Below are 142,725 nucleotides of genomic sequence, written 5' to 3'. Positions count from 1 at the left end.
GCAGATATATATAAAGCTTGTATCTTTTACAGTTTTGAAAAATGTAAATTCATTCGTGGTTGATTGGAATAGCACAAATCAAAGCTTGAATCTTACTGTGATAGCAAAATCAGGTAAAGGAAGTTCAAGATGGAACCTTAAGAAATGTCTGTAGGTTGAATCTGATGAAGCTTGGCTGAGTCTGAAATCTTGAATCTAAATTCCCCCTTGCGAAAGTAGTTTGTGAAATGGAAGCATGAAGTTGGATCAATCCAGCTATGTTAAGTTTGCAAAAAGGAGGGAGTAGGTGGGTGTGGGAGGGAGTAGGTGGGAGGAAGTAGGTAGGTGTGGGAAATTTGGTGGAGAAATTAAATATAATAAAATAAAGTCTTCCGGGTTATACTATGAAAACTGTAATAATTCTTCAGGGTTCGCTAAATAAATAGCTCGTGAAAATGCTTTGAATGCTAAATTAAATAAATATGCAATGCATATAAATTTAATAACTAAATTTACAAATGTTTTTGTAAATCATATTTATTTTTGTTGGAATTAAAAAAAATAAATTCATTTTCTTTATATCCGGCGTGAATCATCTTACTTCTAAATTTCGAAAATAAATTCTAAATTTAACTCAGGGAAACGGGGTATTACATTCCTCCCTCCTTATAAAAATTCCGTCCTCGGAATTGCATATCTGGTATTCTATCTTGTGATACTAGTCATTCGTTTCATTCATCTCTTTTGTGGCCTTTTCTATCCTGTGATGGTTCCACTACATGACGAGAACAATATTATTGCCTCGTAAAACTTGAATCTTGCGATCAAGTATCTGGACTGATTTCTCATCACAACTTAGGTCCTGGCTAGGACTACTTTATCTGGCTTAATCAAATGCTTTGGATTAAACACATACTTTCTTAACTGAGAGACATGAAACACATTGTGCACGTCTCCAATACTGGGTGGCAATGCCAACCTATAGGCTACAGGGCTTATCTTATCTAGGATCTCAAAAGGTCCTATATAACGGGGTCGTAACTTGCTCCTCTTTCCAAAACGTATAACTCCCTTTGAGGGAGAGACTTTGAGGAAAATTCGATCCCCAACATTAAATTCTAATTCCGATCGGCGTTTATCGGCGCAAGACTTTTGTCTATCTTGAGTTTCTTTGATTCTTTGTTTGATGTGGTCGACTTTCTCAATCATCTGTTGGATCAGTTCAGGACCTAACAACATTCTTTCACCCACTTCATCTTAGTAAAGTGGTGAACTACCTTAATTGTTTCGTTTAGAAATTCTAACATCAAACTTTTCTCATCATCTTGGTAACTTTCACTTAAAGATTAATGGCACTCCTTCTGCCATGTAAACTCATTTTCTCATTTCCAAATGATTATTTAATGGGTTTCTAAGTTTCGATTGTGGTGGTGTTCCAACTTTATTCTTGCTGTAGCTTCTGGCACTTTAGCCAAAGCATTCACTCTCTTAACTTGAGCCTACTAGCCTTGGGGTTGGGTTATACCTTAAGTTTAGTTCTAGTGTTTTCCTTCCATTTCCTTTTTCTTTACCTCCATCTTGAGGTGGTGTACATATCTTGTTTGTGCGTGAACTTTTTCCTTCTCCAATTTGTGGTAGTGACTCGGTGGTGAGAGTCTCGTTCATTGCTTGTTCCTTCATAATATCTCCTTAGTTTACTAGGGAAATTGAAAATCTCATGCCGCGATTCATTTACGAACTCCTTTACGCATTTCTCATTATTCATTTATAAATGACTTAAATAAGCATTTTAAACTCCATAAAAAAAATTGATTTAAAACATTTTAATCCTTTTAAAATCCATACTCATAAAGCCTTAACTCATGCTCTATCTCATATTCTATCTCTTTACTCATCTCTATATAAACTCTCCACTCATCTCAAATCCTTAAGTTCAAGGATAAGTTTCAAGAAAATCATGGTACTAAGTCTCGATTTATCTCTCATATAAGGCTCGTTCAATCTCATTCAACACATAGACAACACAATCACATAAGGCATATAAAAAAAACACAATCAAACATTATCAAAACATGCTCTGTTTTTACACTGACTCAACTTCAAAATCTATCCTGTTCTTACTTCGACACCTCCTGGACTCGAGACTCATACCAAAAGAAAGGTCTTCGAGTCTATTTTCATAAAAAAAAATAGAGTCAAAACTCCAAATATTGTAGGAGATATGACTGTTTTACTACAGTTTACCATATTCGGCAGTTTTGAGCAATCGAAAACTTGGATTTTTGAAAAATAGTAAATGTTGTCAAACTGAGCTCAAATTTTGTGGATATCTAGCTAACACAATAAGGTTAATACCATAAAATTTTGGAAAGCTAGATCACACAGGAAGCTACTGAAATGAATGACTCTTTCCCCTGCTCTCTGAAACTCTCGGTAGTAATGTGCAGTTTCGGTTTTGTATTTTATAAAAAAAATAGTAAACGAAGTCCAAATGACTTGAAATTTTACCGATGTTCTCAAAACTCATGTAGAGACTTGGTATAAAATTTTCAAAGCTTTTTGACATTGAAAAACCGTCGATCACAGTAGGTCAGTAGGCCTACGAAATTCACCAAAATCTCATCTCAAACTCTTAAAATACTCAACTCAATATTCCTTCAAGGAAACTCATCAAAGCTTATTTTAAACACATATAATACTCACAAACATTCAAGCACATTATAATGCTCATCATACTCAAATCTTGACTCTCTTCTTACATCATAACCTCAAATCTCTAGTAAAACGTTTCAATGAACGCATCATTAAAATTCTCTTTTCATTTTCATGCACAAAATTACTCAATTATTCAAACATGATCTCATTCATCATATAAATCATTATACACATATAGATTCCCTTTTATCATGTACTAAACTCTAATGAAACTTCATGTATCATCATAAAACTCTTAATAAAACATGACAAACTTTCACATAATGGTCATAAAGCAATTAAACCTCATTTATCAATCATCGACTTCTCAAAATATGAAAACTCAAAAACTCATATAAACTAAACTAAGTCAAAAATTTTCTTAGCCAACAAAAGACTTACTCAAACATAATTATACACTAATATCATGCTCAAATACATATATCTTAAGCCAAAATCACTTTAATAACACATAGGCAAAAAGTCCTAATTTTTATTAAACTTAACTCTTTTGAAAATATCACTAATCATGTATAACCTATTGATCAAATCATAGATCTAACATCCTAGGTTACCAATTAGCACAATTCAACATCATAAAACAAGATCACATATAGATACATATGTATGTCATCTTCTTCCTCAAACTAACACTTTTTCATTTTTCATTTCTCAACCTCAAACTTTAATCTCATCCATCATTAATCATCTAGATCATCTCATAAACTCAAATCCATCATCAATACATCAATTGATTCATAGGATCTCAACATCCCAATTTTAGGTAAACTAACCTAATAGAAAAATCTATATCTCATGGCTAATCATCAAGATATTCATATATATTAACTCAATAATCATCAATCATCATATAACTCAAGCCAATTCAAGAAAACAAACAACAAATTTCGTAGGGTTTCAAGCCCCTAATTTTCGAAAATTTCATAGAAATAAGTTGGGTGATTTTCCTGCTCAATCATAATCATATACTCACATATAACATCATACAATCTAGATCTATAAAAATAAGAATCACTTACCCAAGATTAAACAAAGATTAAAGTTTTCCTTTCTCACTCTTCAAACCAAACCCCACGGTCCTCTTGAAATCTTCAAGAATTGAAAGGTGTTTATGTTGATTTGGTGGAGGATTTGATCTTGATGTGAACTTGGAAGCTTTGGTGATTCATCTATGGTGATCTTTTGGAGCAAAATCGGAAGAGAGGGAGAGAAATTGAGAGTGGCCGAATGGTGAAGAAAATGAGGAAAATGAAGTGAATTTGTCTTGCTTAGGAAGGATGATTGGAGACCAAACACTATTCACCATTTAATAGTTGTCCCCCCCCTAAACCTATACACTAATCCCTTCCTTTCATCTTCATACCACACGTCCACTTCAAGTAAGGCTAAGGAAATTAATCACATGCTTATTAGATTAAAATAATCATGTGTGTGTAAGGTTGTGTAGTCTAGAATAAATCATGTGTTAAGCTACATTAATAAAATCATAAAAGACTAATTACTAATTAATGCAATGCTATAACACAAAACTATTGTGACCAATATTTAAAATAAATATGGCACCAATATTAGTGCACTCACTCAATTATAATATTCCTCATCATAGGAAAAATAATTTGAAAATATTTTGTTTGGAAAAATTTTCATAAACCGACATTCTTTGATTTCTCGGTAAAAATAAATTGCACTTGCTTTGAAAACTTAATTAAAATTCCAAGTGCTAAGGTTATCAAATAAAAATCATAATAACTTGCTCACAATGACATACGTAACAAAACTCACATAATCAATCAGTCACGTAATTTCACATAATATCACGTCAAAGCAGTCGGCAAACACAGACAAACTAGACGTCTCTCCGACCGATTTTTTTTTTTTTTTTTTTTTTTTTTTTTTTTTTATCAAGGTTTTTCACTCTTTCTTTCTCGACTCTATTTCCAACTCATTATTCCTATTTTCTTAATAGGACAGTCAATCTCTCTGACATTTCAGTATTCTCAATAGTGTTAAGACACTATCTCACAACATAGAGAAAAGTACGGGGTGTTACATGTACTATCAAATTTAGATAAAATTCATGACTTCATGCATAATTTAAAATTCATGTGGCTCATATAGATACACTTAACTCACCAATTAAAACTTATGCACCACATTTATAAAAATTTCTTTTAACTAAGCACATTAAAACACATATATAACGATTAAATCACATCAGATAAATCAAACCAGTTTTTATTATAAATGGATGCCGAATCCTAATTATTAATAATTAAGCCCTTAATCAGGGATTAAAAGTCGGGGTATGACATACTATCCACTTTAAAAGAAATTTCGTCACGAAATTTGTACCATAGAAAATAATTCTGGGTACTTCTCATTCATGCTAGAATCGAGTTCCCACATCGCCTTTTCTTGATCATAGTGCTTCCAAAGAACTATTACTAAGGGTATCGACTTATTTCTTAGTACTTTAACTTTCCGATCTAGAATAGATTCGGGTCTCTCCTCATATCAATTGGATTCCTAATTCCAATTTATATATACGAGATTTACTTGAAAATAAGTTCACTCGTCCTTTTGCGGCGGTTCATTTTGCTCCTACCTCATTCCTAGGGCTCATCTACGGGGTATTTTTTTTTTTTTTTTTTTTTTTTTTCCAAAGACTAAAACAGTCATCAACCCATTTCTTGTTACCTATCACATGAATAACACTTTCCTATGAATTTATCTTAAAACTATCATAGACCAATTAACTTAAGTCCTCGTACTCGAACACTATATTACGGTCTTAGCTTGGACTCTGAATTTCTATCATAATGAGTGGTCGATATCATTTATAGGACAAAAACTAATCTCAACCAATCACAATGAGACACAATTATATGAAGTCATAGTTTGGGTAGTATACTACATCGGTAGACTAACATTTCTTGGTCTTATCAAACAAGAGGATCTATTATGACAACTCACGAGTTGCAAGGCTCAAACTTAACATAACATCAAAACAAGGTGTTGTAGAAATTGTTCAAGAGAATCAAAAGAATGACCAGAGGGTATGAAATGATTAACTACTAGGTCGAACAAAATGACCTCGAGTAAGAACCCATCTGGCTTTTCAACCGAAAGTTGAAACACATGGGTTTTCAACCCCAAAGACGTCTACTGAGATTTGGATCATGTGGACTGGCCAGGTCCAACATCATCACCTCCCAGTCACACGGGAAACATCGTCCCGAACTTGGAGGGCCATGAACATACTATACATAACAAAACATAAGTTCATTATAACAATTAAACTTATCTTAAGGTTCCCTATCCTATTGATCTCAAACCCCAAACCTCTCTTAAGACATATACACACAGACATACGTACACAGGCAAAACACTCTATTCATAAAATCTATCCTGTAGCAAAAGTCGATTTGATATTCCGTCGTACTTGAACATTTGAACGTAGAGACTATGGTTCAACCTTTGATGCAACGTTTACCTTGAATTCGTCGCGTATCGTCATTCTGTGTTTTTCCTTTACCTCGTACATATCTTTCCATTCCTCTTTGTAGTTCAAAAGAATCATTGTTTTCTTGAGGGAGCTGAAATGCTCTAAGTTCTCTTTCATTCTTCTACATCATCACCTTAAGAATCTAGATTGTAGAGATATCCTACTAATCTAGTAGTCTATGTTCTTTTAAAATTGTGATCATGCAACTTATAGCAATCTATGTTCTCCGGAAAAACATATGTCAATTTTTGTATCATTCGTCTGATCATAACATCATAGATTGCGAAAATATGCCATGAAAGGCAAAACATTCAACATTTCATCATAACATGCTCTTCACATAAACATATTCATGAAGCATTTTAGAACAGTAACATCTTTAAAACGTTGAAACTGCAGTTACCTTCTTTCCTTGATTGAGCACGATGCAATGGAGTGTTGAGCGGTGCCATATGAACCCATGTAAGTATAAAGAATCAAACTAAACTCGACTCTTTAGAATAAGGTTTCTAGGGCCAGAGCGAACGAACCGCTCTGATACCACTCTGTCACATCCCACTTCCCAATGACGGGTTAACAGGGGTTATGACTTGGGGTGAACAATAAAAAAATGGAAATGGACAATTACTTAACATTAAAGTATATGAAAATATCACTTATAGATAAAAAGCTAGGATCATATATGATCATTTGGATACTTATAAAACATACACATAAAAGAGAACTGATTAAGGTGGGTTACCCAATAACACGTGTAACAACTTCATACCATAGAGTTATCCTAATCAAAGTGTTTTGCAGCGGAAAACGTGTGAGATATACATATGAAGATGTATACTCAAGGTTACATTTCTTGAAATGTCAAAGGAACACCCGCTCAACATCATTCCATTCCATCAATTGCTCAACCTGCACATTTAGAAATACATGCAGGGCTGAGTATAAAAATACTCAGTGGGCATAGCCGAAAATACAACATGCATACATATATAAATTGAACTGCCATAACAGTAACACACAGGGGTTTTCTTAAATGACCTGCGCTTACTAAAATATTTCTTTCATTTTCATAAAGTCGATCGGCCGATCATTTTCCTTCATATGATCCATATCTGTTCCTTTCTGTCACGCGCCGGGAAGGAGGCCTCCTTACCACGGACGCCAAGACCGGTCGCAAGCGACTCGCGGTCTCCATGAGTGTACACGTTAACCCTAGCTAGCGACCTTTGTCTAGCATAGGATCCCAATTGGATTTCCTTTAAAGTTGGCGAACCAACACAGATAGGATACATATAAAAACATAAACATTTTTGGCAGTCAATCATTTCATAAACATTTCATTTCATTTCATAAACATTTCATTTTCATTTCATAAGAGTCATTTATCATTTGGGCATAATAATAAACTGAAATTAACAGTTAAAATCATCTCATGCATATATTCGTATAAGAGGCCTACGACACGCAGGGGATCTCTATATACGTATAGTAAAAGTAATGCCCACCTGTATAGGCAAAGCCTGTCGTTTAACCTTATCTCTGAATCGGAATAGCAGTGCTAATCCTTCTGATGCTCGAAGCCTACAAGAAATCTATTCTCAATAGGTCTCCTTGTATCTAATCTTAAGTCATGGTGTAGTGCTTAGCATTCTATGATTCACTTAGCCGGGTTTTCAAAATTTAATGAATAAATAATTGAAAACATTTTTCTTGAGTTAAGAACACCAACAATATTCTTACTCATCTTTCTTTAATAATTGGAATTATAATTAAAACAAATTAAATACTTTTATTGCAAAATAAATGCAACTTCATGTCATGCTTAGCATATAATAAGTAATTTACTTAAAATATGCACATAATAATAATATGATATTATTATGAAAATTATCCTTTAAATAAATTAATCAAACTAGTAATAGTTCAATTAATTAAAAATAAGAAAGCCCAATTTAATTAATTGAAGGCAATCCAAAGTCTTTAAAAATAATTAATCAAACTAATTAATAGTCTAATTAAATAAAATAGGGAAGCCATTTATATAGATGAAATAGAGCCCATGCTTAAATAAATAATAGTCCATATAAATTTAAAAGATGAGGCCCAACTCAATAAAATAGGAATGGCCCAAACTGAATAAAATGAATCGGGCCCAGCTAAATAAAATTAAAAAAAATCGGCCCAAGCTTTTTAAAAAAAAATCGCAGCCCAAAACTATTTAAAAATAGGCCCAATACTCGGCCCAAGTCCCTCAAGCCCAAACCTCTAAACTAAGCCCTAGCCCATTTCTCCTCCCCCCTTTCCCATATCAAACACACGCACACACACATTTCAGAAACACACACACACATGCAGCTGCTGCTGCGCCTTCACTCCTCGCCTTCTTCTCTCCTCCGGCGGACGGTAGCAGCGCCGGCCGCCGCCGCCGCCATTCCCCCCATCTCGTCACTCTCACACTCACAGACGCACGCACACACACACACGCCAGTCACCGGGAACACACTCAGCAGCGGCGATCTCTCTTCTCTCTCTCTTCCGGCCGCTGCGACTCATCTCCGGCGAACTCACGGCTGGAAGGCTGCCGCCTCCATCTTCCTCGATCTCCCTCATAAGAACCCACACACGCAGACGCTCCTTGCGCCGCTCACGGCCCCGTCGTCCTCCGCTCAGCCCTCCGTTCAGCCCTCCGCTGAAACCCAACCACTACCACCATCGCCTTCCTCCTTGGCGATGACGGGACGCCGCCGGCCTCTCCTCCGGTGAAGGCAGCCTTCGGCCTCACCTCCCTCAGAATTCTCTCTTTGACTCCCGCCGACGAGCAGCTCCCCCTTTTTCCATCTACTCCCGGCGACTGCTCGGCCATGAAACCGTCGCCGCCGCTGTGTCTACAACCTCTGAGCCCCCCCCCGGCGATCAACAGCAGCAGACGAAGCCCACTGCCGCCGCCGAACGCCCTCTGAAACTCCCTCTCTGTCCACTCCCCTCCATCCGTCCTTGGCTGGGCAGCAGCGGCACCGCCGCCGCCAAGCCCAGCCTCCCTCATCTCTCTTCGACGACGACGCAGCTACAGGCTGCGCCTCCGCCTCCGGTCTCGCCCTCCGTCAGACCACAGCAATGGTCGTGCTGCTACCACCATCTACTCCTTCACCCTGCTCAATTCCGGTCGACAACAACGGCTCTTTGTAGCCACCGTCGCCGCCCAGACTCTACCCGACTCGAGGCAGCGGCCCGACTCAGGCATCGCAGTTTTAAAAAAAAAACAAGGAATAAAATTTAAAGTTTCGAACTCAACTTCTTCTCCTTTCATCTCAAACATGCATCATATATGTATGTATATATGCAGATATATATAAAGCTTGTATCTTTTACAGTTTTGAAAAATGTAAATTCATTCGTGGTTGATTGGAATAGCACAAATCAAAGCTTGAATCTTACTGTGATAGCAAAATCAGGTAAAGGAAGTTCAAGATGGAACCTTAAGAAATGTCTGTAGGTTGAATCTGATGAAGCTTGGCTGAGTCTGAAATCTTGAATCTAAATTCCCCCTTGCGAAAGTAGTTTGTGAAATGGAAGCATGAAGTTGGATCAATCCAGCTATGTTAAGTTTGCAAAAAGGAGGGAGTAGGTGGGTGTGGGAGGGAGTAGGTGGGAGGAAGTAGGTAGGTGTGGGAAATTTGGTGGAGAAATTAAATATAATAAAATAAAGTCTTCCGGGTTATACTATGAAAACTGTAATAATTCTTCAGGGTTCGCTAAATAAATAGCTCGTGAAAATGCTTTGAATGCTAAATTAAATAAATATGCAATGCATATAAATTTAATAACTAAATTTACAAATGTTTTTGTAAATCATATTTATTTTTGTTGGAATTAAAAAAAATAAATTCATTTTCTTTATATCCGGCGTGAATCATCTTACTTCTAAATTTCGAAAATAAATTCTAAATTTAACTCAGGGAAACGGGGTATTACATTAATGAAACCAACACCTAAAACTATGGAGAAAAACCATGAACTATACCTAGTGTGATGACTGGAAGAAGACGGAGTAAAGAACAATCGGAAATCTTGCACGAAAGGAGAAAATATCAGTTGTATTTGAAAATGTGAGATAGCGTAGATTATAATACACGAGCTCGAGCCCTATTTATAGATTTACAAACGGAGGGGTAAAATAGTAAAAACATCTTTGGTGCATGCGTCTTGCGTGGTGGAAGGGTATGCTGGTAATTTCAACAATACGCGGGAGATCTTCCCGCGCATTTGACAACTCCTCTGGTAAAATATCTCCTCTGGCAATGTAATCTCTGGTGGAGATGCCTCTTCTGGTAAACACGTCGTCTCTAGTAAAGGCGTCTCCTCTGGCGATAATGACTTCTCTGATGCGGATGACTCCTCTGGCGAAGATGGCTCCTCTGTCAAGAATGACTTCTCTGATGCGGATGACTCCTCTGGCGAAGATGGCTCCTCTGTCAAGAATGACTTCTCTGGTGCAGATGACTCCTCTGATGAGAGTGATTCCTCTGATTTGTACTCTCTCCCTACTCTGCATATATTGCTCCTCACCAATATTATATATATAACTTCCGCTATATGTATCATTGAATGCTATTGACATTTATTAAGTATGAATATGAAATTATTATTTCATATTAAGTATGAATACTATAATTGAGAAAAAATATCATAAGTTGACTACATTGCATTGATTAATTAAATAGTAAAATTGTATCATAATATATTATATTTTATGAATTAGTAAAATTAAAATAAAAAATATAAAGGAATTACTATAATTGTGAGAATAATGTGTCGATCGATTACGCAATGAAATCATATATAAGGTATTATAATATGATTAATTGGTGAACTTGAAATAATAAAAATATAAATTAAAAATGAATGAATGACTATAATGGTGAAAATAATGTCATACATATATTTAAAAACTCGAATAATGTCATACGCTGACACATCGATCGATTACTAAATCAAATTATACTATAGGACATTATATTAAAATAAATTAGTGACCTTGAAAAAAAAATAGGAAGGGATAGCTAAAATATTTAGAATAATATCATATGTTAACTACTTTCTTTGATTATTTCATAAAACTATATGTTAATAAGTAAATAAGAAGTAACAAATTAGTGAACATAAAATTTATTAAACATAAATGTATGACTATAGTTGTGGGAATAATGTCATACGTTGAGCACATCAATCGATAACTCAATAAAAATATACTATAGGACAATATATTATAATAAATTAGTTAACTCGAAAATAACAAATTAAAAAAAATTAAAAATAAATATAATTATGAAATAATATCTTACGTTGAGAACATGGATCAATTACTTAATAAAATTATACCATAATAAATTTAATGAACTCAAAATTTAAAATATAACATATGAAGGAATCACTATAGTTTTGTAAATAAATTAATAAAAATAACAAAAATAAAAAATAAAACACAAATGAAAAAGAAAATGGAAAGGAAAAACAAAGCAAAAAGTGTACTATTGTACTGTAGTACACTAGTACGCCATCCGTGCGATGCACGACTAACATAACAATAACCGACATATTTAAATGAATAAGTATAAATATTAAATAAAATAAAAAATATAAATAAATGCAAATTATGTTTTAAAATAAATAAAATAATTCATATAATGAAAATTAACATTACACGTACATTATCATCATCATCATCATCATCATTATTATTATTATTATTATTATTATTATTATTAAACTGCGATTTTCTATAAAAAGAAAAGAAAAAACCTAAAAAAAACCATTGAAAGCACAAGAAAAGCAGACTAAGGGTCGAGCCTCATTAAAATCTTCTTACGGAAAACCCAAAGGGAAAAACCGTAAAAAGGAAAAAGAGTACTCGTCTACAAGACGAAAAAGAAAGAAGGAAAGAGCAGAAGAGAAAGTTTCCGGAATTCCGGCCTAACCATCGTCCCCAAACAATCCCGGCTCTCACCCTACAAAAACAAAAACCCAAACAGCTCGGAAGGCAAAAAGGCCGGTGAGACATCGTCGCCAAAAGTCTGCCAACCTCAAACGAGCCTAAACCAAAAGAAGGGAAGCTACACGGCCGGTTATACATCGTCGCCGTAAGCACCCCCACAACCCACAACCCAACCAAACCCCACGAAGAAACGTAAACCACAAGAAAGCAGAAAGGGTAGCTACCCGGCCGGTTATACGCCATCGCCGTAAGCACCCCACCGCCGAAAAACCAAGCCAAAGGAAGTCGGCTCAACCCAACTAAACTCCACGAAGGATTAACAAACTAGAGGCAAAAGTTTCGGCCGGTGAGAAGCCGTCGCCAGAAACTAACCATCCTCAAACGCACAAACCGAAGAGACGTAAACCACAAGTAAGCAGCAAGGGTAGCTACACGGCCGGTTATATGCCGTTGCCGCAAACACCCCCACTGCCTAATAATAATAATAATTATTATTATTATTATTATACGTCATAATAAATAAATAAATATTTTCGTACACAAACATAAATAAAAAGTTGTAAGAAGAGAGAAAATAAAATATATTAAAATTTTCATAATTTATTCATTTTAAATTCATTTTGATGATTTTTTATATCTTATTAAATAATTTGTCACAAACTTAAATTTAAGATGCATATTCTTCATTAACCAAATTTGATGATCTTTAGAAAAGAATTAAATTATATAAAAAAATAGAGATAAAAATAGATTTAAATAAATGGGAGAAGAGAAAGAAAAAAATAGAGAAAAATTGGAGGGAAAAAAAACTCTTATTTTATATATATTATATAGATTATATAGTTTGTACAATTAAATATTGGAAGAATATTGTGACATTGCTTAAAGGATATTTTTTAAAAATAAATCGTAGTATTATCTCATCCATGAATTTTATTGTTTAAAACAAATATTAGTAGATAGGATAATGATTAATGAAAATATTTGTATTTTAAATAAAAGAATTAATAAAATCGTTTAACATCATTTCTAAAACAAAGTGGTATCTTGATTAGTGGCCATGCATATCAATATTTTGTTTCCAAAATTGTGTTGCAGTAATAAAAGGAAAAGAAATCTTTAGAAATTTTCCAATATAAATTAAGGGTAATTTAGTAACAAAAATAATTTAAATTAGGTAATAAATTTTCAAGGGCATTATGTGTGCACATATTATGTGTGTTTAGCAGTACTCTAAATTTTAATTGAATGTGGCCCTCACGTGTTCTTACCGAACACCATTTCAAGCTAAATTGGTTTGGAAATATCTATACATGCAAATATTTGTCTTCTTGTGAATCTTGTGATCAACATTAACAATTGAAAATTGTGGGGTGTTGAAACAAAAACAATATTTAAATACAACTTTATATATTATATTTGGATTTAATTAAGATTAGTTTTATGATAATTAATATGTGAAAATTCTCAACATATTTAAAGTGTTATGTGCAAAGAATCATATATTTGAGTAGATAACTACAAATATGAGGAGCCAATGAAGTTCGCACCATTAAGTCCGTCATCTCTATTTCCATCGTGCACGCACACATATACTCTACATAGAGAAATGTGTTCAAAAATCGAGTATTTTAAGCAAAATTTTGCTATAAAATTATCTTTTAAATTCTCAATGTGTTTTTGCAAAATTCAAGCGCGTTCTCTATCCTTCAAAAGATCGAATAAAAAATACTAGTTGACAAGGAAAATTAGATGAAAGGGAAAGATAAAAAGGAGCAAGGAGAAATCAAGAAGACATATTTTATCCAAAATCTTGTACGCTAGTGGAAGATTATTCGAAAAGTCAAATGATAAGTTATAAATTGCAATAAGCGTATATACATTTTTACCTGAAAATATTGGATTCGTACGTATACCTCCTTATATTATTAAATTAAATACAATAAATCTAGCTTGTTACAATATTTTTCTTCAATTTAACGCTAATTATGTACTGATCAAATTTTAAAACTCACGCAACGTCAAACGTGACACAACAAAATTTGAATTTATAACGGTACTGTAAGATTTCTTTATAGGGAAAAACCGGATTCGTTGCCGATATAAATATAATCACATGGATTTCCACAACCACAAGACTTCGAGTTGACCACATTAATTGATTTAAGAGCACTCCGAGCAGAAATCCCAAAATTATGCTCCTGGTGATACATAATCGAATGGGTGTAGGTTTAATCGATGAATTAGGGTGAAACGATGAAATATACCTAGTGTTGTTCGGAGATTGAGAAAGGAGAGTAAGCTTGAGAGAAAAGTGCTGTAGTATTGCAAGAGTGAAGATTACGTAAAATTACAAGGAGCACGTATGCCGCTATTTATAGATTACATGTAGAGGGTGGTAAAATGGTAAAATCAGCACTGGAGCATGCGTCTTGCGTGGTCAGGGGCATAATAGTAAAATCGCCTTCACACGGGAGATTTCCCCGCGTTTCTGGTGATCCCTCTAGTGAAGACCATTCCTCTGGCGAGAGCGGCTTCTCTGGTGTAAGTTGTTCCTCTGGTAAGGTCCATCCCTCTGACTCTTCTGCGAGAGCCCGTTCCTCTGACAAAGGCGATTCCTATGGCGAGTGTGATTCCTCTTGCGAGTATGATTCCTCTGGCGAGTGTGATTCCTTTGGCGAGTATGATTCCTCTGGCGAGTGTGATTCCTCTGGCGAAAGCTATCTCGCTGCTCCCCGTGATTCCCCTGGTAAAGTCATTCCTCTGTTCCGCATATATTACTCCTCATCAACCACTCCCCCCTCTGGTCTGACTAGTTTGCTCCGGAACAAAGTAACCTAGTCAGAGCGTTCATCCGCGTGGCTGTCGTCATCCGCATTAAATGCCCGCCCCTTTTACAGTGTCCTTTTCCGTTTTTCGAGGTTACTTTTTAACCTTTGCGTCCTTTCGTCTCTCCGTAGGAATTCCCAGCCGTTGATTATTTTCCGTATGCTACGTGTCGTTCATCCCGCATGTTGGTAGTTGCCCGCGTACACTTTTCTTAATCGATTCGAATTTTTACTTCCCACTATTCATCTTCTCCAGTTTTTTCGAATTCCTTCGTCTGCGATTTCCGGCGATCATCTCCCTGTTCCGGCGTATTTCCTGCAACCCTTCCGTTCCAGTCTTTACCGTCGATCTTTCTTTGGCTTAGGTAACTCGCGTATCCTCCTCTCCCGATATTTGTGTTTAGTATAAAGTGGTTTTGAGATTTGTTGGTGCTCTGATTGAGCGTGAAAACCCTAGGACTTTTTAGATTTTTTCGATAATGGCTTCCTCCTCCGCCCCTGTTGCCCAGCCTGACTTTTTCCCCTCCCCTTCTCCCTCTCCCGTACCCTCTCCGGTTGGTTCTCCCTCTCCCTCGAACCCTAGTTCTCCCCAGGCTTCTCTGTCGGCCTCTGGATCTTCTCTCCCTACTTCCGAAACCCCTAAAACCTCTAAGGGCAAGAGGAAAGCCCCTAGGTCGCCCAAATCCATACCTGAATCCCGGTTGAGCGTGGTGAGCATGCACAAGATGTGTGACCTATGTAGGCGGCCTGCGGGTTTGGAATTCGAATCCCAATCCAAGGCTCTAATGCCTGCTTTCGACAAACTGAACATGAATATGGTGGTCATCTGGCGAGCCCAGATAGATGCCGGTCTGAGGCTTCCCCCTCCTCCACTTCTAGTAAGCGTGGCCAGCCACTTCAAAATCCCCTTCTATCAAATAGCTCTCTCCGCCATTCGGAGGTTATACTGTTTTCATATCCTTTGCACCGCCCATGGTGTTGTAGATACTTTCAAATTGTTTGCCCAGACCCAATCCCTAAGATTGCAGGGGGGTCCCCTGTATAGTTTTGCTGCGCGTAAGAATTATCCCGCCCTTTTCCTGAGTTCCCTGAGTTCCTATGATAAAGACTTTCTCCACTCCTACTGTTATGTGAAGACCACCTCCGGTACTTGGCACCAGTATGGCGCCCAAGAGCTGCGATGGCATACTTCCCGCACCAAATACCAGCCGGCCTCCCAAAGAAACCCCTGTGATCACGACCTGGGAGTGCTGAGCAACCTCAATGCCCTCCACAACCAAGAGCCATTCCCCTGCAAGGATCTCACTGAAAATCCCTCGGCTTTGGCAGCCAATGGCCTGTTTCCCCTGTACCCTCCTGGATCCATAGGTAAAGTAGGCATTAGTAGCATATGTGAAAGTTATTTGTTACCTTGCTTTTGTTGATAAAGTTGTGTTTGTTTGCAGGGATGTCGTGGAGGAACAAATGCAGGTCCGAGCTTTCCGCCGACCGTCCCTCTGGCAAAGAGGGTCAGGGCTCCAGGCAGCCCGCGGATGCCGGGGTGTTCATCTCCGGGCTGATATCTGTGGGGCCAGAGGAGACCACTCCCACGCAACATTTCCCTCCTGGCAAGGGGAAAGACATGGGCGTGCTACTTGCCTTCAGCCCGGACAGCCGGAGGGCAAAGGACTCTGGCTCGGGCCATAGTGGAGGGCAGTCCACCATTCCTGTGGTGGATGTTGAGGACGTCGAGGACGAGATGCCCCTCATCCGATCACTCCGCACTATTTCCACTCCAGAGTCCCGCACTATCCAAAAGAAAAGGAAGGCTGCCGCGGAAGCCCTTGCGGAGAAACGTCGCAAGACGCGCCTTGAGAAAGGCAGCAAGTCCGTGGACCCAGAGGTTGGGTCGGCAGGTGAGGCGGAGGCTGCCTCCGTGGATGCTAAAAGAGGTAAGACAGTGGCCTTGCCCGAGGAAGAATCGGAGGGCCCTGGCCCCAAGCCAGTCTTGTCCCTAAAGGGGCGTGACTTCGTCAACACTCTTCTCTCCCGGATCCATCCCAAGGATAGGGAGGCCACGCAGAAGATGGCGAAAGCTGCGTTGGCGAATTCCCTTAGCCGCCTTGTGCTTCAGGTACCCTGCATCAATTAACATGTTTGCATATTTATGTTTCTGACCTTTTGATTTCCTGTTCGCTATTATTTTCACCACGCCGCAAGTATACGGTGTAGTTGCAATAAGTGGAAGCAAGGTCGTATCCCACAAGGATTGGTGAATTCAAACTTCTAAATACTATTAATAAGTTGCTTTCAATCTATTTAGACAACCAAAGATGAAGAGATTGAAGGTTAAATCAAAGTTAAATTAAAGCAAGCAAACTAAATAACAATAATAAAAACTAGTTAATAAATTGGGGAATGACTTAAAGGAAAGTTATCATAGGGACTAGATTTCGATGGATCGTAATGAACTTCAATCTAAATCAATTTAAATCTTGATATGGCCTACTTATCTAGGGCGATCTCCCCACTAGTTTTAGCCCCCTCCCGGACGACTAAAACAGTAGATTACGGGTCATAATTGCCGTCCCCGGTCAATTTCTAACCTATAACTCCCAAGAGCACAAAAGATCAACAAGCCCTCACCCAACTCTCAACCTCTCGGTTTATTGAGATGATATGTATCAAACTCCTAATCTATTGTAATTATCCTCTCTCGATTCAAATCACAAATTAGAAATGCACAAAAGGTGGCCAACCAATCATACAAGAGATAAATCTAGGACTTGAAAAGACAACAATAAGCACAATCAAGATATATATTGAACAAAGAAATCAATCCATTACAAATCCATCTAATCTAATCCCTAAGATAAGAGATTTTAGCCAAGCATATTCATAATAAAAGCAAATCTCAAGTCATAAGAAAACATAAATAAAGATATATAGAGATAGAGATTCATAGACAAATCCTATAATCTTGATCTTCAATCATGTAGTCTTGATGAGCTCCTTTCCAAGTCTTCCCCTTCTTTATTTGATTTTGGTGTTGTTTTTGTGTGTGGAAGAGAGAAAAATGGTAGAGATGAAGGCTAGGGTTTGGAATTGGAGTGTTGGGGAAGATGAAGTGGGTGTGTGTGGTGAATGATATGAGAAAAATGGGGCAAAATGGAGTTTTTGGGCTAAAAATCACGTCTGGGCCCACCAAAAGGCGGATCCCCTCCTCTTCCTCGCGGTCACGGCATGAACCGCGGTTGAAAATGCGGCTGGAAGTAGGGGAGGCCGCGGTCATGGGCAGCGGCCGCGGCTCGGACCGCGGGTGACTGTAAAAAAATGTTCTGGACTGCTCTGGAGCAGAGGCCCGCAGTCGGGCCCGTGGCCGCGGCCCGGACCGCGGGTTCCTGGGCAATTTTGGAGCAGAGGCCCGCGGTCGGGCCCGTGGCCGCGGCCCGGACCGCGGGTTCCTGGGCTTTATGCGCAGTCCGCTTGTTCGGCTCCGTTCTCCCTCGTCTGGACTCGGATTTGGTCACCGTTTGCGCTCATGAATTCCTATCGAGACGTACTTCGATCTCATGTCTTCAAAATCCTCCAATTAATGCTTTATTTTCCCTGAAATCACTCCAAAAGATACACCAAGCATCAAAACTCAACAAAACTCAAAATGGGAAAACAAACACATATTAACATTCAATTCAAAAAGACAACAATTCATGCAATATTGAGGTACGAAAACCATGTTTGTCATTTCCCTGTTTTAACGATTTCCCGTCAATTCCCTGCAGCTGGAATCCCAGGTCGGGGAGGTGGTCCATTGCATCGACGATTACGGTGCTTTGGAGAAGGACTTGGAAGCGGAGAGGAAAAGGATGGCGGAGCGCGACGATCAAGTCACTGGTACCGTGGAACGGTTCAGCCAAGCAGAAGCGGATGTGGCCGAGCTGAAGGCCAAGCTGGCCCAGGCAGAGGTGGAGAAGGCCTCCTTGGCCTCTGAACTGGCCAGGGTCACGAAGGAGAGTCATGTGAGCCTCGACAAATTCAAGGCGAGGTATGACGAGGAATACAAGGAGACCAGGCGTGGCTGGAGGAAGACCTGTGCGGAGGCTCAGAACCGTGGTTATGTCATGGGGGCACGGGACCAGCGTTTGGAGTACTTCTTGTCTCTCCAAGGCCAGCATTTTCTGGGGATGATGCTGGAGGGCACCTTGGCGGCCTTCAAGCAGACTCCGGACTATCTGGAGGGCTTCGGGTCCATCTTCGCCTACGTGATAAAACAGACCGCCATAAAGGCGTTGGAGATGGCGGGGGTGGCCCCGGAGCAGATTGCTACTCTGAACCTGCCGGCCTTGATGGAGAACATTAAGGACGAGGATCTTAACCAGCTGCTGGGGATCACTGCTGATTCTCCCAAGAAGCCGGAGTGGTGGTATCCGGTTTTGGAGAAGGCCCTTCCCTACTTTGCCTTTGGGGTCGGCTCTGACTCATTGCCTGCTGCTCCGGTGTACCAGCCTGCCTTCTGTGCTTCCCTAGTGGGCTTCGTGAACCGGCTGCGAGGTCCAGTTGCTAGCAGCACCCGGGGATTTTCTCAGTACAACATGGAGCCTCCCCTGCCTTCTGGTTTCAAGGCCTCAGCCTTCAAGGATTCTGCTTCCTCCTCCTCCGCGGTGGATCAGCTTTTTGCCCTATACAGAGATGAAACATCATATGTGCAAGGAGCTGTGAAGCTGCTAGATGTGGAAGCCCGTCTCCCTAGGGTGAAGGATACTGGCACGTTGCCGGTGTTTACAGAGGGATCCTCCTCTAGCCAGGTCTCTGCAGCTGTGGTCTCTACTCCAGTCTCCTCTACTCCTGTTGTTCCGGTCTCCTCCGTTCCTGCTCAAGACTCCTCTGTTCCTCCCTCTTGATGGCCCTGATCTCCCTTTTTGACTTGATGAATATTTTTGTAACTTTTTAGTTTGTAAAAACTTAGTACTTATTTCTGGCTTTTGATGTATGGTCTGCCTCTTTGGCATTTATACATGAAATTTCTTCACTGCTTGTCTCGCCTTTAGATTTCTGTGCCGGTCCTGCCTTCCTTCGTGCTTTATGTTATTTTGTTGCTTGTTGATGTTGAGCTTGCATTCCCGGACCTCAAACTATGATGTATGTTTTTGTAAAGTAGGGTATGATTTCTGTTTTTTGTTGAAGTCTTTGTGATTCCTCTGGTCGAGTTTTCCTCTGAGCAGCTTCCCTGACTGTGCCTTTTGTTTAGTGCTTCTGAATGATCCCTCTGAGTGGTTCTTCTGATTCCTCTGTTGGGAATGTCCTTGGTTCGTCCCTCTGTGATTGCTTTGTGCATTTCTCTGGTCTTTCCTTCTGGGATTTCGCTGACTCCTCTGGCGAGGACTTCGCTGATTCTTCTGGCGAGGATTTCGCTGATTCCTCCGGCGAGGATTTCGCTGATTCCTCCAGCGAGGATTTCGCTGCTGCTTCCCATCCAAGCATTCCTTTGCTGCTTCCCGTCCAAGCTGGAACACTCTGCGCGGAGCATGGAAGACCCGGGGGATGCAACCAACTTTCGCGGCTTACGATTGAACAGTAACTCTCTGCGCGGAGTATGGAAGACCCGGGGGATGCAACCAACTTTCGCGGCTTACGATTGAACAGTAACCCTCTGCGCGGAGCATGGAAGACCCGGGGGGGTGCAACCAACTTTCGCGGCTTACGATTGAACAGTAACCCTCCGCGCGGAGCATGGAAGACCCGGGGGGTGCAACCAACTTTTGCGGCTTACGATTGAACAGTAACCCTCTGCGCGGAGCATGGAAGACCCGGGGGGTGCAACCAACTTTCGCGGCTTACGATTGAACAGTAACCCCCTGCACGGAGCATGGAAGACCCGGGGGGGTGCAACCAATTTTCGTGGCTTACGGTTGAACAGTAACCCCCTGCACGGAGCATGGAAGACCCGGGGGGTGCAACCAACTTTCGTGGCTTACGGTTGAACAGTAACCCTCCCTCTGCGCGGAGCATGGAGGACCCTGGGGATGCGACCAACTTTCGCGGCTTACGATTGCATTGACTCCTTTGATCTTCCCTTGGCATTTGCTTTTTCCCTTGACTTGCTGAGAAGCAATTCCACATTCCGTTTCTCTGCGCGGAGCATGGAAGACCCTGGGGGTGCAACCAACTTTCGCGGCTTGCGATAGCAATGATTCCTCTGCTTTTCCCTTGACTTGCTGAGAAGCAATTTTTGAATTTGTAAATTGGGGACTACGAGTATACACCCTACTCCCCCCTCTGGTGATATGTGCAATGCTCTGCATGAACATGTTAAGTAGGATGTGCAATATAAAAAACGATAATTAAAATAAATGAGTCAACACCAGGGAAATCCCTAGAACCACGTATCCAATTTTATTGATATCATGGCCCCGAACCTCGTTAAAACCCCTGTGGGAAAAAAGAGTATTCGGCCTACAATTTGTTATGTCAACGAATCAGCATTACACATAGAACTTTTTCAGGGTGTTGATGTTCCACGGTCTGGGGAGAGCTCTGCCGTCTGGCTCCGACAAAATATATGCTCCACCACCCAGGACCTTGGTGATGATGAAGGGACCCTCCCAGTTGGGTTCGAACTTGCCCACTGGCTTCAGTGCGTCGGCTCTCTTGAGGACTAGGTCGCCCTTAGCTAGCTTCCTTGCTCTGACCCTCTTGTCGTATCCTGCCTTGATGATGCTTTTGTATTTCGCTGCTCTGACTTGAGCTTCTTCCCTCTGTGCCTCAACGAGGTCGAGCTCTATCCTTCGAAGTTCGGCATTGTGCTCTATGTCGTAGGTAGTTATGCGGTATGACTCCAATCTAGCCTCCGCTGGTATCACTGCATTAGATCCGTATACCAGGGTGAAAGATGCCTCTCCTGTCGCCGTCTTTGGGCTAGTTCGGTAGGCCCAAAGAACGGTGTCCAACTCTTCGACCCATTTCCCTCTGCTCTGATTCAGCCGCTTTTTGATGCCTTCGCAAATTGATCTGTTTGCTAGCTCCACTTGCCCATTCGCTTGAGGATGAGCTACGGACACGAATCGTTGGGTGATGTCCATTCTGTCACAGAAATCCACAATCCTCTGCCCTGTAAATTGGGTTCCATTGTCTGACACAATGATCCTTGGGACTCCAAATCTGCAACATATATTCCGCCAAATGAAGCGCTCCACTGTTACCTCATCGATCTTCCCCACGGCCTCGGCCTCGACCCGTTTGGAGAAATAATCCACTGCCACTATGAGGAAACACTTACCCCCTGGTGCCGTGGGCAACTTTCCAATGATATCTATGCCCCACTTGTCAAAGGGGCATGCAACATACATGACTCCCATGGTTTCCCCTGGAACGTTGATTCTCCCAGCATGTCTCTGGCAAGCTTCGCATTTGCGGACGAATTCCTGGGCATCCTTATTGATGTTAGGCCAATAGAACCCTGCCCGAATGATTTTTCGTACGAGATCTCGAAATCCCGTGTGACCACCACAGCAACCTGCATGAATTTCTTTTAAAGCAAAATTAGCTTCCTCTGGAGATAAGCATTTTAGTAAAGGCTGAGTAAAGGATCGCTTGTAAAGTTGATCATTGATCAAGCAATAATTCTCATCGTTCCACTGAGAAAACCTGTGAAGTCCCCATTTCTCTGGTATCGCAGAGAAATATGATCTCATCGTTCCATGTCTGTTCCACTGCGCTGGCCAAGCGCCAGTAGGTCTGCTTTTGTGTTCTCTTCCCGGGAAATCTGCTCGATTTTAAACTCCATGAACTTTTGTTTCATTTCGTTGATTTTGCAGTGATATGCTTTCATTCGCTGGTCTTTGACATGATAGGCTCCTGACAGTTGTTGAGCTACTAACTGGGAGTCCGTCCTGATGATAACACATTCAGCCTTGAGCTCCGACAGAATATGCGCCCCTCTGACCACAGCCTCATACTCAGCCTCATTGTTAGACATTCGGCAAGTGAATTTGATAGCAAATTGATATATCCCATAACCTGGTGAAATGATATATCCCAATTCCGCATCCCTCATTTGTTACTGACCCATCCACAAAAGCAACCCAAAATTCTTGCATAGGTCGGCGAGTGGTTTCTTGGATGAAATCCGCCAGAGCTTGTGCTTTGATTGCCGTTCTCGGCTCGTATTCCACGTCATATTCCCCCAACTCCACGGCCCACTTGACCATTCTTCCCGACAAATCCGGTCACCCCAACACTTGTCTGAAAGGTAGAGCAGTGCGCACCACTACCCGATGTGATAAGAAATAAGGCCTCAACTTTCTTGCCGTGACCATGACCGTCAGAGCAGCCTTCTCGATTTTTGTGTAGTTCAACTCGGGACCCTGGATGATTCTGCTGACAAAGTAGATTGGTCTCTGGTGACTTTCCTCTTCTCTGATAAGTACAGAGCTGACTGATTCCTCCCCCACTGCTATATATAGATACAATGTTTCTCCCGGGACTGGCTTGGTCAAAGTTGGGAGCTTCGCCAGATATGCTTTGAGATCCTCAAATGCCGCTCGACATTCCGCTGTCCACAAAAATTTAGTTCCCTTCCTTAAGATTTTGAAGAACGGCATGCTGCGCTCTGCCGATCGCGAGATAAACCTGCTCAGAGCAGTGATACGCCCATTCAGAGTCTGCACTTCCTTGATTCCTCTGGGTGGTGTCATTTCCATGATGGCTTTGACTTTTTCCGTATTGACTTCAATCCCTGCGGGAGTAACTTTGTAGCCCAAGAATTTCCCTGTGGTGATCCCAAAGGTGCACTTCGCTGGGTTGAGCATAAGCCGGTGTTTTCTGATCACCATGAAAACCTCCTCCAGGTCAGAGACATGATCCTCCACTCTGACACTGCGCACCAACATGTCGTCGACATACACTGAGATATTCCGTGAAAGTTGTTCTTTAAAAATTTTCTCCATCATTCTTTGGTACGTGGCCCCTGCATTCTTTAACCCAAATGGCATGCTTTTCCAACCATAAACCCCGCAGCAGACGGCGAAGGCCGTTTTAGCAATGTCCCCTCTATGCATTTTCACTTGGTGATATCCCTGGTACGCATCTATCATTGACAAGAGCGCGCAACCAGAGGTAGAGTCAACTAACTGATCAATCCTCAGCAGAGGATAATGGTCCTTTGGGCAAGCAGCATTTAAATCTCTGTAATCCACACACATCCGCCAAGAGTTTGTCTTCTTAGCCACCATTACGGCGTTCGAAATTCACTCTGGATACTGTACTTCCACAATATGCCCGGCATCCAACAGCCCCTGAACCTGTTCCCTGATCGCGGCGTCCTTCTCGGCACCGAAATGCCTTGTTATCTGTTTCACTGGCTTAACCTTTGGATCCACATTGAGGCAATGTTCCGCCAACCCTCTATCTATTCCCTTCAGATCAGCCGTACTGAAGGCGAATACATCCGCATTTCTTCGGAGGCAGTTGGTTAATCCCTCTGCAGTCTGCTCGTCCATGGAAGACCCTATCTTGGTCTGAAAGCCCTCTCGCCCGGGAAATAACTCTATCATATTGCACACATCACTGGTGGAAACCAACACGGATTTCTCTGTACTGTCCCGATCCTTTAACAGTTTTGCCAGCTCCTGACGTTCCTCTGCTGGGGCGGTGATTTCACCCACCTTCCCCTTTTTCCGGGTGTTCGGTCCCTCTGTTATTCTCTCTCTTTTCTGTCCCGAGGACGTTGCAAGCATCTTGACGTGGCATTCCTTTGATATTTTTTGATTTCCCCACACTTCTCCCACTTTCCCACCTCCGATGGGAAATTTCATCTTTAGGTGGAACATTGAAATAATCGCTCTGAAAGCGGTCAGGGCAGGGCGCCCAAGTATCACATTGTACGATGGTTGGGGCATGTCTACTACCAGGAATCGTATCATCATGTTCTTACAAGCGTCTGCTGTGCCCAGCGTGACCGGTAATTCCACAAACCCGACCGGCATGACAATCTCTCCCCCAAACCCGAACAGAGGGGAGTTCGTGGGTTCAATTTTGGCCTCAATTCCCATTTTCTGAAGACATTCTTGGTATAGAATATTCACCGCGCTTCCCGAATCTATGAAGACACGATGCACAATGCACGTTGCTATATCTGTTGAAATAACCAACGCGTCGTCGTGGGGGGTACATAATCGTCCTCAGATCCTCAGATCCGAAGGTGATGGCTGGTTCCTCTGCCGCGTTTGTAATTTCCATAACTTGTTTGGGGTAATACCCAGACTTCACCGCGCGTACAACTTATTTTTTGGCCCTGTTGGATGTGGGCGTCCCATTTTCTCCACAAATCATATGGACCTCCCTTCTATATGGAAAAGGAGGTGCCTGCCTTTCCGCTCCTTCTCTGCGGTTATCTCGGTTTTCTTCGGGCCTGCAGTCCCTGTTGTTTCCCTGATCTTGTCGCTGTTCATTCCTCTGTTCTGACCTCTGATTTCGGCCCTCATTCCCTCTGGCAATAAACTGATCCAGATTACCCGCGCGCACCAAAAAATCCAGCTGGTGCCTGAGATGTCCGCAATGCTTGGTATGGTGCCCATAAGCGTTGTGATATATACATAATTTATTGTTAGGTCCTTGCTGTGGCTGCCCATCTCTGTAAGTCCCGGGCGCCCTGAAAAACGGTTGATTCTTGATCAAATGGAAGATCTTCTCCTGCGGTTTATTCAAGGGGGTATACTCGTCGAAACGAGTGACTTCATTCATGGTGCGCTGTTGGCGGGGCGATCCCTCTGCCTGGGGGGGAGGCACCCTCGGGGGTAATCCCCTGAAAGGGGCCCTATCCTGGTGCCACTGTCTCTCTGGTGCTTCCTCGGCTCTTTTAGCCTTGTGTTTGTCATTTTCTGCTTTCCTGGCCATCCTGGCATCCTCCAACTGTAAGTACCCCGGTAGTCTAGACATGATGTCGTCGAAGTCCCTGGCCGGTCTGATTTGCAGCTCATCGAAGAAGAGCCCCGGCTTTAGCCCTCTGACGTAGGCACAATTCTTGATCTGGGATTTTGCCTCTGGCACCTCCAGAGCAGCGAGATTGAACCTAGCCGTATACTCCCGCAGTGTCTCATTCTGGTCCTGTTTGATATCCATTAGGGAAAGAGCTGACTTCCCTACCCTTCGTGAGCTTGCGAACTGCCTTAGAAAACGCACTTGTAATTCCTCAAATGAGCGAATGGAATTTGGGGCGAGCGTCCCAAACCATAGCTGGGCGGGTCCAGTCAATGTGGTGGAAAAAATCTGGCACTTGATGCCCTCAGTGTACATGTGCAGAGTAACCAGTCCCTCAAACCGGTTGAGGTGTACCTCCGGGTTAGTGGTACCATCGTAGTCCAGAGAAATGGGTTTGTAGCTTCTTGGCAGAGTATCCGCCAGGATGTCGTCGGAGAAAGGACTGCGGTTGTTGATGGGGTGAAACCTTGACGTCTTGGCCCTCTTATCCTCCTTGTATCTCCCATGCTCCCTTCTTTCCTTCGGCGCGTCATGGGCGTGACGCTTGTGAACCCTGTGGTCGCGCTTCCCAGAGGAGTACTCCTGCTCCCGTCCCTCTGACCGCCTGGTCTGTAATGATTTCTCTGACCTGTATGATCTCTCTGACCGGTACGACTTCTCTGCTCTGTTTGATTTCTCTGACCTCTGCCCTCTGTCGTCCCTCTGGGATTTCTCCCTCAGTGAGTCTTTCAGATCCTTGAGCTGGTGTTTCAGTTGCGACACTTGGTCTTTCAGCCGCGCTTTCTCCATCGGCCTTTCTTCCTCGAACACGGGGGAGATGGATTGACTATCAGACTCATCAACCCCCTCCCTTCTGACAATGCTATTGAGCCTAACGCAGCTCCCCTCTGGCCTTCTCTCCAATTCTCTATCAGCAGGGACCTTCTGTATTTCCCCAGGCATCACAGCCTGTTTGTTGGTTATCGGATTGTTTGCCTCCAGAGCAGCGGGGGGCGGGGCTTCAGTACCCTGTGGATTGATCGTTCCCACTAGGGGAGCTGCAGCAGGGACGGTGGACAACAGAGGAGTCCCCAGTGCCTGACGCACGGCAGAATAGTGGAGCAGGGCCATCATCTGCTTTGCCAACCCAAAGTTGAGCTGTCCACCACCAGACGTGGGGGCCAAGCCTGGCATGTTGGAACCCGGTGTTACCAGAGCAGATCTCCGGATGTTAGCATTCAACCCTGTCAGCGGGGTGGCGGTGCTACCCTGCATGCCGTTGAACAACGAGGTCGGCACCTCAGTAGTGTGAGCAGTGGAGTTAAGCCCAACAGTGTCAAACTCTTTCTCCAAGGTGCGGTGAGCGTCTGAAGAACCCATGATACCTACACATAAACGATGTGAGAAAAATCCAAATAACAAATGAATCGATCCTCCTTTAATGATCGAAATTCCCGAGATAATAAATCCAGAGCACCGGCGCCAAGGCCGTTATGAATTCCCCCTCAAAATATCTCTATACACTGGGAAATAAACCCAGGGCATAGATCGATTTAACATAGCACGAATGACAGAGATTTCCCCCTTGAATTCGTATTAGGATTCAGCGGAAGAAACAAGTTATCAGCAGAGCCACATTAAGAAGAAACTCGAAGACAGATACAAACAGAGTAACAACCAAGAGATTTGTTAGCGAAATACGTTAGACATGGTAGAAAATCAGGATTATGCGGGGAAACACGAAAATCACAACCCATAATTATCACGATCATGCATTAAGATAACCATGAAACCCAAAAACAGCAGAATCAACACATCAACCAATCAGATTGTTAGCAAAACATGTTAGACATGGTATAAAACGAAGATTATCCGAGAAAATAGGAAAAACGCCGATAATTATCACCCTTATACGAAAAATAACCGTAAATCAACAGCGAAAAACCCAGGATAACAAAAACAGAGTGTCAACCAATAATTTACCGATGCAATTCGTTAGATCCGTAAGGAAAACACCAATTCTACGAAGAAACACTGCAATCGCACACAATTATCCCGATCATGCATGAAGTAATCACAAATTAACACCCGATCGTCAATCTCCACTACCTTCCCATCATGCACATGCAAGTAAAGCATAAAAAATGCAGATCTCAAAGGTTTATAGGTAGATCAGCCCGAAAAACACGATTATGGACTCGGATTCGCTTGGGTAACCAGATTATCAGCTCGATCGGTGCCTGCGCACACAAATTCAACCGTAATTTCGGATCTGCATGCGCCGGCGAACAAAACTCACGTCCTAGCCAGATTTTCCACAGACGGCGCCAGATGGTGAAACATAATCGAATGGGTGTAGGTTTAATCGATGAATTAGGGTGAAACGATGAAATATACCTAGTGTTGTTCGGAGATTGAGAAAGGAGAGTAAGCTTGAGAGAAAAGTGCTGTAGTATTGCAAGAGTGAAGATTACGTAAAATTACAAGGAGCACGTATGCCGCTATTTATAGATTACATGTAGAGGGTAAAATGGTAAAATCAGCACTGGAGCATGCGTCTTGCGTGGTCAGGGGCATAATAGTAAAATCGCCTTCACGCGGGAGATTTCCCCGCGTTTCTGGTGATCCCTCTGGTGAAGACCATTCCTCTGGCGAGAGCGGCTTCTCTGGTGTAAGTTGTTCCTCTAGTAAGGTCCATCCCTCTGACTCTTCTGCGAGAGCCCGTTCCTCTGACAAAGGTGATTCCTCTGGCGAGTGTGATTCCTCTGGCGAGTATGATTCCTCTGCTTTTCCCTTGACTTGCTGAGAAGCAATTTTTGAATTTCCTCATCAGCTCCTATATTCTTCCCTAAAGTTTCCCTATTTAATTTTAGGATGTCGATTTTATAAATGCATACACCAGATCTCCTATTTTCTACATAAAAACAATAATTTTGTGTGGGCCCTACTAATTATAAGCTTAAAATAAATTTAGGGTGGGTGTAAATTTAAGATTGAATTTAGGTAGGTGTAAAATTTATTTTGGGCCTCATTCAATTTAGGGGATCTGCTTGATGCATTTTTTATCTCATTTTCAATTATTTTAGCCTAAATTTAGAGTTAGTGATGCATTTAGGTGATCTGCTGGGAGTGCTCTAACTGTGCTTAAGTTAAAAATATAGAAAATCACATTTTAAAGAATAAAATATAAATTAATGGATTTCGTGTAGATTTATCAAGTCGTAAGATTACAACGTGAATCCAACCCACCGAATAATCGATATTAGAATGCGAACTTCAAAAGATTAAAAACAAACGAACCAAAACATCAAATTAATGAAGATGTGACTCTGACTAAATGGGTGAATATTGGCTAAGGTTATTTTAGATATTTTGTAGGCATGTTTTAATAGTTTAATTTTTTGGAGAAGTTTAATAGTTTAAGTAAGATGGAAATGTTTTAAAAAATTATAAATTATGAAAGTATTTGAATAATTTAACTTATAATATCTTTTTCCTTCTTTGTAAAGAAAGATCAATAATAGTTCTCTATTTTTCCTTTGTGGTCACTTGGACTATTAGATTGAAGTACATCTTTCCAATTAAATTGTATTATATTAATTGTCTAATATAATTGAACTTATAACTAGTGTGTAACCCGTCGAATTTCGACGGGTATCATTTGATGTTATAATTTATATTAAAAAGAAGTAAAAATAATTTATAATTTACACATCAAACTAAAATGAAAAAATAAATTAAAGAGGACTTTCATCCTTAACATGATTTAGCGAAACATATATTCAAAAAAATCATTTCCCATCCATAACCGCGACCAGCGGATACTCGCCACCCGTCGGGTATCCATCATCCGCTACCCGTTGGATACCCGCCACCCACTACCCGTTGAGGCTTGAGAGGTAGGGGAGCTGCTGTTTCTCGGTGTCGACATCCTACAATCAACCACCCAACAAACGCAATAAACCACCCAACAAATAAATCACCATGAGACTGCAGCAAATTTTAGAGAAAATTCAACTTCTTATACACTATTATTTGCCACCCTTACCCGCCGCTACCCGCAGATACCCGCCACCCGTCGGGTATCCACCAACTTGCTACCCGTCGAATATCAGCCACCAGTTATCCGTCGGATACCCGCCACCCACTAAAATCTCAGTTTTCATAGTATGAAAAATCCAATAAATCCAAATACAAACTAAATTGGTGTCTGAATGAATGGACCACCAACCAATTGGTGATGATATTCCTACGGATGCGTAAAGAACAAATAAAGAATTACCACGAAGTCCAATATGGAAACTTTGCACCCATATTAGTTATTGAATCTTCATCAACAAAATGACTGCAGAGGTGACCATGGTTGACTAAAGAAAGATTCATACAGGAAAGAAAAGAGAGGAGATCTAAATTTAAAGACAAAAATAAGCGATTCTCATTCCTCGAGTTACAACCTGCTATCTGACAGACCTCCAGCACTTTCTAGAAAATCAGGTGCGACAGAAAGCTCGGACAGTGTTGCAGCAGTAGCTCTCAGCCTTGAAAATTGTTCGTGCTCCCATGCAACCGAGAATTTTAAACAGCTTGAACATATAAAACCTATAAAGTTGAAGAACAATGAAACAGATGAAAGAAATATATTTATTTTCATCTTTTAAAGATGAAAGACGAGCCTCTTGTGTCATATTGCTTACTGAAACAAAACAGCTTAACTCATAAGAAAGCACATAACAACTAATGTTGACCCACCTCATAAAACCCACAGTTCACATGTGCTATGTTAACACCGAGAAATGCTTTTACTCTTTATCTTCCTCGATTCCATGTCAATAGTTATACCAAAAAGACACTGTTGGTTGGTTTTTTGTTTAGGTGTTTGGCCAATCAATGGCACTTGAATGTACATCTTTGCAGCAAAAATAAGTGGGGTAAATGAACTCAATCTATTTTATCCCGAATAGAACTTTTGTAATGTATTAATGCTTCATTAGATATGGAAACCTTACACCCACATTGGTTGGATATATTTGACTTAAACCTTCATTTATTAAAAAATAAACTAATGTAGAGCTAAATCATGATATTATACTCATTATTCATTAATCACCATGTGCTGTTGACTTTATATTTTAAATTCTCCAACCACATAGCAAAAGCATGGAACATATAAGATTGATATAAGCTGATGAACTCACAATAGAAGCAGCTTAATAAAGCTTTACCACTGAGAGCATGCAGAGCAATGACTGTACGTGGTTCCTGGATATAGAATTAAGTTATTATTAAGAAATATCCCAAACTTAAACCCATATTCATTTTTAATTTGCAAGATATATTATGCAGGTCAAGTCAAAGAAAATGATTACATGCCACTACCAAAAAATCATGTAAAAGTGTTGGCTAAGGAGGAAAAATCCGTACTTACAACATCATAAACTATGACTGCAACAAAGGAGTCTCTTATATTATATTGGGATGAGACTCCTAAATCTCTCTTGTCCTGCAATATTCCTGGACATGTTAGAAAATAAAGGTTATCTATTTAGAAAACTGACAACAAAGTTGACAGAACAAAACTCAACAATTGAAAAACAATGATAATAGTTCCACATCTGCAGCAGCAACACACTCCTGCAATGACCATGCTAGGTGTATCAAATTCTTCGCAAGGTGCCAGTGTATTGCTGCAAGCAAGAATCATAAAGCAAGCTCTCCTCTTAATTAAAATGACTCACCATAGAAACTTGAATAATGAACTACAACACCATTCACATATTCTTAAAGATGAATTATACCAACATAAAAATCCGCAACTTTACTGAGAAGCCAACAAAAAAAGTTATAATATTACATCTCAAATAATCTAATACTATGTCACTCATGGAAAATATTAGAGTTATATCCACGAACTAAACAATGATACTAATATTCTAGAGAAATGACGACTGACCAAGTAATATTATACTGATCAGTAAATACCCAAGAGGCAAATAAGTGCAAGGTAGGATATAACAATGTAAAGAAGCAGCTTATGCTTTCAGTTATGTCATGGGGCCAGAAGATCAAACTTACTTGGTCGGAAAGAAACATGAAACTGAATGAACCAAACAACAAAAATTAGAACCTCAAAGTATGAAGAACAAACACAACCTATTCTTTTCACCATCAATAGCTCAGCAATGAGAATCTCACCGTAAGGGATCCGGTTGCGGCAAAAGAAAAGAAAGGTACATTGCGTTGGCTGTAAAACACAATGCGGTGTAAATCATTTTAACTAAGGAATTTATAGCTACAAATCTAGGTTATAAGTTTCCATTTTAAAACTTCATTCCAAAATTTGTTCTTTCTAAAGTTCACCACAATCATTCTATATTCACAATAGTCAAACGTGTTAAATCAGCAAACTGGTTTAATACTTACCATTTATGTGTAAGAAGAATCACGGTGAAAAGAAATCATTCTATATTTACAATTGTAAAGTTTCCTAATTGAATACTTACCATGGCAGAGGAGGCGGCGATAAACCAGCGTTGGAAGGGATCGGCGGCGCCGATGAGGAGATGTGGGCGTCCTGGAATGTTTTGTGAATCCCTCGGAGGCTGGTGCCATTACCGGTCGTTGGCGGCGGCAATGTTGAGAGAAGGAGTCGGCGGTGGAGAATCCATGGCACAGTGAGAGATAGCGTAGCAATATCTGATTCGTAGGGAGAACTGATGAGTGAGACGGAACGGGCCATCGGCGACGGGGGAGGGCTTGCATTTGGGGATGAAATTGGGGCTTGGGCAGTCGAGCGTTGCTGTCAGCTGTCTCCGACGGTGAGACTTCGAGTGACAAATGCGCCCGGCACGGGCCATCGGGTGATGGGGGATCGGAGGGCTTGGATTTGGGGATGAAATTGGGGCTTGGGCAGCCGAGCGCCGCTGTCAGTTGTCTCCCACGGTGAGACTTCGGGTGACGAATGCGCCCGGCGATGAAGGCACGATCGTTGGCAGCGGCAGTGGAGACACCGGCGATGAAGGCACGATCGTAGCAAGATTTGATTTTTAGTTTTTGAGATATGATTTTTAGTTTTTCAAAGAGACCGATGGATGAGTGGAGAGACCGATGAATGAGTGAGAAAATAATACTCCCTCGGTCCGCCAAAAGTATGGCACTTTGGCTGGACACGAAGATTAATAAAATTGGTGATGATGTTGATGTAGTGGGTCCCACCACTTTTTGAGATGTGTGGTGGAGATTGAATTTGAGGTGGGTTTTTTGTAAATAAAGAGTGTTTGTAAGGATAAAATATAAAGGTGGATGGTGGGACCATGGCTTAAAAAAGAAAGTGGAATACTTTTTGCGGACGCCAAATATAGTAATTGTGACATACTTTTGGCGGACGGAGGGAGTATAGTTTTTGAAATAAAAATAAAATAAAGATCAATAAAAGCCATGTAGGACCTCGGATTAAGGAGAGCGCAGGAATCCTTAATCGTATTATATATTGATTTAGAGAGAGATAGAATTGTGAATCAATTAAGTTGGCATGGAAGGGTAAATAACAGAACATGATAAAGTTATTTTGTTAATTGTTTTTTGCTTATAAGTCATTAAAAAGTAAAATAGGATGGAGATAATAAGTACTTGAAGCTTATTTCTAAGTTTTATATATAAGTTTTCTCCAAAAAAAATAAGTTTTATATATGAGTTGTTTCCAGCAGAGGCTCAGCCACCTCTGTATAGAGTCACCCTTCACATCAAAGAGCTCTATAAGGTTGCTCTATAGATTTTTCACCTCATTTTAAAAATAAGATTTAAAAAAAAACATTTAATTTATATTTAGAATTACAATAATCATAAAAAAATTACATTATAAATGAAATTTTCAATTACATTAAAAATTATAATAGTCCAAAAAAAAAATTACTCGCTAACAATGACTATTTTATTTATTATTATTTTTTTAATTTGACATGTGCATAAAATGTTCGAGTACAATACGAAAATCACAAGCCCCCTATCGAGCTAGGGGCGTGGCAACGGGCGGGGTTCACCGAAGTGGGGCTCAAGCCCCTCAATCGAACCCTACTGGAGATGCTATAAGATTTTATCTTATCAATTGCTTTTCAAAGGTATAAGCTTTTAAACATTTTACAAGATGTTTACTGTCATTATTAATGTGAGATTTTATTTTCTTCAATTTCTATTCAAGCGAGGAATCTAAAGCGAAAAACAAAAAAATATTAAAAAATAAAACAACCAAGCCCATTAGGATTTAATTGAGAATGTTGACAATTTACGAACAACTGCGCGCTTTCTAACTTCATCTACACTAGGCCTTTTTTCTTTGGGTAAATTGCATGAAAATATCCGACCTTATTTCAAAATCTGGTTTTTTGACAAACTTTTTAATTGTAGAAAAAATATTACAACTTTTCAATTGATTGCAATGTCGGTCTAGAGACATTTTCCGGCTAAATTAAATTAGGGTTTACTGCTTACATCATCCTTCCCTCCACCTGCGCAACACGTCACCCTCCCCACCCACTGCGTAGACCCTCTCCCTCCCCAACCCCCTGCACCGCCACGTCTTATCCAGTCATGATCCTATCGTCGACTAATCGGAGCAAGATGGAGGGTGAGAGACTTCGAGCAGCAGCGATGGGCTTGCCTGCCATTGTTTAGCCGAAGATTTGAAAGGAGGCGGCGGTAGTGTTTAGTGTGCGTGCGTGTTTTATGTGTGAGAGACGAGGGAGATGGAGATGAGAGAGATAAGACGATGGGGAGAGGTCGAGGGAGATGAGTGAGGGGAAGATGGCGAGGGTTCCAGTTGGCGGCGAGAAGGGCGATGAATTGAGTGACTGGTGTTGGGGCCTAGGGTTTCGGTTGGCGGCGAGAAGGGCGACGACCCTATCGCCTTGTAATCGAAGCAAGAGGGAGGGTGAGAGACTTCGAGCAGCAGCGGTGGGCTTGCCTACCGTTGTTTAGCCGGAGATTTGAAAGGATGCCGGCGACAATGGCGGCGGGGCCTTCGGCGTGGGTAGGGGGAGGTGTGTGAGAGAGAGAGAGAGAGAGAGAGCGAGGAGTATGTGTGGATGTGATTTGGCATTTCTAATGCCGCGTTGGCATTCCGGCTTCCACGTTGGTGGTCCGACTGCCTAATCAGATTTAGTTTAGCCAAAAAATGTCTTCGGACCGACATTGCAATCAATTGAAAAGTCGTAATATTTTTGCTACAATTAAAAAGTTTGTCAAAAATCCAAATTTTGGAATAAAATTAAGTATTTTCATGCAATCTACCCTTTTTCTTTTTGAAAATAAATGGTTGATTGACTACTGCAAAGCATGGAACTCTCACCCTAAGAGCTAACTACCACCCTAAAAATCCTCATAGGATGATAATCAATCATACAGTATGAGCTAGTGTGGTGCAAAAAATCTTATTTTATTTTCACAAGTATTATCAAGGACTTTTTACATTGAAGGATTAGTCTTATCTCGATATATATGTAAAATTAGTAAGTCTAGTCCCTTATATATTTAGATTAATAGAAACTTTGGGGTCGGTATTCTAAGATCCTTAATTATTTTCATCATCTGAGCTAGTTTTGTTTGATTAATATTCTATTAAAAGTGTAAGATTAAAGAAATTCTAATATTAAAGATAAAAGATACAATTATGTACCTTATTAATCATGCAAAATAAATATCACTTTTAAAAAACACCAAATTAAATTTGTTTAGTTTCACGCAATTAATCTCGGTAGCGTCTTCTAAAAGGAGGCTTTTGATTGTTCTTTTAGTTTTTAGATTTTCGTCATTCATTTTATCCCGAATTGTCTATACAGATGAGATAGAAAAGTTAGAGAATATTGTATTTGACCTAAAGATAGCTAGAGATTTTATATATAATAATTATATCAAGTAAGTAATTTATTTAAATGAAACTGGATGACATATTATTATATGATTAACAGATAAGGTTAACGGTCGTTAAGTTAGCTTAATTGAAATTTTATTACAAGGGAAAAAAAGTAAATTAAAAGAAAAACCTATGAAACCCTTGAAAGCACAGACGCACAGACAAAGAGCCGAGCCGAGCCTCGTCAAAACCTTCTTAAAAAAACCCAAAGGGAAAAACCTTAAGAATGAAAAAGAGTATCCGTCTAAGTAATAAAAACCCAAAACAGGAGGACGAGAAAGAACGGGGATGAAGTTTCTTCGGGAGCTTCGGCCTAACCATCTCCCCAAAGAAACCTCAACTCAGAAAAAATAAGGGCAGCAAAAATAAAGAAGGCGACTGAAAAGAGACACCAAAAACTAAAAAAACTCAACGCCGAAAGAAAAGGCCGAGAGGCCCCTTCGATCGCAGAGCAACCAAAGGAGTATCGGTCGTTATGTTAGGACTAAATAAGAGTAAGAGATGAAAATTGAGATAGCCATTATAAAAAGTGAAAATGAAAAGTGGTCATCAATTTAATTTTAATAAATTACAGTTAACTTTTGAAAATTTGGATAAAATTATTCCTATAGTAAATGCAGACAAAGTTATAGCATATTAGTACAAATGAGAATATTCAACACCCATTATTCCAACGTTGTAGTCATACTAGTATGAATGGGAAGATTCGACACTCGTCATCCCAACTAGTAACACTGACAATAGTTCTTGATATGAATGAGGACTCGTGTCCGTCCTGGCATGCAACGACGGGTATGAATAATAATTAATTTCAATTCGTATTAGGTGTACTTGTGTCACAATTGGTATGAAGTTGTATCAGGTGTACCGTATATTTATATAATTATATTTGATGAATAGTTGTGTGAAGTCAAATTAGAGCATTTAAGCCTCTCCATGTCAAAGTTGACAAAAGTTATTGAAATTAAATTGGTGACAATATTTGATTCTCACTATCCACATTATACATTCCGCACAATCAATACATATAAAAGTACGAGAACTTATTGAAATGAAACAAAAATTATACAAGAATTTTGTGAAAGAAAAGGTATAAAGACTTAGAGATATATGTTTTAGTTTATAGATTTTAATTTTGTTGTCTGTAATCACAATGAATTCAGTATAAATGAAATTAGTATACATTTTTCTTAAGTGTTAATAGTGTGAAATATGCATATATAATTTTTATAATAGAAATCAAATTTTAGCTAACAGCTTAATTTCAATAATTTTTAGCAAAACTAATCAATGAAAACACCAAAAAAAAATGAAATTAGTATACATTTTTCTTAAGTGTTAATAGTGTGAAATATGCATATATAATTTTTATAATAGAAATCAAATTTTAGCTAACAGCTTAATTTCAATAATTTTTAGCAAAACTAATCAATGAAAACACCAAAAAATGATACACTAAATCTCAAGTAATAATGATTAATGAAACAATACAAGGTATGTGCATTGAGTTCTCTTAGATAAAAGAAAAAGAAAAAAAGAACAAAAGGGATATATATTTACTTGCAAGAATTGTGAAATTTATATATATGCATGGTGCATATCTCTGAACTACGCTATTCAAGATTTGGGCTACATAGAACAATTTAAATTAATCTATAGTTTACTAAAATTTGAGATATCTTAAAGTCATGAATTATTTTTAATTTGTAGAATGTGATGAAAATAAATATACAATCAATATATAATACGATTAGCGATTCCTGACCTCTCCTTAATTCACTCTCCTACGTGGCATATCTAAGAATTCAAGAATCAAAATCCCTACAATTTTAGAGCTTCTAGCTCAATTCTCTATAGCTGACGTGGCAATATAATTCAACATCAATTATTATTATTTTATATATATTATTTAATTAAGTTAAACATTGTAAAATCATATTGTCTTCTCTTCCTTTCTCTGCGTCGACCACCACCTCCATTTCCCCGATGCCACCTCCATTTTCCCCTCCCTCTGCCGGCGATTCGACTCACCGGCCGCAGCCGCGATCTGCCACCTTTCGCCGCCCGCTAGAGATCTGCTCTTCCACCTTCTCCGATGCCACCTCCTTTTTCCCCTCCCTCCCCCGGCGATTCGACTCACCGGCCGCATTCCACCGCGATTCGCAGCGATGAGATTTGCCCCTTCCACAGTTCCACCTTCTGATTCGAGGTTCGGCGAAGGGAGCCTCTTTGCGATTTCCGGTGCGAATCGCCGCGCCCCTAGATCCCCAAATCCTCACCGTCTCTTTGCGATTTTCGGCGACCACAACAGCCATGGCCGCCGATCTGCCCCTCCCACCACCAGAAAACCAGAAATCGATCTGCCACCTCCCTTCCCCCTATGGTAAGTATTAAATGTTTGATTATTTTAAATATGGAATGATTATTATTTTAGATAGAACAAATTTTGGAAAGATGTTTAACAATGGAAACTTAAACCCTAGATTTTTATGTTAATTAATTTTCACTTGCTGCAAATTATGTAAATATAGAATGGTTATAAACTTTAGAAAGAATTTTTTTTGGAAAGAATTTTATCAAAGGAAAACTTCAACCCTAAATTTTCATCTATAAATTCATTAGTTTGAATAATTAACAATGCAGCAATCGCAAGGTAACCTTCTTCTTCTTTTGTTGTCTTTCTTTTCTTTTGCATTAACGCGGCAATACCATCTTATTTTTCTTCTTTTTTCCAGATTTTTGGTTCTAGGTGCCTGGTCCAGAACCGCCGCTCGCCAGCCGCTGTGTTGCAGTCGCCCACTCCTATTCTCACTTCAACTGTAAGTTCTCCGAATTCTCTCACCCTCATTTTCAGTTATGTCAACAGATTGTTTTCTGGTGTTTCCACTTCATATTCCCTTTTCTTTATGTTACCGAGTTGGATGGGTTCAAATCCTTTATTGGCTCTACTGTTATAGCTACTGAATTTATCGATATCTGTTGGAGATTAACTAATTAGGTGCATCAGTAAATGGGCATCTGTATGGTGTAAGCTAAAAACTTTCGCTGCATTAATCACCACAATTTTAATGTAATCCCTTATTGTTGCATTTGTGTTTTGATCATAATTTATGAAATGACGGTGCAAGTTTGAATCTCTTGAGGATTACCAAGTGAAGATGGAATGAATGTGTTTCATCCCCACCCCCTTTTTTTTCTAATTAATCTTATCTTTTGGACTTTTGGTTGCTTACCTCAATTCAAGATGTGGGAATGTTTCATATTCATATGCTTTTATTTGCAATTCTGAGTTAATTTACAGCCAACTGAAAGAAGTGGACTTCATGGTCTATATTTGTGTTGTAGAAACTTTTATACCATAAATTAATGAGTCCGGTTACAGGCTTTTTGAAATGTTAGTATAATTTTTCTTTAAAGCAATTAGTGGTATGACTTATGGAGTTCGATTATGTTTGGATAGCTCTTAGGCCTTTTGACTGATTGTTCTGCTCTCTCAGCCATGGCTTCTGTTATCAACATTCTCTCGGTAATGACCTCTCTTTCCAGTTCGTAGAAGAAGCACATTTTACTTTGTTGCAGACTACAAATGTTTTCTTTTTTTGTTTTCCTTTTTATTTCTTCTATTTTTGGTGGTGCTACTAATCGATTTCAGATGATGTGGTTTGTACTACTCCTTCCTTACCAGAATAAACTAACATATAAACCCAGTTTTGGATTAATGGTGCAGACTTTCTTTTCTTTGTATGTGACCTTTTAATTGTGAATTTTAGTTATTTAACTTAACTAACCTATCTTTAATGTTTCTAAGTTTCTAATTTTTAATTATTTATAATTATGACTTTAAGCAATAAGTTCACAATATTTAAAATTTTGTTAACTGTGTATATGGAGTTCTCATCATTTTTCGTATAAAAAATGTCTCGACCCATTCAAATGCACAACGAGAGGCACCTCTGCCAAATAAGATATAAGACCACTTCTTTTCATCTCAAATTATATCTTCAGTCCAACATTTCTGTTTTTTTTTCTTCGATCTACAAACATAGAGTTTCACCATATATTGTGTTGAAAACCATACTCTTATCTTGCAAGTTTATGACACAGGTGTGGTGGGTGTTTCAGATCATGTTTTAACTGACACGGGTAACGGGCTACACATTTTGCTATAAATATTGCTTCTTAGCCATTGTTTTATGATATAAATACTTGTCTAAATGGTTTACATGTCTTTTGCTTGGATAATTATTCATCTTATATTTGTTTTTGTTATTTTTAAGTTATATAAAAAGATTTGTGGCTAAAAAAGTACTTTTTATATTTTTCTATTCATGTAGTTGGATTATTAGCTCAGTTTTTGCTACTGCTCAAATTTTTGCCCGTTGTGGAGATATGCTTGAATATTATTGATCTAATTAGTTGTTTTATTATTTGAAGCTGGATTGAGATGCTTCATTTTCATTTTTTTTTGGCTTGTGTGTGAGTTGATGATACTTGAAACTGAATGAGAGTGATATCCTTATCACCTGCTCGCTAAGCAACTATTGTGTATATCATTCTAAGCAAACCAAGTTGTGTACTTGTGTCAGTGCTTGACTTTTGAGTTTAAGATTTTTCAATGAATATTTTATTGCTTTTTTTTTTTCTTACTTTTAGAGGAAACAAATTGAATATGCTGCTCAAAATCACTGCCATCTAAAACTGCAAACCTTAGTTATTTATATATGTATATTATATGTAGATTTTTTTGTGAGTATGTATATTTGCATGCTACACTGCACTCTGTTGACAATCAGGCATCAACCCCAACATGTTTACTATGCTGAAGATAGGACTGAAGCAAGAGAAATTCGAGCTCAGGCTTCTGAACACAGAGAAAACCACTCTTTTGAAGACTTTCCCAAAGATATTAAAAGGAAGATAATTGCTTCATACCGTGAGCTAGAGCCTAGAAGAAGCCGAGTTAAAGAGCTAGAGAAGATATACATGGATATGGCAATGCAGAAAGAACTGCAAGAAAAGGGTTGAAAACGAAAGCTTCTTGAAGATGAAATTGTTTATCCAACGGCAGTACCTGTATTCAAATGGACAGGAAAGAAAACGATGAGGGAGAGAGAGGGAGAGGGAGGGAGGTGTGCAGCTCAAATTAATGTGCTAATTCAAGAACATATTCTCTCCTTTATTAGCTAGATCTCTAAAATTTGGAGCGTGAGTTCAAACATACATAAATTGATTTTTGTATCCGTGTGTTTTGTTATTCTTCTAATGCTTACACACAAAAAAAAATTATTGAATTAAAAGTATTGAAGTCATGAAAAATGTACTTTTTTATTACTATAATATATAGTATGGCATATCATGTTAACACTTTTCTTTGATGAAAAATCTCCAAAAGTTATAAATATATTATGAAATAATTTCTACATCTTTTTTATACTTATAACATCAAATAATTCCCGTCGAATTTCGACGGGTTACACACTAGTCGTATATAATGTCAAAATTAATCCTGAATATTAACAGGCTAGGTCCCCTCAGTGTACTAAGCTACTATATATATTCTGTCAACAGACTCTAACACAAAAAATCCACACACATCTTAACTTGGAAAGTTGAGGACAAAGAAAAATCATACTAGTTGAAGGTTGCAAGAAACTAAAAATCAAATTATAAATCTTATTACTGCATATATACATGTACTTAACCCTAGCTTAAATCAAACACATGTGATGTCTGTAGGCAGTTAATTCGGAAATAGAGAAAATAAAACATAATTTCGAATAAAGAATTTGGCATATGCATACCAATATATATGTATAACTTGAAGAATATTGCCCTATTGAGGAAAACTAGTGCACATATAATACAAGAAACATGGTACGGTCTGTACATAAATAGCTCGGCCAATCACATGTATGCATATATCTAACTGCGAAAACATCATAGGTAGATGAGATCGATTCATCGATCATGGTCAAATTAAAACCACAGGAAAAACAAGAAAATTAATCATATATAAACACAATTATATATCGTATCATATTAGAAGGAGAAGGAAAACTGTGATATTCAAATAGAAATCAGATAGATACAAGCCCCATATATGAAACTATATATATATATATATATATATATATATATATATATATATATTTCAATTAGGAGTAATAAACATGTAATGAAGTGGGAGGCTAGGTTATTACCAGATCTTATAAGGAAGCTAGTTGTAAGAGTAAGAAGACAGATGCTTCGGGCCGGGCCTCAGATTCTCGTCAAACGTAGCAAATATGTATGTGTGTATAGGGCCGGCCACCATGGGGGTTCCCGTCCTCACCACGCGCATCAAATTGTTGATGTAGATCCTCGCGTTATCTACGGTGGCGATAGGCCCGTCGGTGACAGCCATTATCTCATCACCGCTGCCCAATGGGACGCTTCCCGGAGGTGGAGAATTGTGTCCGCCACCACTAGATGACCCAGAGCTCGTCGTCGTCTTGGTTCCCTTATTCTCTGGTATGGCCAATTGTTGCACGGACAATGGCGTTGCTGCGGCAAGGATCTTGCCCATGGCGGCCACGAAGGCGTCATGGATTGCGTAGAAAAGATTGTCGTAGTAGACGCCGCCGAGAACGACACCGCTGTTGGGCTGCAGAAGCGCGAAGGAGAGGTTGATGTTGGCCCTATCGTTGAGGTAAGCGTAGAAGGGAAACACGTTTAAATGGATAGACGCGCTCGTGTCCCTTATAAACTCGAGGATCGGCCTGATGAACCAGTTGACGCCGCACTTGAACTCCGCCGCCTGCGGAGGATTCCACATAGTCAGGAGATTTATTTGGATGGATGCGGCCAGACCTGCGGCGCGGATGGCGCGGTACACGTTCTGCATCGCCGGGAACACGAAGGGCCCCAGCTCCGACTCCGGCTCGATCTCGTTCCCGACGATGATGTAGCGGAAGGTGACGTTGGGGAAGCGTAGGATGTTGCGGCTGACCCAGGCAGTGGCTGCCTGGGGGCAGTTGGCGAGGTCCCGGAGATCGGGGTGCGACACGCCCATCATGAGGCGGATGTTGGTGCCGCTGAGGGCGCGGAGAGTCGGAGCGTGGGGGTCGAATAGCCGCATTCTGCGGATGTTGTTCTGCTGGTATATCCCCACAGTTGTTGCTGCGCCGGGCAAGTTAGTCCCCAGCCTCCCGAAGAAACTGCCCACCTGACCACCTGCGCGTGGGGGTTTTACACTTTTACTTATAGTTTCAAGAGCAGTGCATTAATTCCAGAGTAAATTAATGGTAAGTGTAAGAGCTGTTATAAGGAATGATCTCACAGGGATCAATTATTTTGAATTTGATTAGATATGTGTTTTGCAGGCTGTTTACCTTTTACTACAATTAGACACAAAAGTTTATAGGTCCAAACATCTAAAAGGCATAACTATCTTTCGTTTTGTGTAAGTGAGAACTAGTGTAAGCATTGAGTGTGCACTTCGGATTTAGGGTCAGTTATAATAAAGGGTTTCCTTGCTTTTGGTTCATTTAGTTAAGTAGCTCATTATTTAAACCAAGAATCTAAACTGTTTTGTTTCTTCTCAAGGACATTCATGTATTATAAATCCTGCAAGCAGATCTGACTAATTACAAAACTGTGTCTCTGATTGAACAACTAATTCAAACAAGGCACTGAAAGCCCTCCCAGATAATTTTGTATTCAAATGCAAAAGGGTGTCTATTATAAACTGACAGTTATTAAAATACTCATTAACTATGACAACCTTTATCTACATGCCATTATACAAAAATAACATAGCCACAGTTTCTACAAAAGTTCCAGACACAAATTGAGGCCCCTTCTATTTATCTTTCTTAAACTTTAGTCCTCTTTCTCCACAGACCACATTATTAGATCTTTGACTAACATGATTTTTTTTTCCTTTGCAATGCATTGGAGTGCCCATAGTTTAGCAATCAGATAGATCCAGATGATAATATATATGTATATGATTGCAGGGACAATTATATTATATATGTTTATTGACTATATAGGTAGTACACTACCATCGTTGTGTTCATGGAGATGCAATTAGGTTCTAAGCTAGCCCCATTAATGATACAATTAATTTCTTAAGCATCTTCCGGACGACAGCAGTTGGAAATCCCATTACTATTTCTTTCAATCTGAGAGAACAGTTTTATGATTCATAAACTTGAATTAGTTTGATTTAGACAACCTCTAGGTTTGACGAAAATGCAAGAATTAATCAATTGCAGAAAACATTCTGTCTGTGTATAAGAAACTGTCTGATTAGTCAAACTAGCATTGAAAAATCTAAAACGATTCCTTAGATCGATTAAATTCATTGAATATTTTCTCATCTCCCCAAGTCCCAAATTCAAGTTCAATAGTTTGGTCACTAGCAACCCAGAAATCTGATCTTCTAAAATAATTAGTGATCAAGTTCTGAACTTTGATAGTAATTCCTGTTTCCACCAACACTTGTATGTTAAACAATTGGACAAAGATGGAGCTAAAGTTGTGCACATGTAAAAGGATAGATTTGTCACATTCAAAACCAGACAGAATCATAAAATTCAGGCATACACTTGAAAACAAATTCAATTTTACAGCTCTTCTCCCACTCAAAAGCAATCTCAACTTTTTCTGCCTAAATATTTCAACTAAAATCTGCAGCAATTTCCTTCATTATGTATTCAGCTGCTAAAAGCTACTGCATTGACATTGAAGGTTTTCAAACCCAGCAATTGCTTCAATTTCACCAATTGATAAACAGATCAATTAGCAATCAGACATTCAAGAAGAAGGGCGAAAACACTCACCGACGACAAAAGGTCATTCATTGTGAAAAATTGGAGGCCGCGTGATTCTGGAGACGAGAGAGGAATAGATTGAACGAAAGATTTCCTTCCCTAGAAAAAAGACTCCCTTCTCTCTGACTCTGTGTCTTCCTTCTTTTACTTTCTCTCTCTACTTCTTCCTTCTTTTGATTTTTTTTCCTTTTCTATTTGTAACTTTTTCGTACGCGGGTTGGATGAGAGAGACAGAGACAGCGAGGAGAGAGAGAGAGAGAGAGAGAGAGAGGGACAGTGTGTGTTACTGTGTGCGAGGCGTGAAGGTATTGTTTAATTTCAATTTCAACCTCTTTTGCGTTTCAAAAAAAATATTCAACCTCTTTTGGTTTCAAAAAAAAATAATCGGATTAAAAAAAATTAAAAATTAAAAACCCCTTTTGTATTTAGCTGTTGCTCTTTTTTTTTTTAGCTGTTGCTTTTATAAACTTATTTCAGAGCTCTTTTGGTTTTGGTTGCTAAGAGAAATTAGTATTGTTTGGAAAGTAGTTTGACTTCATATTTAGTTTGTTTTCAATGCATAATAGTAGGAAATATAAACTTTATGCTTAAAGTCTCGACATTTGGATCGAGTAATAAAAATAAAATCTAACTTTTAAAATATTAAAAAAACTTTAACATTTTGAAAAAATTATAAATATGGCGCGAGACAAAATTTCCTATTTGATGAACGATGAGTTGAACCTCTAAAGATCAATATTGATATTATTCAAATAGTATCAAGATAACTAACTCTAAATTTCTAGTAGCAAATCTTACCTTAAAAATGGAGCGTGAGAGATAGATGAAATGGATAATAATAAAATTTTCACATAATTTCAGACATTTTGATTGGATTTCCATGTTGGATTTTGAAGGTCCAAGTCCAACTCATCTTTATGAGATCGAAATATTTGTCCCTTGTCATATTTATAATTTTTTTGAAAGGTCACAATTTTATTAGAAATTATAAATATAAATATATTTTTGTAACTCAACTCAAAGGTGGACCATTAAGTGTAGTTAATCATTTTCACATCATTTTAAAAACTATGACCAAATATTTACATTGTTGCCTCTAGAGAGAAATTTCGTCTCGTGCCATATTTGCAATTTTTTACAAATATTTTATACTATATCCATTGTATTTGAACATTGTGTTTCTAAAGCATTGTTCTTTTATTTATTGTTGATGTAAAAAAAAAAATAATGACATACTTGTTGAATTAAATTCTTAATTTAATCTAATTAGTGGACAAATATATATATATATATATATATATATATATATATATATATAGGGGCGCGCTTCAGTGAGACCTCATATTTTTCGTGTAACATGAGTACAATGAATAAGACATATAATACTAATGAACAAAACGTATATCTAATGAACAAGATGTATATACTGATGAAAAATAAAATTTAAAAAATTCGTAATGAATAAGACATATATACTGATGAACAGGGCCGTATATACTGATGAACAATGCAGTATTTACTGATGAATAACAAAATTTAAAATATTATGCTCCCTCCAGGATTCGAACCCTGCGAAAAAAAATCACCCTCCAAATACAATATCAGCCATATGATTAATAAAATAAACGCACCAGATCGTGCCCTAGATCTCACTAAAATTAGGGGGTCTCATTGGAGCGGCCCCCTATATATATATATATATATATATAATGTAAATAAATACTATTATATTGTGTATATATTAAATGTTAGTATATTTATTATTTGTTGAGGGACCAAATAATAAATATTGATAACTTGAGAAGTTATTAAGGGGTCTGGTCCCCGGGAAATGGTACGCTCTTTCAGTATTCTCATTCCCATAAGAGTATATATACGCATATTCATAAGAATATCGTATTCTTGAAAGATCAAATCTTCATACTGAATTTATCATGACATCAAATTAGTAATTCTGGTCTAAATATTCTCAGTTTATCATCATAGAATTTATAGTAATTATGTGAATTACTGGGCAATTTGCCTATTTCTTCCTCTCATCTACATTTGGCCATTGATTTTTTCTTTATAAAGGAGAAGAACAATCAGTAAATTAAATTATTTGTTATATTTACATTTAGCAATTAAATCAAACGCGTTAGGTGCCGGTTTTGAAATAGTAAAACGAAGAAGAAATAAAAGAGCTTAACTTACGGGCAGTAAAATTATAATCTTAATTAAAGTGATTAATTATGATGAGCCTGAAAGTAAGATAAATAAATAATGGTTGGAGGTGGAGCCCAAGACACCTAAGACTACCCACAGTCGTGACACTCGTCCAACCCAACCTTACTCAACTTTTTAATAAAATATTCATTTCTCTCTCATCCACCTACACAACCCACAACCTAATATAATTTTCACTCACAATGGTGACACCAACCCAACCTACATATTTTTCCTTTTCACTTTATTTGTAATTATCTAATATCTAAAATAAAATATAAATTAAAATTAAATATTTATTTATTATATTTAACAAAATAAAATAAATATTTATTTAATTTGTTCTTCAATAAAAACTCATTTACAATATTTTATATTTTAAACTTATATAATCGTATTAAAAAATTATATGATAAGTGTTCAAAAAAAAATACTATATATTATAATTGATATTTTATTCAATAACAAATGAAAATGATAAAAATGAAAACACAAAATTGGAAATAAAGCTACAAATTGATATGTGAAATAATAAATTATAACTAAAAAGATACAAATTAAATATTTATTTTGTTTTGTGAAAATATATTAAAATTTGACTTTATTTATAGAGAAAATAATAATATGAATTTTAATATAATTTTTATTTTCAATAAAGAATTAACTATGATAAAATATAGCTTCCAAAAACTATGATAAAATATATTTAAAATATAAAATTTTAACAAACGAATAAGAACATGCCATGTGTAAAAAGAATAATAAAGTACAAATGGTGACTTAGGGTGGATGGCCGCCTCGGTCACGGAAATTCGTGACTTTGTGATTTATTTTTTTTTCATCTATTTTTTGTCTTATGTGCGTGACACTCCCCCAAAGTCACGGTTGAGAGTAGTCTAAGATTTCAAATCGATCGCCACTGAAAAGGATGTCTGTAGGTAGGGTTGATCTAGGCTGGGCTTGCAAGAATTCTACACTACTCGTTCCGTCCCACCATTTTAGTCCCTTATTCCATTTTGAGATGTCCCAAAAAGATAGTCCACTTTTCTAATTAATACTATATAAAAATATTATTCTTACTAAATTAACCTTATTTAATGTTTCACTTAAATGTGAAAAGGATGTGTGAAAATAATAAATAAAGGTATAAAAGATAAAAATATAAAAATTAAATGCACTTTCTTAATATGTGTGAAAAGTGGAAGGGGACTAAAATGGTGGGACGGAGGGAGTACTTTTTTAGAATAATGATAATTATAGTTATAGTTTATTTCCTAATCAACTAGTGACAAATTGCCAACCCACAACAAGGGAATTGTCTATGCTGAACATTGTTCACGTGAACACTGCCGTTACGATCATGACACGTGTTATTCACAATAAACCAGCCAAATAGTATTTTTATTGAGCCAGACCGGTTCTTCACGCCTAAACCACTGGTTCAATGGAGCAAATGGTTTCTGCTTTACTGCCCTTGTTTACTGTGCAAATGTCAGATCCGATTTTCCTTAACCAATGAGCATTTTATTTCATAGCAGATATCATGGCAGATATGATGTTTCCTTAACCAATGAATGAGCATTTTATTTCTTTGACTTGTCTATGAAAAAAAGTAGAAAACAATTTTCGACTTCTGGTTAGGGTTTTGCGGGGCAAGATATCCAAAATTTCAAATGTCAAAAATTTGAATCGTTTTTTTCATTCGCAGATGGAAAGTGGAGAATCTAAAACACCGGGTGTGTATATATTTCGTCATTGTTGTTTTTTCTTTGTCTTTTTCCTTTTTCTTTTGGTGCGTTTGAATTTCTAATATGATCTTGTTAGTAAATTAATATTATCTCATACAAATTCGATGGGTTCAGATTTACATGATGTTGTGGTGTTTATTTTTGTTTGAGAAGAAGAGTCACCAGTTCAACCAAAGTTCCTTGAAATTTTTGGTTGTTCTGGGTTAAGCCGTCTTCTGTGTTCTTCCATACACGGTACACGGTACATGGTACACGGTACACGGTACAATAATTATTGTAGGATATTACCCGATATATATTCCATACACGGTAAACGTTCCACGGTTACACGATACACAATTTATTGTAGGATTTTACACGGTACACGGTACACGTATCGTTCGAATCTCGTTCCACGTGTTCTTATTTTTCTGCTTTTTGTAATATATGTTCCATGTAATAAAAACATAATTTTAGAAAGGAATGTAACAACAAATAAAAAAGTTAAAGAAAACGAATATATATAGTTAAAATTATTATAGTTCCACGGTTACACGGTACAATATATGTTCCATGTATGAATTATTATAGTTAAAATTAATCAATTAATTTTGATATGATTTTCTCAACTTAAAATTAAAATTAATTCAAGTAAAAGAAAATGTGAAATTAATTAAATGACTTTATTTATTTTCTATAATTAATTAAGTATTTTTTGTATAATTAATTGAGTGAAAGTTTAATACAAATTTCATTCACCCTTTTTAACAAACAATTGGCGTGCGTGAAGAAAAAAAAAATAGAGGGGACGAGATTTCATTACTCTTTGGTGAAGATTTAAGTTTGGATTTTATTCATGGCAACTAAATCATAGATCTAAGATTTTTTTAATATATCATCAATGAATATAATAACTACAAACCATAAATCAATTTTTATTATATATCATCACACCCAACACGTTCATCCGAACACGATTGCACGGCCCTCTTCACGTTCATCCGAACACGGCCCACGATCGCCTGTAGCGTGTAGCGTGTAGCGTGCTTGAATTACGTACTTAGCCAAATTATATATATGAAATTCCATTTAGCCAAATATTATGAGAATAGATAGTAGATTGTTTTGCATATGAATAATAATTTAATAGTAATTCTTTTGAGGAGTCGCTACATAACCTGTTGTTCTCAAATCCCCTAACTTTGATTAATAGAATTGTTACGTAATTAGTCATTACTAGTAAATACATCGAAATTAATTTACACATTTAAATAAAAAGTATTAATATTAAATAGAACCAAAATGTAAATAAATGCAAAATATATTTCAATAAATAAATAAAAATTTCATATACTTAACATAAACAAAAAGTTGTAAAAAAACTATATAGAAAACATAATATATTTTAAATTTTGAAATTTATTTGTTTTAATTTCATTTTTGATGATTTTTTATACCATATTAAAGATCTTTTCACACGAACTTAAATTTAAGATGAGTATTAGATATTTTATCGTGAATCAAATCTAAGTATATTTAGAAAAAAATTAATAAAAGAGAAGCGATAAAATTTATAGAGAACGGAGAAAAAAAGAAAAAGGAAAGAAATAGAGGGTAAACTCCTCTCTTTCATATATATATATATATATATATATATATATATATATATATATATATATATAGATTAAACAAACAAAAAAAAAAAACAAAACCAATGCATTTAATGCACAACCCACGGTACACCGCCACATATAGCGTGCACCGTGCACGATTTCCTTTTCAGCGTGGCCGATGAACTCCCCATCGTGTGCCCTAAATCCTAACCGTGAGCCCTAACCGTGACTTGTTAGGGAATTGGCATTGATTTAGTGATTTTCTAATTTTGTTTGATATGCCTAATGCAGTATGACGAAAAAATGTGATAAGCTTATTGTTATGAATGTTTTTTAGCTAATAATGATTCGTTAGTAATCACATATGTTGATGGTTCTTTGTTAGATTCCACTATTAAGTCTAGGTTTCCACCTAATTTTGATTAAGATTTTCAATCAATGGCTGCAATTAGATGCCAAGATGTCACCATAGTAATCGTTCCACCGCATAGACGAGCCAATCTGTACTTTGGGAAACTAGTAAACTACATCAGTGATGATAAATTTAAAATCTAATTAATCAAAACTTAAAAGGAAGCTATGAATTTAATATGACCACGGTTACACGATTGCACGGCCCTCTTCACGTTCATCCGAACACGGCCCACGATCGCCTGTAGCGTGTAGCGTGCTTGAATTACGTACTTAGCCAAATTATATATATGAAATTCCATTTAGCCAAATATTATGAGAATAGATAGTAGATTGTTTTGCATATGAAACAACAAGTGAATCATTTATTAACATTATGATATGTAGGTTCTCAAAAAAAAAAAAAAAAAAACATTATGATATTCATGAAATAACAAGTAAATCATTTAATTACAAAAATATCACCAAAATTATGATTTTCAATTGTACATGGTTACACGGATGCTCACTACACGATATGTTCATCCGTGCACGATTTGCATATCATATGTACACGGTTTGCATATAATTTAAATTTTAAATTATAAAAATTGAAATAAAAAAAAATTCAAAAAGCAGTTTCAAAAATGGCCAAGAGTACACGGTTTGCATGCGAATAATCGTGTTGCACTATATAATAAAAAGAGAAGTAATTTCATTAATATTTAAATAAAACTAATAATTAGTGGCCAAGAGTAAATTAGTTAATTTTTTAAATTAAACCCCCCTGCACCTATTGATGCATAATTTGCTTATTTTTAATTAGTGGCCATGTGTACACGGTTACACGGTATCACAAAAAGCATATTAGTGATTATAAGCAATTAACCCTATTAAAAAGCATATTAGTGATTATATATTTGATATTTAATTAAAATATCACAAAAATTATGATTTTCAACTATACACGGTTACATCATTCACGGTTCACGAATGCACGCTACACGCTACACGCTACACGAATGTTCATATATCATACTCCATATTTAATATTTTCAACTATGATATATCATAATATTTAACATTTTCTACACACTACATGAATGCTCATATACAGCAAAACTTGATTCCGTGCATACAACTCATCAAATTAATTATTATTATTATTATTATTATTATTATTATTATTATTATTATTATTATTATTATTATTATTATTACAAATAGAAATAAAATATAAAAAACATGGATGTGGGGAGAATGGAAATCAATAACAAATCTCCATCTCTAATCAAACTCCACCCATTAATTTTTTTTTTTTTAAGAAAAGAGACAACATAAGGATTTTAATATTTTATGATATAAGTATATATTTCCTTTTTTAAGTCATCAATATTATACTACTACTTATATAGAGAGATGGAATGAAAATTAGACCAAAATTTTGCTAGTAAATTGATGGCTAACATAATGTGTGTCGTGCACTCGTGTAACTGTGTGTACATTAAAATCATAAATTTTTTTAATGTTTTTATAATTAGATTTGAAATATATCATCACTATTATGTTTTATTAGTTTCCCTAAATACATATTGACGCAATATTCGGTGCGAGTGATTGCTATAGTGTCATCTATGGATCAAATTGCACCAATTGAGTGAAAAACATAGTTGTACTTAGTAGCAAGCACTACTTAATAGTTCAACCTACTAAAGAGTAATCAAGTTATGTGATGAATAAACAAATAACTATTAGTTAAAAATCATTCATTACAATAAGGTTATCACATATTTTCATCAAAATCCGTAAAGCAAATGCTACAAAATTGTCAAAACATCAAATCAATGGTCATTCCCTAACAAGTCACGGTTAGGGTTTAGGGCACACGGTCATATTTTATGTCACGATTATATAAAAATCGTGCACGATTACACGGTCTATTATAACTTGTAAATAGCTATAATATTGTGTATATGAAAATAGGGTGAAGCGTGCAACCGTGTATATTGTTACAATTGAATGTGGGGTGAAGCGTGCGGCGATTGTGGTCTCTAATTTGATGAAAAAAATCATAACAAAACAATTTTTTAAAAATGTTATTGTATTTAATAATAATAATAATAATAATAATAAGGGTTAATAGCCAGAAAATACACGAACTTTCATCGAAATTGCATATTGCACATGACCTTCAAAAATAGCCCCATAATACACCACCTTTTAATTTAGTCGCAAATTGCACCCGGCGAAATTTCCGACCACAACTATGTTTGACCGGCGATGACGTGGTAATTTTTTTTAAAGACGTGGCATTACGCGTGGCTTTTTTAAACACGGTGGCAAGCCACGTGGGCAAAACGACGTCGTTTTGCCCATAAATTAATTAATTGTCTTTTTTTTTTTGGGTTGAAGAATTGGAAAATGGAAAATAGAAGAGGTTGAAGTAAATTTGGGGGTAGACAGGGAAGGGGCGTCTGAATGGCGCCGGTGTGGAGAGAAGGCAGGCGACGCCCTCGCCGGAGAAACAGGGGTGGCGGCGGCGCCAGATCTGGAAAATGGGTGGAGGCAGCGAAGCAGCTGTGTTGTCCGCCAAGGTGATAGCAGCGGCACCCGTTGCTGCCAGTCGAAGGAAGAAGGAGACCGCGCCGGGCTGGAGGAGACGACGTCGGGCGCAGCGGCGGCGATGGCTGGAGCAGCGGCCACGCCGAGCTGGAGGACCACTGCTAATTTGAAGTGCGCCGGATCTGAAAAATGGGTGGAGGCAGATCTGAAAAGTGCGCCTCTGTGAGAAAATTTGGAGTCCGCCAGATCTGAAAAATGGGTGGAGGTGCAGCGGCGGCGATGGGTAGCTGCTCGCCGGAGCAGGGGGAGTGGCGTCGGATGGCCGTCTGGCCGAGAGGGTGAGAGGGGCCAGAGAGAGGGAAAGAGGTCGAGGGTCAGAGAGAGGGAGTCTGGGAGAGAGAGATAAGCTGGAAAAGAGAGGGGAGGCGCCGGGCGGCGCCACCGTTAGGCGTCTGAAATTATGGCGAGGTGGGCGCTGGCGGTCGGGTGTCGTCGACGGCTGGTGCTGATTTGTGCAGCGGTAATGGGGTCGCCGAGTGTCGCCGACCACCGCGCTGATCTCTTCTGTTCATATTCTTTTCTTTTTTTTAATTTTTTATTTAAAAAAGTTTGACAAAAACGACGTCGTTTTAAACGCCCGGCGGGAAGTCTACGTCTGCAATTTCCGGCTGCCACATCAACTACGCTCACGCAGATGGTCAACGCGGGTGCAATTTGCGTTTAAATTAAAAGTTCATGTATTTTTGGGCTAATTTTTAAGCTCATGTGCAATTTGCAATTTCGAGCAAACTTAATGTATTTTCTGGCTATTAACCCTAATAATAATAATAATAATAATAACTGATTTCCATTCTCCCCACATTCATGTTTTTTTATATTTTATTTCTATTTGTTATAATAATAATAATAATAATAATAATAATAATAATAATAATAATAATAATAATAATAATAATAATAATAATAATAATAATAATTTGATGAGGTCTATGCACGGAATCAAGTTTTGCTGTATATGAGCATTCGTGTAGTGTTTAGAAAATGTTAAATATTATGATATATATCATAGTTGAAAATGTTAAATGTTATGATATATGAGCATTCGTGTAGCGTGTAGCGTGTAGCATTCATTTGTTGTACGTGTAATTAATGTTATTTTAATTGATAATCTATTATTTAAAAAATCCTATTAATTCATTACTTTTATTTGATAATTTATTGGATGGATATATTTATTTATAAGTCTTATAAAGTATTCTTTGTAGATTTGGGTGACAAATAAATGTATATTAAAATAGATTTATATTTTATAAATATAATAATAAATATATAACATGAGTAAAATAGGCAATCTACAAGTTGTGCCTTATACTGTCTTAAGCTCTTTTTCTATTTGTATAGATATATTTATTTTAATTTCACCTATTATAACCTTTGTCACCTTACCCAATATTAGTGCTATTCTCAATGCAACATTTAACATAATTATTCTTATATATCAAAATAATAACTAATGAATTTTGAAAATATCATATTTTCTAATCAATACATATTAAATTATTAATTAATCATGTGGCATTAATCGAAGAAAAAACAATAATCAATTAAGTGATTATTAGGAAACTAAGTTGAGATTCCTTAAATCAAATATAATTATACTAAGTTGAAATTCCTTAATTAAAGCTCAATTAGTATATATCATAAGACTTTTAAAATATAAAGTAACTACTAAAATTATCAGTATAGGTATATCTTCCTTTGAAATTAGTGTATTATGTATATAACTTATATAAAATTATTTTTTTAACAAATACATATAGGTGAACATAATTGTTAAAAATCAGCATATTGTATATGTTTTTAAATAAATAGACGCACGCATACAGTCACATATATATATATATATATATATATATATATATATATGACTGATTATTGAAATTACCTTAAAAAACAAACCGCTACAAATTTAAAGGAACAAATGTTTAATTCATTATTATCTTTTTTTGTTTTAAAAAAAAAATTAGCTGTTACCTTGCACACAAATAAGAGTTGTGTAATTAACTACCGTCACGGAAAATACAAAAATTTTAAATTTCAATGTCAACTTGTATTGCCACCTCCCATCCCATTAAAAATTGTTGCTGTACTGAATTACTACTATTAGACATACACAGTCCTCTAGGAGCAAGAAACGTTAAAACCAAATATAATGTGTAAAGAAAACCGGCGGTATTTAAAAAAGTAGAACCGGTCTGGGCTTCATAAATCGGTTTTCTTTAGTAGACACATGGCGGAATCTCAACGGTAATGTTCATGTGCACACTGTGCAGCATAGACACTACCCACAACAAGCCACAGGATACAAATGTTGGCTGTATATATATGTGTATATATTGTATTATCGTGTAATTAAAATAAACTTTATAAATATGAGTTGGACAGCAGGATTGATTACTTTTCTTTCTCCAATTTAAAAAGGGTGGAAGCTCAAAGCACGTCAAAGTTCTAGGATTTATGTTGATTGTTTTTTTTTTATCAGTAAAATTAAATTTTTATTGAGATGAAAAGCAAGGCACAAGAGATGCCAATCAAAACAAGAATGAAAGATTGAAACCCTTTGAGCACCACATGGTGAAAGGGATTCTCAACTCCAAAACTTTATAAACCTCATTTCAACTCCAAAGTCTACCCTTGATCTGTAAAACAAGTCTCTCAATATCCCAAATCTTTCCTTGAAAACGACTCTCGTTTCTTTTTTCCCAAAGCGTCCAAACCGTTCCCACCCATAACGCATTTAGCAATCTTCTTCCTTTCTTCTTTTTGGCAGCAGAGATGAAGGAAGTGTAGTGATGAAGAGTACCTCTAGGATTTGCCGTTTTGATGTGTAACCATTGGAAGATTTGGTCCCACACCGCCGCAGTTTTCGGGCAATGAAGAAACAGATGTTCCGTCGACTCCTCTCCAGCGACGCAGGCGTTGCATCCTCTCTTTTCCCAGCTAATTTGAATTTGTCGTCTTCTCAAGTTGTCACAGGTAGCCAAACGATTTCTAAGACATCTCCACGCCGTCACCTTGGCTTTGTGTGATGTTGTAGCCTCCCAAACCATAGCCATCTCAGCCGGTTGAGTTTGTTGCGCCTCTCTGGAAGCCGCCACCAAATCATAAGCCGACTTTGTTGAGAATTTACCGTCCGTAGTTGCCCTCCAAATCCATCCATCAGTTAAACCTGTAGAAGGGACAAAAGCAGCAACAAGTCTCAAAAGTTCCTCCACCTGTCCAGTCTCCCTTTCCCTCAAATCCCTCCTCCAATTCACCGACCACACCCACTCTTCTCCTTCCCAAAACCCACTCTCTCCGACGAGGCCTTTCTTATTCGAACACAAGTTATACAATCTCGGGAAAGAGAACTTAAGAGGTTTGTTAATAGCCCACACGTCCTCCCAGAACATTGTATTCATCCCATCCCCGAGACGGTGTTGAAGGTGATCAATGAACCATCTATCATCTCTTCCTCCCCCTTTCTCCACAATTTTCGCCCACCACCCCAACTGCCCACTTCTTCCCACCACCGAGCAATCCCCCTCTTCGCCCCAGACAAGTTCCCCATAAATAGATTTGATCACTCTCGCCCACAAAGCTCCCCCATCCACCAAAAATCTCCAAAGCCATTTAATTAACAGAACATGATTAAACCATTCCACATCCCGAAATCCAAGACCTCCTGTTTTCTTATTGGAACACAAGGAGCTCCATTTAAACCAGGTGATTCTTCCCGACTGAGAGCCTCCACCCCACAGAAATCTGGAGAACAAGGAATTGAGATTCTTGAGCACAGTCTTGGGAATGAAAGCGTAGGCTAGTTGATATACCGGAATCGATTGAAGCACCGCTTTAACAAGAGTGATCCTCCCCGCCAAAGAGATAGGTCTTTTTCTCCAGCTTGCAATTTTGTTTGAGACTTTATCCACCAAGAACTTCCACTCGCTAACACCATTGCTTCGGCCTCCAATTTTGGTTCCCAAGTAAAGACACGGGAAGGAACCAATCTTGCAATGGAGAAACGAAGCCCATGTCCTCTCGACTGACACATTCACTCCCACCGTCATCAGGCTGCTCTTGGCGAAGTTGACAGCAAGACCAGAGATAAAATGAAAGAGAAGCAACAGACTTTTCAGTGATTCCACATTTCGGTCATCAGCCTCTAAAATAAAGATGGTGTCATCCGCGTACTGGAGGTGTGTAATCGGCACTTCATCCTTACCAATCTTAACAGGAAACAATAACTGTCGTTCCACTGCCCTCTCAACGAGCGCATTCAACCCTTCCGCGACAATGGGGAACAAGAAGGGAGACATCGGGTCGCCCTGTCTCAAGCCTCTCTCCATTTTGAAATCTCCCGTTGATGACCCGTTAACTAGGACACTTGCTGTGGCTGACTGTAGACACCCTTGAATCCATTTCCTCCAAATCCCATCGAAGTTCATTCTGTCAAGCAAAGTATCCAAAAAGTCCCATTGAACTGAATCGAAAGCTTTGGCAAAGTCAATCTTAAAGAAGATCCGGCTTCGTCGCTTCTTTTTTGACTCAACAACAGCTTCATTCAAAATGACCGCCCCATCGAGAATGAACCGCCCTTTAATGAAAGCACTTTGATTATCAGAGATGATCGACCCCATCACCTTCGTCAGTCTCCCCGCCAAGATCTTGGCAATGATTTTATACAAGCTGGTAATGAGCGAGATTGGGCGAAATTCATTCAACGAATCAGCCCCTTCTTTCTTCGGTATTAAAACGATAAAAGAAGCATTACCTCCTTTAGGAATTTTACCGTTCGCGTGGAAGTCCTTCAAGACCTGGAGGATATCCTCCTTAACTACATGCCAAGCCGATCTCCAGAATGAAAAGTTAAAGCCATCAGGTCCTGGACTCTTATCGCCAGAGCAGCTCCAGACCGCTTCTTTAACTTCTTCAGGTTCAAAACCTCTAATCAGCCAATTTCTCTCCTCATCAGAGATTTTCCTTCTCATAAAGTCAATGGGAATAACAGGCATCTGTCTATCTTTCCGCTTGAAAAAGGTTTCAAAATGATTTCTCACCCTAGCTTTTACCTCTTCCGGTTTGGAAATCCATGAGTTATCAAAGATCAGTCCGCCTATGTCATTCTTCAACCGCCTCCCTTTAATCGCTTTATGGAAGAAGCCAGAGTTCACATCTCCCTCCTTAAGCCATTTCAGTTTAGCCTTCTGTTGTAAAGTCTTCTGCTTATGCTTCAGCTGAAGGGAAAGGAGAGCTTGGAGCTCATTTCTTCTGATAACATCCACTTCGCCTAAACAACTCTGCTCGTCAAGCTCATCTTTCTGTTGTAACTCCTTCTTTAATTCGTGAATTTTAGAATCAATTTCACCAAAGGATGTGCGATTCCAAACTTTTAAAGCCTCGCGAAGTTTCTTCAATTTCTCCTTAACCACGAAAAAGCTCCATCCCTGACAGTCAGTCCCCGTCCACACTTTCTTTACAACATCTTCAAACTCCGGGTGATTTGTCCAAGCATTTAGGAACCTAAAAGGTTTTGGTCCCCAATCCTCCGTTCTAGTAGTGAGAACAATCGGACAGTGATCCGAGATCGAACGCTTAAGACCGCGTGCAGAACTTCCTTCCCAAGTAAGGATCCAAGTTTCGTTAACAAGGAAACGATCGATCTTGCTCTTGCATTTGCCATTGGGCTTGTACCAAGTGTACTTTCGACCTTGTGTATGAATTTCCTTCAGATCGTTCCCCCCAATAAATTCCTCGAAAAACCTCGCCTCCGACGCTCGAAACGTCTCCCCGCTACCCACCCTCTCTTCTCTTCTCCTGACTGCGTTAAAATCTCCCAAAATACACACACTTCGATCCACATTCTGTTCAACAATAGAACCAATTGCATCCCAGAGAATCCTCTTATCCTTTGATTCAGTTGGCGCATAAACATTGATAATGCAACACAAGAGACCGCCCTCCTTGTACCTACCGTTAACAACCACGGCCCCCGGTAAATCCCAAGAACTAGATGCTTCGAATACCTCCCTATTCCATAAACACGCAATTCCCCCAGCTCTCCCCTCAGAGTTCCTGATTGCCTTATCTGTGTTATTAAACCCCCACCAAGAATTACAAAAAACATCACTAAAAGTCTCCATTTTTGTCTCTTGTAAACAACAAATGTCAATCTTATGCCCTCTTACAAGTTCAAAAACATCTCGCTGTTTCGCAATGCTCCCCAAGCCCCTAATGTTGTATGACAGTAAATTCATGGACAATTCATCTGACACCCAGCATTATCGAAGGAAAGGAAGTTACCTTGCATCTCGATTTGGCGGACAATGACCTCTTCTTCAGTCTGACTTGAAAGCCCTAACTTCTTCCCAAAGTCCCAGATTTTCTGACCTGAAATTCCCCCCTCATCTGTCGAAAGCAACCCTTTTTGAATCTCCCCAGCGTCTTCCTCCCCTACGGCCTCCTCCCCTCTCCCATTTAGTGGTTCTATTTCAGAGATGAAACGCACCCAATTCTCCTTCTCCCTCGCTCTATTCTTCTTTTTCCCTTTACCTTTTTTTCCATTTGTGCATCGGGGATCAACCCTTTTGTTGTTGGAAGGCAACCTCGCTTCCCCTGCTTGGGAGCCCAAAGAATCATCGTTTTCGGTCCTAGCCACTTCCTCAGTATGGTTGTTTTCTTCTACAATAACATTCACGTCGAGACTCTCACTGTTATCTTCCAGATCGTCAATTCCCCCTTGTACAAGAATGGGTTCCTTTTCTCTCACAGCAGGAACCGTGAGCAAGGAAAGAGGTACCTCACAAAAGTTTTCGACAGGACGACAAGGGGACTCCAATAAGTTTCCACTTGGGCTTTTGTCTTGGTCCTTTGAGTTTTCGGCCCAAATGAGGCAATCCTCCTGCTCGGCCCTGCAAGAAGACTGGCTTAAACCTTCGGCAACAACCACATTCAAAAGCATTTTCGAGCCTCCCAACGTTGTATCCTCATGATTGGTAACCTCGACTGAGGTGTCTGCAACGATTTGTTGCGAAAGGATCGAAGAGTTCAATTCTTGGAAAACCGAAACGTCTTGCGAAGGAATCGAAGAGTTCAATTCTTGGAGAACCGAAACGTCTCCATTTCCCACACCGATGTCGTCCATCATTCCGATGGTAGCAATAGCCGGATCCATGGACTCCGCTCCGTCCGACCATCCTGAATCCGATTTCGTTTCAGATTCCGACTCATCTAAATCCGGTTCTCCGATCAAGGACGAGAGTGGGTTATCCTGAATTTCTTCAATGCGAAGTGTGAAACTAGCTCCATCAATGCAGCACTCAAATACTTGCTCAATGGATTTGAGACCTGTAGAGATTTGGATCAAAGCTTCGTCCAATTTCTCTCTTTCCTTCGTAAGTTCGTGAATTTTCAATACCCGGCCAAAGTTTGCCGTCACCGAATCAAAGAAACGAGAGTTCCATGCATGAAGCGGGATTCCAATCCATCTCGTCCAAATAGCTCGCTGCTGGTGCACATCAACGAAGTTCCATTTCCTCTTCCAAAGAAACCAGAAGTCACTCCATTCATCCAACTCCTTGAGAACTTCTTGTGTTGACAGTTCGCAAATACTTCTGATGAGCACAAAACTTCCCCCCATCGTCGAAACTTTCAATTTCCCGGCACATTCGCTGTTGATTTCTTCTTTTATTTCATCCCAGGAGAAATCATCTTTGATGAAACCTGTGAATGTTCCTTCAAGCCACTTTGAATCCTCCTCCGAAGTTTTGAATTGTAGCTTTTCTCTTGTGCAGGGTTCTCCTTCAGAGACTCCAGTGAGAACTTCTTTAAAAGAAACTCCCGGCTTCTTCTTTGCAGAATCCAAAAAATGGAAGCAATCTGGTTTCTTTCCAATATCTCTTTTGGTGTCGAACCTCTTTTTTTCTTCATCCTTCACCACCCTCTCAAACCTTGGTTTAAAAACCCTAATTTTGTAGCTTCCAATCCAAAGTTGATTCAATTGTTCAAGCAGACCTTCCGTGTCCTCGACACCTTCGAATCGGACAAAGCCGAAAGGCTTCCCTTTTTTATCTCTCTTATTGGGACAGAAAATGTCAGTCGGAACGCGAATGGCACCAAACTTCCTTCTCAAGAAATCAAAGCTGCAATCTTCTGGGATGTTGTTAAAGAAGAAGGTGACTATCTGGGATCTCGAAAGAGGTTTAACCCCAGTTCCACTCCTCCAAGAGTTCGGCTGCCTATGAAAGTTATTGCTCTGTTGATACACCACATTGCCTTCTGCTCCGGTCCTCTCGTGCCCCCTTCTCCTCACCACCCTCCAAACCTCCTCACGACACATGCTCTCCGGTCAATGAACAAGTAAAAAAACTCTTAACCAAGCAACTTCAAGTTACTCCACAATTATTTCAAATCCAACAGCCACTGGTCAGATCGAAAACATTCAAGGTATTCAACTATCTCAAATATCCATTCCAGTAAGCATTCATATCCAATCATGATCAGTTTCATAACAGAAAACCATTGCAACCACCAATTACAGTATGTATGAGAACTCTATTCGTTTGTTGCTAAGACAAATCAGTGCAAACCCAAACTCCAAACTCCAAACCATACGCCATTTTCATAGTAGAGAAGAGACTACAACTTAGCTTAAAAAGAAGTGATGACTGCCCTGCTCTGAATCGGACCTGCTCTGAATCTGAATACGGCACGACGAGAGACCGGGAGGATTTGACCGAGGGATATTTGGGAAGAAGACAATCAGATCTTGGCCGAGAGAGACTACGGGCGTTGAGATCGGTCGCTAGCTGGGAGGCGTTGAGCGACAGGCTCAGAGCTGGGTCTCGCTTGAACGGTCTGCTGGGTCTAACTCGAACGGTCTGCTGGGGTCTCAGGCCCTCTGCTCTCGCCAAGTCGCCTCACTCGAACTGTCTTCCGGGAGGTTGGGTCGCTGCGTCGGCTGGACTACTGGCAAAGGCTGGATTTGGTGGCAGTGGTTGCGACGGGGCGGCGGGTTTGAGTGAGACCGAGGCGTCAGTCAGATCTGGGCGTGGGTGCTGGCTGCTTGCTGCTGGCGCTGAAGCGGTGCTGGCCTCGCCGGAGATTATCGTCTTCAACGAAGAGAATTGGAGGATTCACAGCTTCTGCATTTGTAGGTTTTGTTTCGTTTGAAAAAGAGGAAATGTATATTTTATGTTGATTGTGGCGCAGTTTTTAATTATTAATTACTCCATTTACACATAATTTTTTCTTTGGAAGTACACGAATCGAGTTTTAATAAAAATGATTGAGTGTATTGAAAATAAAACAAATAATCTCATTTAAAAAATAACGTTAATAATGATAATTAATTGTATTATGAGTAGAGAAAATAATTCAGCATGTAATAAAAATGATAAATATAATAAGTTGTGAGTATTATTTAAAAACAGAAAGAGACTAATTTTCGTATACAAATAATAAAATTTAATTATATTTTATATGAACGAATGGAGTATTAGTTTGCCAAAAACATAAATCTGGAAACAATTACAATTTTAATTCAAGTTATAAAGTTTTATAATTTTATGTATAGACATCAACATCAAGTACTGCACCAAAAGTCATCATGATTATCAGGGGGCGGAGCCAGGATTTTTTTTGGGGGGGGGCTGAAATGTTATGGGGGTTCGGGGGCGGTAGCCCCCGGAAATTTTTTTTGGGGGCATTCAATACATTTTAGACATTTTTTACTAAAATACAAATATAATCATAATAATAACAACATTTTTATAGATAATATAGTTCAAAACATTTACTAAAAAAAATTTTGGGGGCATTCAATACATTTAGACATTTTTTACTAAAATACAAATATAATAATAATAATAATAATAATAATAATAATAATAATAATAATAATAATAATAACAACATTTTCATAGATAATATAGTTCAACATTTACTAAAAATTTTTTTGGGGGCATTCAATACATTTAGACATTTTTTACTAAAATACGAATATAATAATAATAATAATAATAATAATAATAATAATAATAATAATAATAACAACAACATTTTCATAGATAATATAGTTCAAAACATTTACTAAAAAAAATTTTGGGGGCATTCAATACATTTAGACATTTTTTACTAAAATACAAATATAATAATAATAACAACATTTTCATAGATAATATAGTTCAACATTTACTAAAAAAAATTTTGGGGGCATTCAATACATTTTAGACATTTTTTACTAAAATACAAATATAATAATAATAATAATAATAATAATAACAACATTTTCATAGATAATATAGTTCAAAACATTAGCTAATTTTTTTTGGGGGGGCATTCAATACATTTAGACAGTTTTTACTAAAATACAAATATAATAATAATAATAATAATAACAACATTTTCATAGATAATACTTAGTTCAACATTTACTAAAAAATTTTTGGGGGCATTCAATACATTTTAGACATTTTTTTTACTAAAATACAAATATAATAATAATAATAACATTTTTAGACATATTATATAAAAAAAAATTATTTTTTTTCAAAATTTGGGGGGGGGCTCTAGCCCCCCCTAGCCCCCCCCCCCCCCCCCCGGCTCCGCCCCTGATGATTATAATAATTTGCAACGAATTACAGCACGTATTTTCATTTATAGCAAAAATATCTCTAAATATCTGGGATGATTCCAACATTAATATTATGATTTTCATAATATCAATGACCACCGCAATTTCTTCAAGCAGCAGCATTCTTATCATTGTAAGGGATAATAACTAATTGGGTGCAAAAAAACATTAAATTATCAACGTAAATAAAGTTATAGTATTTCCGTAAAATCACTAATATTTTTTAATAAATTAATAGTATTAAATAAAAAAAATTAAAAATTGCGTCAAAATTTTGGACCTGGCATTAATCACTTTACCGTTAACACACCAAAGATAAAAACACTAATATTTCTTTTAGAACCACTAATATTGTTCCAACTATTCCTAAAAAAAAAATATTGTTCCAACTTGGCAAAAGTTGCATGATCGGGTTGTCATTTCCAATTTTTTTTTAGAATAACAAACTAAAGTTAATTTGCATAGATCCGGACTTCCGCAATAATTTGGGTGGAAAAGTGCATTTTTTTTCTCCATTCTTAAAATAAGGAGATTAAATACTTCAAATCAATTCTTAGTACACAAGATGGATCAGATCAGGCAAAGGTCCGAGGCCCACGAGAGAGAAAATCGATTCGACCCGACAAAGCAAACGGGTCGGGGTGGGATTATGTGGTGAGTCCATACCCGAAGGTAAACAACGGGTCATAATGCTTATCCCCAACATTCATGGGCAGCTGGTCAACGGTCTTAAACCAAGTGCGCGGAAGCCTGCCCGTAAACCCATAATCACCGAACAGAACATCGGCGACGCCCTGCCCCTCAGTTCCGGGCAGCCACGCCGCCACGAGTGCGTCGATCTGCCCTAGATACGGCTCGATCACGACGGGCCGCCCCGTGACCAGGACCACCACGCACTTGACGGAGCCGCACACGTTCGATATAGTACTCGGGCCGGGCTCGGGCAGGGTGAGGTTGACGCTGTCGCCGAATGTCTCCGCGTAGGGCGGCTCCCCCACCACCACCACCGCGTACGAGAATCCGTTCTGCTTCACATAGCCCGCGTCCGGGTTCTCGCTGAACACCACTTCCGTTTCGGGGCCCACCGCTTTCCTGATGGCGGTTAGTATGGTCGTGCCGGAGGTGATGTTGCCGCTCTGGCCTTGCCACTGGATGGTCCAGCCGCCGCACTGGTTGCCGATGTTGTCGGCGTGTGTGCCGGCGACGAGGATCTTTGGTGCATTCTTGTCGAGCGGGAGCAATTGCTTGTTCTTGAGCAGCACCGCCGATTTTCTCACCGCTTCTCTCGCTAGCTCCCGGTGTTCCTCACAGCCTAGGTACTTGCTCATGCTGTAGTCAGACAGCGGGTGCTCGAATAGCCCCATTGTGAATTTAACTCTTAGAATCCTCTTCACTGCATCGTCGACTCGACTCATCGAGATGAACTTGTTCTTCACCAGAAATGTGAGGCCGTCGATGAATTCAGTGTAATTGTATGGAATCATAATCTGCAATCGAAATCACCTAATTAATTAATTAAAGTTTTCATAATTATTTTAATTTCAATCACACTGACCATGTCGATCCCAGCGTTAACTCCGGCGAGGATTGAATAAGTATAGTTTGCATGAGGTGGCGAGGTAATCCTGTCAATTCCCTCCCAATCTGATATCACAAACCCCTTCATATATATTTTCAAAAATTAATCTAAGTTAGTTGGAATTTGGCATTAATATATTTTGGTTGGTAATTAATTACTCTGAAGCGCTGGAGTTTCTTGAGGAATCCGGTGATGAGGCGGCGATTGGCGTGCATTTTGAGTCCGTTCCAGCTGGAGTAGGAGATCATAACAGTGGAGACGCCCTTGATGACGGAATCGTAGTAGGCGGGCATGTGGATGCTCAGCAGTTGGTGCATACTTGCTACTGTGTTGTTCTCGTTTATGCCTTTGGTTGTTCCACCGTCGCCAACATAGTGCTTCGCGCAAGCGATAACCTTGTCTCTGCAAACAGACATACATATCATATACACACATTATTCAACAATGAATTCAGATTCTTGAACAACAAACTGTCCCAATTTTGTTTCTTATATTTGCCTCTTTTTTAACTTTTGTTTTTTTTATTAAATGCCAAAACAGCTACTTCTTGAATCCATCCACATGCAACATATTTCTACCCAAAACTTTCATTAATTCCAACATATAGCAGCCAAATTTATAGTCCAGTACCACAATCAGAAATAGGGTTGTAATCGAATCGAATCGAAGCGAATATCAACATATTCGATTCGTATTCGTGAAATGAAACTATTATTCGATTCGTGATTCGATTCGAGTTCGAATATTAAATTTGATTCGTTATTCGATTCGTTGATATTTTCGAGTTATTCGATTCGATTCGAGTATTCGATTCGTTGTATAATAGTTCCTTAAATTGTTTTTCCGAATATTCGATTCGAGTATTCGAATGGTATTCGATATGATTCGATTCAAAAATATTCGATTCGAAAATCTGAAGTGAAAAAAATCTGGGTTCGTAATATGCCTCCAATTTCACAAAACTTCCATGGATCACCATTAAACTAAAATCTGCAGCTTCCTTCAGCAAAAGCAACAGTAGAAAGATGGAACGGCAAAGTTCACACAATTTTTGGATACAAACATTAACATAAAATCGAAATTGGAAAACAAAAATCAAACCCAATTTGATCCAGGCGGCGACACGGCGCGGTGCAGATGCAGGCGCGACGAGCGGCGCGGCGACGCCGTGCAGGCGCAGATCTTCGGCGGGGGTGCGACGACGCGGTACAGGTGGTGCGGCGACACTGTGCAAGCTCTGGAGCAGGGCGGCGAGCAGACCTGTGACGCGGTGCAACCTCTGGAGTAGGCGGCGATGCAGATGCAGGCGGCGACACGGCGCGGTGCAGATGCAGGCGCGACGAGCGGCGCGGCGCGGCGACGCAGTGCAGGCGCTGCGGCGGCGCGGTGCAAGCGCAGATCTTCGGCGGGGGTGGGGCAGAGAGCGATGGAGGCGACGATCGACAGGGCGGCGCGGCGACTTGCGTGGGGAAGAAGAGGCGGCGCAGAAATTTTTTCAAACCCTCAATTGCAATTTTGAAATGGGGAAGAAGAGGCTACACTCTTTAGGGCAGCAACGCGGCAGACTGCTAATTAGATTTAGGGCTACACTCTTTTTTTATTAGTATTTTTTTTAAAGAGAGGGTTAAAAAATGAGATATTACAAAAATAATAATTTAAATATTGATATTCTATATATATAGTATATATACACAATAAGGGTCAGAATTAAACATTAAAAAATTTTAATTAAAATTATATATATATATATATATATATATATATATCGAATCGAATATCTACGAATATCGAATCGAATATCAAAATTTCATATAAGTATTTGAATGATAATCGAATCGAATCGAATATTTATTATCGAATACGAATCGAATAATTTCGAATACGAATCAGGCAATTTCGAATCGAATCTCGAATCGAGCAAAATTATTCGATTCATTTACAACCCTAATCAGAAATTATTTTTGAAAATTTGGAGAAGAACTTACTGTCCGGCGAGGTAAGGGACGCCCTTTCGAGAATGAGGTGGTATGTCTCCTTGTAAGCCGGGGATGAGTTCAGTCATTGCACGAACTATGCTTGGATCTTCACTATAGCTCTCGTAGCAACGACCCCATCTTGGATCTCTGCACACCTATTATTAACACACCAAAATCACTTCTTTTTCATCTTATACAAGATTACTAATTTACTATATATATATATACAAGATTATTTGCAATTTTACCGCAATGCAAGGTGCAAAAGTATAAGGAATTCCTGTAGCTCTGATTTCAAGAGCAGTTGCTGCTCCGATTCTCTTCACCAGTTGTGGATCTCTGTTTTCGAATGAAAATATATTTCAATCAGTTGAATTGGCTAAAATTAATCACAAAATATTATTCAACAGGAAAATAAAAATGACTTGCCTAGTAGCACCTAGACCAATGTTGTGAGGGAAAATGGTGGCATTGTACACATTGTTATGCCCATGGACTCCATCAATCCCATAAATCATGGGTATCCCGAGGCGGGTTGACAACGAGCCCTTCTGGAGCTCGTTGACCATGTCGACCCACACCTTAGGGGGCGCCTGTGGGGCTGGAACACTGCCTCCGCCACTCAGCACGCTCCCTGAGGCAAACTTGTATTAGAGAGGCGCGACGAAATAAAAATGAAATACTACAAATTTGAGGGCATTGCATGAGTAAATAAAGCACCAATGAAATATTTGGTCATGACTTGTGGTGAAGCGACGGATCGCTCAATCTGCACCATTTGGCCAAGCTTCTCCTCTAATGTCATCTTCTTCATTAGGTCCTTTATTCTTCGATTCAATGGCTGCTTTGGATCTCTGTATAGGACGTAATCTGCATTTGATGCGTCTGTGCAGCAACATATCACTAGAATTCCGATCAAGATTAGTGCAGTCGCTTTCTTCATATTTTCCTGAGAAAAACAAGAGTTGTGATGATGCTCAATGAATAATTAGTTATAAATATATGATGGAATTGGATTTAGGTGATCTGAGCTTGAATCATGTTAGAGGAAGGGCAGTGATGAAAAGGGTGTGAGCACATGTGAATGTGGCATCTTTGACATAGAAAGAGTATTGATTATGAAATGAACAAATTAAGCATAATGCTACCACGTCTGATCATAACAAATTAAGCATAATGCTAACTTACAGTTATTCCACTTCCAAGCACCTTGGTTTTGTCTTTTGTGTGTGTGTGTGGAGAGAGAGAGAGAGAGTTGGGAGATGGGGTGGGATAGAGGTCGAATTTATAGAAATGTTAGCTGCAATTGTGATTTGGAATTTGAAGAATTTTACAATGTCTTATGTGGCGGGCGGAGTGATTTTGATTTTGAAATGGGAATATGATTAAATATAGGATAATTGCGTATACCGTTTTCAAAGAGAAATAGTAGTAATTTATTTTGATTGTGCAATAAATAATGGCAACGTTTTTATAGGGTAGTATGTGCTGCCCCTACTTGTACTGTATCATGTTGTCGTGAAAGTCGATACGACTTTAGAGTCCACATACCACTTTGTATCATTTGCATAATCTTCACCATTTGCATACTATTTTATCTTCAATACTAATACTAGTATGACCATTCGTGCGATGCACGACGAACATCGAAATCAACCATATGTTTTTAAATAAAAATATATAAATATTAGATAAATTATAATTAAATACAAAATATATTTTAAAAATAAATTAAAGATAAATCTCATCAATTACAAATTTTAACTTTGTATAATGTGCAATGATAATCATAGTTATTAAATAATTTCAAATTTTTTGATAATGAAAATTAACATTACACATTATTATTATAGAGTATTACACGACATATTAAATGAATAAATATTCTCATGGACTAACATAAATATAAAAAAATTATAAAATTTTAGCGAAGAGAGAGAAAATAAAATATCATAAAATTTTCATAACTTATTCGTTTTAAATTCATTTTTGATGATTTTTTTTTTACCATATTAAAAAAACTTGTTTCAAAATCAAATTTAAGATGCATATTGAATATTTTTTTCATAAATAAAATTTTGTGATGTTTAGAAAATAATTAAAATTATAAAAAAGAAGAGAAAATATTGAAAAATTTGGTGGAAGAAGAGAGAGAAAAAATAGAGGGAAAGAATGGAGGAAAAAACTCCTCTTTTATATATTATATAGATTTGATACTCATTATATATCTACAATTAATGATAATTGCATATCTATATATACAGAAACGATCACCTACCCACCGTGGGCATGCATAACGTGCCCACTATGATGTGGCAATTGTAATTATAGTAAGATAATTTTAATTAGAGTAAGATTTATTAATTCTCTTTCTTAATTAAAATTGCCACATCAGTGGTGGGCATGTTATGCTTGCCCACGGTGGGTAGGTGATCGGTTCTGTCTATATATATCCGTAAACATATAAAATTTTTAACTATATTAAGAAAGTGTGAATCAAATTTAATATTAAATTTTAATTGAATGTGGCCCTCACGTGTTCTTACAGAACACCATTTCAAGTTAAATTGCTTTGGAAATATCTATACATGCAAATATTTGTCTTCTAATAATTGGAATAGTTGTTGTGAATCTTGTGATCATTAAGAATTGAAAATTGTGGGGCGTTGAAACAAAAATAATATTTAAATACAACTTTATATATTCTATTTGAATTTAATTAAGATTAGTATTATGATAATTAATATGTGAAAATTCTCAACATATTTAAAGTGTTATGTGCAAAGAATCATATATTTGAGTTGATAACTACAAATATGAGGAGCCAATGAAGTTCGCACCATTAAGTCCGTCATCTCTCTCTCCATTGCGCACGCACACATATACTCTATATAGAGATATGTGTTCAAAAATCGAGTATTTTAAGCAAAATTTTGCTATAAAATTATCTTTTAAATTCTCAATGTGTTTTTGCAAAATTCGAGCGCATTCTCTATCCTTCAAAAGATCGAATAAAAAATACTAGTTGACAAGGAAAATTAAATGAAAGGGAAAGATAAAAAAGACCAAGGAGAAATCAAGAAGACATATTCTATCCAAAATCTTGTAAGCTAGTGGAAGATTATTCAAAAAGTCAAATGATAAGCTATTAATTGCAATATGCGTATATACATTTTTACCTGAAAATATTGGATTCGTACGTATACCTTCTTATATTATTAAATTAAATACAATAAATCTAGCTAGTTACAATATTTTTCTTCAATTTAACGCTAATTATGTACTGATCAAATTTTAAAACTCACGCACTTAAACGTTTCAACGTCAAACGTGATACAACAAAATTTGAATTTATAACGGTACTGTAAGATTTCTTTATAGGGAAAAACCGGATTCGTTGCCGATATAAATATATAAATATAATCACATGGATTTCCACAAAACTTCGACTTGACCACATTAATTGATTTAACGGTGCTTTACTTAAAAATATAGAAAATCACATTTTAAAGAATAAAATATAAATTAATGGATTTCGTGTAGATTTATCAAGTCGTAAGATAACAACGTGAATCCAACCCACCGAATAATCGATATTAGAATGCGAACTTCAAACGATTAAAAACAAACGAACCAAAACATCAAATTAATGAAGATGTGACTCTGACTAAATGGGTGAATATTGGCTAAGGTTATTTTAGATATTTTGTAGGCATCGTATCTTACAAGATGTTTTAACAGTTTTTTTTTTTTTTTTTTTTGAGAAGTTTAATAGTTTAAGTAAGAGGGAAATGTTTAAAAAATTACTAATTATGAAAGTATTTGAATAATTTAACTTATAATATCTTTTTCCTACTTCGTAAAGAAAGATCAATAATGGTTCTCTATTTTTCCTTCGTGGTCACTTGGACTATTAGATTGAAGTACATCTTTCCAATTAAATTGGAGTATTATATTTAATTGTCTAATTGAACTTATAATTTAGAGAGAGATAGAATTGTGAATCAATTAAGTTGACATTGAAGGGTAAATAACAGAACATGATAAAGTTATTTTGTTAATTGTTTTTTTTTTTGCTTATAAGTCATTAAAAAGTAAAATAGGATGGAGATAATTAATAAGTACTTGAAGCTTATTTCTAAGTTTTATATATAAGTTTTCTCCAAAAATAAAAAGTTTTATATATTAGTTGTTTCTAGCATAGCTTGGCCACCTCTATATAGAGTCACCCTTCACATCAAAGAGCTTTATAAGGTTGCTCTATAGATTTAATTTTCATCTCATTTTAAAAATAAGATTTAAAAAAAATCATTTGATTTAAAGTTAGAATTACAATAATCATAAAAAAATTACATTATAAATGAAATTTTCAATTACATTAAAAATTATAATACTCCAAAAAAAATTAAAATTACTCGCTAACAATGACTATTTTATTTATTATTAATTTTTTAATTTGGCATGTGCATAAAATGTTCGAGTACAACTCAAAAATCACAAGCCCCCTATCGAGCTAAGGGCGTGGCAGCGGGCGGGGTTCACCGAAGTGGGGCTCGAGCCCCTCGATCGAACCCTAGCTACTGGAGATGCTATAAGATTTTATCTTATCAATTACCTTTCAAAAGGTGTAAGCTTCTAAACATTTTACAAGATGTTTACTGTCATTATTAATGTGAGATTTTATTTTCTTCAATTTCTATTCAAGCGAGGAATCTAAAGCGAAAAACAAAAAAATATTAAAAAATAAAACAACCAAGTCCATTAGGATTTAATTGAGAATGTTGACAATTTACGAATAACCGCGCGCTTTCTAACTTCATAATTGAGAATGTTGACAATTTACGAACAACCGCGCACTTTCTAACTTCATCTACACTGGGCCTTTTTTCTTTAGGTAAATTGCATGAAAATATCCGACCTTATTTCAAAATCTGATTTTTTGACAAACTTTTTAATTGTAGCAAAAATATTACGACTTTTCAATTGATTGCAATGTTGGTCTGGAGACATTTTCTGGCTAAATTAAATTAGGGTCTGGAGATTTTATATATAATAATTATATCAAGTAAATAATTTATTTAAATGAAACTGGGTGACATATTATTATATAATTAACAGATAAGGTTAACGGTCGTTAAGTTAGCTGAATTGAAATTGTATTGCAAGGAAAAAAAAAAGTAAATTAAAAGAAAAACCTATGAAACCCTTGAAAGCACAGACGCGGACAAAGAGCCGAGCCTCGTTAAAACCCAAAGGAAAAAACCTTAATAATGAAAAAGAGTACCCGTCTAAGCAATAAAAACCCAAAACGGGAGGAAGAGAAAGAGCGGGGATGAAGTTTCTTCGGGAGCTTCGGCCTAACCATCGCCCCCGAGAAACCTCGGGTCAGAAAAAATAAGGACAATAAAGATAAAGATTGACCGAAAAGAGACCCCGAAGACCAAAAAAACTCAACGCCGAAAGAAAAGGCCAAGAGGCCCCTTCGATCGCAGAGCAACCAAACGAGTATCGGTCGTTATGTTAGGACTAAATAAGATCAAGAGATGGAAATTGAGATAGCCATTATAAACGGCGAAAATGAAAAGTGGTCATCAATTTAATTTTAATAAATTATACTCCCTCCGTCCACGAAATGAGTACCCACATTTCCTTTTTCGTCCGTCCACGAAATGAGTACCCATTTCCCTTTTTGGCAAGTGTACCCCACACATCTTTTTAATTAATACACTCAAAAAAGTGGGACCCTTAAACTATTCACACTATACTCCATACATTTCTTAAAACTCGTGCCGTCCACAAATGGGTACTCATTTCGTGGACGGAGGGAGTAGTAAACTTTTGAAAATTTGGATAAAATTATTCCTATAGTAAATGCAGACAAAGTTATAGCATACTAGTACAAATGAGAATATTCAACACCCATGGTTCCAACGTTGTAGTCATACTAGTATGAATGGGAAGATTCGACACTCGTCATCCCAACTAGTAACACTGACAATAGTTCTTGATATGAATGGGGACTCGCGTCCGTCCTGGCATGCAGCGACGGGTATGAATAATTAATTTCAATTCGTATTAGATGTACTAGGATGTTGTGTATATATCACAATTGGTATGAATTTGTATCAGGTGTACCGTATATTTATATAATTATATTTGATGAATAGTTGTGTGAAGTCAAATTAGAGCATTTAAATCTCTCCATGTCAAAGTTGACAAAAGTTATTGAAATTAAATTGGTGACAATTAATATTTGATTCCCACTATCCACATTATACATTCCGCACAATCCATACATATAAAAGTATGAGAACTTATTGGGTTTAAGTCCTCTGTGGTGCGGCCATTTAATTTCTTTATCTAATATTGTAAATTTATCAAAAAAAAAAAGTACGAGAACTTATTGAAATGAAACAAAAATTATACAAGAATTAATTTTGTGAAAGAAAAGGTATAAAGACTTCGAGATATATGTTTTTATTGTCTGTAATCACAATGAATTCAGTATAAATGAAATTAGTATAATAGTGTGAAATATGCATATATAATTTTTATAATAGAAATCAAATGATAGCTAACAGCTTAATTTCAATAATTTTTAGTAAAAATAATCAATGAAAACACCAAAAAATGATACACTAAATCTCAAGTAATAATGATTAATGAAACAATACAAGGTATGTGCATTGAGTTCTCTTAGATAAAAGAAAAAGAAAAAAAAGAACAAAAGGGATATATATATACTTGCAAGCATTGTGAAATTTATATATATGCATGGTGCATATCTCTGAACTACCTGGCTATGCTATTCAAGATTTGGGCTACATAGAACAATTTAAATTAATTAATCTATATATAGTTTACTAAAATTTGAGATATCTTAAAGTCATGAATTATTTTTAATTTGTAGAATATTTGTGATGAAAATAAATATTCAATCGTATATAATGTCAAAATTAATCCTGAATATTAACAGGCTAGCTAGGCCCCCTCAGTGTACTAAGCAACGATATATATTCTGTCAACAGACTCTAACACAAAAAATCCACACACATCTTAACTTGGAAAGTTGAGGACAAAGAAAAATCATACTAGTTGAAGGTTTGAAGAAGGAAGCAAGAAACTAAAAATCAAATTATAAATCTTATCACTACATATATATATATATATATGTACTTAACCCTAGCTTAAATCAAACACATGTGATGTCTGTAGGCAGTCAATTCGGAAATAGAAAATAAAACATAATTTCGAATAAAGACGCATATGCATACCAATATATATGTATAACTTGAAGAATATTGCCCTACTGAGGAAAACTGGTGCACATATAATACAAGAAACATGGTACGGTCTGTACATAAATAGCTCGGCCAATCACATGGGTGCATATATCTAACTGCGAAAACATCATAGATAGATGAGATCGATTCATCGATCAAAAGCTATCATGGTCAAATTAAAAGCACAGAAAAACAAGAAAATTAATCATATATAAACACAATTATATATATATCATATCATATTAGAAGGAGAAGGAAAACAGTGATATTCAAATAGAAATCAGATAGATATATACAAGGCCAGGCCCATATATGAAACTATATATATCTATTTCAATTAGGAGTAATATACATATAATGAAGTGGGAGGCTAGGTTATTACCAGATCTTATAAGGAAGCAAGTTGTAAGAACACAGATGTAAATATGTGATCGTTTGTTTGGGGATGAGAAATGAAGGCGTGAGGAATGAAGCCTGGTCCGAGATTGATCATCTTTCATTACAATACAAAACAATACATGCATGGAATGAAGAAAGGATCGATCTTGGAACAGCCTCCATTACTAACGCCCACTTTCTTTCTCTCTCTCTCTCTCTCGATAATGGAGCAATCAAAGGCTACTTAAAGAGGGAGACACTGGAAAGCACTCAAACTGAGATGGGTGAAAAGTAAAGTAATCGATTAGTAGGAAACATGTAATAGTGGGGTGAGGGTTTGAAAACAAGCCCAAATTTTTGAAAGCCCACATGATAGACAGGTCATATTTGGAAGTAAACTAATCAAAAGCTGCTCTATTTTGGAGCTTTGGTCTTGTCTTATTCTCCTTGTATAAATAATGTTGTGGAAAGTTGCGTATGTATATATGTGCACTGAAAATAACGAAACCAACAAAGGAATATCTCCATTCTACCTTGTCTGTCGGGAAATTAATTAATTATAGCTAGCTAGGTTTAAGTAGTTATATATTAATTAATCATTTTAGTTATAATTTAAATTGTCATATATAGTAGAACGAATATGATGAGTAATTTACTTAATTATGAGGTAATATCCACAAGATGGGTTACATATATATATTTGAATAGTACGTTTATGCTCAAAGACAAGTAGACGGAAAGATGCTCTTACTTAAAAGGAATAGGAATGAGGCATATTTTTGTGCATTCATCATAATTAAATTATAATTGTGATCATTTAAATTTTAATTGAGAATAATACTCCAATTTGAAATTGGTGACTCTAATTGGAGTGGTGAGTGGTCACCATACGTTTAGATGTACACTTAAAGCTTTTGCCAAAGAAATATTTGTACTAATGTTGAATAACAAACATCTCACTCGGGACATTTCAGATTTCCAATTCCACTTTTTTTATCGTGTCTCACTTTCAATTTTATATAGTTTTTTCTTCAATTTTAGGGATGGGTTGATTTTAGATTTCCTATGATTTATGAAACCCTCATTTGATTTGAAGTACTTACTTCTTTTGGGTATTTGATTAATGGATTTCAATTAATATTTTGCTCAATAGTTTTGTTATTTTATTTAAAATTGAGTCCTTTCTCCTACCCAAAAAGAAATCAAATCAACTATATATGGTATGGAATGTTTAATGTGATGATTGGTTACCCTTTAATTGCAGGAGATGGTCTTGGGTACAATCGGGTGTACCATACAATCGGATTGTACCATCACTTAGACCTTGATCCGAATCCGGACCTTATAAAATAACACTATTCTAACTGCAGACCGGGTCAACTCAGTTATACGGTACACCTGGTTGTACCCACGTTTTTGTACGTAGTTGCAATAATCGATTGGACAAATTAATTGATTAATCAGAAAACATATAGTATACATCAATACACACTTTGAAAGTTCCTCCCACCTTTAAACTTTAGTTTTTAGCTTCCTCGTCACGTGGTCCTACAACATTTCCATCTCTCTCAATCTTTCTTCTGCATTTCCTTGTTTTGCTTGTGCAAAACACTCACAATTTGATTACTTGTAAAGAGGAAAAGAAAAGGTAATGGGATCTTTAGTAAAATGATTTTGACAGATCATGTTCATGTCTCCTGTTTTTGGCATTGTCTTCATATGTCATGTAGCCAAAAGCTTTTGTATGGTGCATTTACCTAATTAAATAGAGTTATTAATTTTTAATTATAATTTATTAATCATAATTAAAATTTAATTATGACATACACATCTCATGCATTTAGATGCGTTATGTATGTGTGGGAAAATAATTATTTGGAATCAAATTCATGCAAAAATCCCTTTCAATTCGCGCATGCTATAGATATTATTTGGTAAACACCTCCTTTTACTATTTGGGAGGCACGTGAAAATCCCTTTCGCGCATGATATTAAGATACAGAAAAGTGATCTACATTCCCAAATATGATGGATTCAATATTTTTCTATGTATAACATTTCAGAAAATAATAATGAAATGCAAAACTAAACATCATGGAATTGTGGGAAATTAGGTAAAAAACAATAATTTTTTAAACTACTAACAACCATGAAGAATTAATGATATATATGTTACATATTTTGTATGAGTACAAGATGGGAAAACCCTATGATTATGTTATCATGATCATCGAAGTATATATATATATATAGAGAGAGAGAGAGAAAGGTTAAACAGATAATGATAAATATGTAGAGAATAGAGAATTAATCTGGAGCATCCAAATCTGTCAATCCAAGGGTTCAAATTTTATGCTGATTTTATTCCATAATTATAGCGAAAAGGATATATTTGTAATTGGACAATTATATTAATACCTTGAATTAAGATTAGCATATCCTAATTATCTATTTAATTTTTGGTAACATCATATACTGCCATATCTTCTTATTTTTCTTTTAATTTCGTCTATATATGATATTTTCAATATATCATTCACGCTAATCTCTGCAAATTATATGAAACTTTCACATTTCTTTCTCTCTCCAATCTATTCAGCCCTCTCCCCCCATTCGAACATTTTAATAATGTGTTTGTAATTGTTTTTGGCTTGTTCACAAAGTTCAAATGTTAAATATTTTATATCAGTAAAAAAAATTCGAATATTTTTGTTTAGATGTTCGTAATTTTATTAAGCTTGTTCGAAATACTTTATGTTAAATATTTTATGTTAGTAAGAGAAATTCAAATAGTTTATTTAGGTGTTCGTAATTGTTTAAAGCATGTTCAAAATGTTTTATATTAAAAAAATAAAAATAAAATCAGATTTCACAGCAGAAAAAATAAATAAAAGTGATTCGCCGAAAACATAAATGAACATAACACAATATATAAATGAACATAATACAATTTATAATTGAACAAAACACAATTTCTAAATGAACAGATATATTCAGATTTAATGATCATTCAATTTGTCGAAAAGAAAATAATAATGCTGATGCCACCAAATATGGAAGGGGACGGCGGCGCAGCGACGGCCTGCGACCGCAGCACCGTATATCAGCCGCTCACACCGTCGTGCTATTCTCCGATCTCACGCCACGTGAGTTTCGATTTTGGAAACAGATTTTGGCGACCGAAGACGATCCAGTTGCAGGGTGCTATTGGCAGAGTATGCAAGCGGTGCAGAGGGACGTGGTGGATCGGGGCCAACAGCATCAGCCATTCATCTGCCTCACGGGGAGATCTCGCAATAAGATGTCTATCAAATAATAATTTCACAAAAAAAGTTTTGAACAGTATGTATAATAAATTGAACAATCGAATAAATATTTCGAACATGTGGCAATAAAACAAATAAGATGTTCATCAAATAATAATTTCGCAATCATGAACCAAGATTTGAGAGAATTTTGGGAAACAAAAATCGCTGAATATTCAAAATAATTGAGAAAAAGAATGTACCGTCATTAGAATGCGCTCTGCCGCAGCACCCGGCCTGCCGCCGTCTGCGGGCAGTTCCCGATCTCGCACAGTCCCACTACGGCAGCGCTGCCACCGTAAACTTCAGGATCTCGCCGCCATCTGTGAACAACCACCCCCACCTCTCCCGTATCGTGGTGGCGAACGCCACCGACACCACGCCCATCTCCGCCGCACAGAGCAGTGCCGTCGATTGAAGCGATGTGCCCCTTCCTGTGGACAGCCGCCGCGAACAGAGAACAGAAGGTGGGGGAAATAGTGTAGGGTTTCGTGAATGATGATAATTGATGTTGGTGAGGGAAGTAGAATCCTTAATTGTTGGAGTAAAAAGTGGACACGGTAGTTTATGTAAAATAAGAAATACAATTCTACCCTCAAACCATTTAGAAATCAATACAAAATGAATATTCATAATTTTTTAAAATAAAATCGCCTACTAATCTAACCGTCCGATTTAACTTAATTGATGGTTATGATTTATTCTCTATTCTCTATACATAGGGTCATTCTTTGTTTAACTTGACCCTATATATATATATATATATATATATATATATATATAGGGTGCGGTTATAGTGAGAACCACACTTATCGTGAGAATATAAGAACCATTAAAATCAATGCATCTACTATATAAATTAATGCATTCGATATTAAATTTAATGCATCCGAAAATAATAAATTTTTTGCTCCCTTCAGGATTCGAACCCATGATCTGCATTCATCCACCAAGATGATGCATCCACCGTAGATCTTGATGATCGAATGGTTTAAAATGGTTCTCTGTTCTAATTTTATTTAGTGGTTCTTATTTGAACCTCTCCCTATATATATATATATATATATATATATATATATATATATATAGGGTTGGGTTCCGGTGGATCCCTATGCTTATAATAGATTCGTAGATCCAAATCTAGACCACACATTTATGACATGTGGCGCATCAAGATTGTGACACGTGGCAAGGCATTTCAAGGCAAAATCTAGAGAGAGGTAAAATTGGAATGTAATTTTCGAAATTAAAAAAAAAAAATTAGATTTTCTTAAAATAGGTATGTTTTAGATGCATAAAGTTTCATACGAGAATACATGAACTTTCATATAAAAATGCATAAAGTTTCATATAAAAATGCATAAGATTTCACCCCACCCCAACCCCACCCCCCACACCCCTGAACCCCACCCCACCCCCACCCACCCCCCACCCCCCCCAAAAAAAAAATTTATTTTTATTTTTTTAAAAACTGATTTTCTGACCACTGACCCACCCCTACCCCCCACCCACCCACCCACCCCCCCCCCACCAAAAAAAAAATTTATTTTTTTTCTCAAAAACTGATTTTCTGACCACTGACCCCCCCCCACCCACCCCCCCAAATTTTTTTTTTTTTTTGAAAATCAGTTTTTAAAAAAATAAATTTTTTTGGGGGGGGGGGGGTGGGCCAGCAATCAGAAAATCAATTTTTGAAAAAAAAAATTTGGGGGTGGGAGGGGTGGGGTGGGGGTGGGTGGGGTGGGGGTGGGGCAGGGGTGGGGTGGCGAAACTACCAGATTTATTAAAATGAAATGCATTTTGTGTATAATTTAATGCATTTTTATGTGAAAACTTTATGCATTTTTGTTTTATTTTATATGCATGTGAAACATGCCTATTTTTGGGGGGTGGTAATGGGGAGGGTTGGGGGGTGGTGTGGGCTGGATTGGGGGGTGGTATGGGGTGGGGTGGTGAAAATACCAAAACTGGAAAAATTAAATGCATTTTTCTGTTCAAAGTTATGCATTTCATGTGAAAACTTTATGCATCTTTGTGTGAAACTATATGCATCTAAAATATATCTATTTTGAGAAAATCTAAAAATATATATATATTTTTTTAATTATTAAATCCGAAAATTACATTCCAATTTTACCTCTCCAGATTTTGCCTTGGAATGCTTGGAAGCTCCTTGCCACGTGTCACCATCTTGATGCGCCACATGTCATAAATGTGTGGTCAAGATTTGGATCTAGGGATCTATTATAAGCATTGGGATCTATATGATCCCATTCCTATATATATATATATATATATATATATATATTTATATATATATATATATATTTATATATAGGGGTGGGCTACCGTGAGAGCACATCTTAAAATAAGAAATAAGAGCAATTTTTAATGTATAAATTTCATGTACAACACGTATGAATTCGTTGTATAAAGGTATGAATTGTGAAAAATAAATTTTTGCTACCTTTGAAATTCGAACTCAGGACCATAAATCCATCCAACAGGATTACGAATCAACCGTAGATCTTGGTTATCTAAGGGCTGAAAATTATTTTTATTTTATATCTTAAGAAATGCTCTTATTTTAGCCCTTCCCTATATATATATATATTATCATGAATTGAAGTGAAAATGAAGGGAAAAAAGGTTATTCAAGTAAGTGATAAGGATATTTATAATGAGACTGAAACATGAACATTTAAAAAATACGTGTATTAAATCACAGAGCAATGTGACAGTGGAAGGTTGATCTTAAATCATGCACAAAGCAAAGTATTTGGTATATGCAGAAAACTATTTTGGTTGAGATATTAGTTAAATTCGACTTTGAGCTTGGAAATATGATTCGTCTCAATTGCTGCTAGAACCAAGTTCATGAAACTACATGATTAGGAGGGTGTTTGGCTAAGCTTATTTTAAAGAGCTTATAAGCTATTAGAGCTTATAAGATGTTTCAAGAGTTTATATAGGATGTAATTTTTAAGAGCTTATGAGTTGTCAAAGTGTTTGGATAATTTAGCTTATAAGCTGGAGATATAATTTTTTTACTAGAGAGAGAAAATATTTTTTTAAAGAGAGAAAATCGAAGCAAAATGAACTTGAATGATATATGATGAAAATAATAAATTATAGTTGGAAAATATTTGTAAAAGGATTGTTGCATATGAGATTATAATAAAATAAGTTAAGGTAGATAAATTTATTTTTTGAGGAGCTTATAAGCTCAGACAAATTAACACCCTCTAGATGTGATGTTTCAAAATTGTGAGCGTAAACACAACCATACTATATGTTTAATTTTATTTAATTTATAAACACAAAATTGCGTATAAAATTAATATCTATAAATTTAAATAATTTTATTTGTCTTTTATAATTGATCTTCAAAAGATTTTTGAACAGTTTTTGGAATTTCTTAGAAAAATATACTTCCCTGATCATATTGAACTTAGAACTTTGAGAGACATTAATGTGGACGGCTTTTGCTTTGTTTCTGCTGTGGAATCATTTGAGAGATGGCAAAGCAATGAATGAAATACAAAGAAAACAACACACCGATTTTTACGTGGTTCGATCTTGTGATCTACGTCCACGGACAAGAGATAGATTTCACTACTACTCACGAGCACAAGTTACAGATTACAAAACAAGAAAATCAACAAATTAACAAGATAGAAGATGAAGCTATATATCTAACTCTCAAGATTTATAGCTTTTCTCTCAATCTTTCTATCTATGATCTCACTTTCATTAATCTAAAATGAAGAAGAGAACGCAACTTAAGTATAGCTGCAAATACACTGAACTTGGACACAACTAATGCAACTGGAATAACAGAAAATAGAAGCCTCCGGAATAGAACTCCTTTAAGTATTTGTGAAGTGTTGAAATTGCTGAGCAGATCTTAAGTAACTACTTTGCCTAACTATGCAGCCACATAACTCTACAGTTTCCAAAAAATCAAACGCCATACTTTCTTGAGTTTTGATCTTTATATTGTTAATTGAGAGAGTAATTGAGCTATTACGTACGGAGACATTTTCAGTGAATGTTTGGATATATTGGATATTAGAGGAAATTAATTTTGTAATAGTAAAACTTTTGCTTCAACTCTTGAGCCAATTATATATGATTTTTTTTTTTTTTTTGATGGAGTTTGAACCCAATACCTCACTATTTACACAGAGGAGGTCGCATCGCTTGATGTCCTCTTGGAAACTTGAGCCAATTATGATCTGATGTCTTTGAATTAGGTTGCATGATTTTAAACTTAGAGTGAGCGGACATGATTGTATCGACTATTGAATATTGATAGTATATTAATACCTAAAATTTAGCTTGTTTCTAAAGAAATTGATTTTTTGATCTTTGATATATATATACTAGTTTTTAACAATACATCTTACTTAGTTTTAGATTTTATAAGATTTAAAAGCAAAATATCGTACCGGCAATTTGACTTGGCATGTATTATTTTTTCGATAATTTGATCTATTTATTTTTTGGATAATAATAATAATAATAATAATAATAATAATAATAATAATAATAATAATAATAATAATAATAATAATAATAATAATAATAATAATAATAATGAAATATGTGCAGAAACTTCAAATGCCTTTTGGAGTAGGAAAAAACATGAAGTTAAACTTCCTTACATCGATAATTTCGATGAAAAGTCTGTTTCCACAAAAGCAAGGCCTATTGCTATGGGAGCCAGGTTGTTAAAAGTCTGTAAAGAAGAAATTGATAATCTCTTAAAAAAGGGTCTAATAAGACAAAGCAATAGTCTTTGGAGCTGTCCAGCTTTTTATGTTGAAAATGCTTCCGAAATTGAAAGAGGTGCTCCTAGACTTGTAATAAATTATAAACCACTTAATAAAGTTTTAAAATGGATTAAACATCCCTTACCTAATAAAAGAGATTTGATAAATCGAATGTTTAAAGGAAATGTTTTTTCTTCATTTATTATTATTATTATTATTATTATTATTATTATTATTATTATTATTATTATTATTATTATTATTATTTAATGGCGCGTGTAAACATGCGCCTTGTATTACAACGCATGAGATCGAGTTCATGCCATCGCGTTGTGACTCGAACTCCACCAAACTGCATCAGTCGATTCAGCCCTATAAACTGATCGATGTGGATTCTCTAACACAAAACCTTTACGCAAACATTAGACTGCACTTCCAATTTAATTTTTTTGCACTAGAAAGTATTTTTCTTAGGGTTGTAAATGAATCAAATATTTTTGCTCGATTCGATATTCGATTCGAAATTTTGATATTCGTATATATTTGAAAATATTCGATTCGATTGGTATCAAATATGAAATTATGATATTCTTTCGATTCAATTCGATATTCGTATAAATACATGATTAAATATTTAAATATTATATATGTGTGTGTGTGTGTGTGTGTGTGGAGGGGCTAAAATAAATTATGAAATATTCACTCTTATATTGTAAATTTTATGGTGGATTCATCACTTTATTGGATGAATTTAATTTTATATTCATAAATATTATATAATAAAAGAATTATAATATTATATAATAATTGACAATTTTAAAAAGGGAAAATGATAAGAATCATAATATACATGCATTAAAGTAATTCCTCACAATTTAAAAAATAAAATTTTACAATTAATAAAATCAAAATTTTAAATTGAAGTCATTAATGACAAAACGCTTTGTCATTGCGATTGTAAGAATATTCTTCCATCACAAGTCATTAAATTGATGGAAGAATATTCTTCCATCACAAGTCGCGCTTTGTCATTGCGATTGTAAATTAATCAAATAATTCATATTCGATTCGATATTCGAATTTTGATATTCATATTTGATAAATATTCGATTCGAAATATAAACATTTGATTCGATTCGGTTAGTATTCAAATACGAATACGAAATTACGATATTCGACTCGATTCGATTCGTTTACAATAAAAGTGGCCACATTTCCATTTTGGTTTGTCCCACTAAAAGTGGTCACTTTCTCAAAATGGAAATATTACTTCAATTAAGTCCAATTAATTAATTTAATTAAAGTTCCTAACTAAACCTAAACCCTCCTTGAATAAAACATATACATGCACAAAAACACACACACACACACAACTGTCGCACCCTCTCCCTCTCCTCTGCACTCTCCGGTCGACGGCGGTGGCGCCGTTGCGCCTCGACCGCCGTCTCCTTCTCCTCTCGCATCTCTCTGTCTCCCCCTCTTTCAAGCGGCGGTCCTTTCCCCTCAGAGAGGTGGCGCGATTTAGGGGCTAGGGCTTTTAGGCGGCGACGGCTGACAGAAATTGAGGGTGTGTTCTAGTTTAAGGGTGTTTGGCGTGACTGGTTGTTAGGGCTGGTAATCGGTCCGGTTTGGTTAAAACCGAACCGGTTTACCGAAATCGATTAACACCCATATTCCTAATTGAAAACCGAACCGGTTTATACTTCGATTAACCGATTAACCAACCGGCTAATCCATTGATCTCGACGCTTTTCTTTCCGTTCTAGAATTCGTCAACCTCGCATCGTCCGCAGTTGTTTGCGTTTATGCCGCAGTGAGATGCGGGCTGCAGAGGGGCGGGGGTTTGGGGTGGTTGGGGAGCAGGGTTTTGGTGTGGCGGTGCGTACGTGGTTCTCATGAGCGGCTTGGCTGCCGGAGCGGCGATACAACGGCGGCAATGGAGGAGGATATGCGGCGTTGGGCTATCAAGAGGGCCGGCTTCTACAGCGGCTAACTTGCTGGATAGGGTGGAGAAACTTGAGGAGGATTTGCCGCGGCGGATGCCCGGCCGAAGATAGTTGGTCCAGCGGAGGCGGCAGCTCTTGCTGCATCTCAGTAAACCTAAAGAAATGAAAAAATGAGAGTTTTGAGCAAATATTCAATGTGAAAATAGATCATCCAGTTGTAGCCAACACAAAATTAATATGGCATCAAAGGAGATGGAGCCGCTGCACTACTGCACACTATTTATTGCATAGCTTTAAATGAAGGCAACTAACTCAAATTTGCTTTAATTAATGAAAAGAAAGAAAAAAGATTAGATGAAGATTAGTACCTATGTTAGTAGGAACAGCCCTCCAGTTTCCAGGACCGTGTTGTTGAATGTAAGAGGCGCCGGCAGCTGGGATGTGGGAGAGAGGCAAGGCAGGCTGCGCGAGGAAGGCAGATGCGAATTGTGAAACCTGCTGCCCTAGACTATTTTATGATTTTTGAGTATTTTTTAATTTCTAACATAATAAAATATAAATTAAGTAATTAATTAATTAATAGTGTAAATCGGTTAATTCGATTTAACCGGTTAACCGACCGGTTAATGGAAAATCCTATAATCGATAAGCAAACCGAACCAGTGAAAATCGATAATCGATTAACTGATTAACCGATTTTTCGGTTCGGTTATAGTTTTAACCGGATAACCGAAACCGGTTTACCAGCCATACTGGTTGTAATCTCTGAGAGCACTCCCAGCAGAAATCCCAAAATTATGCTCCTATATTCCTCCCTAAAGCTTCTCTATTTAATTTTAGGATCTCGATTTTATAAATACATACACCAGATCTCCTATTTTTTTTACATAAAAACAATAATTATGTGTGGGCCCTACTAATTATAAGTTTAAAATAAATTTAGGGTGAGTGTAAATTTAAGATTGAATTTAGGTAGGTGTAAAATTTTTTGTGGGCCCCATCCAATTTAGGGGATCTGCTGGATGCATTTTTTATCTCATTTTCAATTGTTTTAGCCTAAATTTAGAGTTAGTGATGCATTTAGGTGATCTGCTGAGAATGCTCTGAGGTTGATGTATTAGTCTTTGTACTTGCGTGTCGTATTTTGTTGCTATTCATTCGACTCCACTATTTCGTCCATGATTTGTTCTCTTTCGAGTGGAAATCTATCTATATGGCATCTATATTTTGCTTTTGCAAGGAGTGTTTGGCGTGACAGACAGGGAGGCTTAGCTGCATTATCTTCCAATCGATGTTTAACTAAACTTTACTGGACTAACTGGGACACTGTGCATTTGTTTCGATGAAAGGTAGGCTGGAAGAAGAAGGTAAACGGAGGAAGAAAGTCTCTTAATTAACTCATTAATTTTGGATGACTACATTTAATGTCTTAATTTTCGTGCCAAAAAAAAAGTGACCACTAATATTGAGATGGAGGGAGTACTTCACAATCTTAATCTTAATTATCTAAAAGATTATAAATTTGAGAATCAGCATTGCAATGAATAATGGATAAACGCACTTGTATTAAATCATGAAAATTTCCCATCGATTATGGTCCCAAAATATACCAAGTGACAGTGGAAGTTAAAAACGGTTATAGCCCAAATCAACCACTTGGTGACCATCTCGAGTTGCTCAACGTACAGCTCTCTTTCACTACATCCAATCCAATCTATACAAAAACACAGTTGTATCTATCACCTCCACCAATAACATTTTCCATTTTTTTCATTGAATAATTAATGGTTAGTTCTGGTCGATTGAAGAGGGTTTAGGGTTTTTGTGAATTGTGCGGCAATGGTGGAGAGGAGGAAGAGGAAGCCCCTTGTGCTTTCTTCAACTAAGGTCCTCGTTGATTCTTTGCTCAATTCTCACAGAACAGCTGAAGATGGTGATGGAATTGACGAGATTGACCCCGGTCCTTCCGCCCGCACGCTGCAGCTCACGGCTGGGATTCTCAGAGTTTCCGACGACTCAATTCTTAATTCAGTTGATGGCTCTGTTTCGATTGGGTTGTCCACTGCTGTTCTCAAAAAATTATCCATTACATCAGGGTCGCTGGTAATTTTTCTGTCAATCAATGTTTAATGCAGGTTTCTTTACCATGGTTTTGTGCTTCAGTGATTTAAGTTCGAAATTACATTGAAATGTTCTTTCTTCAAGTGTATGGTAAAATGTCTAGGAGAGTGCACAGCTTAGAACACAGTCAAAGATGTAATTTTTTTCCGTACTCTATTGGTTCAATCGAGGGGTATACTCATTTGCAAGAAATCATTTTAATGCTAGGACTATGGTTAAAAATCTGGATTTCTCTATTTGTAGAAGGAATATTTGATTGATAAGTGGATATATGATATGCCAATTGCCTTATTTTCCTTGTAGGTGCTCATCAACAATATCGATGCTAATGTAAGTAGAATCGGACAAGCAGTAGTCTTGGACCCACCAAATCCAGATGACAGCTCCCAAGTACAAGGATCAGTTATCTCGCATGCTCCTAAGACGATGCTGATCTTTCCTTCATACACTTATCCTCAAACTCAGCCCGAGAGTTTGGGTTATCAAGTGGCTTATGTATCACCCATTCTTGCTTTTAACCTTTGTTTGCATCAGTCTTGCTTGAAAAATATTGTGCAGCAAGGGAGAGAGAAACTTTCATCCTTGTTTGAAATAGAAGCAAATGATGAAATAAATGAGAAAGAAAACAAGACCTTTTCTGTTTGTATAGGGCTTGAACCTTGGGCTAAGACGCCTAAATATGCTTCACATTTGAGGGCCTCCTTTGTGAAGATACCAGAATGTGGAACCCTCGAACATCTTAAATCTGGGTCATCTGAAGAAGCAAAAGATCGCCAAAGCTTGATAGATTTGGCATTGAATGACTACTTTTCTGTCGATAGATATCTTGCCCGGGGTGACCTTTTCAGTGTATGCATAGATTGGAACTGCAAATCGGAGTTGTGTATCCCTTGCAACCAAAAGATGCCAAATTGTGGTGAAAATACAATATATTTCAAGGTCAAAACTTTAATTCCGTGTATGCTACGTTTGTCTCTTGAATGCTTGAAGAATTATAGCTCAGCCACCTGCTGGTTTTCAGGTTGCAGCTATGGAACCGTCAGAGGAACCTGTTCTAAGGGTCAATCGCCATCAAACTGCTCTTGTTCTTGGAGGAGGGGTTCCATCTGCCATCCCTCCAGATTCTTTGATTCCGCAGCCGAAATGTGTCTATCCCTTGCAAGATGATGCAGTGCTGACACTAGCCTCCATACTTGCACCAACCTTATTTCCATCAGCATTGTCATCAAAATTCAGGGTCTCTGTCCTTTTACATGGTGTTGCAGGTCTATGATATGTGCATCTCTCTAATCATGCGTTGTATTTGTGATGACCCTCGAGTGCAATTTTATCTTTTGACAATATATCTTTTAATTCATGTAAATCAATAATAGCATTCTTTCTTAGGAGAAATTTTCTGGATTTACTGATCCAAATTGACCTTTTAGGTTCTGGAAAGAGGACTGTGATAAGATATGTTGCTCATCGATTGGGTTTGCATGTAGTGGAATATAGTTGTCATGATTTCATGGCATCTTCGGAAAAGAAAGCATCTATTGCTCTAGCTGAAGCTTTCAGTGCAGCTCGCAGGTATCTGACGCAACTATGGTAACATTAAGCTGTGAGAATCAATGATGCAGCTCTAAAAGACTTATTGTTTCAAATTAATCAACCCACATCATTTTTAATGCTACAAGGCAAAACATACAAATTCCATTAAGTTATTTTTTTCATTGTGATTTTATTGTTGATTCATAGACAGATATCTCATATTTGATATGCTCATACTGCTCTAGATATAGTCCGGCAATCCTGCTTCTCCGTCATTTTGAGATTTTCCGCAATTTGGCTGCTCAAGAGGGGTCGTCCCATGAGCAAGTTGGAGTTAACTCAGAAGTTGCATCTACCATTAAGCAATTCACCGAGCCAATTAGTGAAGATAAAAATATTTATTTTGAAGACAATGCAGATGGCAATTCTGTAAGTTTAAAAGATACTGCTATGGATACTTAGTTATGATCTCTGCTGCTACAATATTTCTCAGTCAGTATTCCAGGATAGTTTCTATAAGTTTCTTTTATTTTAGTTCTTCCTATTTAGTCACTGTAATCTGGGATGATGAAATTTAGCAAGAAAAGGATCTTTCATCTCATGAGATACACTATTGAGAGTTAAGGTTACAATTTCTCTTTTGATTTTATGATAACCAATCCTAGAGTACATTGATGACATTTGATAGGAAGTCACAAGGTTACTACATGTTTAATTGATGATTCGTCAAACTCCCTTTCACTTTTGTAGCCGTTAAAAGTTACTGCAATGATAAACCAGCATCCTGTACTACTAGTTGCAGCTGCAGACAGCTCTGAAGGTCTTCCTCCAATTATCCGGCGCTGTTTTAGTCATGAAATAAAAATGGGTACCCTCAACGAAGAGCAAAGGTCTCAATTACTGTCCCAGTATTTTGAACACATCTCTGACCTGCTTCCCGATGTATGTTATCACTTTCTTCCCTTCTTTATTTTTCATGTACATACTGTAAAAGTTGGGTGTTGCCCTTCTATTTGCTTGCAATTTGATGATTGGCAATGCTGCATAAATCATTTCAAAAATAAAGGATCTCTCTAAAAAGCAGCTCCAGAAGTTAGAATAGTGTATTCTCTAGCATTTACCTTGACAAGATTTCGGCATTGACGAAAAGCAGCGTGTTTATGATTTCTTTGTCCCATCGTGATAGCCTTTTGCGTGAGTCTTAGTATTGATTGAAAAGAATCTCTCATTTCAGACTTCTGTACAAGATCTTGTAAAGGATCTAGTTGGACAAACATCAGGTTTCATGCCCCGAGATTTGCGTGCTCTAATTGCTGATGCTGGAGCAAATATAATATCCAAGATCAAGAAGCTGGAGCCTGAAAACTCAGTGCCTGATTCGTTGGAGTCCTCATCAGTTGAAGATAGTAACAAAACAAATGATGCACCTCAGGACCTTAGCAAAGAAAATATATTAAAAGCTTTGGACCGATCAAAGAAAAGAAATGCATCAGCTCTTGGTACTCCAAAGGTAAAATGTGTTGCTTTCTTGAAATAAGTTTTAAGTTAAAGATTACATATCCCAATTAATTTGTTCTTGTTCCAGGCTGTACACTTCATAAATTAGAGTTAAAGAGACCTGTCTAATACTGTATTAGAAATTAATGTAATTAAAGATAAACATTAATGCCCCATTAGAGGCATAGTTTCCTTCTGCTATATTTGGCAATCCTACTTATGCATAATGATTCTCGTACTATAGGTACCTAGATAAATGTTTGTACTCTTACTCTATTAGAGATATTGGTTCCTTCTACTATATGTGGCAATCATACTTTGTACTGTAGGTACCTAACGTCAAATGGGAAGATGTCGGTGGCCTTGAGGATGTCAAAAAGTCAATCCTGGACACTGTCCAGGTAAACCTCATTTTTCAACGTCTCCATACTTCTGTTGATAGATATTACGGGGACATTAGAATTTATGTTCCTTGTTTAAAGTGAGTAAGCTTGACTTAGTAGATTACTGATGTTATGCTTAAGTCTTAACCTACTGAGGGACCTTCTTTTCAGTTGATGAAAAAATCTACATAATACATAATTCTCAAGCCTGTTAGCTTCTTATATGTTTTCATCGACAACTTCACTATACTTGATCTTCTACTCTGTTATTGATACTATTCTTTTGTATTTGATTGGCAGCTTCCTCTCTTGCATAAGGATTTATTTTCATCTGGATTGCGTAAACGATCAGGAGTTCTTCTTTATGGTCCTCCAGGGACTGGAAAAGTAAGTTCGTCATGCTGAATATCATTCTGAACTTTTGTCCACTGCAATTGACCTTGGCCAATCACTTAAAACCTCAGACGTTACTGGCAAAAGCTGTTGCTACGGAATGCTCCTTGAACTTTCTGAGTGTAAAAGGGCCTGAATTGATCAACATGTACATTGGAGAGTCGGAGAAAAATGTGAGAGACATTTTTCAGAAGGTAAAGGGCTTTATGTTTTTTTTTTGGTGACAATTTGATGGAAACTACAAAATTCTGGGTAACGTTTTATCTATTGTAACTGGCATCATTTCAGGCCAGAGCGGCACGCCCATGTGTTATATTTTTCGATGAACTTGATTCGCTTGCCCCAGCTCGAGGTGCCTCTGGAGATTCTGGTGGTGTGATGGACAGAGTGGTTTCTCAGGTAATTTGTCAGTGTCTGTGTTTCTACTATATTTGGTGTTTTTGCAACTCAGTTGAGTTTCCTCACCCTCATAACTGCCCGCCCCACATGCCAAAACAAAACATCAGATAACAGAACCAAATAGAGTTTTCATATAAACATCTAAGAATGTGCATGATAATTGTAAATGCCTGTTTGTCTAATGCGTTTTTTGTTTTTTATTTCTAGATGCTTGCAGAAATTGATGGACTGAATGATTCTACTCAGGTGGGTCAGAATTCTTGGCCATATAAACTTTATGCTTCTATACTATTTCGCTCTCTTTTTTTGTATATCTTACCCTGTTTTTCATTCAACTCACTTTGTGCCGTATAATAGGATTTGTTTATAATTGGGGCTAGTAATAGACCTGATCTTATCGACACAGCGCTTTTGAGGCCAGGCAGATTTGACAAGCTGCTCTATGTTGGTGTTAATTCTGAAGCATCTTATAGAGAGAGGTTTTGTTTCTCTAATTCTTCAATTCACATTCCAAAATATGTGTAACTATATTAGTTTATGAATCCACACGCAGGGTACTTAAAGCACTTACTCGCAAGGTTAAATTGCATGAAGATGTGTCACTGTACGAGATAGCGCAGAAATGCCCTCCAAATTTCACTGGGGCTGATATTTATGCCCTCTGCGCAGATGCTTGGTTTCATGCTGCAAAACGGAAAGTAAGTCTACTATTTGTACTGTGTGCTCTTGGTTGCTTTAATTCCTTCCATATTTTATTTCATCACCATAATTTTCTTTTCTATTATCAGATAATTAAGTTTGTCTTATTCTTATTGGTGAATGAACAATTAAATTTAAAAATCGGGCGACAGTGGCCTCGAATCAGAGACCTTTGGTCTCAAGCATTAATCACTCTACCACTAGACCTTTGAGTTTGTCTTTCATTATTGTGTTATAGGTATCAGTTGATGTATCAGATTCATCCCCACCTGATCAACCCGAGGCAGTTGTCGTTGAATACGAAGATTTTATTGAGGTATGATTCTTATATACTCCTTTGTGACTAGGAATAAGCATTTAGGGCGAATACTATCTTAGCTTCAAAGTTATACCTCAAAAGAAACTTGGCAATACGAATTAAAGATCAGTTGGATTGTTGTAAATCTGGTTGTGTTGGCGCCTTTGAAGGTGCTGAGAGAGTTATCGCCTTCTCTATCAATGGGTGAGCTGAAGAAATACGAGATGCTGCGCGATCAGTTCCAAGGGCCATCCAGATGAAACAGTGTCAGCCTCCTAACCTCTGTAACAACTACATGTCATAATAAACACAAGTTTCTACTCAATATAGCATTTGTTTACATCCAATTTCTTTTTTTTTCAATGTGACGCTTGTCTCATGACAAAATACTCTCCTCCCTATCTTGTGTCATCACATGAGCAACTGTTGAAAATCTCCCAACACTTTCAGCTCCTCTCATTAATGGGCCTTTTCAACGTCGTCTCCTGTCAGATACACAAGCAATACCATATTTTTGGTTCTCAGTTTGTCTAAATCTTGTCATCTCTCACTTTGGCGAAGTATAAAATGACATCATTTTGGTAAATACGGATGATGTTGTGTTATTCCCCTTCCACTATTATGCCACATTATGTCACATCAATTATTTGGCTCACCATGTTAGCTATAAATTTGATTGGAATCCTCCGTAGTAAATCAGATTAAATAAACAGTTCATTAATTATTTTGCCAAACTTTAAAATTGATATAGTACGTCAAAATTTAATGGAAGTTAAGTAATTTATAGAAAATTAACCGAAAAGTAAATTTATATTCCCAAAAACGACTGATTCAATATTTTTTTTCTTTCCTCAATCTAGAATTCCATATGTGATCTACACTCCCTTATTTATTTTTATTCTTCTTTTGCTGCAATGATGAGTTAAAGATAACTGCCGCAGGGTTTAAATTAAAGCCACTTTTCTTTTCCAATTTTTTTATTTTTTTAAGATAATTTCTTTTCCAATTAGATGGGCTAAAGTAATAATGTTTCAGCTTTAAAAAGCATGACAAAATCAATATGCACAGATACAGTTAAAACTAGGTTTTGTCTCGGACAAGTGTTGAAGTTAATATGTAAATTGAAGAATATGATCCGTAATCAATTCGCAAATCTTTCATTCCAAACAATGACGGCAGTTTTTCTTTCTTAAATATCCTCATATACTTCACTGTATTAACTTCTTTCTTAGATCTGAATTTCGCAGCAATTAATATGAACCAGATATTCATGAGGCATATTTCTAACACATGCTACAGAAAACTGGAGGCCATCTTTTAAGTTTTTCAATTCACTTACAGGAAAATAAAAAGATTATTAAAATGTTTGCACGCAAAAGGGAATGTAGCAAACTGCCGTATGAAAGACAGAAACTGCGACATCAATACGTGATGGGCTTCATGGAACAGACTCCAATTTGCAAGTAGACAATCTTGAACTTGTTTTATGAAAAGGGAAATATGAGTCCATTAGTCCAATATAGACTCACATACTGCACAGTTACAGACGCAAACCACACAAAATTGAGAAAATATGAACAATGGAATCAACTCCACAACTAAATGTAAAAATTCAACGAGTTGCTTGAATATGCAGACGAAGAATGAAGCTACTTTTCAACTATCTCACGCATGAAACTCCAAACTAGACACATCGACAATCATCCAAACCAAGCCATCACAAGAAGGGCAAGCATTCTTTGACACTCCATCTACATCAACTTAGGCTGCAATAGGGGGATCCTGCATATTAAGTGCAACAACAATGACATCAAAGAGAGGAGCAAGAAAAACATGGTACTTAATATAACGATCACCTAAAGCTCAATTTGGTTAAAGAAAACGGAAAGTACCGAACATGACACAACTCTGAAAGAGACAGGTTATAATCACATGCAAGCAAATAACAATTTGTGGGCATGTATGAAAGGTGAGAAATAGCTTATCTGAGCAACAAATAAATTTACTTGTGCCTTACTCATAATGGAAAAACGTAATTACAGATCAATGAGGAAGAAACAGGCGAACATATGGAATGAAGTCAAAATCAAGGCCTTACAGAAGGAAGAAACAAATGGACATTTTAAGCAATGTGTTGAAATTAAGGCATATAAAGAAAAAGGATGAAACAAGCAGTCAATGCAAGGAACAAAGACAAATTAAGTCCCCCCCCCCCCCCTCCCCCCCCAAAAAAAATGAAAAAGAATCCCATAAAATAGAAGGTATTCATTAAGTTTTCTTCAAGCATGGCAGATGTACAATGTGACAGAGGCTAGAGTCTAGAAGCACACCTTGGCTGTTAAATTAGACAGTGCCATATTCCATTTTTCTCTAGTTTTTGAACCAGCTACCTGGCCAACCTTTGCCACTTTGGTGAAGGCACCATTCAGCCAACTTGTTCCAGCTGTTACATACCTGTATTGATGCATATTTAGCCTCGTTCAATTCAAGGGTACACAAAAGCAAAAGGTTCTAATTGATCACCACAAAACCAACCAAGAGCCATAAAAGACAAATTATAAATCATGCAGTCTATTAACAGCTATTCATAACACGTCTTACCATTTTTGCCACATCAAACTTGACTGCATAGATATAGGACTTTTGTGCATCATGCCAAACCACAAACAAGAATCTACATTTGTCTTCAACACAACAAGTTTCAAAATGCATGCACAAGTATGATAGCCCCATGGTCTCTTAGATGTTAAAATGATACTCCCTCCATCCAACGAAGTTGAGTCAAATTCCGTTACGGGCCGTCCCAACGAAGTTAAGTCGTTTCCCTTTTTGGAATAAATTAAAACTACTTTTTCATTCACTCTCTCTTTCATTTTACTTTTTCATTCATTTTTTCACCGAACACTAGCTCCTTAAATCTCGGGTCCAAAAGAAACGCCTCACCTTCGCTGAACAGAGGGAGTACAAGAATTGCTTATCCTTCTTTCACTTATTTGAGTAAAAAGATACACAAATAGGGGAACTCAAAATAATGTTTATTGGAAATTACAAACCTGCTAGATTTTACAGCTGTTCCGGTATCATTTAATTTCCTTTCTGCAGCCATAAGAGCTGACATGGTTTTATCTGACACCTGGAACTTTTGATCCACAGATTTCACTTTCTCATTTACAACCGAAATTCCAACAGTAAATTTCTCTGTTAGCCCAACTCTCTGGTCAAATGAAATAACTCTGGCTGATGCACTGGCAGTCAACTTGTGCTTTTCATCAAATGCTTTAGCCTTGTTTACGGCATCCTGACCAATGGCTGAGCCTTTTGCAATCATACTTGACACAACATCTTGGGCCTTACTAACATACACTCTCTCATTGTTTGGGCTCACATTTCCCTGCTAAGAACAGAGAGGAGAGCGCTATTTAAAAATTCAGATTCTAGATCCAATAAAGTTAACTAAAATTGACATAGAATTTTAAGTATAACTTCAAAAACACTAATAAAAATATTCATATATGGACTATGGTTATTGTCCTGTTATTTCAAAACACCGGCGAGCAACGCAGTTTGTCACCCTAAAAGATAAATAAGTTGCTGCTCAGCATTAAACAGGACATGGGTATATTTTTGTTACCTCGGCAACTGGAGAAACATTCCCCTGAGATATGCTTGCAGTGTTTTCACTGGTTTGTACTTCCTGAAAACATTAAATACACGATTAACTTCATGAAATTTTGGAAAAGAAATCATCAAAATTGTATATGAATGTTACCCAAGTCTCTTGTTGAGGTACATAATTTTCTGAAGGTGTGATGCTAACAACCTGGTCCACTATTGTTGCACCCTGCAAGACATAAGTGACAGAATTTGAAATTTGGAATAACATTATGTGCTATGTATTGCAACTTGGTGCCTATTTTGTACCAACCACTATAGACAAATTCACTCCACCTTCACATTTGGTAAAATATTTGTAATTTAACAAGAGTTCCAACAAAGCAATTGTCACAACTATTTAAAACAAGGCCCATTTTCCAAGACAATGAAGGAATTTCAACATAGACTGGACACAAAATAGAACATACCAAATATGTGTAGCATGAGATAGCAAATCTCAAAAATCATGAATTACAACTTGATATATAAATTTGACATTTATTCATATTATTCATTCATGCATGCAAACCATACCTAGGAATATATATGTGAGTGTCTATATATCACACTGTAATTCAGGTATAGCTCTTAACATATAACAGAAATCCATAAGTCCAGTACACTTATAGCATGTTAGACATTGTACTTAATTAAGTATTTGAAGTGTTTGGATAGATTTTGAGCTTGGGAGATTAATCTTTTATAGGCTAGTTGGAGTTGCAGTACTTTTGTTCCGAGACACAGCTCATTAGAGACCTAGTTCCTTTAGGTTCTACTCCCTCCGTCCGCCAAGATTATGTAAAAATTACTATATTTGGCGTCCGCCAAGATTATGTCATTTTCCTTTTATGGCAATGGTCCCATCATCCTCTTTAATATTTTATCCTTACTAACACTCTTTATTTACAAAAAACCCACTCAAAATTCAATCTCAACCACACATCTCATAAAGTGGTGGGACCCTTTCTCCACTACATCAAAATCATCACCAATTTTATTAAATCTCGTGCCCAAACAATTTTACATAATTTTGGCGGACGGAGGGAGTAATAACTTTGACTCCAGTCAACCAAGGTCAAACAAAATTTGGCACCTGCCGTAACTCGTAGTTACAATTAATGGTAACAAAAATTGTTCTTATTGTTGTAGACAGCCAATTGACAGCTGAACCAAGTTTTCATTTTGACTTATCTGCTTCGTAAAGAGGCCACAAACATGTTATATTAATGAATTACATAACAAAACTATTTTAATTACAAAGATGGAAATAAAATATCAACAAAAATCAAATTTCAAGATTTATAGATATTCGCATAAATTCACCAAAAATAACTAAAAGACCGGAAAGGAAAAGACTATCCACAAGGTAAATAGAGGAGATTACCGATAAAAAACGGGCGATGTCAAGCGCCTTTGGATCTTTAAAAGTGACAAACGCAGTTTTGAACTGCGGAGTCTCTCTGCAACCACCTCAAATTAAACAGAAAGAAGAAACTTATCAGAATTAGAGGCGTAAAGAAAAAGAAAACAGAAAAAGAAGCAAAAAGAAAACATTAATAACAGAGATACGAAAAGAAATATTACCTGCGGATCTCAATGTGCTCAATTTCACCGGCGAAAGAAAAGAACTCGTGAATTTCTCTCTCGGTAGCTAGATCTGAAACCTGATTAACTTGAACTGTTCTTGTCTGCTAAAAAAGTTATTTGAAAAAAAAAAAAGTTAACATCGAATCAAATAATTTCGTGAAGTAATCTATGTTCATAATCTTACTGGCATTGTCGGTTAAATTTTATCAGATCTTCTTCAAATATATTCGAGAATCGCTCAACAGATTTGCGTGCGCTCACAGTCCGTACTTGCACGCCAACTCTGTGTATTATTGAGTGTAAATTTGCATGTGAATACGGAAGCGACTCTAAGAAGACGGGAGAGAGAGAGAGATAGAAAGGAAGAAAAGAATATAAAGGTGCAGAAGAATGTTGAGGTTCAAAATTGAAGACTTTTTGATGATATATACCTCTTTTCGGTTTTATTTTACCCTGATTTAATAATTGCTAATTTGGACTAATTGCATTAACCTCCTTATGTTTCTCCAAAAATACAAAACATCCCAAAAATAGCCTAAACGCCACCGAGCATAAAAGGACCGCACTTTTTGTCCTCAATGCCAAACCAAACTAACGGCGTCAATCTTTTTGAGAAAAATTCCTTTTTTTCTCATTTTTTTGATATTGATATTTTTTTATTTTTAGTCAGGATTTTTTTGATATTGATATTTTTTTATTTTTAGTCGGGGTGCGTTCTATCTGGTTGTAAATTTATCATGAAAAAATGAAGGATAAACAAAATTTCACTATTTAAGTCCTTCCTTTCTTTTTCCACATTTCCTACTTGATCCTTACTCATTCCACATTTTTGGAGGGATAATATTATCCCTCCTTTGTAGTGTAAATGAGGAATGAGTAAGGGTCAAGTAGAAAATGTGGGAAAAGAAAGAAATTATTTAAAGGGTGAAATTTTGTTTATTCTTTCTTTTTTCATGATAAATTTACAACCAAAGACAATGCACCCTCAATTGATATTTTTGAAACTATTACAAATAGCATGTAAACACCATAGCAATTCTATAACTCTCATTCCCCTAAAATTTATCCATTTCGTAATCTTACAATTTTACTACAATCTAAAAAGTTAAAAGTTTCACACAATATTTAAGGAATTTTCAAACTGGTACGCTACTTCTCTTTGTGGATCTAATTCAGCTCCTCAAATGTTCAACACTCATCATCGAAATCTCATATATTTATTGTGTTGGTTTTAATTTTTCAAATATCTCTCACAAATCTTATTAATTTTACTCAAATTTTTCAATGTATAATAATTCTATTATTAAAATAATAATTTTTTTAAATGCATAAATAATCATTTATTATTATTATTATTATTATTATTATTATTATTATTATTATTATTATTATTATTATTATTTGAGCTATATATGCACCCATATCTTTAATTTTGTCATCGTATAAGTCAGAAGTTGATGGAGGAGTAAACAAATCTCCTACGATAAAAATTTAAAATATGGACAATCAATCAATTTTAAATTTTAAAAGTCCTCTATTACTCCGATGACATACACGTTGAAATTGTAAGGATAAAGTTGATAATCGTTTGAGATATAATTTTTAAAATTATGATAAAAAAAAAATTGGGATAGATAGTGATATTGATATATTTATTAATTTATACTCCCTCCGTCCCCAAAATAAGTTCCTTTTTGGGGACGGCACGAGTTTTAAGGAAAAGTGGTAAAGTGTATTGATAGTGGAGAAAAATATGTTATAAATAGTATTGGGAGTGGTGAAAAGGTGAAAAGTGTTATAATTAGTATTGAGAGTGGTGAAAAAATGAAAAGTAAGAATAAATAAAGTATTATTAGTGGTGGGGTAGTTGTCCAAAAATGGAAAGAAAGAAAGAGGAACTTATTTGGGGGACGTCCCAAAAAGGAAAAAGAGAAACTTATTTCAGGGACGGAGGGAGTATCAAATAAGTACAAATCAAATTATGAATAGCACGACTTTGAATAGTCAAATACATATTGTTTAGACCATATAAATGCAACAATGACACGCAGCTTTCTTAAGAACATGTGGTCTGAGTCTGACTAATCGGAAAGTTTTGGTTCGTTTATGATGTAGTGCTGCTAGTCCATGCATTGATTTGGGGAATATTTGCAATGTTACAAAATTTATGAGGTTTTCTGGATATTTCATTTAAGCTATAGGTCTTTTGTGTTTTTCATAAGAAAATAAGAGGTCAATCTGTGATTTGCCATATTTACTAGGATTTGGCAAGAAGCGCAAGATTCTGTGTTGCTTGCAGTTGCAGTTATATTGCCCTTCTGGCATTGCGGGGTGTTTGGCTAATCTTTTCCACTTTTGGGGTGATATTTTCAACAGCTATAAATGCCAGCTTAAATGAACCTGGACTGATTTAAATGTTGGGAAATGAATTACTACTATGATTTACAAAAAATAAATAATACTCCTATCAAGTTTCACAGCTTCCTATTATTCGACCATCAATGCGTTCATAATATATTGAATATTATATTAATATAATGATGATATTATAAATATACATTAAATAATATAGCCAACAAATTAGATATCGGACCAAAAAGAGGAATTCAAGTTGGGCCGAGCGGAGCCGAGCTAAAAAGGAGTATATACTACTCCTTCCTTCTCTAAAAATTGTGACTTTATTATTATATTGAAACGTTCCTGAAAATTGTGGTATTTTTTTATTTGAAAATAATCTCACAAACTTTTCCTCTCACTATTTACAAAAAAATGTGGGACTCAATCTCCACTTAAACACAATTACTACTCCCCCCAGCCCAATGAATGTGGCCACTTTCTTTTCGACACGGAGATTAAGAAAGAGATTATTATGTTTTAATTATGTGTGGTCCACCAAAATTAAAGAGTTAATTAAGTGTGGAAAACAATCTTCTTCTCACTTAATTTGTTCCCCAGTCTGCCGCCAGCGACGGCAACGGCGAAGCCGACCAAAAACCAAAAACTAAAAATCAAAAACCAAAAAATTGCATAGCCAAAAACCAAATCAAACAAATCGCATAACCAGATTCGTCGTCGTGCGGTGGTGGTTGGTTCGCTAGCTGCTACGCGTGGTCACCGGAAATCGAAGCTGAAGTGGTGAGTTTAGATCTAGGGTTTGTGAGAGAAGGGCGGCGCCATGGCTGGGGAAACGAGCGGTGGTGGTCGTCAATGTGTGTGTTTTGTGGAGGATGATGACGAGGGGAAAGGGAATCAGGGGGCGGGGCGGCGGGCGACGGCCGACGTTGTTGTCGTTCGCCAGAGAAGAAAAGAGAAGGGGGACCAAGGGGTTTCACTCACAGAGTTATGGATCGAAACTCACCTTCTTCTCCGGTGATTTGGTGCCGCCGCTGTCGTTTTTTGCGGTGCCGCTGCCTACAACAGCGGAGGTTAGAAGAGAGAGTGGTGACCAAGAAGACTAGAGAGAACTGAGCGAGAGAGAGGTGAACGAGAGAGACATAAATGAGGATTTAATTAGAGAGCCTAATTTTAATTAAGCGGACTTAATTATATAATAAATATTTCTACTTTTAGAAAGTGGTCATTTTTAGTGGGACACATCAAAAAGGAAATGTGGCCACATTTATTGGGATGGAGGGAGTACAATTTTTTTTTTAAATCTGTGCCATCTCTTTTGGTCCATAATTTTTAGGGACGAAGGGAGTATATATTAAACATAGCTAGGCCGAGCAGAGCTGAACCAAAAAAAGAAAAATATTAGACCTAATTTTTAACTGTGAATTCAAGTTATTGAATTTTAGCTTTAAAAATTCACAAATTCACAACTAATATTATTCGTAATTGTAATTATAGCTTTAAAACTCAAATTCACAGCCATTCTATATTTGAGTCGTGAATAGGGCTGGGAAGTTCGGGATCGGGTATCGGGTACCCGATTACCCGACTCGAAAAAATCGGGTATCGGGTACCCTATACCCAAAAAATTCGGGTTCGGGTTCAGGATCGGGTATTTAGGGTGTTAGAAAATCGGGTATCGGGTATACCTGAAATACCCGAATTAATTTATTTAATATATTTTAATTCATTTAATTAAATTTAATATGAAACAGCTGTCCTGTTCTCTTCCCTAGTTCCTTTCGGCCCTTCCCATTTCCTAAGTTCCCATTTTGAATTGAAATCCAATCCCAGTCCTAACTCCCGCCCCGCCGCCCCCCACTCCAGAAATCGTTCCCGTCTCTGGCGACCCAGCGGCGCCCCTCGCCCGCCCGCAGTCGTCGTTCTCATCGGCCGTTGCCGTCGTTCACAAACTGCCAGTCCCACCGCGACCCTCGCACGGTCGAGCCCTCGTTCCGCCGCCGAGCTTGTCGCCCCACAGCAGTTGTGCCGCCTCCGAGCTCCGACGACCGTCGACAGCTGAGCTTCTTCTTCGTCTTCTTCTTCTTCTTCTTCTTCTTCTTTTTTTTCATACAGATTTCGATTTCCATGTAAATGTGGTTAGAGAGGATTTGTTAGAATTAACCTATATATTGCAACCTGTTGTTAAAATTTCGATTTCCTCCTATTCTTGGTAAAATTTGCTGCATCGATTTTGTTAGAATTACCTTTAGGCTGAATTGGCTGCTTCAAATTGAATTTTCTTCAAATCGGGTAATTCGGATACCCTAATACCCGATTTTCACGGTTTGACTTGAAAGATGCAATTTTGATCGGGTAATTTAGGGTACCCGAATACCCGACTCGGGTACCCGATTTTTTTTCGGGTTCGGGGTCGGGTTTAGGGTTTTGGTCTTATTCGGGATCGGGTACCTGATTTTTTCGGGTAGGGTATCCGATCCCGACCCGATTCCCAGCCCTAGTCATGAATTATAGTTTTAAAATTCAATTCACAACTAATCGAGTCGTGAACTCATTGCAATTTTAAAATTAGTTATGAATTCAATAACATTAACAATACAACTTTGTTACTATAAAAAAAAGTACATTCAAGCTTGAAATCACACTGATCTCAATTGTGATATCTCCTCACATAAATGAGGATCCATCAACACATTTAGGCATACAAAGAAACACAAGAAGAATGTTGAAAGACAATAAAATCAATGTCGTCATTAATTTCTCGAATTGCAGCAAATCGGTGTTGCGATTGTCGATCAATCATTTGGCTTATAAACGCGACATGTTTTACATTTTCCACGTCAAACCTTACTCCACCGATGACCCACAAAGCAAAATTTGAGCGCAATCTAGTTCCCGTATGTCGAATTTCATCCATTTCTTCTTATTTTGCTTCTTAAATTCTCGATCGTTTTTTAGATGTGGTCAATTTTGATTTTATGAAAAATTCGCCCATCGCTACTTTAATGCCGTCGTCCGAATTTCGTCAGTCAGAGAGTATGAGGAAGTACAATGCCATCATTGATATTGACGAGAGAAAGAGAGAGACAAAGAGAAAAAATTTTGAGAAAAATGAGAAAATTATGAAAGAGGTGATAAAATGAGAATTAAAAAAAAAAGTGAAAATTGGCAAAAATAAAATAAGGGCGATTATGTAATCTTACACAAAAGTGATTGTTTTTTAAGTTTTTTTTGCTTAGTGAATGCTTTTTACTTTTTATATAAGAATGGATAGTTTAATTTATGTATTGACTCATTTGCATAATGTCCTATTAATATTTTTGTTATATAAAATATAGAAATATATAATTTTAAAAAATAAAAAATATAAAATTAAGTAAAAAAGAAAATAAAAAATATTTAAAATAATGTGTATAGTTTCAAAGTTAATATGTTGAAAATTTAAATTATCATAACTTATTTATTTTAAATCTATTTTTACATATCATATATTAATTCAAATATTATTTTATGATCTTCCACTCAATACGTGTATTACATATTTTATTAAAAAAGAATGTTCATTTTCCATCAATATTTTTCTAGGCCGTAGAGATTTTTAATTTCTCCTTGTCATGTAAGCACAATTACCAACATAATACAAATTATAATAATATTCAGATGCGAATTTTATTTGTTTCTTATTAGGGGACGTTTTTGAATGATTAGACTTGATAGATATAAATAATAAGGATAATCTCTTGTTTACTTTAATGAATTAAAACTTTGGAATATCACAAGGTCCTTGATTATTTCTGTCATTTCATTTAGTTTTTCTTGATTCTTATTTTATTGAAAATGTGAGATTGAAAAAATCTTATCATTAAAGATAAAAATGTTCAGTTATGCAAAATAAATGTCCTTAATATTATATTTCATTAAATAATGTCGAAAGTTTTGAAACATATATACCGAGTATGGAAATTCATCACGTGATTCACGTTATAGCATCCATCAAGGGATCATAGCATCTATATGCAACTTTAAACGCATTTAATTAACTTAGATTTGTAATTAAATAATTGCATAATGTATTTGCAATTGCTTAGAAAGAGAGGAAAACTTGATATTCTGGCCACAAGGAATTTTCAAGCATAAAGCAATTGAAGACTAGCTAACCCTATCAAACCAAAAAAGAATGTGATTCTCTTTGTTTAGGAGACTAAATCCAGAAGAAACTAATAACTTGCACCTCCAACAATGTTTTCGATCGCAAACCATACCAAATATAAATCTCACTATATATGTATATATATCAATATAAATTGTTTGAAGGGAGACAACTAATCATTCATCACCAAATCAACATCTTCAAAATACAAAGAGCTCTTTTGAATATATATGGCGGCAAAAGCTGTTGATCGGGAAATTGTGTATGAGGAGTTCGAACCTTTTTGCAAATGGCAACGCAAGGAGGATCGCGATGTTCTTGAAGTCCACCTCCAAGGTAAATTATATCCACACACATTTATATAGGAAAATGATCAAATAGAAACACCCCTACTGAAAAATGAAAATCAATCTAATTCGTAGATCTTGATTGATGGATGATTAAAATTGATTTTTCAAACAGGATTATGTTTTTTTATATGCAATAATGGTTCCCAATTTTCCAAATTTTTTTCCTTAGTGACTCAAACCTCCGATCTATTGATTGGAGGGGAAACGCGTCTTACCAACTGAGCTGCACTTAGTATATACTTGTTACGCATAAATTAATGTTCTTTTAGATATAAATTAAGTTGTGTCTGGTTCACATTTAACATAATGTATATGAAACAATTCATATAAAATGCTTGAATTTTTCTTGTTTTGTAATTTCCATATGCAGCCACAATTTTTGTAATATATATGGTTCAATAAGATAAATTTGGACTGAAAGAAACAGGTAATGCCGTTAAACTTTAAGGTTTAACTGAAAATAAACAAAATAAAAATGGACACCCATGTTTTAGAGATAATTATTTAGGTTCCCCAACTTGAATATTTCGATATTTAATTACGCAAGAGTCCAAATGAACTCATAGAATATTGGGATTAGAAAATAGCGGTAGAATTACATTGACCAAATTTGTGTTTGAATTAGAAGATTTCAAAAAGGAACAGCTGAAAGTGCAAATCAGCAATCATGGGGTGCTGAAGATTTCTGGAGAGCGCCAAATAGATGCTTCCAAACACATGAAATTTTACAAAGAAGTGGCTGCGCCCAACACCAAATACGACACGCATGCAATCCATGCGAAATTCGTCAACAGCAACCTCATCATCACACTGCCAAAGACCAAATTACCCTCCTCGCCCGAGCCATCCAAAACCGATCAACCCTCCAAACCGAGCGGCGGAGCTCAGGAGAAGGCGCCGCTGCCTCCTCTGTCGGCGGCGGCTGTGCAATGCCAGCTGCAGTCCTGCCGGCAGCGCCAGTTGATGGGCTCGAAATTGGCGAAGATGGCGGCGAGCCTCGCCGCGACGGTGGTGGCCGTGGTGGTGCTCGCCGCTTATGTGCATTTTATGTACAAATCTACGGTTGATCATATATGACTGAATTTTAATTGGAAGGGTGGACATTAATATTAATATTGATATTGGTTTATATGTATGTTTGGTGTTGTAATAAGGGCTTTTGAACGGATGATGTATGTAAGTCTCAATCGGATTCATAATTCATTTGTAACAATTGTATATGTGGAAAAGTAAAGCATATTTTATATATTCGATCGATTTATATGCATTATAAGTAAGAACCTTATAATCTGGCGAATTATGGTCTAAAAAAGGAAGCAAGCAAATTATTTTTTTGTATTCGAAGTATATTTTGTATATATACTATTGCATCCTATAACAACTTAATAAGGTTTTTTTTAGTGCGAGTTTGTGTTTTAATTAAGTAACATTATGACAATTTTTGAGATTATACATACATATTATTCAAATTCTGCATATAGTTTATAATTTAAATTGTTATATACCTTAAATTTAAACATACAAGACATGAAATAGTTTTGGGCTACGAAGTCTGGGCTCAGAGGTACATTTTTCAAAAGAAGCTACCAGGGTTAGTCCGGCAGTCAATTAATAAATTCACTAAAACGTTCGTTCGTGCGATGCACTGCGAAATCGAAATTAAACGATATTTTAAATAAATAAATAAATATAATATTAAACATAATCAAAATATAAATAAATGTAAAAATATGTTTAAAAATAAAATATTAATTGCTCAATAAAATCTCGAATTTAAAAACATAATTTTCAACTATGTATAAAATGTAATGATATTATAGTTATTAAATAATTTTAAATTATTTGATAATGAAAATTAATACATACATTATTATTATAAAGTATTCCACGTAATAATAAATAAATAAATAAATATTTTTATACACAGACATAAATAAAAAGTTGTAAAGTACTCTTAACATTGAATATTTCCTCATAAATCAAATTTGAAGATACTTAGAAAATAACTAAAATTATAAAAATAAAAAAAAGAGAGAGAGAAAAGAATAGTGAAAAAATTGATGGGAGAATAGAAGAGAGAAAAAAAGTGGAGGGAGAATTTGTGAGCAACGTTCTAGCTTTCTTCTTAACGAGCTATTCCTCTTCCAGAGCTACTTCATTCCTCTTTGTTCTAATTCTCGCCAGGATCAAACTCTTATGTGCATCTTGCCTTCCCAACTTCAGCAGATCTTCGAAGGAATGATGTTTATTGTAGACCTGCAATCTAACTGAGTACAAATATGTCTTGAAGACTTCCAACCATCAACTCTCATTCTGTTTCTCTCGTTCGAATCAATCATCTTCAATAAGACCAATGAGCGAAGGCAAAAGGAAATCTCTCCATTGAGTGCTCCATCCGACTCTCATTCATCTCTCTGCTTATGAAATCGTCCAAAGGGCCTTTGATCAAAATAAAAGTTCATCAGCAGCCAGCCTCTGCCCGCATTCTGATGAATCCGACAACCCTAGGCTAGCCTCGTTGGAAGGGAACAGAGACACGTGGATCCATGACCCTCAATCCAATAATCTATTCATGCTATCAAGGGCTCTAGTCGAGAGGGAAGCACAGGTCTCTCGAACATTTCCAACGCCTTTTATCATTTTTAAAGTTATCTGGTATATTTGAAGCTAAGAAATCATCCTAGTATTTTCAACAGGATTAATATAATAACTACTCTTATACTTCATATCAGGTATAAAAAGATTATGAACGAGAAATTCATTAATTATTTTAAGGGGTGGTCCTATTTTTTATAGTATTTAAATAAACCAGAGGTAAATTTTCAAAAATTTGGGCATTACTGATAAAGTCATCGTGCACAGTGTAGATAGGAGAATACATCTTAGTAGGACGAATCGACTGTCTTTGACGTAGGCCAAGGCCATTGCCTCTGATAAGCCGAATCTGTCTCGGCTAACCTTGTCTAACCTTTAGTCCTTTAGTCTTTCCGAGGTCCGCGCATCGAAGCCCGCCAACGACGAATACTCCAACCGCCCGACCATTCCATATAACCCAACTCATTAAGCCCTTAGCTTATTAGGGGACTCCCGCGATAGAGTTAGAACATTCACTACTAGAAGCATTCTCCACGTCGGTCCATCGGTTCACCTGAGAACGAGTTCAGGCGCATCTTCTTTTATCCCGGCTACCGAGTGCCATACCCTTTTTTTTATTCTATTAATAAAATGCACTAAGCATGGCAATGGTCCCCGGTATATAGATATAGATTATATAGATTAGACACTTAAAACACCCAAATCACTCGATAAAGCGTTAAAAAAAACCACCAAAATCAATTTTATTTCTCAGGATTAAAAAATAAAGTAAGAAATTGGAAAATCTAAATCAGTCGAACATAATTTGGATCTAATTGGACTTCGAACCTTCATTTAAATGACAAAAATGAAATCCCTTAAAAAAAAGATAAAGGGAACGACAATTAGAAATTCTTGGCGTAAAAATTAACTCGTGAAATTTGATTTACGTATTAGTACTACCACTTCACGATCGGTCACCAGAGAACTAAAGATTGGTCGGCGGCGCCACCGCTCAATGCATCCTAAATCACCCATCGCCACCTCGTTGCCGCTCTACACGCCAATTTAATCCGATAATCGCAACCTCCATCCACCGACATTCCGACTTCCTCACAATCCTCCCGCGAAGCACATCCGTGAACGCGTCTAACACCATAAACACCCCTCAAACTCAATCCCTAACTTACCCGGCCGTCATCTCCTGTTCCTCAGACCCAATCCCTTACTTCACACGAAACCCTAGCCCCCAAAATTCGGATATATGGAGTCTGATATTGGTAGAGTCGACGGCAACAGTTTTGAGGAATCGGAAAATCGTTTTGATCTCGAGAACTCCGGTATTCAACACCGTGGGCCCGAAAAAATCGCTGACGTAGAAGCTGTTCGCGTTATTGAGGGTGGAGATGGAGGCAAAAATGCTGTTGTTTTATCTTGTGTTGGAGGAGAAAGGCCGCAGGTGGCAGATGGGGGCTCTGTGGAGCTCGTCATGGGGAACGAGAGCGCGACAGGTGGAGTGGCGGGAACTAGGAGTGTTAAGAAGAAGATAGTGAAAAAGACTGTGATAGTTAAAAGGGTGATAATGAAGAGGGTGCCGAAGAGGGTCTTGATCAATCGCACGGAAGATGGTATCAATTTGAGTGAGGTAAGAATCAATGATACTGATCCTGCTAGTGATGTGATTGAAAATTCTAACGTTGTTGATGAGGTCATCGAGAAAGCTGGTAGATTTAATGAGGCTAAAAGTTTGAACCCTGTGAATTATGAAGATACAGTGAACACTGCCGATGGCTTGACACAAAGTTTGAAACCTGTGAATTATGTAGATACGGTAAAAGAAAAACCTAGCATTGTTTGTGACGTTTTGAAAGAAGAGGACATCATAGCTGAGGTACCACAGAATCTGGAAATGGTAAATGCTCTAAACGTTTCTGGACCAGTTGTTGGTGAGGAAGTTGATGATCTAAGTCTTGAAATGGAGTTAGAGATGTCAAAAACTGGTACTAATGCAAATGTCTCGGAACAAATGATGCCAAGAAATCATCAAAGTTGTTTATTTATTAAAGATGCAGATGATATAAAAGGTAATGATGTTGTATGTGAAGTAGAGAGAAACAATTTAACAATGTGCTCTCGGGATTTAGAAGTCTACAAGGGCAAATTTGGCCTTGAAAACATTACAGAGAGAGGGAGTACTATGGCAGAGAATCAATCAAGAGACTGTATCATGGAGAATCAGAGGATTGATATTGTCAAAACAGCGGATATGGAGCTTCTTACAGGTAAAAATGTAAGTCCAATAGGAGACATATGTGGAATTTTGGGTGGGAAGGACAACGGAAGACCGATTGTTGAAGCTGAAAGTTGCAGTGGTGAAGTGGAGAGTGATGGGGAAATGGAAGCATTGGAGCGGAAGGAGAAGCGGAAAACAGAGATTTTTCTTGGTGGTCTGAGCAAGGGTACGAAGGAGGAAAACATTAGGGAAGTGTTTGAAGATGTTGGGTCTGTTGTGGAAGTAAGGATAGTGGTCAACCCTACTTCAGGGAAGAATAGAGGCTTTGCCTTTGTGCGGTTTGCTACAGCTGCTGATGCTAAAAATGCGTTGGCAAAATACTCTGAAGTTGAGGTAACTTGTACTCTGGCTCTGGTTACATGTTGCATTGCATCTATGGATACAATGTTGGCCTACACAGAAGTTGTGCATTTTATGATGATGACATGGTAGTTTCTTGTTTAAATTTGCTTTATGCATATAGAAGCTAATTAGGCAAGACTCTCAAGAGCCTTGAGGCTTCAACTACAAACCATGGCTCAAGAATGTGGGACATAGGAGATGGTGAACTCTCAACCGTTGAATAATGAAACATTGCGTTCATTGAAGGGCCCATTAAGTCATAGTGAATCTGCATCAGTTAAACATTGATATATTTTCATAACAATAACACAAATAATGAGATAGCTTCTTATTTGAAATAGTTTGAGTCAGTTTAATTCATACGATGATTGTCTAGAGTCACATTGCCCTTGCCTATTGGATCTCTGTATTAGTACTTTGCCTTATAAACTCTTGTTTGACGGATCTAAGATGATATGTAGATAATATATAGAAGTGAGTAAAAAAAGAACAATTTATAACAGAAGATCTGTTTAAAGCTAAATTTTCTTTGGCCCTACAAAATATGAACTTTTCAAATTATGATGGGAACTTCTAGAATGCAAGGAAAAACTGACTGGCTCACATGTCTGCGCCAATTTTGCAAATGCTAAATCTACAAAATATGAGTTTGATAGAATATAGAATAAGTATAAATAGAAAAGAACCAATTCCAACGAAAAGGCTGAATAAATTGGATTCGGAAGTAATACTACTGCCAGACTTCATAATATAAGACCAGATCCTAGAAAGACAGAAGATCATTCAATTTTTTGTGCTTATATTACAAATACTTGCCCATTTGGCATCCCAGTTTCAAGTTTGTTTCTCTCTTTAGTCGATATCTATTTTTCAAATTATGTTGGGTAAATACCTAATATGTGATATATTTTAAGACACCATAAATTTTAATGTTGTGTGTTAACTATACCTACCTGCAAAATATTCTGTTGAAAGTATGAGTTTATTTATTCTGGAACATGCATGAACTATGAATTCTCCAATACACATGTAAGTTAAAGAACCTGTGGCAGTTGCATTGGCTGTTCAACTTCAGAAACTATACTAGAAAATGCTCATGAAAGTTTGAAACCTATGATTCTGATATGAATTCTCTTTGCCCAACTTTTGATTTCTTTAATAGCCCTGGGCAATGTGAAATATCTTTTCTTTTGTCGTCTAATGCAACTTACTTTGGGAATTACTCACATTGTTATTCTACTTGATATCCGTCATTCTTTTGGTAGGCCTGTGGTATGTTTTATAATCAGATATTTGTGCCTGTATATTGTACTTATGGCCTTTTCTACCAGGGAATGGTCGTCTACTTCTTAATTTACTATAATTATCTGGTCATGGGGCATATGTTGTTAGTTTGTCCTTGCAGCTATTCGTGTCTCCTCAGAAATTATTCCTTTTACCCTGATATGACCTATTGCTGTTTCTAATGTCTTGTATTTTTGTTATTCAACTTTAGATATGTGGGAAGCACTGCAATGCAGCTCCAGTTCTGGGCAATGATACAATATTTCTTGGTAATATTGACAGAAATTGGAAGACTGGAGATGTGAGCTTTTATTTTATTTTTATGCTTTGTCCTGTTGAACATCATTTAATATGGATGATGTAACTAAAGGGTACTCTTTCTGCAGTTGGTTGAGTTGTTAGAGAAAGCTGGCATTGAGAAAATAGATAAAGTTACTATCAAGGCTGATCCAAATAACACAGAGAGAAATCGTGGTTTTGCCTTTGTTGAGCTTCAAACAAGTAAAGATGCTCAAACTGCTTTTAAGAAACTGCAAGAGAAAGATGCATTTGGAAAAAAACAGATGGTAAAAGTTGCATGGGCACAACCCTTAAGTGATCCAGCTGAAGAAGAAATTTCACAGGTCAGTTTGGAATACAAGTTTCCATAGAGAATTAAGTTACATGGTCGTCATATAATTGATTTTAGGTTGCCTGTAGCCGTGTTTTTTGTAATTCTTCATGGATAATTATATTACTGCTTCAAAAACAACAAAATTTTTGAAATTATTGTAGCTCTGATACCGCACTGTTTGGTTGCATTAAACTGGGATAGTGCACTGGGAATTTATAACAAAAGATGTTTTATTGCTTATCTGGGTACTTGCTGTTGCTTGATCATCACTTGTCATTTGTAGTAAATTTAGTTAGTGTTTCAAATTGTGAGAGTGGGAATGGGATTGAACAACAGTACAACACAAAGTAACTCAACTAACAATATTAAGCAAATGAACTAGAGAAACCAAGTTAACAGGAATCAATCCCCACCAAAGCGCTACACGCCGAGGTTGAGAAAAATTCTAGACAACTCTCCCCGGTCCAATGCAAGAACCCTTTAAGAGAACCTTAGTTGAGCCGTGCCCCAAATAGAGACCTGAGAGTAAACAAAACAAATAACTAGGAAAGATCGCAAACACTAATTAGAATAACTAACATAAGCAATTAAAAAGAAAAAACTGACAAAATCAATTAAATAAACTGCTCCTTGCGCAGCTGCTTTCTCCAGCTGGTGTTAGCTTGATACGAACAAATTGTGAATTTAACTTTTATGCATGCCAATTTGGTTTCAATGTTGGAGCAATTGATCATTTGTCACAAAAGCACCTGTAAGGCTCCAACCTAGCCCTTCTAATAAGTGCAAATCTCTTACAATTTATCTTGTTTCTGTAAAGCTATGCATTGTCATTGTAATCATACTCGGCATGACGGAATGAACGTATTCTTCTCCATTTTTCTTATCAGAATAAAGAGTAGTAGCTTTCATTAAAATAAACTTCCTGTTGGCATTCCTAATGAATAGCAGAGGTACTTTTCTTCATTCAGGTGAAATCTGTTTATGCTGAATATCTACCCTCCTCATGGGATGAAAAGAAAGTGAAAGAATTCTTCAAAAGATTTGGTGAAATTGAAAGTGTTGCCCTTGCAAAAGATCTTCTTTCGTTCCGAAGAAACGATATTGCTTTTATTAACTATACAACCTGTGATGCCGCTCTGACATGCATTGAGGCTGTCAATAGAGAGAGATTGGGAGACGACTGCTCCAAGGTTCTGTTTCCCTGGATGGTCTGGTCTTAATTAGACTCACAGTGTTTTGGGAATTAATTTCGAATATTAATTATGTTAGGTTAAGATGGCTGTTTCCCTTGCAAAAACAATTCCAAAGAGGAAGCAAATGAGACACACCTCCAATCCGACTAGTCGGCAAAACCTTGAAGCAAAAGAGAACGCATCGCAAAGTGAGTACTAGAACTCTTTTATTCCTTGATGGGCTGTATTAATCGTTCAAAGCTAATCAGCTCCAAAAAGATTTAGAATTTAGTTGCTACCTGGTTGAGTTTGATGTGTATAAAGAAGAAAAATGCAGGGGGGGGGGGATTTGGTAGCTTTCCTGAGTGTCTTTGATGGCAGCATCTTAGACTTTCACGCCCCATCTTCTTGACCCTAGTAAAGGCGAGCATTTATATTTATAAATTTTCCATTAGAGTCCAAGTGTCCAACTACTTTAAGTAATGGTTGAATATTCTACTAATACATTTAGACTATCAGAAGATATGTTTAGGTCTCGTAGGTTATTTGTATTGAAAATTTGATGATGGATTTAAATCAATTTTAGCAAATACATTAGTGGTTTTCTGGATTGACATGGACTTGAAATCCTCACTTTCATTTTAAACTAACTTTTCGGGTGTTTTAAATATCCCTTTGTTCCAAACTTAAAAGATATAGGCAGTTCTTTGTTTCAGATTGGAGATTACCCATCTTTTGAGTTTTTCTTCAAGTTTATACTTTGTTTGCTTGTAAACCTTCACACATTATCCTATGAAATGTTCCGTTCTTATCCGAAAGTACAGAAATTGTTTAAATGTTTTAAAGTAAACTAATACCACATCAACACGTCTTAATGCATTGGCATATTTGATCTTTAGGCGAATTTGATTTTTGAGGTACATTCTCACTTTTAAGTTGTACAACACGTGACATTCAGAGTTGTGATTGTTTGTTGCTTGGTAGGATAAAAAGAAAATTATTACTTTGTATAGTTGATACTTCTGATGTTTACTTCTAAAATGTTGCTTTTGTAAATTTTGATTTCCAGTATCCAAAAAGCTGCGTACGCCTAGAAACAAGGGCACGGCTACCAGCAGTAGTTATGATCATGTAAAGGTTGTTAGCAGGACTTCTACTACTTCTACTACTGAAGAGCTTGTACAATTATTAAGACAGCAAGCCTCAACTAAGAATAATCCTCCACCTCCAGGTTCAGGTACACAGTAATTTCTACTCTCTTTTTTTTCCCTATAATAATGTCGTCTTTTACTCGTGTATTCTTGTAGTTTTTTAACTCTGAAACTTTTGCTCTTATTAACATGTTAAATGCATTTAATACATTGAGGTTATAAATGTTCTGTATTGCAGTTTCAACATGTCATTGACACAAGCGTAGGATTAGAATCTATTAGTGTAGGGCGGGCGTGGGCTAAGGATGTGGACTAATTGAAGTTTATCTATCTATTTATTTGATTTATTTAATAAAGTTGGTTATTTAGTTGGACTGGGCTATCTATGAAGCCCTATGTTGGAATTTACGGTAATTCAGTAGGAAGATAGGAGTTTAGTAGTCAGCTTTTGAGTTAGCCGCAGTTGTCCGAGACATGTTCGCCTGTTGGTCTGTTTACTTTCTGTTATGTTCTTTAGTAACACTGTTTTTATGTTTTGGTGCAATTGTTTGCCTTGATTGCCCCTTAACTCTACCGTCCATAGATTTAGATAGTGCGAGTGCTTTACTAGGGGTTAGCGTTCAGTTGCTTTGTTTATTATAACCCATTTTTCGACCAACCTGGGTGAACTGAATTACATTGAAATCCTTTTGAATCAAACCAGTTTAGTGGAAGAGCAAACTACCAAATAGATTCTAAATAATCTGATTCTTGTTATTAGGGTTCCTTTCTTTTTCACCACAGGCTAGTTCAATTGGTCAATAATATTATCATAAAAGTTTCTTTGATGTTTTGTTCTACATTTATGTTTTACCTAACTACTTGGGTCTGACATGAAAAGTATGGTCTTCAAGTAGGTTTAGGACACAAATCAACTGAATCATATTGACTACTTTGTTAGCTGAATTTATTGGTTTGTCTGGAGAAACAATTGTGAATGCATTCAATTCTCCTATGTCGTTTCTGGACAGGTGCAGTTATGCCAGACCATCGTTTCTTCTTACCTGGGAGCAAGCGACCATTTTCGCAAGTGGTATATTACTATACAGCTTCAGTATACTTTCCTATTTGTAAGACACTGTTGTTCATCAAGACAGCTAAGCTTACTGTTCATTTATTGTATTCAGGGCCACAACCCTCTCTCTGTGGAGTACCAAGGGTTGTCACGAGTGCGTGCAGAAAGCTTGTATCGAATTTCTGGCCCAAGGTCTTATAGATGCTGAGGCAGAAGTCCTCCATGCTACATATCAAATGTTGAATGTTTTTTTCTTTTTTGAGATAAGTGTTTGTTAGTGCATTGTTAATTACTTTTATTTTCTAATTCCAGCTCCTTATCTCATGGCGTTGATCTGTTACCTTCCTCTTATCATCATCAACCGGGGCCAGGTCAGTGAATCTTTGATTTGTATTCATGTGTTTCAACTTGTACTTCCCTTAAGTTAACAGTATTTGTTATCTCGTATCTCAGAATCAATCAATGGGAGGAGAAGTTATCCTAATCGTCTTCAGGTACTCCAGTCATGCTCTTTTCCCACTTTATTACAGTTCTCCAATATTGAGTCTCTAATTGTTGGCGGTACTGGGGGAGACAAATTGGTGCCAAGAGAGGCATTTGAAACCCGATTTTTTTTTCTTCTGTTTACTAATATAACAACGTTATTATGTGATATCTTTTTAAAAAATAAAAATAATAATAATGTTTGAAGTGTAAAGATTATTAAAAAAGTTTACTTTTAAAATAACTTTAGTCATTGTTGTGAGTTTGAGAAACTCTGTTATGTATTCTCTTTTTTTTGGCCCACAATATTTGTTACTTTTAAATTTTTTTACATATTTTAAATTTTTTATTTTTATAGTCCTATGACCAGAAAACCTAGCGCCTTTTCTCTTTGATGGATTTGCCTACTCAAGTGACTTTTATGCTTTAGTACAGCTTAAGGTATTGTGTAGAATCTAAGCATGACTTTGGTTGGAAAATGTTAGAACTTGGTTCTGTTCAATCCTACTCCCTCCATCCATGATAAGTGTTTTGTCCTTTTGCCATTTTTGTCCGTCCATATCTTTCTATTTATGTACATGTACCCCATTCACACTCAATAATTACATAAAACCCAACCATTTAACACATCAATTTTGGTGTCTTTTTCTCAACTCAAACTTTGGTGGGTCACTTTGTCCACTCAATTTTTCAAAACCCGTGGCCCCCAAACTGCTCCGCACTTATCGTGGACAAAGGGAGTACCTTGGATCAGTCAACTACTTTGCCTGAACATAGATTCTATTTAAGAGCATCTACAATGGGGGAAGATGCTGGGGAAGCTGTTGACATGGCATGGGGAAGCAAAAAAAAAAAAAAAACACTATTGTGGGCGAGATAAAAAGAAGTGGGGAAGCTTTTGCTAGCAAGTTCGAGAAGTGGCAATTGGGCCCCACCTGGTGACGCGCATGTGTGATGGACGAGCCGGGGGGCAAGTGAAGCTTCATTTTTTGGTGGGACCAGTGGCTGTTACCTACACAACCCTTTTTTAAAATGTATTTCTTTTTCTTCAAAGTTAAAATGGCAGTCTCTTGCAACTTTTTTTTTTTTTTTTTTTTAATTTGTTTGTTTTAAATTTGATTTGTTTTGTCTTTTTTGTCTTAAATTTTGAAAATTACATGACTGTTTGCAACCGATGGTCATTTATTTCAAAAATTTTCATCTATAAATAATATCCCAACATGAAAAATTATTCATCCAGCGACCATCATTTCTCAATATGTACTTTTTGCAATCCCAAAAATTTTTCACACTATGGATAAGGAATTTCTAAATTGTTACAATCCTAAATGTCGGCATTCACTCTAAAAATTCTTAAAAAATCCAATGTTCGTCCGAAATGTTGGTTTCTCTTTGCCAAATATGCCTCAAAACTCAAACTTTCCGCTCAATTTGATGAGTGCCCCTGGGATCCATATGTCCATCTCAAGGATATCAACTGCAAAGATATCAATTACAAGGATATGAACAATTTCCTTTTATGTTGTCTTATGTCCTATGAGGACACGGGGGCGCCCCCACGTTCCCGTTCCGGTGATGTCCCCTGAACGATACCGCGAAATATGCCCAAAATACGTCCCGGTTCCCCCCCCCCCCCCCCCAATCTGAAAATCCTTTCATCACGCCTTTCGCCCCTCATTCTTTTCTCACCTCTGACAACCCCTCACGCCAGCGATCAGGCCCCCCGCCATCGTGCTGCCTTTGCGTCACTGTTGCGCTGCTGTTGTGCCGCCCTGCTGCCGTCACGTCGTCTGCCATCCAGGTTTGCTCCTCTCTTTTTTTTAAACCTATATACACTTTAATTTAGTGGAAAGTATTGGGTTTAAATTTATGGAGATGGATGGAGACATGGGCTGGATTTATCTGAGACATGTGGCAACATGTTAGTTGGTTGCATTTTGATTGATTTTGGCATTTTGGTTTAATTTAATTGACATTTTGAATGGAAATGTTGGCTGGGAATTAGTAGGTTTAATATAATTAGCATTTTGATTGATTTTGGCAACCATGAATACGAATTCTAGTTCTACATCGTCATCTCCTACACCTACAATTGGCGATTTTTGAAAACCTCTATGGAGGTACGTAAAGAGATATCGAAATGTAGGAGGTGGTGATGGTGGAGTTGATTGGGAGTGCAATTTTTGTGGAACGAGGAAGAAGACTACATACACTCGGGTCATGTATCATTTGCTGACATAAAGGGATTGCACCTTGCCCGAAAGTAACCGCTAAAGATATGAATGAAATGCACAAACTATTGGATAAAGAAGTGAGAAGAACAACCGCTAGTGCCCCTAATTCAGTCTCATTGCCATCTAGCCAACTCCAAACAATTTCAAATGAACTCTATATGAGTTACGTGATGAAGAAAAGAAAAGGGAGTGAAGGAAGTTCATCAGCTCTTTGAAAAGGAGTTCAATGTTCAAGGTTGAAATATGTTGGATGCGATGATTGCAAGGTTATTCTACTCATCGGGTTTACCATTTCATTTTGGCAAGAAACCATTACTACACGAGCAACTTACTTATGCAGCCACAAGCAATTTGGCTAGGTATGTGGGTACAATACATTGAGGACTTCTTTACTTGAACAAAAGAAAGCAATTGTTGAGCGTTTGTTGGAACCCGTCAAGACCACATGGGCTGAGAAAAGAATAAGCATTTTGAGTGATGGAAGGAGTGACTCACATAGAAGACTATTGATTAACTTTCATTGAGAGAAGACTATTGATTAACTTTCATTGAGAGCGGATCTATGTTTTTAAAGGCGGTTGATTGTTCTAGGGAGATTAAAATGAAGAAGCATGTGATTGAAGAGGCTGGGCCTCAAAATGTGGTTCAAGTAATTACGGATAATGTGAAGAATTGGCAAGCAACGGGGCTCCTTGGTGAAGGAACATATCTTAGAATTGTGTGAACACCATGTGTTGTGCACACGCTCAATTTGGCACTTCAGAACATATGCGCCGCAAAGAATTTTGAAAACAATCGAGAGATATGAATTGTGTTGTTGGATCTCTGATGTTTCTATAGATGCTAATATGATCAAGAACTTCATCATGAATCATGGAATGCGGCTAGCAATGTTCAATAAGTTTGTGCCTTTAAAGTTGCTTTTGATTGTTGCAACTTGATTTGCTCCCGTTATTGTGATGTTAAAGCGTTTTAAGCTCATCAAGAGATGTCTTATCTATCAGATCCATCAATTGAAACGCCCCCTAAATGGTTTTCTGAGTGTTATAACCAGATTCGGAGGATGTGGGGAAGCGCCAAAAGGATGCTGATATATTTGAAATGGCACAACAAGAATACACACAATGCCATGACACACTCAAGGTTTTAAGTATAGTGGAGTATGGAGAATTCTCAATATATGAAGTTTGTGGACATTAATGTTCGAGCTTATAAAGAAACGAAGATTTATGAAGGAGCTACACATCCTCTTCCAACCCTGACTCAGGTGCTAACAACAATGATGAGACGGCCTGCAATTGTCCAATTGGGAAAAAGGCAGCAAACCGGAAGGCAAAAGGATGACAAAAATCAGATGAAATAAGCCACCACAATCTGATTAGCGAGAACAAGGCTACATCATATTTGATGAAAGCAAGAGAGGTATTGCGATGAAATCATGAAATATTGGGAAGATCCGCCAGAGTAAAAATAGTCGTTATATCAATTTATGATGATATTAGCTCATATTGTGGGCAATGCGAATTTCTATTTCTTAAATTTATGTTGTATGGTTGTGTTGTACCCATTTCATTTCAATAAAAGTTTGTTAATCATTTTTTAATTTTTGGCACAATGTATTCAAATATTTTTTCGTTTTAGCATGTTATAAAATTATTATTTCCTTAATAATAAAATTAAATTCTATACAAGTCGTAATAATGTATTCAAAAATTACTAAGATGTAAGTAGGGAGGTGAGAAGAAAAGAGGGCAAAAGGTTTGCTGGAAAGCGCCCGCTTAGAATAGGGGTTCCAGGTAGTTTTTTTTTTTTTTTTTTTTTTATAAAAAAAAAAACGTATTTTTTAAGGTCAAATGTATTTGACCTTATTTACTAACGTATTTTTTGATTGAAAATTAATTTAAAATTCTGGAGTTTAAAATACGTTCCCTGGGACATATTTATGGCGTATTTGGGCATATTGTCCCCGTAACGAGTATGCACGGCTGGGGGGCGTCCCCATGCTTCATAGGGCTATGTCATATGCTGAACTTCATTATCTGCAGTAAATTGAGACCTTCAGATGTTTGGGATACATCCTTGATTTGTTTTCTCTTTTTGCAGGCTAGGGATCGAGCTTCTTACTTTGAAGATACTAATCCATACCACAGATGTGAGTCCATCTTTTGGTTTAGCCACTTACAATATTTTCTCTGTTTTCCTTTTGATTATAATGAAAATTAGCTCATGACATTTCTTCCCTTTTATAATGTGGCCTATTATTTCATTCATATATAATATCTGAATCTAATAGAGTAATCTTGATTTTCGAGCTTTGCATATCGGGAATATGTGATAAACTCAACTCTCTTTTGTATACAACCTTGATTTGACAGATTCTCACCAAATCTATGGTCAATAGCGCTGTAGCCTGAATTTTCTTACCTGGTTTGATCTGTTTTGTGATTTGAGATTTGCTGCTATTCTTGCTAATTAAAGTAATTTTTGTTTGTCAGATTGAGAATTCATTACTGGAGCTGACCTTGATCTGGGAACGCAGAATGAGGAGATGATGTAAATTTAAATGTAAAATCCTGCTATAATTGACGGTTGAGTCTATGAGTTTTTAAAGATTTGTTTTTGTTGTGTGAGTGAGACTCGTTAACATAAATGAGTCAAATTGAGCTTAGCATTACTGGATTCTAGTTCATTTGGTGGGACTCCTTAATATAAAGTAGTGGAGTTGAACTTGACTTTATGTAAAATGACACAAGTGACATTACTAGATAGGATTTTTCACTATCAAAATATTGAAGTCGGAAGCCCCGAATTCAGTTTGGTAGTGAATGAGTGCCTCATATTGTTAATTGGATAAATTGTCATTATAGTCGAATATGACAAGAATGGAGTTCCAACATATCGCTGCTGAAAAATAAATAAACTATTATTCGAGACGTTGTTGATCGATAGAAACTTCACTCTAGCTTCCTTTAGTGGTGATATGCTCGAGAAGTAACATGAATAAATTGTAAAGGTATCTTCCTTTGTATTTCTCTTTGAATGAAGGGTAATTAATGTCGTTTACATTTGAATATTTGTTTTTATTTGTAAGAGCATCCGCAATGGGCTTACTTGATAGTGGGGGACCACATTGAGTAAGTAGTGCTGCATTGTGGTTACTTGATAGCTTACTTGATTTTTTTAATTTTGATTTTTATGCTTTTCATTTAAATTTAATTGCTCAAATTTAATAACGCAATTTATTTCAAATTTAAATTGCATTAATTATAAAATCCTAAATATTACATAAAACTTTAATAAAATAAAAATAATTCCTAAAAATTAACTACTCTGGCCCTAGAGGTCCGAAACGTGCCCAAAGGTGCTCCACCAAATCATTTCAGAGCTGAGCATGTAGATGTCTATCTCAAAGAATTGAATGTCTTCGCACGTATTCCTTGAAGGACACTGGTGTTTGTCAAGCACTCTCCGTCGAAGTACTGCTAGACGCCCCGTCGTCATCTCTCCAATCGAGAGCCGCCGCACCTTCGTGCTCCACAATCATGTTGTGGAAAATGATGCAACACAACATGATGTCCTTGAGGTGCTGTACGTACCAATTGCGCCCCGGACTTTGAATGATTCTCCACCGAGCCTGAAGGACTCCGAAGGCGCGTTCGACATCCTTCCGTGTCGATTCTTGCATCTTCTTGAACCTCACCTCCTTCGGATTGGTCGCCATTGGTGGACTCTTGACGAAGCAACGCCACTACGGATATATGCCGTCACACAAGTAGTAGCCCATCCGGTATTCGCGCTGGTTGGCATGAAAGACCACCGGCGCCGTCGTTCCTCCTAACACATTGGAGAAGAGAGGCGACTGATTCAGCACATTAATGTCGTTGTTCGAACCAGCGACGCCGAAGAAGGCGTGCCAAATCCACAAATCGTGGGATGCAACGGCCTCCAATATCAAGGTGGGCTCTCCCTGATCACCGCGTGTATAGGCGCCGTGCCACGCCTTTGGGCAGTTCTTCCACGCCCAATGCATACAGTCTAAGCTCCCGAGCATCCTGGGAAAACCGTGTCGCGCCTCGTGCATATGAAGGAGGCGTTGGACGTCCGTGGGCGTTGGACGGCGCAGGTAATAGGCTCCGAAAGCCCGGATGACTGCCGTGCGGAACTTCTTGAGGCATACACGCCCGGTGGAGTCGGCGACTTTGAGATACTCGTCGAAAATATCCGCACTAACCCCGGTGGCTAATTGACGGATAGCCGATGTGTATTTCTGCAAAGGGAAGAGAGAGTCTCGACCGAGTGCATCAGTGCTCATATGGAAGAAAGTATCTTCACCTTGAACAGCATCGACGATGCGCAAGAACAGCTCCTTCTGCATTCGAAAACGACGCCGGAAAAAAGTAGGACCGTACGTCGGATTGTCGTTAAAGTAGTCTTGCATAAGACGTACATGAGCCTCCTCACAATCACGATGGACGTATGATCGGGGACGTTTGACACGCGCCGGCTCTGGCGCCGGTTGGGAGGAGTATGGAGCAAGCACTTGTTTCTGCAACTCTACCCACTCCATGAACCTTTCAGCTACATCGTCGGAATCAGGCGAAAAATCATGCTGGGGTTCCGCCATTTTTGGAAGAACAAAGATGGGATTTTTTAAGAAATTGAAGGAGGAAGAATGAGGTAAAAGGAGTGGATTGTGATGAATGAGGGAGGGAGAAGTAGTATTTATAGAGAGAAAAGAGAGAAAAAAAAAAAAGAAAAAAAAGGCCAAAATAGCCGTTAACAATTTTAAATTTTATAATTTATAATTTTTTTATTATTATTTTGAGCGCGTGCACAGCACGCACTGCTCGAGTGCTACACGAGCACTCGAGTATGGCTCGAGTAACCCCCCCCGCAATGCCCCTACACGAGTGCAATGCTCTACTCACGAGTGCAATGCTCTACTCGAGTAAGCCATCGAGTAGAGCGTTGCGGATGCTCTAAGGCATCATCTAAACTTAATTCTTAAACCTAATGTTAATGGATCATTAATGAAGGTTTGTTGGCTCAAGTCTCATTAAAACATTTTTTTCGCGAAAATTCAGTGGGAAGAATACCAATAAAGAAAAAAGATTACTTGGTCTAAATAATATAGTTCAAATTACATGTATTTTCTATCTTTCATATCTTCTTAATCTTCGAGTTTTCTTGGTGTTTTTGTATCTTCTTTAAATTTGACTTTCGCCTTCACATGTGACTTTCGATTCTTACCGGAGCTCTGTCGAATTATATTTATTCAACTCCATTGTACCGAGATCTTCGGTTGCTTCAGATCTAATACGTGTGGATTTAAACAAGCAAAAGTTAAAAAAATACAAGTGTAACAAATTATTTATAGTCATGTGTGGGCTTGTATAAGTGGGCCTTAGATAGGTTTCATACATCTTATTAAAGGGGGAATTTCTAATTCCATCCTTATCAGCTACTCCCCTAGTCTGGTGGAGATATGGTACGCATGTCTAGGAGAATAAAAAAGATAGTAGTGTTAAGATGTTTCAGCCTTACATAAAAGAGTAAATATGATATTCTTTAGTTCTGTAAGGGATCCAATGTGAGATGTTTTCAACTCTATGAAAGAGAAAAGATGAAAGCTCAATCAGAGCCGACTTTAACATGTACCAAACATTTGAAAAGATGACAACTTATTCATTACATATTCAATATTGAGTTGTCAAGGAGCAAAGATAGCTCATGATTGGAGAATTGAGCTCGCTTAGAGCTGATCTTACCTTCGTACTTTAGACATTGAGCTCAATCAGAGTTGATTATTTCTTAAACTTTGACAGAGCGAATCAATTTTAATTTTATTGAGCGCGTAAGAAAACTGATGTGTGAGAATACCAATATTATACATGCTATAAGATCTGAGCAACATATTTTTTTTTTTTTACAGAACACATGAAGAGACTAGAGCGTGAGAAAACCAATAATATGTGTGTTATGTTGATTTTGAATGATATAGCCTTTCATTAAGCGCGCGAGAAGACCAACACATGAGGAGATATGTATTTTGTCAAATTTGCACAACATACTATTCAGGGATGGATCCATAATTTTTTTTATGGTGAGGACACAAAATAACTATAAATATAACATACATTGAAAAATTACTACGAAATACTTTAAGTTTATTGGAGATTTGCTTAATTATTATATACCTTAAGGGTGCGTTTGCTTTTTATCTCACTAAATGGAGGAATGATATAATGAGGTATAAATTTATCACTTAAAGTGGGGACCATATTTTTTATATATCTTATTTGGTTTGAAGGATAATATATTTATCACTCCTTATAAGGTGGTATAAAATTATATTATTCCACCCTTTCTTAGGTATAAAATTATCATTTTTTCAAGGGATAAGGAGTTGTCCGAAAAATTATACAACATGCTCAGATTTTTTCATACATCAACGCAAACGAGGTATAAGGTGGTAAATGTAGCTTATCCCTTCCTTACACCTCAAAGCAAACACACCCTAATTAAATACATATACAAATATATAAATATATGTATTTGTCTTTATATACTTTCAATGTACTTGATGTTAAATTAATTGAATTGCGAATAATTATTGATGTGTGTGAAATTGTTATCTTATGCCGTGTTGTTTTTACGTTATTTTAGCTCGGATATTACCCGTTGCGCGCACTTTTGATGTAGGATTTGCATGGAGGAGAGTCGAAGCTCGTGGATGGAAGAGATGGTGAAAAGTCAAGAAATTATGAAGAATTGCATGGGAGATGGAGGAATTTTAGAGATTGGGCTTGAAGATAATTGTTCCAAATTTAATTAAGTCCACAACTCATTTTCTTAAATATTTTGGGTTTTTGATTTTTTTGTTAAGGGCCGAAGCCCATGTAGATAAAGGAAGCGGTAGCTTAAGGAAATTTAATTCCCAAGGATTTTGTTTCCATAAGGCCGCATGGTAGTATTTGAGTAGAAGAAGGACTCTTATATTATCAGTATTAGACGTAGCCGCATGAGGGGACTAAGGATTATTAGGTTTTACTTTTGATTAGTTTTTACACATTCACTTTTGAAAACACTCAGCCGCAACTTTTGAATCTTAAGCATAGTTGACTTTTAGTTTTTCATGCAATCCTTTCTCAATTCCATGCAACCTTGTTTTTCATGCAATTTTCGATTCCAACCTTTTCGTATTTGATTTCTTAGTTTAGCTTTAGATTAATTCTTGCTTTTACTTTATTGAATTGCGGCTGGATTGGTTCGAAGGAGGCAGACGAGTATTGGGTTAATTCAAGTTTGATTTATTTCTTGCAATTTATTTTCTCAGCTTTATTCGCATATTTTAATTATGTTTATTTTTATTTATTTGATTGTTTTTATTTTAAGCATGAGTAGCTAAATCTTTTAATTCGGCGAGAATAATGAAACTCTAATTTAATGATTTGTGAGACCTAATTGGTTTAAAATTGATTCCTATTGATTCCGATTAATTCCTAGGTTCCAAGATAATTCTGATTTTATTTAAGCCTGATCAACTTAAGTTTAATTGAATTACAGTCAATTAGTTCCTGCCACTCCGTAATTGTTGGAATTGGACTAATTAGTGATACAACTACCGTGTTCGTAGGGGGAATTAATTGGTATATTAATTATTACTAGCGTCTCTAGGATAATTGATATAAATTGAGTTTCTTCAGCTTAATGCTATTAGAATATTAAATCTAGGTCTGGCGTCTCCAGCTAGGTTATATTTTAATAAGGGAAATAAGCAGGTCTGGCGTCTCCAGCTGTTTATCGATACAGTAAGTAGGAATTGGGGTACGTTCGTTGCGTTTCACGGTATCCTATAACTGGTTGGTTGATAGGGATTAATTAATTATTGCGTCAATGATCAGAGTTTGAATTAGAGTGGATTTATTTGAGCCGAATTACCCTTTTTATTGATTTACTTCAAGCGTATTTTATTTGATTTAATTCTGCGTTCTTAGTTTAATTAACTCCTCTTAAATTTAAGGCGTGGTGGCATCACCGTTTTTATAGATTTAGGGATTCGAATGAATTTTAACTGCTCTCTGTGGGATCGACCCTGCTTGCCATTGTATTAATTTATTTTGGTAATTCTGCAGGAATTATTTGGTGGTATACGACGTCCACCAATTATATACTCCCTCCGTCCACTAATTCAAGGCCTTCTTTCCTTTTTGGAACGTCCACCAACTCAAGGCCTATCCATTTTTAGTAAGTTTTTATTTATATTTAATTGGTGGGTCCCAAAACAATACACTTTTTCTCCACTCAACTAATAAACAATACATTAATTGTGGGTCCATTTCTCCACTCAACTAATAAAAATACAATTTTTCTTAAAACCCGTGTTTTGCTACTTAGGTCATGAATTAGTGGACGGAGGGAGTATTATATTAAGTGAAATTGTACATATCCAACAATCTATTGTCTCGGCCACACACAAATAACGTAAGCAGTGATACTTAAAGCAAATCGAGCAGAGAGTAAAGAACACAAGACACCAACAATGGTAACCCAGTTCGGTGATAAAACACCTACGTCTGGGGGGCCTCGCCCAGTTCAAACAGTTCACTAGTGAGGATAAGATATACAACGGACTTACAGCGAAGACTCAATCTTCCTAGCCACTATATCTTCCCAAATCGTCGCTTACGTGAACCTAAGAGAGAAGGACAGAACTTACACTCAACGAACGTGATTGCCTCTCAATCCACGTTCAAACCAACAACATGAAACACTCCAACAGGCTGGAGTACAGATCAACAAACATGTAAAACAACAGCACACACTCACAAATTGTATACTTTCTAGATGCACGAAAAACTCTCACCAAGAAAAGAGAATGAACAGAAAAGCAGCATCCGTCTATGATCGACAACCTCTCATTAAATATAAAAACCCTTGCCAAGAAGAATAGAGCCCATAGACTGCCAGACCAAACCAACGCAGGGCCCATGTAGGGTTTTCATATGGCAGCGAGTCCTAGGGTACGAAGACACCCTAAAGAAATGGATTCTTCAAGCAAAAACAATATCTTAAAGATATCTTTCCAAAAAGCTTCAAAAACCTGCAAGGAAACAAACCAGGAAGAACCTTGCAACCGAACAAGCAACTCAACAAGAACGTCAGCTCTGCTCTGGGAACACCAACTCTGAAAACATGTACTTTGCTTTGGCGAGAACACCACGCCATCTCTGGAAACATCTACTCTGCTCTGGCGAGAACGCCAGCTCTAAAAACATTTACTCTGCTCTGAAGGTTTACTCTGTCATCTTCAGCTCAGCTCTGCTCTAAAGGTTAACTCTGTCATCTTCAGCTCTGCTCTGCTCTGAAGGTTAACTCTGTCATCTTCAGCTCTGCTCTGCGCTGAAGGTTAACTCTGGCATCTTTAGCTCTGCTCTGCGCTGAAGGTTTACTCTGGCATCTTCAGCTTTGTCAAGTTTGCTCTGCACAGACAGTCTGCTCTGCTCTGAAGATATACTCAGCCCTGGCACAACGACTTCAACTCTGGCACGATCTTGGCTCTGTTCGGGCTGCATCAATACTCTTAAAGAAACAACATATGGTTTACACAATGACAACCGAACATAGAGTAAAGAAATACTCTAACAATCTCCCCCTTTATCATTGGTGTAGACAAAAACAATTTCTGCACAACACATGAATGCACAGCAGAACCAAGTATGCAAAAACTCCCCCTTTATGTGATCGCTCCCCCTCAAATATATGCATAATAAAATCAACCAAGACTTCACCAACCAAGACATAGACATCAAAACCAAACCAAAACATGTATACTCCCCCTTTTTGTCACAACAATGGCAAAGGCCGCATATCCAATGGCATAGAAACGAACTTGTACTGGTACTATGGCTAGCAAAACACACAAAATAGCAAAGTACCCAAGTTTTCTCTTAAACGGATAGTCATAAGATGCAGAGCCCCAACTCTCCACGTAACTTCTCAAATCTTTCGGCATCCAAAGGTTTCTTCAGAATATCCGCTATCTGCCTTTCAGTAGGCATGAATTCTAAATTGAGAATTTTCTCATCCACCAGTTCTCGAATAAAATGATGACGAATCTCTATGTGCTTAGTTCTAGAATGCAGCATAGGATTCTTAGTGATGTCAATTGCGCTCTTGTTGTCACAGTACAGAGTATAATTTCCCAGAGAAAATCCATAGTCCTCCATCATATGATTCATCCAAATAAGCTGAGTACATGCACTACCTGCAACAATATATTCTGCCTCTGTGGAGGATAGTGAAACGCAGTTCTGTTTCTTGCTATGCCACGACACAAGATTGTTCCCTAGATAGAAACAACCTCCAGTAGTACTCTTGCGGTCATCAGGGCTCCCAGCCCAATCGGCATATGTAAATCCAACTAATGAAGTAGTGCTGTCCTTAGTAAACCATAAACCCAAGTTGTTTGTGCCCTTGACATATTTGATAATATTCTTAACAGCTGTTAAGTGGCTCTCATTTGGGCAAGCCTGATATCTTGCGCAGACCCCAACACTGAAGCTAATATCAGGACGACTAGCTGTGAGATAGAGTAAGCTCCCAATCATGCTTCGATACAATTTTTGATCAACACATTTGCCTCATTCATCTTTAGATATTTTTGTACTGGTGCTCATTGGAGTGCGCCGTGGTTTGGAGTTCTCCATTCCAAATTTCTTGACAAGGTTTTCAGCGTAGGTGGATTGGCTGACAAAGATTCCATCTTCTCCTTGTTTTACTTGGAGTCCTAGAAAAAATCGAAGTTCATCGAACAAACTCATGTCATACTCACTTGTCATCAGATCCACAAACTCTTTGATAAGATCTTGTGATCGTGAGCCAAAAACAATGTCATCCACATAGATTTGGATGATAATAATATCTCTGCCATCATGCTTGATAAATAAAGTCTTGTCAGATCCTTCTCTTTTGTATCCCTTAGTCAATAAGAAAACCGAGAGTGTTTCATACCAGGCTCTGGGTGCCTGTTTTAACCCATAGAAGGCCTTCTTCAGACGATAGACATGATTGGGAAATTTAGGATCCTCAAAACCTTTAAGCTGTTCCACGTAGACTTTATCCTCAAGGTCTCCGTTGAGAAAAGCGCTCTTAACATCCATTTGATATAGTTTGAAATTCATAGCACAAGCTAGAGCGAGCAGGAGACGAACTGATTCCAAACGAGTAACAGGTGCAAAAGTTTCTTCGAAGTCTACTCCTTCCACCTGTGAATACCCTTGAGCAACAAGTTGTGCTTTATTTCTGATAATAAATCCAGCTGGTGAATCGTGAATGAACGGGTGGTGATTTAATCGGTGAATTATGGTTGGATTACGAATTTTACCTAGTGCTTGAGCGTAAAAGTTGAGAGAAGAAGTTAAATTGCCGAGAGAGAATAAGATTGCTGTCGTATTAGTGAAGAGCACGTAGTACTACATAGGAGGAATGCATGGGGTATTTATGGAGTACAATTGAAGGGTAAAATAGTAACTTCGCCTTCGGAGTCATGCACCCCACGTGGTCGGGGGTATAGTAGTAATTTTGCCTGTAGACGAGCGATTCCTCTGCTCTGGCGTTTCCTGGGTAAAATGGTCACTCCTACCGCTGACTATCTTGCGTGATAAATCATTCCTCTGTCTTTGGTGATTCCTCTGACTAAGCCGCATTAGTCCATTCTTCTGGTGGAATCCATTCCTCTGACCCTAGTGATTCCTCTGTCCGAGTTCATTCCTCTGCTCCACATATATTACTCCTCATTAGGGCTGGTAAACCGGTCGGTTTTAACCGAACCGATTTACCGGTTAACCGGAACCGATTAAGGGCCATTTCCCTAACCGATAACCGAACCGATTATTGGATCGGTTAACCGATTAACCGGTCCGGTTAATCGGTTAACCGATTAATCCACAATTTCTCAATTTGTCCGAATTTAACTAGTTAATTCGGTTAATCGGTTAACCGGTTAACTGAATTAACCGGTTTTTATTTAAAAAAAATTCAAATTTGTAGAATGTGTTCAATAGGATTTGAACTCTTAACCTTTGAAAGAAAGAATAAGGTCTTATCCACTGCACCAACTTATAACTTATAATAATTTAGAACAAAATTTTTGTTATAGATACTTGAAATATTAATGTATTATTTAAATTAAAATATTAAAATATAAATTAATTAATTTAATGTAAAATAAATCGGTTAATCGGTTTAACCGGTTAACCGACCGGTTAAACCGATTAACCGATTAGTGATGAACACACTAACCGATAACCGAACCGAACCGGTAAAAACCGGTTATCGGTTAACCGAAAACCGGTTTTTTTGGTTCGGATACGATTAAAACCGATTAACCGGAACCATTTTACCACCCCTACTCCTCATCAGATATCTTTCCAAAAAGCTTCAAAAACCTGCAAGGAAACAAACCAGGAAGAACCTTGCAACCGAACAAGCAACTCAACAAGAACGTTAGCTCTTGAAAACGCCAGCTCTGCTCTAGGAACACCAACTCTGAAAACATGTACTCTGCTCTGGCGAGAACACCATGCCAGCTCTGGAAACATCTACTCTGCTCTGGCGAGAACGCTAGCTTTGGAAACATTTACTCTGCTCTGAAGGTTTACTCTGTCATCTTCAGCTCTGCTCTGCTTTGAAGGTTAACTCTGTCATCTTCAGCTCTGCTCTGCGCTGAAGGTTAACTCTGGCATCTTCAGCTCTGCTCTGCGCTGAAGGTTAACTCTGGCATCTTCAGCTCTGCTCTGCACTGAACTGCGCTGAAGGTTTACTCTGGTATCTTCAGCTCTGTCAAGTTTGCTCTGCACGGACAGTCTGCTCTGCTCCGAAGATATACTCAGCTCTGGCACAACGACTTCAACTCTGGCGCAATCTTGGCTCTGTTCGGATTGCATCAATACTCTTGAAGAAACAACATATGGTCTACACAATGACAACCAAACATAGAGTAAAGAAATACTCTAACATTAAGCGATTGCTAAAAAACGCATGAAAATAAATTGTACGGAATGCTAAAAAATATTTGCTTTAGGGGCTCCAGCCCTCGAACCCCGTGCAAATATTTAAGACGTCATAGTTTAACAAAATCAACCCTTAATGATGAATTTTGCATCCTGGATCCGCCCCTGCTTGGCAGTAACACTCAACAATTTGTTTTAGATGTTGGAACAAAATTACCAAATTGAGGCGAAGATTTAGTCGCAAACTGTCTTCCACGAATTGGATTAATCATAGAAACACTTGTATTTTTTTTACCGACTCAGAGGTTTCAAGCTTTTTTTTTTTTGAGCAGAAAAGGGGTAAAATCTATTAAAAAATAGGTACCAGTAGTACCAAAAATGAGAGTACAGAAGGAGAAAGTAGAAAGTAGAGGGTACAGACAATCACAAACCAAGATCCACCACCATCAACTATTCCCTAATCTTACTGCTACGAACCAACTCCTGAAGTCCGAGGATAAAATCGGTAAGTTGTGGACCGTCACCCAACTCCAAATTCTCGACTTGAGCTCTGCTACAATCTTATTTCTGTTCCACTTGCCTTGTTGAAATTTGCACTCATTTCTCATCTTCCAAATACACCAAAACAAGCTGGACCAAACACCGAGCAGAAATCGTTTATCTTTCTTGCAACCCAGATTAATGAAGGCGTTGAAATGATCTTTCACCTTGCAATGTAGTACCGTTTGCTTGCCTAGCCATGAAACAACATCATTCCACAGATCAAGAAACTTTTCGCACCTCAAAAAAAAAAATTGTATAAATTTATTACTTGTATCTGTAATCACACATGTCTCTGTAAATTTATTACTTGTATAAATTTGTAACAAATAATTAAAATTGAGCTGCCAACATGGCTTGTAAGTAGTCTCACAACTCCGGTTTTGGATGGCTCTGGTTGAATAAAAATAAGCATCACCCCTTAGAAATGTATCAGTTGATATTTAGCTTCATAAGAAATGTATCAGTTGATATTTACGAAATAGATTGACAGTTGACATACTATATATCTAATGAATTAATTATAATGGAAAAGGCGGGAAAGCCTAACTAACTCAAATTTCTTTCAGTTTTCCAAAAAATGCGAAAATATTTATCTGAACAGCTCTCTCCCTCTCTATAAAATGAGCAGCTGAGGCGCAAACTGCTCAAGTTCAACAAACCTCACTCCGCCACCACTTTCACATTTCAATTGTGCCGACACCGCCGCCCGCGACAGCGATAAAATGAGTGACTCGGAGAAGTATCTTCCGGGTTTCGAGTTTGTTCCGAGGGATAACGAGATAATCCTTGAATATCTGATGAAGAAGATCAACAATGAGGCGCTGCGCTGCAGCAGGATCTATACTGTTCAATTTTATGCTTCCACTCCAGATGATCTTTCTCGTAAATTTCTATTTCAATTTATATCTTCCTTTTTAAAATCATTTCTTGCTCCCTCGCAATTGATTATTACATAGTATATGGTTCGCCTCTTTGTTCAGATTAAGTTATGTTTTTGTTCAAATCAAAATCTTGTATTTGAGTAATTTCAGATCATAACTATCAAGAAATGTAGAATCTTATTCAACTTGACTTTCATAGTTTCATGCCTCTGATATATTCAATATTATCAATAAATATCTTGAATAAAATTAGAAATTTGTGTGATCATGCAAATAATTGACAAATTTCGTTACATGTAATATTTCATTTATTTCATCCATCAATGACTGTTTATTCTATTTTTATTTTTTGTCTTGATTGTATTAACGAAGATCATTGTTTCTTGTGAATCAATGTAGTCTTTAATCTGTTTATCCTCAATAGTTTCTGTTTCTAGGGAATCATGTGTGTATTTTCATATATATATTTTCATAATATGAAGACAAGACTTTCATAGACGAATATTGGGATTAGGGTGATCATAAAATCAAAAACTGAATTGTACATGACTTTATTAGTTTTTTTTTATTATTTTTTTTTGCTATAAATTGATTCTTTTTCTACTAATAATACGGTTAAATTTCTTACTTAAATCTCAAACTTTTTGGATAAAAATCACAATTTACAATGAATTTATAGAAAAAAGAAATATGGCTGCAAAATGGTAGTTAAACCAGTCCTAATAATTTTGATGTGGAGCTCGAATGAATTATAGTTTTTTTTAGCTTAGACTAGCCAATTTTGTTTTGCTGTGATTGGTGCAGAAAGATTTAGAGCAAGTAGAGACCAGTGGTTTTTCTTCACACTGAGAGTGGTGGACAGGGCGGTAGCAGGGGGTGGTTATTGGGAGCCTATTACCTCTGAAACACACATCATGCATAATGACGAAAGAATTGGGTCGCGCATTACGTTGGCCTACTTTGCGGGGAAACCTCAAGAGTCTACTGAGACTGATTGGTTGATGCAAGAATTCAGAGTAATGAATTCTAGTACAACACAACAAAACAGCATGAGAGTACGTATTTGCTTTTGTGGTTCTAGAATTTTATCCAATATTATGTTGTCTTGGTTATTATTTGTGTCATCTCTTATAAAACCAATTTCACATTTTCCTTTATTTCTGGTGAGATTTAGATGCTTGCGGCAGTTGTTGTTTGTCTTGTTCATTGATCAAATAGAGATTGTCGGAGTTGATGTGAAGTCGTATGTTACACGATGATCCAGTGTTTGGGGTACATTTAGTAAGATGTTAATCATGTAGCATCTCTTTCGATCACATTGGTGTGCATGCAGTTGGATGAATGGGTTGTGTGTAAGGTGTGCAAGAGAAGTGGAAATGCAGGCCGTAGAATGATGGCTGATGTGGATGGAGAGGATTACTACACTGACATGGAGTTTGACTCTGCATCCACTACCCAATCTAACCTGACAGGGGTTGACTCTGCATCTAGTAAGTGACTCTTCTCCACATGTTTCGGCGTTTGGCCCTTTTTGCACATGTTTGAAATAACAGATTCATTTTATGTTTGTCTCACAGCGTTTGAGATAACAGATTTTGACCCTTCTACATCTAGTGGTAGCACCAATCTAGAACAGAATACAGTTGGAAATGACAACAAAGCCAGCAAAGCTGCCAAGAACCAACATGTTGAAAGCTCTCATCTAATTTCAACTGCTAGGTTTTAAACTTTTTAATCCCAAGATTCTTGATGTAACGTTTGCTGTTGAATGTTACTTGGTGAATCGGTTCAAAATTTTAGATTATTGTTTTTCACTTTGTAGTTCCAATGTTCTTTGTAGGTCACTGCCCTCTTACCATCAACAAGTTCCCAGTTTTGCATCTGGTAAGTGACTTATCCATTTATATTTTGGCATTAATCTCCTTCTGCTTGTGCTGTAAACAAACTGATTCTGTTTTATGTTTGTCTCTTAGAATCACACTATGGGACGGAGGATTATCACAGTCAACTACAGGTGCAGCAGGCATGCTTTCTTTCCTTCCCATTACATTTGTTGTACCCGTTGTTCGACTCTTTTCTTAGGGAACCACTCGAAATACGAACATCTGATTGTTATCCAAGTTGCCTATTCAGCAACTTTTTCCTGCTACACATCTGAGCACTTATTTTGAAGTAGAATTTCCATTTGTTTAGGTCACTATGACTATGAGAAGATCACATCATCTAACAGTAAGAAAATGTGTGTAATGGAGGCTTTAGAAAGGAACAGTTTACAAATACTTGTTTGTGTTGAAGTTCTGTTTGTCCAAAAAAGGAACAGTTTTGTCTTTATTTTCTTTCGAAAAGCTTTTGAGTTTTGATGTTATGTGAAAAACAACTAAAATTCACCCTTATACCGTTGTATTCAGGGACATGATCAACTCGATGTGGAAGTGGAATACGCAAGGTCTAAAATTTTTTAAGCTAAAGGAAAAAGTTTCCTACTTCAAGTGTCAAATGTTAGGCATTAATTCGCGATATTCATTGTGTAGTTCGAGTTCTTCATCCTGTGATCCTAGTCCGTAACCACTCCCCTATCATCATCAACAAGGATCTGCCTTCATATCATATCTGGTATGCGACTCTTCCATGTATATTTTCGCTTTAGGCTTCCGTTTGCTTGTTCAGAAGGGGACCTAACCAGCCAAATATTGTTATGTTTCTTTCTCAGAATTAGTCAATGGGATGGAAACTTATTCAGCTCATTTTTAGGTAAAAGAGTCTTCCTTTTTTGTTGATACAGTTTATGTGGAACTCATCCTCCTATCTTGAATACCTGATTGTTGGCCTGCTCAAATTCAGTTGTATCCAACTAAAACATATTAGGATCATCATATAACAACTCGAATTTCAGTTGTCGGAACTACTCTTTCATTATAAGATGATCACACCATCTAACTACTCGAATTTGAGTTTATTGGATAGATTTTATCTCTTCTTTTTTCACTAAGCTTGAAACTGCGAGTTGCATATATGACCATTGCATCTGCCAGAACTTACGATTTCAGTAAACTGAAAATGTTCACTTTTTTGTTGTAATTGCAGGTGAAGGGATAAGCTCCATATTAGATGTGAGTGAATCAGTTGTTTGATTAAAGGCTAATCAGTTTTGACAGTACTAATTATTGCTCATAATGGCACTTGTTTTTTGTTTTTGTTTTTGTTTTTGTTTTTGTTTTTGTTTGTACAGATTGAGGAATTGTTCGGTAATACGGCTGGGGGTTCATAAAAAAAACCACATTAGATTAGGGTCTTAGTTCTAATAATCAGAGATTAGTTCTGTATGGTTACAAACTCCAGTTACAACACGGTGAATCATGATTTTATAAGAGTATAGTATGTGACTTGAAGATTCCTGCTTACACTCATATTTGTTTTATCTCTTTTTTTTTGGGCTCGTTTATTTTTATTTTGCATTATAAGATAAAGTTTGATGTGTTTAATTGTGATATCTTTGTTATATAAAATATCAATATCATATTTAATAGAAAGTATTAGAACATCTATAATATATAATTCATTGTTCGATATATTGAAATTATATATAGAAAATATCACTATTTAGTAGTAGAATGCATTGACTATTGAGATTATATATAACATTCAATTTCTAAAATGGCCTTGTAATTCCAAAATTGAACTGATGTGAACATGGTTCATTTAGTCTAATAATAAAGTAGAATATATTATAATTACTTTCTGCATTACATATGTCAGTATAATAGATAATCTCATAAATATGTATCGGCCACCTCTCGAGTATTTAGATGACATGCATCATTAAGAGAAATAATTATTTAAATAAGTTCTTTGACTTTCGCTGTTTCCATGATTGGGGCTTAAAATCTTTTTTGGTTTAAAGGTTTGAGAACTCAAAAGTTAAATAAACCCAATATAACCAAATGAAAGTTCCGAGATCTGATTATTTATTGAGTAATGCAAATTAGAGCAACAGATAGTAGTTTTGGGATACAACGACCATCTTTCTAAAAAGTTGCCGAGATACAAAAAACACAAAATTCTTTCAATTTCCCACGAGGATACACTCAATATTATAGTAAACGAATTCCTAGAAAGACAGAAATATACTTAAAGAAAGGATGGAAAGCAAAATGCCACCTAGAAAATGATCTCTCATCAGGGACCAAAGTTATTTCATAACAATACTCTGTTTAGCTTAGCACAACCAACCCATCGTAGACTCATTTTGCACTGCCAAGCTTGGCTCGGAGGAGCTTGGCAGCAGAAACCATGTTCTCGAGGGCGGGCTTCACCTCTCCGTATTTGCGAGTCTTGAGACCGCAGTCTGGGTTCACCCACAAGATGTTGGTCTCAAGGACAGCAAGCATCTTCTCGATCCTGTCCGCAATCTCCTCCGTAGATGGGATTCTCGGGGAGTGGATGTCGTACACACCTGGCCCGATTCCAGCTCCGTACTTGACTCCCTCACGGAACACTGACAGCAGCTTCTCGTCTGAACGTGAGTTCTCAATTGTGATCACATCGGCATCCATGTTGATGATGGAGTGGATGATGTCATTGAAGTTGGAGTAGCACATGTGGGTGTGGATCTGTCCATCAAAATAACCAACAAATTAGTCCATTCAAGGAAATGTTGTGTGAAGGACAAGAGACGACACACACCTGGGTAGTATCTTGAACTCCCACGTTGGTGATTCTGAAGGAGTGTACAGCCCAATCCAGGTAGAAAGCATGCTCGGATTTGCGTAGAGGCAGCCCTTCTCTCAATGCAGCTTCGTCGATTTGGATCACAGTAATACCGGCCTTCTCAAGATCCTCGACTTCATCCTTAATGGCCAAAGCAATCTGATAACAGGTCTCGGATCTGTGAACCAAACCAAACCAAAAGGCTATCTTTAGTATATAACAGGAAAAATAGAAACACCCATCTCTCTCTAAGAAACATTTTGCGGTAGTGTTAAACATTACCTGGGTTGGTCGTTTCTCACAAAAGACCAATTGAGAATGGTAACAGGGCCAGTGAGCATTCCCTTCATCGGGCGCTTGGTCATGCTCTGGGCAGCAGAGGACCAGTAAACAGTCATTGGGTTGGGGCGACTGACATCACCATAGATGATTGGTGGCTTCACACATCGAGATCCATATGATTGCACCCAGCCATTTGCTGTGAAGGCAAAACCAGACAGCTGCTCTCCAAAGTACTCAACCATATCGTTTCTCTGGCGATTAGACAACCAAAAGATACAAAATAATGTTAAAACCAAACACTTCAGTAGCAATATTCTAGCTAATACTCATGAACCAAAATGTTAAGAACAATTCTTTTCACAGAATGGCCTTCAAATTGGTTCACCTCTGGCTCTCCGTGAACTAGAACATCAATGTCAAGCTCTTCTTGAAGCTTGACAACCTTGCTGATCTCCTCCTTGATAGCTTTATCGTAGTCCTCCTCAGAGATCCTACAACCAAAATTTGAACCATTTAGAAATGGATTTGAATGCATTTTGAGATTGAAAAGGAAAATTTAAGCAAACGAGACCCACTTCTTGGCCTTGTATTCACGGCGCACTCTTCTGAGTTCCACTGTCTGTGGGAATGAACCAATAGTGGTGGTTGGGAGGATTGGAAGGTTAAGCTTCTTCTGTTGAGCATCAAGTCTGGCACTAACGTTTGTAGCACGACGATGGTCAGAACCCTTCAATGCAGCGGCCTAGTTGAAGAATAGAAGAATGGGTGGCATGAACACAACAGTTTTAGCAGCAGGACACATAAAAGTTGAAGTGACAATTATGAAGATTCACACTTACAGCCTTTTGGACAGCTTCATTGTTCACCCTAGGTGAGGATTTCCTAGATGCCTGAGCAGCAGCATTGGCAGAGAAGTATGCCTGAATGACCCAAATGAGCATGAGTACTATAACTAATATCAAGATGAATACATAATGTGGAAATATTTATAATCTACTCATAGCAAGATTTGACCCCCCCCAAAAAAACAGTAGTATGCCTCTCCATTCAAATTCAGAGCTTAGGAATCACATACCTCATCCTTCTGACCAGTCAATGCCTTTGCCAAAGCATTTACTTCAACAACCTTTTGAGCTGCAAATGCGAGCCATGATTTAATTTCTTGGTCCAACTTAGGCTCATTTACCAGATCCACTGCAGTGTGGAGAAGTGAGCAGGAGGTCGACACAACAAGTTTGTCTGCACGTGGAGTAACACAATCAAATTATATAACAGCCTTGAAGAAAACTTAAAACCTTGTATATAGGTGTTCGCCAACATACCCTTTCCCACTATGCTTTCAAGAGACTGCAGGGTGGAGAGGGATGCTGCCAGATCATTAGCCCAGATGTTCCTTCCATCAACAACTCCAGCAAAGAGGTATTTTCCAGATGGAAATCCACCCTTGATTAAATCAAGGGTCTGGGTTCCACGAACCAAATCAAAACCATAACCAGAAACTCCACTCAATGAGGTAAGGATTTTGAATGCAGCCGCAGGAATGTCAGCAAAATAAGTCTCAATTAGAACATCAACGCCAGACAAAGATGATTGAAGGTCAGCATATGCCTTTGTGAATGCTTCCAACTGGTGAGACTCAAGATCCTTAACTAAGGTGGGCTCATCAAACTGAATCCAAGATGCACCGGCTGCTTTCAGCTCAGCAATAACTTCCCTGCCAGGATTTTGCATATTAACTCCAAAATGCTATAATGATCTAAAAGATGAGAGAATTATGATACGAGAATCATAGGGTTAATATTTGCTTACTTGTAGATTGGAAGAATTTTGTCAAGAAGGGAAAGAAGAGGGAAAGTTTTCTCAACACCCTTGGCAGGTTTGGAAAGCAATAAGTATGAAACAGGACCAACAAGAACTGGAACAGTATCAACACCGAGCTGCTTGATAGGATAGAAAATGCATCATCAGATGGCAACAAACACCATCGAGAACATTTATACTTAATATAAATATTCATTATTGATTATGAATCTATATATAATTACAGCAGAAATTACAGAGTTCATACCGCCTTAGCCTCTTTGTATTCATTAACAGCTTTGTGAGAAGCATAAGAAAATTTCACATCAGGTCCCAATTCTGGGACAATGAAGTGGCTGTGCACAGATAAAGCAACAAAATTAGAAAATAAACATCAGAAGTGTAAGGAAACTTAAGTTTTTCTCAGAAAATTATCCATCACTTACTAGTTGGTGTCAAACCACTTGGTCATCTCCATAGCAGGAACAGAAGCATTTCCTCTGGCCATGGAGAAGAAAGTGGAGAAACCAATCTCTCCACCAGTCCAGTTGTATCTTGGGGGAACAGCACCGAGCATCGCAGTTGTGTCAAGCACCTGATCATAGTATGAGAATGTGTTGCTGGGAATGTACTTGATCCCAACATCAGACATCTGCTTCCAAATGGATGCTCTGAGGTCAGCTGCCACCTTTTCCAAATCCTCGGCACTACTCTTGCCATCCCAGAAAGATTCCAGAGCAAATTTGAGCTCTCTCTTGGGGCCCATTCGGGGGTATCCAACAATATGGGATGCCATTTTTTCTGTGATACCAAATTCAATCAGTCAAATCTCATAAAAGAATAAGATAGAACACGACTTTTCCAAATAACATGCAGGGGAGGAGGGGAGGGTGACTAAGCACACTCTACAGGCATTCAAGTTGAAATTGTTCAGCAAAAGGAGCTGACTTCTTCATATCAAATCATATATAACGTATATGAGATCTCAGTGATCTATGAAGTACTGAACCTTCATTTGCCACATTACTCACGTGCAACTGATCTGTATCATTATTTCATGGCAATCGAAGCATATGAATTCATGCATAATAATTTCCATGATTAGCATATTAACACAAGCAGATCAAAAGAGGAGGGCATGTTTCACAGTAACACTAGCAGATCAAAAGAGGACAGTCACTCGCAGATCAAAAGAGGAATGCATGTTTCACAACTAGATGATTAGAATGAAAACATCACAAATAATTGAGCTTTTAGTTTGTGCAATGCATGGCCTACACTAACCAAGCGCTTAGATCCACAACTTGAAAATAAATAATTCCAGATCCAAAGACGGGGTCACGAATCACGATACGGATTTATAAAATGAAAGTGTGAAACAATTAACTGTCCATTCATCTATGATCTAGTCCAGATCCAAAAGCTTCATTTCTAAATTAAGATCACAACCGAATCACCTCCCCGCCGCCCAACGTTAACTCGTTTTCAAATGCCATGCCATCACATTCGTAACATATCCAAGTAAATCATACAACAAGCAGCATGCAGCGGTGATGCTTATCAAAAAAAAAAAAAAAAAAAAACAGAGCAAAATTAAGATCACGGAAAACTTCACCAGATCAAGCAACCAACGTCGGAAAACAGCGATTAGAATAGATCTAAGCGAATCAAACAGAAACTCCAAAACAATCAATTATGAAACCAAAATTGCTGAAGAGCTAGATATGGATGAATGAGCGCAACAGATGAACAGAGACAGCAGCGGCAAGCAAAAGAAGTATTCTCACCAAAAACGAGAATTTATCTAATCATGAAGCTAAAATGAATGGCAGGTACACTATGGAAGCGTGGAAAGCGTACCCTTGCGAAGGGAGCGGCGTAACACAGATATCGGTTTCTGGTAGAGAGAGAGAAGCGAGACGCGAGCTGAGGAGACGGGCGAACGGGCTTATTTATGGTAGGCGAGGGAGGTTTTGGGAATTTGGCGGTTGTTGCTGTTGCTGTTGCTGTGCTGGTAGATCTTCAAAAATGAAAATACTATTTTCTGATTATCTTTTTTACTGTTTTGTAAATAATTATATTTTGGAGAAATTCTGAAGGGAGCAGGTGGGAGAACCACGCGCGCGTTTAAGAGCGTGGATCCACGCGATTAGTTGGTGTGTTTACCAACCCCCGATAATGATGCGGCCGCTGAGTTTTTTCCGATGTTTTTGTTTCTTGAGAATTTTTACTTTGAAATCTTCATTTTCTGTTGATTTTTTTATACAGGATAATTTTGTTAGTTTACCTATCTTTTGTTTGTATAATTTTGTCTTTTGTAAATATTTTAATTCCATTGTTGACTTGGTATATTTTGGTTTTCAAATTATGTATTAATATAATACTAATAATGATTTTATTCAATTACTGTGAAAGTTAAGATAAGTTTTTTGTTTTAAAAAAAATAAAAGAATCATTTTAAATAACTAAATTTATAAATTTGGCTAAAATAAGTACTTGGATACTAATGCGTCCTGTAATACAGATGTAAATTTAGGTATCCAAGTGTCCTATAATAATAATATACATATGTAAATCTATACCTACTAAAAATGGAGTATATATTTTTTTAAGGATTATTTGTGTGTAAATGCACAAACTTTTAATATTTTTCTTATAAATTTTCTTTTCAATATAAATATACAATTTTAGTTCCGTCCTTAAAATATTTTTCTAAGACTATATTTATCAATGACATTCACCAACCCAATCTTTTTAATTAAAAAAAAATCAATTTTCTTTCTTTCACATATATAATCTATGAATCCTATAACTTTTTTACTTTATTAGTAACTCACTTCAACCTAAAATATTATTATTATTATTATTATTTACAAAATGTCAAATGTCATTTTTTGATTTGATTACAAAAGTTTGTCTTAATGGTTGGTCTGCATCCAGCAAACACAACTAAATTAAAAGATGTGGGTCCATTAGTGATATTATGTATAAATATGTGGAAATTGTAAGGGTAATAGGTAATGAAATTGTTTTCAAAAATAAATTAGAAAGATGTTTTGAGGACACATGAAAAAAGAAATAAAAAAAAAAGTTTCAGAGACGAATTAAGTATTTTCTTTTTCCAAATTGATGTTGATAGGTTTGTCGGATCTGCCAACGTGGAATGACCAATCATAAATCATGATTTAAAAAAATATATATATTTACGTATAAATACATGAACTTTCAGTCATTTTAGTTTTTTTTTTTTAGTTTTTTTCATGAACTTAATCCTGTTTTGATTTTTCTCACGAAATCCATTTTCTTCATATTTTCTCAATGAATTTGTACGGTAATTAGTTATGATTAAAATATTAATTTGATTTTTTTTATTTAATTCAAGAAATTGAAAACCTTTACATGATTTTTTTTATCCAAAAAATTTAGCATTAAGTGAAGTGGGCCTTTATGTGAAAGGTATATCATATATGCCTACTTATTCCATCTCTCACACACTCGAAGTCGAAAATTAACTTGGAGAATCATAGTCTCTTCTCGAAAACCCCCTCCAGCTCTTTTTTGCAGACTTGTGGCGAGGATCTCAACCAAGCTCATTACACTGCTTCATTCATCATCAACGCCAACAAAGTATACAGTTGATAGAAACTCAACCCCAATCTACCACCATAGTATTTTATAGATAAAATGCATAATAAATCAAAAATTATACTCCATTTTGAAATTTCAACACTTTCGAGAGTTGACAATTAAATAGTCAACAGATGATAGTTCATAAGCACCCCCACATTATCAAAGATGAGA

The 142,725-nt window shown here is 37.1% G+C and overlaps 11 protein-coding genes and 1 long non-coding RNA gene across 42 annotated transcripts; 5 read left to right on the top strand and 7 right to left on the bottom strand.

Moving 5' to 3' along the window:
• Positions 1–29,580: 29,580 nt before the first annotated feature.
• On the bottom strand, positions 29,581–33,113 carry LOC131020435 (uncharacterized). 15 transcript variants are annotated; one of them, XR_009100696.1, is made up of 5 exons: positions 32,455–33,113; positions 31,380–32,195; positions 31,150–31,213; positions 30,003–30,553; positions 29,581–29,886 (listed from the first exon to the last, which is right to left on the bottom strand). XR_009100696.1 is itself a non-coding variant. In XM_057949228.1 (5 exons), exons 1-5 carry the CDS (start codon positions 32,455–32,457, stop codon positions 30,402–30,404), a joined length of 354 nt encoding a protein of 117 aa, XP_057805211.1. In that variant the 5' UTR covers positions 32,458–33,092; the 3' UTR covers positions 30,249–30,401. The 15 variants fall into 15 exon arrangements, 5 of the variants coding, with proteins under 5 accessions (XP_057805211.1, XP_057805206.1, XP_057805209.1 ...); XR_009100698.1 differs by having other exon boundaries at positions 31,376–31,465; positions 32,455–33,108; XR_009100694.1 differs by lacking the exon at positions 31,150–31,213 and having other exon boundaries at positions 31,380–31,465; positions 32,147–32,195; positions 32,455–33,101.
• Positions 33,114–37,806: 4,693 nt separating this feature from the next.
• Positions 37,807–41,155, top strand: LOC131020436 (probable U3 small nucleolar RNA-associated protein 11). 7 transcript variants are annotated; one of them, XR_009100703.1, is made up of 3 exons: positions 37,807–38,241; positions 38,594–38,677; positions 40,688–41,155. XR_009100703.1 is itself a non-coding variant. In XM_057949230.1 (3 exons), the coding sequence occupies exons 1-3, from the start codon at positions 38,172–38,174 to the stop codon at positions 40,881–40,883; spliced, it is 336 nt and encodes a 111-aa protein (XP_057805213.1). In that variant the 5' UTR covers positions 37,807–38,171; the 3' UTR covers positions 40,884–41,155. The 7 variants fall into 7 exon arrangements, 3 of the variants coding, with proteins under 3 accessions (XP_057805213.1, XP_057805212.1, XP_057805214.1); XR_009100704.1 differs by having other exon boundaries at positions 40,684–41,155; XR_009100702.1 differs by having other exon boundaries at positions 39,356–41,155.
• A 312-nt stretch (positions 41,156–41,467) lies between these two features.
• LOC131020434 (probable glucan endo-1,3-beta-glucosidase BG3) lies at positions 41,468–44,988 on the bottom strand. The gene is made up of 2 exons (XM_057949222.1): positions 44,684–44,988; positions 41,468–43,070 (listed from the first exon to the last, which is right to left on the bottom strand). Exon 2 carries the CDS (start codon positions 42,973–42,975, stop codon positions 42,076–42,078), a length of 900 nt encoding a protein of 299 aa, XP_057805205.1. The 5' UTR covers positions 42,976–43,070; positions 44,684–44,988; the 3' UTR covers positions 41,468–42,075.
• Positions 44,989–64,327: 19,339 nt separating this feature from the next.
• LOC131020433 (uncharacterized) lies at positions 64,328–75,334 on the bottom strand. 2 transcript variants are annotated; one of them, XM_057949221.1, is made up of 8 exons: positions 75,064–75,334; positions 68,119–68,347; positions 67,828–68,032; positions 67,647–67,737; positions 67,408–67,553; positions 65,581–65,824; positions 65,399–65,503; positions 64,328–65,330 (listed from the first exon to the last, which is right to left on the bottom strand). In XM_057949221.1, exons 2-8 carry the CDS (start codon positions 68,339–68,341, stop codon positions 64,491–64,493), a joined length of 1,854 nt encoding a protein of 617 aa, XP_057805204.1. In that variant the 5' UTR covers positions 68,342–68,347; positions 75,064–75,334; the 3' UTR covers positions 64,328–64,490. The 2 variants fall into 2 exon arrangements, with proteins under 2 accessions (XP_057805204.1, XP_057805203.1); XM_057949220.1 differs by lacking the exon at positions 75,064–75,334 and adding an exon at positions 68,587–68,729.
• Positions 75,335–77,947: 2,613 nt separating this feature from the next.
• Positions 77,948–78,951, bottom strand: LOC131020432 (uncharacterized). The gene is made up of 2 exons (XR_009100690.1): positions 78,568–78,951; positions 77,948–78,364 (listed from the first exon to the last, which is right to left on the bottom strand). It is a non-coding gene; the product is annotated as an uncharacterized LOC131020432 (long non-coding RNA).
• A 5,331-nt stretch (positions 78,952–84,282) lies between these two features.
• Positions 84,283–85,836, bottom strand: LOC131023589 (transcription factor MYB4-like). The gene is made up of 3 exons (XM_057953132.1): positions 85,830–85,836; positions 85,454–85,588; positions 84,283–85,239 (listed from the first exon to the last, which is right to left on the bottom strand). The coding sequence occupies exons 1-3, from the start codon at positions 85,834–85,836 to the stop codon at positions 84,902–84,904; spliced, it is 480 nt and encodes a 159-aa protein (XP_057809115.1). The 3' UTR covers positions 84,283–84,901.
• An 839-nt stretch (positions 85,837–86,675) lies between these two features.
• On the top strand, positions 86,676–92,864 carry LOC131020429 (peroxisomal ATPase PEX6). 2 transcript variants are annotated; one of them, XM_057949214.1, is made up of 16 exons: positions 86,680–87,188; positions 87,510–88,145; positions 88,228–88,471; positions 88,634–88,775; positions 88,982–89,165; positions 89,487–89,678; positions 89,971–90,246; positions 90,563–90,634; positions 90,917–91,003; positions 91,081–91,203; positions 91,298–91,408; positions 91,616–91,654; positions 91,766–91,887; positions 91,962–92,106; positions 92,346–92,423; positions 92,576–92,864. In XM_057949214.1, the coding sequence occupies exons 1-16, from the start codon at positions 86,925–86,927 to the stop codon at positions 92,663–92,665; spliced, it is 2,805 nt and encodes a 934-aa protein (XP_057805197.1). In that variant the 5' UTR covers positions 86,680–86,924; the 3' UTR covers positions 92,666–92,864. The 2 variants fall into 2 exon arrangements, 1 of the variants encoding a protein (XP_057805197.1); XR_009100689.1 differs by lacking the exons at positions 92,346–92,423; positions 92,576–92,864 and having other exon boundaries at positions 86,676–87,188; positions 91,815–91,887; positions 91,962–92,002.
• Positions 92,865–93,887: 1,023 nt separating this feature from the next.
• LOC131020431 (binding partner of ACD11 1) lies at positions 93,888–98,080 on the bottom strand. 4 transcript variants are annotated; one of them, XM_057949216.1, is made up of 8 exons: positions 97,831–98,080; positions 97,644–97,750; positions 97,444–97,519; positions 96,175–96,246; positions 96,037–96,099; positions 95,459–95,796; positions 94,736–94,859; positions 93,888–94,187 (listed from the first exon to the last, which is right to left on the bottom strand). In XM_057949216.1, the coding sequence occupies exons 1-8, from the start codon at positions 97,834–97,836 to the stop codon at positions 94,167–94,169; spliced, it is 807 nt and encodes a 268-aa protein (XP_057805199.1). In that variant the 5' UTR covers positions 97,837–98,080; the 3' UTR covers positions 93,888–94,166. The 4 variants fall into 4 exon arrangements, with proteins under 4 accessions (XP_057805199.1, XP_057805198.1, XP_057805201.1 ...); XM_057949215.1 differs by having other exon boundaries at positions 95,459–95,799; positions 97,831–98,073; XM_057949218.1 differs by having other exon boundaries at positions 97,644–97,747; positions 97,831–98,071.
• A 6,142-nt stretch (positions 98,081–104,222) lies between these two features.
• LOC131020428 (inactive protein RESTRICTED TEV MOVEMENT 2-like) lies at positions 104,223–105,746 on the top strand. Its single transcript, XM_057949213.1, has 2 exons — positions 104,223–104,484; positions 105,127–105,746. The coding sequence occupies exons 1-2, from the start codon at positions 104,379–104,381 to the stop codon at positions 105,573–105,575; spliced, it is 555 nt and encodes a 184-aa protein (XP_057805196.1). The 5' UTR covers positions 104,223–104,378; the 3' UTR covers positions 105,576–105,746.
• A 2,187-nt stretch (positions 105,747–107,933) lies between these two features.
• LOC131020427 (uncharacterized) lies at positions 107,934–120,570 on the top strand. Of its 4 annotated transcripts, XM_057949211.1 has the most exons (13): positions 107,978–109,698; positions 111,203–111,292; positions 111,378–111,614; positions 112,573–112,794; positions 112,874–112,985; positions 113,846–114,013; positions 114,938–114,999; positions 115,094–115,173; positions 115,294–115,352; positions 115,435–115,475; positions 117,176–117,265; positions 119,802–119,850; positions 120,194–120,570. In XM_057949211.1, the coding sequence occupies exons 1-13, from the start codon at positions 108,337–108,339 to the stop codon at positions 120,196–120,198; spliced, it is 2,577 nt and encodes an 858-aa protein (XP_057805194.1). In that variant the 5' UTR covers positions 107,978–108,336; the 3' UTR covers positions 120,199–120,570. The 4 variants fall into 4 exon arrangements, 3 of the variants coding, with proteins under 3 accessions (XP_057805195.1, XP_057805193.1, XP_057805194.1); XM_057949212.1 differs by lacking the exon at positions 117,176–117,265 and having other exon boundaries at positions 107,934–109,698; XM_057949210.1 differs by having other exon boundaries at positions 107,977–109,698; positions 119,802–120,570.
• Positions 120,571–131,491: 10,921 nt separating this feature from the next.
• On the top strand, positions 131,492–135,524 carry LOC131020426 (NAC domain-containing protein JA2L-like). 2 transcript variants are annotated; one of them, XM_057949209.1, is made up of 11 exons: positions 131,502–132,136; positions 132,940–133,190; positions 133,469–133,625; positions 133,713–133,854; positions 133,976–134,019; positions 134,109–134,158; positions 134,544–134,581; positions 134,667–134,748; positions 134,846–134,886; positions 135,220–135,245; positions 135,365–135,524. In XM_057949209.1, exons 1-8 carry the CDS (start codon positions 131,977–131,979, stop codon positions 134,698–134,700), a joined length of 876 nt encoding a protein of 291 aa, XP_057805192.1. In that variant the 5' UTR covers positions 131,502–131,976; the 3' UTR covers positions 134,701–134,748; positions 134,846–134,886; positions 135,220–135,245; positions 135,365–135,524. The 2 variants fall into 2 exon arrangements, with proteins under 2 accessions (XP_057805191.1, XP_057805192.1); XM_057949208.1 differs by lacking the exons at positions 134,544–134,581; positions 134,667–134,748; positions 134,846–134,886; positions 135,220–135,245; positions 135,365–135,524 and having other exon boundaries at positions 131,492–132,136; positions 134,109–134,466.
• A 545-nt stretch (positions 135,525–136,069) lies between these two features.
• LOC131020425 (5-methyltetrahydropteroyltriglutamate--homocysteine methyltransferase-like) lies at positions 136,070–140,873 on the bottom strand. 2 transcript variants are annotated; one of them, XM_057949205.1, is made up of 12 exons: positions 140,785–140,873; positions 139,371–139,725; positions 139,193–139,280; positions 138,934–139,061; positions 138,447–138,838; positions 138,200–138,363; positions 137,964–138,044; positions 137,700–137,866; positions 137,510–137,615; positions 137,125–137,375; positions 136,819–137,020; positions 136,070–136,745 (listed from the first exon to the last, which is right to left on the bottom strand). In XM_057949205.1, the coding sequence occupies exons 2-12, from the start codon at positions 139,718–139,720 to the stop codon at positions 136,377–136,379; spliced, it is 2,298 nt and encodes a 765-aa protein (XP_057805188.1). In that variant the 5' UTR covers positions 139,721–139,725; positions 140,785–140,873; the 3' UTR covers positions 136,070–136,376. The 2 variants fall into 2 exon arrangements, with proteins under 2 accessions (XP_057805188.1, XP_057805190.1); XM_057949207.1 differs by lacking the exon at positions 140,785–140,873 and adding an exon at positions 140,540–140,704 and having other exon boundaries at positions 136,070–137,020.
• Positions 140,874–142,725: the final 1,852 nt, after the last annotated feature.

This window comes from Salvia miltiorrhiza, chromosome 4 (assembly GCF_028751815.1).
Source record: "Salvia miltiorrhiza cultivar Shanhuang (shh) chromosome 4, IMPLAD_Smil_shh, whole genome shotgun sequence".
Taxonomy (NCBI): domain Eukaryota; kingdom Viridiplantae; phylum Streptophyta; class Magnoliopsida; order Lamiales; family Lamiaceae; genus Salvia; species Salvia miltiorrhiza.
This window is presented reverse-complemented; position numbering and strand designations above follow the sequence as displayed.

Bases quoted from the DNA above. Each gene is read 5' to 3' on its own strand.
- LOC131020433 (XM_057949221.1), bottom strand. From the start codon at position 68,341: ATGAAGAAAGCGACTGCACTAATCTTGATCGGAATTCTAGTGATATGT. The intron at 67,738-67,827 runs GCAAGTCATTTT...ATTCGAAAACAG, and splicing joins ATTGGTCTAGGTGCTACTAG to AGATCCACAACTGGTGAAGA. The intron at 65,825-67,407 runs GTAAGTTCTTCT...GTCTGTTTGCAG, and splicing joins GTCCCTTACCTCGCCGGACA to AGACAAGGTTATCGCTTGCG.
- LOC131020427 (XM_057949210.1), top strand. From the start codon at position 108,337: ATGGAGTCTGATATTGGTAGAGTCGACGGCAACAGTTTTGAGGAATCG. The intron at 115,174-115,293 runs GTCTTATAGATG...TTCTAATTCCAG, and splicing joins TATCGAATTTCTGGCCCAAG to CTCCTTATCTCATGGCGTTG. The intron at 117,266-119,801 runs GTTTGCTCCTCT...CTCTTTTTGCAG, and splicing joins TCACGTCGTCTGCCATCCAG to GCTAGGGATCGAGCTTCTTA.
- LOC131023589 (XM_057953132.1), bottom strand. The intron at 85,240-85,453 runs GTACTAATCTTC...TCATTTCTTTAG, and splicing joins GGCTGTTCCTACTAACATAG to GTTTACTGAGATGCAGCAAG.
- LOC131020436 (XM_057949229.1), top strand. From the start codon at position 38,027: ATGAGATTTGCCCCTTCCACAGTTCCACCTTCTGATTCGAGGTTCGGC. The intron at 38,242-38,607 runs GTAAGTATTAAA...TTTTGGTTCTAG, and splicing joins CCACCTCCCTTCCCCCTATG to GTGCCTGGTCCAGAACCGCC. The intron at 38,678-40,683 runs GTAAGTTCTCCG...ACTATGCTGAAG, and splicing joins CTCCTATTCTCACTTCAACT to ATAGGACTGAAGCAAGAGAA.
- LOC131020428 (XM_057949213.1), top strand. From the start codon at position 104,379: ATGGCGGCAAAAGCTGTTGATCGGGAAATTGTGTATGAGGAGTTCGAA. The intron at 104,485-105,126 runs GTAAATTATATC...TTGAATTAGAAG, and splicing joins TCTTGAAGTCCACCTCCAAG to ATTTCAAAAAGGAACAGCTG.
- LOC131020431 (XM_057949215.1), bottom strand. The intron at 96,247-97,443 runs GTAATCTCCTCT...TATGTCTTGCAG, and splicing joins ACATCGCCCGTTTTTTATCG to GGTGCAACAATAGTGGACCA. The intron at 94,860-95,458 runs GTTTGTAATTTC...GCATCAATACAG, and splicing joins ACAGCTGTAAAATCTAGCAG to GTATGTAACAGCTGGAACAA.
- LOC131020435 (XM_057949223.1), bottom strand. From the start codon at position 32,713: ATGCAAGCCCTCCCCCGTCGCCGATGGCCCGTTCCGTCTCACTCATCA. The intron at 31,214-31,379 runs GTAAGTACGGAT...TTCTATATCCAG, and splicing joins CAGTCATAGTTTATGATGTT to GAACCACGTACAGTCATTGC. The intron at 30,554-31,149 runs GTGAGTTCATCA...TCAACTTTATAG, and splicing joins TTTATTAAGCTGCTTCTATT to GTTTTATATGTTCAAGCTGT.
- LOC131020426 (XM_057949208.1), top strand. From the start codon at position 131,977: ATGAGTGACTCGGAGAAGTATCTTCCGGGTTTCGAGTTTGTTCCGAGG. The intron at 133,191-133,468 runs GTACGTATTTGC...GTGTGCATGCAG, and splicing joins CACAACAAAACAGCATGAGA to TTGGATGAATGGGTTGTGTG. The intron at 134,020-134,108 runs GTAAGTGACTTA...TTTGTCTCTTAG, and splicing joins AGTTCCCAGTTTTGCATCTG to AATCACACTATGGGACGGAG.
- LOC131020429 (XM_057949214.1), top strand. From the start codon at position 86,925: ATGGTGGAGAGGAGGAAGAGGAAGCCCCTTGTGCTTTCTTCAACTAAG. The intron at 88,146-88,227 runs GTCAAAACTTTA...GCTGGTTTTCAG, and splicing joins AAAATACAATATATTTCAAG to GTTGCAGCTATGGAACCGTC. The intron at 89,679-89,970 runs GTATGTTATCAC...CTCTCATTTCAG, and splicing joins TCTCTGACCTGCTTCCCGAT to ACTTCTGTACAAGATCTTGT.
- LOC131020425 (XM_057949205.1), bottom strand. From the start codon at position 139,720: ATGGCATCCCATATTGTTGGATACCCCCGAATGGGCCCCAAGAGAGAG. The intron at 138,364-138,446 runs GTATGTTGGCGA...CTCCACGTGCAG, and splicing joins TGAAAGCATAGTGGGAAAGG to ACAAACTTGTTGTGTCGACC. The intron at 137,376-137,509 runs GTGAACCAATTT...TCTAATCGCCAG, and splicing joins TAGTTCACGGAGAGCCAGAG to AGAAACGATATGGTTGAGTA.
- LOC131020434 (XM_057949222.1), bottom strand. From the start codon at position 42,975: ATGCGGCTATTCGACCCCCACGCTCCGACTCTCCGCGCCCTCAGCGGC.